General features: G+C 41.8%; 7 protein-coding genes across 9 annotated transcripts in view; 6 read left to right on the top strand and 1 right to left on the bottom strand.

Moving 5' to 3' along the window:
• The window catches only part of LOC103190838 (corticosteroid 11-beta-dehydrogenase isozyme 2-like), a 32,918-nt gene extending 5,212 nt beyond the window's left edge, over nucleotides 1–27,706 (top strand). The window contains exons 2-6 of one of the 2 annotated variants that reach the window (XM_042340330.1): nucleotides 11,039–11,251; nucleotides 16,076–16,261; nucleotides 17,090–17,227; nucleotides 18,230–18,281; nucleotides 26,634–26,676. In XM_042340330.1, coding sequence (XP_042196264.1) covers nucleotides 11,039–11,251; nucleotides 16,076–16,261; nucleotides 17,090–17,227; nucleotides 18,230–18,281; nucleotides 26,634–26,637 — 593 coding nt within the window. In that variant the 3' untranslated portion in view covers nucleotides 26,638–26,676. Of the gene's footprint in view, nucleotides 1–11,038; nucleotides 11,252–16,075; nucleotides 16,262–17,089; nucleotides 17,228–18,229; nucleotides 18,282–26,633 lie in introns of both variants that reach the window. The other variant, XM_042340329.1, reaches the window with a different exon arrangement.
• Nucleotides 27,707–32,503: 4,797 nt separating this feature from the next.
• Nucleotides 32,504–65,150, bottom strand: atp6v0d1 (ATPase H+ transporting V0 subunit d1). The gene is made up of 8 exons (XM_042340292.1): nucleotides 64,909–65,150; nucleotides 42,499–42,670; nucleotides 41,144–41,322; nucleotides 39,107–39,186; nucleotides 38,148–38,225; nucleotides 37,380–37,556; nucleotides 36,832–36,909; nucleotides 32,504–34,004 (listed from the first exon to the last, which is right to left on the bottom strand). The coding sequence occupies exons 1-8, from the start codon at nucleotides 65,036–65,038 to the stop codon at nucleotides 33,843–33,845; spliced, it is 1,056 nt and encodes a 351-aa protein (XP_042196226.1). The 5' UTR covers nucleotides 65,039–65,150; the 3' UTR covers nucleotides 32,504–33,842.
• LOC103176192 lies at nucleotides 52,084–72,559 on the top strand. Its single transcript, XM_042340293.1, has 4 exons — nucleotides 52,084–52,210; nucleotides 70,305–70,480; nucleotides 71,475–71,554; nucleotides 72,248–72,559. Exons 1-4 carry the CDS (start codon nucleotides 52,089–52,091, stop codon nucleotides 72,437–72,439), a joined length of 570 nt encoding a protein of 189 aa, XP_042196227.1. The 5' UTR covers nucleotides 52,084–52,088; the 3' UTR covers nucleotides 72,440–72,559.
• Nucleotides 72,560–78,096: 5,537 nt separating this feature from the next.
• On the top strand, nucleotides 78,097–81,377 carry LOC103176191 (chymotrypsin B-like). Its single transcript, XM_007889598.2, has 7 exons — nucleotides 78,097–78,148; nucleotides 78,375–78,478; nucleotides 78,939–79,018; nucleotides 79,113–79,194; nucleotides 79,786–79,966; nucleotides 80,419–80,552; nucleotides 81,216–81,377. The coding sequence occupies exons 1-7, from the start codon at nucleotides 78,097–78,099 to the stop codon at nucleotides 81,375–81,377; spliced, it is 795 nt and encodes a 264-aa protein (XP_007887789.1).
• Nucleotides 81,378–82,504: 1,127 nt separating this feature from the next.
• LOC103176139 (chymotrypsinogen A-like) lies at nucleotides 82,505–86,629 on the top strand. The gene is made up of 7 exons (XM_007889535.1): nucleotides 82,505–82,715; nucleotides 82,810–82,919; nucleotides 84,111–84,190; nucleotides 84,356–84,434; nucleotides 85,180–85,354; nucleotides 86,016–86,149; nucleotides 86,468–86,629. Exons 1-7 carry the CDS (start codon nucleotides 82,664–82,666, stop codon nucleotides 86,627–86,629), a joined length of 792 nt encoding a protein of 263 aa, XP_007887726.1. The 5' UTR covers nucleotides 82,505–82,663.
• A 1,757-nt stretch (nucleotides 86,630–88,386) lies between these two features.
• On the top strand, nucleotides 88,387–92,394 carry LOC103176140 (chymotrypsinogen A-like). 2 transcript variants are annotated; one of them, XM_007889537.2, is made up of 8 exons: nucleotides 88,387–88,542; nucleotides 88,644–88,753; nucleotides 89,254–89,333; nucleotides 89,692–89,699; nucleotides 90,109–90,179; nucleotides 90,449–90,614; nucleotides 91,427–91,560; nucleotides 92,233–92,394. In XM_007889537.2, exons 1-8 carry the CDS (start codon nucleotides 88,491–88,493, stop codon nucleotides 92,392–92,394), a joined length of 783 nt encoding a protein of 260 aa, XP_007887728.1. In that variant the 5' UTR covers nucleotides 88,387–88,490. The 2 variants fall into 2 exon arrangements, with proteins under 2 accessions (XP_007887728.1, XP_007887727.1); XM_007889536.2 differs by lacking the exon at nucleotides 89,692–89,699 and having other exon boundaries at nucleotides 90,101–90,179.
• A 4,365-nt stretch (nucleotides 92,395–96,759) lies between these two features.
• Nucleotides 96,760–101,402, top strand: LOC103176141 (chymotrypsinogen 2-like). The gene is made up of 7 exons (XM_007889539.2): nucleotides 96,760–96,857; nucleotides 97,105–97,208; nucleotides 98,465–98,544; nucleotides 98,631–98,709; nucleotides 99,173–99,353; nucleotides 100,663–100,796; nucleotides 101,221–101,402. Exons 1-7 carry the CDS (start codon nucleotides 96,800–96,802, stop codon nucleotides 101,380–101,382), a joined length of 798 nt encoding a protein of 265 aa, XP_007887730.2. The 5' UTR covers nucleotides 96,760–96,799; the 3' UTR covers nucleotides 101,383–101,402.
• The last annotated feature ends 728 nt before the right edge of the window (nucleotides 101,403–102,130 follow it).

Genomic DNA, 102,130 nt, shown 5'->3' with positions numbered 1-102,130 from the left:
AAGTGGCCTCTCAGTGTCTCCACAGGAGTGAGTATATTATTGACTGTCAGCTCCCTCGGTGGCTTTGGATGCCAAACTGGAATAATGTCACCAAGTACTGGATGTGATCCAGGAGCCTACAGGCAGGGGAACACCAGAGAGGAGCCAGAGTGAAATCAGAGCTCCTGCTCTCGCCTACTTTGAGACGTCTTTACGAACGACACACAACAACAACTTACATTTATGTAGTGCTCTTCACGCGAGGCAGAATCTCGGAACGCTTGACATTGGCAGAGCCTGACGCTGAGTCGGGGGGAGGTGGGAGGTAAGCACGGTCGAAGAGGAAGGTCTTCAGTTGAGGGAGAGAGTTCCTAAACTTCAGGGCGTAGTGGCTGAAAGGGCAGCCATGATGGTGGAGCAGGGGCACAAGGGACAAGGAGGAGGCCAGAGCTAGCCAAGCGGAGGTAGTAGGTAGTGGAGTGAGAGGAAGAGGAAATCAGAAACGTTAGGGTGGTGCCAGGTGATGAAGCGATTTGTGGACGAGTGAAAGAATCTTGAAATCGATAAGGTCCTATATCAAAGTACAAGCTCCAGCAAGACTTGGCACATACTCAAGATCAGAACATATGGATCAAAATGAGAGTCCAATCTAAGCTGCTGTATTCATTAACAGGATTCCTCACAACAGGCCAGATGTGGTAACCCGAAACACACATCATATCAAGCCTGCCATGGAAACTTCATTCCCAGGCAGTCTACCTGCAGATCTGAATACCTCAATAAGGAATCCCATTAATTCCTCCAAATGAAACCCCCACTTTACAGTTGCACGTCTGCAGTAGGGACTTGGGCATTTCATAGATAAGCATTGAGGCAGTCAGAAGTGACCTGATTTATTTCCTTCCCCCCCATCAGTGCCTCCACCAGGCAGCACTCTTCGTAACAGCCACATTCACTATCTACACCAGATGTAACTGATTACTGTGGAGAGTTTGATAGCTTACATATTTGGCAAAGAAATACATTAAGGTGCATATGAGAGAGAGAGAGAGAGAGAGAGAGAGAAACATGGAATGATGTGTTTATTTTACTTTGAGACCAACCAAATGGAAGACAAGTCCCTTCTGGTCTTCTGTTCCCATAAGATTCCTAGATTTAAATGTTAATGCAAAAATGCTCCCAAACCAAAAGACAAGCATCAAAATTTCACAAATAATCGTTGTGGTTTCTGACTTAGGCACTGAATGGCGTAGATATCCAAGCAAAACTTCCAGACATTGAATTGATGCAAAGCAAAGTATAAAACATATATTGGTAATCAGAAATAGAGGAGTGAGTTAATTTCCTTAGTCCTAATCCAGAAATTTCAATACAATATGAGAAGACATATAAAGAGCTTGCATTTTTATGGTCGCTTACCATGTCAAGTCCCGCCTAAAGACCTTCCTTTTCAATCGTGCTTCCGGTCCCCTCCCCTCGCCCCCTGGCTCGGGGTCAGACTCCGCCACTGTCAAGTGCAACAAGAATTTACCCCGCTTGAAGCAAGTTGTTGTTGTTGTTACTATCACCATTCATCAAACTTAGGTCTTCTGAGGATGCTTGACTCAGTTGGTAAAAGCACAATTCCTTTCACCTCTAACACTCCTGAATCCAGACAAAACAAATGCAGTGACAGTCTCTGCCCGAGAGAGAGTTTGCAGTCTCAATCTAGTTCCAAATGGGCATGAGACTCCGTCTGGCGTGGAGGGCGCTATATAAATCCAAGTTGCTGTTGTTGTTGTTGAATCCATGACACAGAACTGCTTATACTTTACTCTGTTTGACGCTAACTTGGCATGAGCTCTCAAAGATATGAAGAGGATGGCCAGAATGAATAATCCAAATGTAATTTCACTGCATCGTGGGTGTCCTGTCAAGGCTGAGTTAAAGTCTTTTATCGGGGAGAATAGTCACAGATTGGCAAGAGCCAAGGCTTGGGTTCCCCTAAGTGTGCGTTAGGCTACTTCTCAAGAGCTAGTGAAAGGCGAAAAGATGCCCATTTCAATTTGCTACAATCTAAAATCTCAACCAGCTGGGGTTTAGAGCTTTAGATGCTTAAGTTGCGATCTGAGGCATTTCTTTGCATCTTTTAAAGTTCTGGTTTATTGAGACATTAAATATATTTTGCATAAAATATATATATTTTCTAAGTAGCTTTCTTTTTTTCTAATAATGTTGTAGTTAAGGCTCCATTTTGTTAAGGCTCAAAGTAGAGTTTAACTTATCAAAGGGTTAAGCCAAGGCAAGTTCCGGTGAGTGGCGAGAGTGTTTAAGAATGGTCAGAGTTTGAGATCTTTACTATTAATTTGGTAATAGCATACGTAACATGTGTTCCATATGTTGCGGCAGTCAGCATCCTTGTTGTATCCATGTTGCCACGCACTAAAATGACCCACAGTGAAATGGAAGACGCTAAGTTCCAAGTCCGTCCATTCCCATCCAAAATCCTCCCCATTCCATATCTTCAGCACTGAGCTGAGTTTATTACAGCAGGACTCATCCATGCAGTATCTCTACAATTCTATCTCGTGAAACAGAATAAAGATGGTTCTCATCCACGCAGTTGCCAATGTACATGCTCCTTACTTACTGCCAGGCCACCAACAGTAGCCAACAGCACAACGTCAGATACCCATTCATCAATGTTTAACAAAGGTCCTGACTGCTGTAATATTTATATATTGAATAGAATAAAGTACACAGCACAAGAGGTGCCGAAATGCATTAAATGTCACATTTCCTTGGTGAATAATTCCTAAAGAAATCGTTCTATAAAATTGTTGGAATTTTACTGACTGTCCCCTGCCACATACCACAGACACACACACACCGAGCAAGAAAGAAGGGGAATGGAGCGGTGACCATAGATTGAAGAGGTGAGCCTTAAGGTGGGATCTGAAGATAAAATGGGCAAGATGGAGGGATTGAGCCAGGGACTTCCAGAGGTTAGGGGCATGATGGCTAAAAGCACGGTCACTGACTGTGGCGCGTACGATTGGGGGGTGCACAACCAGCCTGAGCGAAGGGGACAGGCAGTCAAGCGGGATACAAGCAGGTCAGAAAAGCAGAAAGTAGTTACCATATCTAGTGCAATCTGAGCAATTACTGAACACATGTGGGGAGTTAGGTATCAATCCTTCTGGTTAATTCATGAGAGATTCTTGACTCCAAGTCCTCTTGGCACACCACATTGATTTGCAATAAGACCCAATTGGAAATTCATTCCACATGCTGTTTTTTAAAAAAAAATTCTGAAACCTTAATTGAACCAGTGAAAAGTTATGTATACACACAATTTGGATAACCCATGTGAAATGCTAGACCTGCGCTATATTAACCAAGAAAGCATTTAAACATAAGCGGGTTAATAATTCAACATGGACCAATATCACGGGACAGTAATTTAATGAGGGCAGTATTCCTTGGGGGACGTTGAGGTTGATGGCTATCAGAACCAATGGAATCAAACACAAGCTTCCATCCTGCCCACAGGCTGACGTTGTAAAATGTTATTTCTGCTCCAATTGGGCCATTAGGAGTCTATCCTGCAGGAGCTGCATTGCTTGTTCAGTTGTGTTGGACCGTGTCATTTCTAATTCTGTCAGAGGTTTTGAGAAAGGAAGGCATAAACAAGTTCAGGGTTGCAAAGGGCAAATCGAGGACAGGCACCAGAGAGCATTACTTTCCCCAGAGAGTAATCAACAACGGATTACCAGGAAGGGTGGTTGAGACCAGGACACTGGATTTATTTAAGAAGCAGCTTGCTGCTGTAATAGAAGGACTATTCCTAGAGTAGGAATTCTGGAAGCCTGGGTTGAAATAGACAGAAGGGCCTTCTTCATCCGAACCTCACTTGCGATCTCGTGCAATCACTTGGGTAGCAGCCTCCAAATCCATCTCTAAAGTACCAAGAGTCGCATTGGTAAATATATACTCAACACCAAACATCTACTGCAGATAGCTCTTGCCTTCATTTTAATGAGGCTGATGAAACGATAATCTTTTATCTCTTCCCCCATTCGGCGTTGTTGATGTGTTGCGATCAACATAAAGGATGACAGAATCAGATTTGATTGACAGGTCCAGCAAATGTTCTTGAAGACAAATGTTCCTCTATTGGTTATAATCCCAGTAAATCAGTGTTCAAATTTGAGGGTTAATTGCAACGGACATGTTAAATTGCAAGATTCCTCGAAACAGCCACAAAGCCCTGAAGTCCTAAACTGACTTGTAATGGAGAAAGTGAGGAGGGAAGGGATACAGACCAAAAGCCCAATATGGTACTCAACGCTGTGCAGCAGCGCTGAGGGGCTTGTAAAAGCGAAATTGCAGTGTTAACAATGTTAAAAGGAACCCACAAAAAATATACCACGATGAGATTCCTGGGGTTTGTATAATAATTCCAGATTTGGGAAACTCCAGGCTTGGTGGAGTCAGCTGATGCTAGGATATCGATGAGCAGGAGTTAAGTATGTTAATAGAAACTTTTGTCTAGATTCTTTCATCCTCAGTAATGCTGAACTTGGGCTGGACTCAATGTGCAGATCACTTCATTTCCTCCAGTACTCATACCGATGAAGCCAAAACCACACGCAGCCAAACTGACACTTTTCCCAGGACATTTACAACATAATTATACATTTAAGTCTCTGTAAAAAAAAATCAAAGGCTGTTGCTTTCATTTTAATGGGGTAGAACGTAACGATTATCAAAGGACATTGTTTTTGTTATATATATATATATATATATACAGACACACACCATATACTTAGCATCGAAGGCAAGGATGGCTCCCTTTGCTTTCATTTCTCTTAAAAGCCAGATCTGAATTGGAATGAGAAACCCTTGAACTGTCACTGCATTCTCTGTGAAAGCTGGAGTTCTCTGCAACAGTAACAACATGCATCCCTACCTCTCCCACCTGCTAATGTTTCACTCTGCTTTGCTCAGTTATTCTAGACCTGTTCCTCTTATCAGTGACCGAGCCTTTAGCCACTATGCTCCTAATCTCAGGAACCCCGGTCTCTTCCTCTCCACCTTCCCTATCCCTTTTATCTAGCTTTAAATCCCACCTGAAAACTTACCTCTTCGACCGTGCCTTCGGTCAACTCCCCCTCTCCCTTGCTTGGCATTCACCCCCTCCACTTTACGCAGTCCAAAGCATTATCCTCCATGAAGGGCTCTATATAATTGCAAGATACTGTTGTATTCAGCTTAATATTTCAGGAGTCACACCTGAATTTACAACGATCCGGACATCTTGAATCCTGGATCCGCGTCTCCCTGATCTGCTGGAGCTGCGATACAATGCAGTCCGAATTAAATATTTGCAAATAGCGTCGCAACTCATATATTTTTCACCCAAACAATTCCGGTACCACCTTCTAGCCATTGCTGAACGTGCGTCAGTTTTAGCGAGGGAACCCGAGATTCTTGGTACTTTGCTGTGATGGGTAAACCCGAGATTGAGTTTACAGAATTGAAGTCAATCTGAGAAGTTTAACTTGGGTCTCAAAGCCAAGCAAAAAACAAATTCCTCTAGTCAGCAGACCTGAGTGAGTGTTGCTGCTGTGCAAACCGGCGTGCTGTGCCTTTACACAAGCCCAATTCTATCCTCGTCCAAGATCCACACATGCACACTTTCCAGCAATGAATTAAACCCAGAAATGGGAAAACTGGCTGATGTTTTCCCTTCCTGGTCCAGGAGTACTGAATCCAATTGTAGCACCTTACCGGTGAGCCTTGCTCAGATCAGCTAACTCTGCACGGACAAGAGCTAAGACCTAATATTTTCCAGCTCTGAATGGCACAATTTCACGAAGGGCCTGAGCAGCCTACTATGCTGAGATTTCTATGCATAAGATGCTGTTGAAGAAGCGAAATATCAGCAACTTTCATTTATACAGCGACCTTCGTGCAGGTGTAGTCTCGGAGCGCTTAACAGTTGGCGGAGTTTGCAGCCGAGCTGGGAGAAAGGGAAGATGACCATAGACACAATCGAAGAGCAAGCTCACTTTAGGCGTGATCTAAAGACAGGCATAGTGGGCGTGGTGGGGCGATTTAGTCAAAGAGTTCCAGAGTTTCGGGGCACAGTGGCTGAATGCACAGTGGCTGCCGATGGTGGAGCGGAGGGGACGAAGGTCATGCAGAAGGCTGGACCAAAGGCTGAGCGAAAGGGGCAGGTAGAGGTGTAGGATGTGAGCAGATTTGAGAGGTAGGAAGATGAAGTGATTTGTAGACGAATGTGTGAGGATCTCGATATTGGCAAAATAGTCAGCGGCATAGGTATGTGTTACAGTATGTCCCAAATAGTTAAATACAGGAGGAAAGCGGAGAACATAATGAATGGGAGGCAGAGGGATAAACACCCTGTTTTCATGCAAGTTGGCAAATTGCCTCGACTTCCAAATTCCCCAGGCTGGGAATTAGCTCGCCTCAAAAGAGTAGGTTGAATTTTTCAACCCGCTAATGAACTCTCCGAGCTTGTTACTGTGTGATGTAGTAGTTAATGATAGACCACGGGAGAAAAGGGCACAAGGTCATCTCAGGACGCTGAGGATTTACTGCAGCTAAAACAATAAAGAAACTCTTTGTAAGTGAGCAACTCGTTCCAATCATATTCGAGTTTCTGGCAAGATAACCCCTTTTACAAAGCGTAAATATTAGTGTGCGCCGAACGTATCATTTCTCCCATTCGACTTGTCTCTATTACACTGAGAGCTTGTGTAAACACAGCATCAATAATTGCTGCAGCGAGGTAAATGTTCATGGTTCACGAAGAGTGTAGAATTCTACGGTGGTGTCCGTAACACATGCAAACACTGTAATGTGTATCAGAAGAAGGAACCTCCAACATGGTGCAGTAGTTTGATCAAATTTTCATAGTGGCTTTAGGTTGACTGGTAGGAAACCCATGTTAATGATTGTACATAGTGACACAGAGAGAATGTCTCAACTTTATGAAAGTCAGCACACCTGGGTGTGAATTTATCTTCCAGTCATGTTAGCCTTACAATAATAATAATCCTCACATTTGATATAGAGCCTGATCACGACGTCGAGACATCTCAAAGCTCTTCACAGAATATATTGTAAAGTGGATTGACTGGATTTTGTTGGTGAAATGTGGCAGCCAATTGCGCACCCCAGTGTCCCGCAAACAGCCATTAGTATTACAGTGACATTAATGTACCTACCTTGATACCTACCATCGGTAAAGTTTGATGTTACGTTTCTTAGATATACTGCAATTATACTGTAGTTGCAGATTGACATGTAATCAATGTGCCACACAGAGTGCAAGACCGAGGTTGAATAATGGAGATGTGGGGATGGATGAATATTCTGGTTAGCTTTGGGGGAAATCAGAAGTCTCTGTTCAAAAGGTTCTCTGGAGATATGTAGGTAGGTCGATTGGCTAAGCTTTGTGTGCTGCGTGGAGAGTGCTTGAGAAAATGGCTTTCTTATGCTGCAATCTTGTATGGAACCGAATGGGGTTAAATCTGCAATGTTTCATAAACATTACTTATGGTAACCATCACAAGAAATGAGCTACAGAAGATTACAGTTTCACCCCAATCTTTCATACCACAATTGCATTTGATGTTTGACATTTATTAAGATTAATGGATCTCTGCAGGGATATTAGAGAAGCCGATTTCAGGATAATGTATACAGGATGTTGTTCTTTTAATAACAAAAATATGGTTCCCTTACGTTTAATCTCAGCTTCTCTCTCCGGTACGTTCAGCTTCTTTTCTAGCAAACAACTGCAACAATTTGGATTTATATAGCGCCTTCCACGCCGGACGGCATCTCAGAGCGCTTCACAGCAACGGATCCCGGGGCCGAGCCAGGGGGAGGGGGAGGAAGGTGACCAAAGGTGCAATCAAAAAGAAAGGTCTTCAGCAGAAACCTGAAAGTAGGAAGAGAAGGGGGGAGGCGAAGTCATTGAGGAAGGGAGTTCCAGAGCCTCAGGGTATAGTGGCTGAAGGCACGGCTGCCGAGGGTGGAGCGGAGGACTCGGGGGACGAGGAGGAGGCCAGACCCGGAGGAACGAAGGCAATGGGCACTGTTTTGAGGAGAGAGGAGGTCAAAGAGGTAGGGGGGGTACAGAGAAGTGGAGAGATTTGAAGATAAGGGTGAGGATCTTGAAATTGATCCTCTCTGGGACAGGCAGCCAGTCAGTCTGGCAAGGGCTGGGAGCGGAGTTTGGTGCGGGTGAGAATGCAGGCGGCAGAGTTTTGAATGATTTGGATTTTATGGATGGTAGTGGAGGGGAGGCCAGTGAGGAGGGCGTTGGAGTAGTCCAGGCGAGAGGTGACAAAGGCATGGACCAGGGTTTCAGCGGCTTTTGGAGTGAGGTATTGGCGGAGACGGGCGATGCGTCGGAGGTGGAAGAAAGCGGTGCTGGTGAGGGACTGGATGTGGGAGAGGAAGGATAATTGGGGGTCGAATCTGACGCCTAGGTTGTGTACGGAGAGTTTTATGGGGAGGTCGGGTAGGTGGAGGAGGTGGGAACCATGAGATTTTAGACGTTGACGAGAGCCAAAGAGTATGGCTTCCGTCTTGTCAACGTTCAGCTGAAGGAAATTTGCACTCATTCAGCCCCTGAGGTCTGACAGGCAGCTGACAGAACATCAGGGCACTGGGGGTCGCAAAGAGAGGTGGAAAAATAGAGTTGGGTGTCGCCCGCATGTCTACGGATGGCATCCCCAAGAGGGAGCATATAGATCAGAAAGAGGAGGCTGGGGTTTGAGGGATCTAGAGAAGGTTTTTTGAGGAGGGGAGTGATGACAGCAGTTTTGAGGGGGGCAGGGACTGATCTGGAGGAGAGGGACATGTTGATGACGCCAGCCAATAGTGGGCAGAGGAGGGGGAGCTGGGTGACCAGCAAGTTGGTGGGGAAGGGGTCGAGGCAGCAGGTGGTGGGTTTCATGGAGGTGATGGTGGGTGAGAGGGAGGAAGGAAAGATGGGGAGGAAGGAATGTAGGATGGTAGGAGCAGATGATGGGGAGGGTGAGGGGGACAGAGAGGGCATGGTGATGGGTGACAAGAGGCAGGTGGATGAGGCTGCCTGGCGGATGTTGTGAATTTTAGATAAAAAGAAGTCCATGACCTCTTCGCACTTGGCATTTGATATGACAAATATATGAAGAAATTTTTTTTTACCCTTTGCCTTAATTTTCCTCAGTGTAAAAATAGCTTGGCAAAAGATCAAAGCAATGAATGGAGACAGACTTAACTGGCGGATTGTGCGATTTATTCCACATTTAATTATTTTTTGTTAATCTTTGCGATCAAATATCAAATAGTCCTGTTCACAATAATCTGGAGAACTGACATCTCAGCATATTGGCTTGAGTTCAAAATGTGGTTCAAGGTTACTTTCATGAACGTTCTGTCAAATTAAGTGTAGAAAGAATATCTAAATCTGCAACACGTACAACATTTTTTTGTACTCGCTACACCAAGAAGCACCATTCTGTTGCTTTCAAAGAATCTTAAACTACGATACCTCTTAAGTAAACAACCTTAATCTTATGGAGATACCCAAAACATTTTAGTGAGGCATAAAAATTAATGAATGTTTGAAGTGAATTTTTATATAGTTAGCTGTGTTATTCTTTCAAAGATAGCATGAACAAACAGCTTTGATATTAATTTGTTGCAATCAACGGATCATAGTCAATGCAGTCCAAACCAGAGACTACCACCGAACATGTGCAAGTATTTATATGTTGTGAATAGCAGTGGTTTAAGGAGTGCACGGTAGTGATTTGCATCCGGGGAACGTTAATGAAACCAAGCTGCCTTTTTAAGACCAGAAACAACCACAACTTGCACTTATATAGCGGCCTCCATGCTGGGTAGCATCTCAGAGCGCAGTGAGTGGTATACAAGTATAGAATACTTTGCCACAAGTGTCGATCGAAGCTGAAACCACTGAAAGGGGAATTGGAAATGTTCTCGAAATGAAAGGATATGAAAACTGAGAAAGAGGTGGGAATTCAGATTAGAGTAGATCACGTCCTTACAATGGAGGAGCTGGTATCTGACTGGCTCAATAGCTCTCGTGCTATGATTTTATGACAAACACTGCACCATCAGTCATGCTGACTGTCTCACAAGTTGCTCTTGTTAGAACAGCAGAGCTTCAGGACCAAAAAATAAAGGGTTTACAAATGTCCCTGATGCCAGTGTCTTACCAGACCGTGGAGTAGACTTACCTTATTAACTTAAAATTTCAAATTGTTCGGAATTTGCTAAAATTCAGTTTCAACTTCGAAGCCCACTTTCATAGTTCTTAAAAGAACGCACAGAAAAATGACTTTGGAATGGAAGACTATATTGAAGAATATGACAAATTCTGAACACTTTGGAATGCTACGTTATTGGAGTAAGTGTAGACCCAGGTGGAATCTTACCCCACATATGCCTAAAATGAGGAGCGCTAACTCACTTCTCCAATCCTAATTGTTCACCTTAGGGCCACTGCGACATTGCTCCTTCCACCAAATGAAACCTCTTCACTCTGTTAAAATTCAGTGCAATCAGTTCATTGCATAGATGCCTTCTCTTCTGTTCTGTGCCAACATTCGCAATTACGTGAGCAAAAGGCCATGAACCTATAACCTTGTTCTTCTGATTTACAGTTTACAGTTTAGGCAAGGGTTGTGCTTGAGATCTATCATATTAACAAATAGATTTTCACACTAATAGTAATAATAGTAATCCTTGCATTTGATATAGCGCCATAATCACGTTGTGATGTCTCAAAGCGCTTCAAAGAATATACTGCATAGTGAATTGACTGTATATTTTGTGGGAGAAACTTAATTGAAATGAAATTTGATTGAAATGAATAAATTTGTGTATTGCCAATGGTCCATTATCTCTTTGTTACCCAGTTGATTGCATTTCGTATTTAATTTGCCCAGCGATAGCCACCACCGTTTGGAACTAGTGAGTTACTTGTTATTCATGCACTCGCTGTTTTTCTACTCATTGACATTTGCAGGCTGCGATTCAGGATTTGGAAAGACCATCGCTCAACATTTTGATTCCATGGGCTTCAAAGTTTTTGCCACGGTGCTCAATAAAGATGGGCCGGGTGCAATTGAGCTTGTGCAGATGTGCTCGGAGGAACTCACCCTAATTCAGATGGATTTAACCAAGCCTCAGGATATTGAGAACGCTGTTCAATTCACGAAAGAGAAACTTGGTGAAAAGGGTAAGAAAACTGGATTTCATTGTTGGACAAGTATTGCACTTTTGATACAATGTTAGAATGATTACATTCATCCACTAAAAACAGCAACCGAAGCCCTAACAGAATGAAACACTATAGTCTTTAATATAATATCCTCTAACTAAATTCTCTGGGGTTTTACAAAGCACAACTTGACAATAATTGGAAACAGGCCGGGACTGAAAGCAATCTGTTATCCAACACACATTTGTGGTTGTGCTGATGTAATGTGACAGATTATGGTAGGTTTTTAAGCACTGGCGTGTTCATTTTTATCCAAATGGCGAGACGGACATTAATTTATTGGAGATTTTAAAGATGTTGAAAAGTTGAAACCCCAACAATGTTTGTAATAGGATTGTGCTCAGACCAAAAGATGGGATTCAACCTGTACTTGTGGGAGAGCCTTCTCCACAACTGCCTTAGAAAAAACAGAAAGCTTATGTTTTCAAAATATGTCCAGAGAGATTTCATAATGACATGCACAACTCCAACATCTGGATAAGAGCTATTACGATTAAATCATGTTTTCTGAGATTGGGAACAGAAAAAGTACCATAGAGCCATCGAAATTTGTGGCCAGAAGACGACAATTCGGCCCATCGTGTATGTGCTGGCTCTGTAAAGAGCAATCCTTTCAGTCCCGCTTACCTGCCCTTTCCCCATGCACTTTACTACTTCTTTAACTAGATATTTATCCAGTTCCCGTTTTATCTGGATTCTACCTCAACCACCGCTCCCAGCAGGACATTCTGTACCTTAACTACTCTGCTTGTGAAACAAAATTCTCCTAACCTCCCCATTTGCTTGTTTGCTACCAATCTTAAATTGATGCCTTCTGACTCAACGAAGAGTGGAAATAATTTCTCCCAATTCACTCTATCCACTCATCATTTTATTAATTCACCCCTAAAGCTGAAGCAAACAAGCTGAAGCAAGCAGCGTGCATAAAGATTTACCTTTGACACAGTTTGTTGAATTTCTCATCCTCTGTTTTTGCATACGCAGGGCTGAACCCTGAGAACATAGTTTGTTTTTGTACATGATATTCACGGGTACATTTGGTGGTGATCTATACAGATGCCGTGTCCTTATCAGATTGTGGTTTACACTTCAGTTTGACTGAACTGTTGATACCTTTCTGATTATAGCGTTTCCTAGAAAAACTATAAGAACGACAACATAAGGTCACGAGACACACGCAACTTTTGGGTTTGCAGCTGGTGGAACAAAGATTTTTTTTCTTCAGCGTAAAAGCAAGTGGAGTGTGTTTTTACCATTTAATTTAATTCCACTTTCCTCTGTAATAAACAACAACAACAACAAGCTTGCATTTATAGAGTGCCTTTCACGTCGGGAGGACGTCCCAAGGCGCAGGACAGTTGGGTCAGGACCCGAGCGTTGGGGGGAAATGGTCAGGGTGAGGGAAGGGAAGGGAGGGAGCGAGGAGGGGGTAGAGAGTTAAGAGGGGAGCTGAAGGCACGGTTGAAGAGAAAGGTCTTGAGACCGGCCTTGAAGGAGGAAAGGGAGGAGGCGGCGAAGGCACTGAGGAATGGAGTTCCAGAGCCTAGGGGCTGAGAGGCTGAAAGCCCGGACACCGATGGTAGGGCGGTTGGGGCGGGGAATGTGGAGCAGACCGGAGCCAGAGGAACGGAGGGTACGGGCAGGTACGTGGGGCGATAGTAGGTCGGAGAGGTAGGAGGGAGCAAGGCCGTGAATGGCCTTGTAGGTGAGGATGAGGATCTTGAATTCGATCCTCTGGGGGATGGGGAGCCAGTGGAGGCGAGCGAGAGTGGGAGTGATGTGGTCCCGAAGCCTGGTGCGGTACACGAGCTGCAGAGTACTGAATGACCTGCAGCTTGTGGAGGGAGGTGCCGGGAAGGCCGACGAGGAGAGAGTTCCCATAGTCCAACCTTGAGGTGATAAAGGCGCGGACCAGAGTTTCAGCAGCGTGATGGGTGAGGTAGTGCCGTAGTCTGGCGATGTTCCGGAGATGATGGAAGGCAGTGCCAGTTGTGGTGCGGATGTGGGGAAGAAAGGACAGCTCAGGGTCGAACAGAACACCGAGGTTCCTGACCGGCTTTGAGAGGTGGAGAGTGCAGCCTTGGATGCTGATGCTGTCAGCGCCTGAGGTGCGGAGGCGCTGACGTGAGCCAATCAGGAGGGTCTCAGTTTTGCGCACGTTGAGCTGAAGAAAGTTGCCTCTCGTCCAGGACTCGATGTCGGACAGGCAGCTGTCAGGACATCGGTGGTCGTGGAGTTGAGAGTAGAAGAGGAAAGAGTTGGGTGTCATCCGCATACATGTGGAAGTTAACCCCATGTCTGCGGATGATGTCACCACAGGGGGAGCATATAGAGGGTGAAGAGGAGGGGACCGAGGACAGAGCCCTGAGGGACACCGCACGAGACAGTGCGGGGGCTGGAGGAAAAGCCGTTTGCAGAGACAAAATGAAGACGGTGGGAGAGGTAGGACCTAAACCACTCAAGGACAGGGCCTTGAAGGTTTAGGTGGGAGGACAAGCGGTGGAGGAGGAGAGAGTGGTTGACCGTATCGAATGCGGCCGATAGGTCGAGGAGGACGAGGAGGCAGAGGGAGCCCTGGTCGCAGATGGTCAAGATGTCATCAGTGACCTTGACCAGGGCGGTTTCCGTGCTATGGGCAGCACGGAAACCCGACTGGAGGGGTTCGAAAAATGAGTGGGTGGAGAGGAAAGAGCGCAGTTGGGAGGCGACGACTCTTTCGAGAACCTTGGACAGGAAGGGGAGGTTGGAGATGGGCCGGTAGCTTGATAGCTGCGACGCATCAAAGGAGGGTTTTTTCAATGTGGGAGGGATGGTGGCAGTTTTGAGGGGAATGGGAACAGAGCCAGAGGAGAGGGACAGGCTAATAGTGTCTGTGAGAAGTGGGGCAAGGAGGTGGAGCTGGGAGATAAGGAGTGGAGTGGAGATGGGGTCCAGGGAGCAGGTGGTGGGTTTCAAGGACAAGATGAGTTTGGTGACAGAGGGTGGGGAAACGGGTTCGACAGTGTGTAGGGGAGGATGGGTAGGAGTCGGAGTGTGGGAGGGAAGGGGTGGGTGGAAGTTGGAGGGGCAGTGACCGCGGAGCGGATTCCCTTGATTTTGGATTCAAGGAAATCCAGCATCTCCTCGCACTAAAGGTTGGAGGAGATGACCTGCGCAGGGTGCCGGGCGGGATGGAGGAGTCGGGATGTGGTGGAGAACAGAAGCCTGGGGTTGTTCTTCGCCTCCAGGATTATCCTGGAGTAGAAGGACGACTTGGCCAAGACTAGAGTGGAGCGGTAGGTTTTGAGGAGGTCCAGCCAGATTTGCCGGTGGACCGTTAGGCCAGATTTTAGGCAGGTGCGTTCAGCGGCCCGCACCTGGCTCTTCAGTGAGCGGAGGTGGGTGGTGAACCAGGGGAAGGAGCGAGAGTAAGAGACAGTACGGGAGGTGATGGGGGCAAGAGTGTCGAGTGTGGAGGAGAGGGTGTTGTGGAGGAGGGTGAGAGCAGAAGAGGGGTCAGTGAGGGATGAAGGCCAGAGGGAGAGGAGTTCAGAGGACTCCAAGGCAGCGCTTAGGGATTGTGGGGGTAACTTCTTCCAGGGGCGGTAGAAGATGCTAGTTTTGCTAGTTTTAATGGTATGCTTCTCCCCCACCTCCCAGACTTGTGTTGAATAGTTTGTTAGGAAAATCTGCCTGAAAGTCACCAGTCTGTCTCCTAATTTGGGAAACAGTAAAGAAATAACAGTGATTCTTGTATGTGTTATGGGGCTTAATAATAATAATAATAATCCTTGCATTTGATATAGCGCTTTTCACGTCGGGAGGACGTCCCAAAGCGCTTCACAGAACACACTGTAAAGTTAATTGACTGTATATTTGTGGGCGAACACGGCAGCCAATTGCGCACAGCAATGTCCCACAAACAGTCGTAGATTGAAAATGACCAATTTATTATTGTTTTGGTTTTGGAGGGATTATTATTAGGCTCTGTGTGGAGTAAGGAAACTTGCCCAAGGTTTCGCCCTCTGCCTGGAATTGAACTCAGGTCTCTCACTTGCAAAGCGAGTGCTCTAACCACTGAGCTACAGGACTCCACTGTACAGGCTTGTCACATCACAGTGTCTAAAAATGCTACACAAAGCGAGTTACTTTGAACTCTTGAGTTATTTTGATCTGTACCACAAAATCTTGCTGGAAAGCAATAAATCACCAATGAATCATTTGGTAAATAAGAATATTGGCCAGCACACTAGAAGAGCGATGCAAAGGGAACATTTCGTCAACGTCCACCTAAATCATGAGGACGGTTCTGGGTTTAATGCCTCACCCCAGAGACAGAGAGCTTCGCATTGCTGCACGCCCTAAATGGATTGGAGAGTCATCTTAGGTTATGATCTCAAGTCCTGGCGCAGGAGTTTGATGAGCTTGTTACCCACTGAGCCAAACAGCCACAGAGAGACTTCATAGTGCAGCAGAAATGGAATTTTTTTTTAATTTAAAGAATCGGAATGTAATTCTGTATCTTAATCCCCTCGCTGTTGATTCACATGAGGGTCATATTCCAAATGGAACACAAGCAGAACTGTTTGCCACTTAAATCCAGCTATTGTAGCAGCTCGAAGGGGAATGGGGATAAGACAAGGCTGTGAAATTGAATGGACACCTCGCTCTGAGAGCCGGTGCAGACTCAATCCGCCTGCGCCATAACGTCCATGATCTCTAGGTGTAGAGTTACAAATTTACATGTATCCAATACATATTTACATAGACCCATACATATTATGCTTTATATTTTCATTTTAGGCTTATGGGGTTTGGTCAACAATGCCGGAATCTGCATTAATATTGGTGATGCTGAGCTCTCACTCATGTCCAACTACAGAGGCTGCATGGAGGTCAATTTCTTTGGTGCCATTACCATTACCAAGGCCTTTCTTCCTTTAATACGCAGAGAAAAAGGCAGAATCGTAAACGTCTCCAGTCCAGCAGGTAAGATGGATCATTTTCTCCCCCACCCGACAGATCTCCTGAGAGGAGAGATCTTATTTTACATCACCTGTCACATGTGTTCACTTGTGAATTTTCCATGTATTTATGAGGGTAGATTCTGTTATATTTTTTCCCAGAACAATATGTTCAGATACATCAAGGCAGCAGAACATGAGGGCACAGGTTCAGGGTTGTAAAGGGCAGTAACCAGGAAGTATTTCTTCACCAGGGAGGCCAGGGCACTGGATTCATTTAAGAAACAGATTGCAGCTATAAATATTTTGGGTTTCACCCACAAATTATACATTATACTTTACAGTATATTCTTGCATTTGATATAGAGCCTCATCATGTCTCGAAGACGTGATAAGGTGCTATATCAAATGCAAGGATTATTTCATAAAGGGAGGGTGACATAGTGGGTATTCTGAAAGGATGTTATTGTGAAACCTCTATTGTGATCATATCATTCAGCACAGAGAAAGGAAAATTGGAAGGTGGAGAGTCTCGGTTGGGTGATATCTGATGCTTAAGATGAATTGTCAGTAGCCTGGAAGCAGATAATGTAATAGTTCTCTTGGCTGAAGATCTCAGACCAACTAAGGAGAGAAAACAAGGGGAAGATGCAGAAGAATACAAGGCATAGGATCCCCAATGATCTGCACGTAATGGCACCAGATGGTACAGTATTGGACCATACAGAAAGGGTAGGGGCAAATCCCAGTCTGTGCTGAGTTAACTGATCTTAGTAAGTGCTACAACTGGACTGACAAGTAACATCTGAAGTCATAAAATATATTTTATGCTATAATATGTGATTATTTCCAGGAGAAACTCCGTTCCCCTCTTTTGCTGCATATGGAGCATCTAAAGCCGCCCTGACCCTGTTCACAAACATTTTACGTCAAGAGCTGAACTTCTGGGGAGTGAAGGTTTGCACCATACTCCCAGGATTCTACAAAACAGGTAGGTGCTTGGCCGAAAGACAGAAAAGTATCAGTTGCTCTTTGGTAAGTCTACATTTGTTGGGATCAGCACAGTGAATTTATGCCTACAAATAGTCATTATATTTGACAGCAATTACCTGTAAATAATTTCCAACGTTTGCCAATATAGGAGTTACATCAAAAGCCAAGGATTGTTATTAGTGTTCAAACGTGTGTATACTCAGCAAGATGTTCCAAGAATATGACTGAATATGAGCTAAGTAGGTGACTTGTTCCCACCTGCATTGTAAGAGTAAGAGTTAAGGTAGCCCAGAAACTAATGCTTGCTTTGATGCACATTGAAGCTGTGTTATCCAGGTACTGCCCAACTTTGCAATTAAGTTGTCACTAAAGAGAATAACTTACTGAAATAAGTTTACACAAATCAACGGGTGGACTACCTGAAGTGGTCAATATACAGAGTTCTGCAGCCTATTGGTTAGAACGCTCGCCTCACTAGCGAAAGGTCAATTCCCGGGCAGAGCGAAACCTTAGGTGACCTTCGTTACTGCACACGTCTCTGTTTACCTAGCATTAATTAGGAACAAAATTGTTAGTCAATTGGTGGATTGCTTTCTGCGGTAATAATCCCTTCAAAAAAAAATGTAAAAAAATTTTCACGACCGTTTGTGGGACACTGCTGTGCGCAATTGTCTGCCGTGTTTCCCCCACAAAATATACAATCAATTCACTTTACACTATACTCTGTGAAGCACTTTGAGACGTCTCAACGACTTGATAAAAGCGCTATATCAAATGCAAGGATCATTATTTATGTTTGGGCTCAATAATGGAAGAAATGGTGAATTCGGCGTAGGCCAGGATTACTGAAGAGCCAGCACTTGCCTTGTACAAGAGGGGCCTATTAGAACAGAAGGTGGTTGACCCTATTTCCACTGGAATAATTTTCAACTCAACAGCCACAGCATATTTCCTACTACAAAATAACACTACAGAACTTAACAATTCCTGTAATTTACAGGGCTTATTGGAGCGATAATTCACACTGAAGTGCTGAAGATCGACACACAAGTGTAAGTCTTTTCCGAACAGTTGGCAGCCATGTGTGGCATTAATTTACGGTGTGTGCTAACCCAGCAATCGTTGAGTCCCACAAAACAGGCAATAACCCAGTTCTGACAGTCCATGTCTCCTTTCACATATTACAAGAGCAATTTACAGATGAGATACAGCATTCACTTCAACCCGAGCAAAAACAGTTGTGCGATGTTTTAATCAAAGATTTGGATCCCGTATGATCCTTGAACACGTTTTAATAACAATTACTCTGGGATGTTATAAAACAAATGGTAAATCCTGATGGCTTTATGAGTTTGATATCGGAGTTACATCAAAAACCAAGGATTGTTTAGTTCTGAAAAATAATTAAAATTTAAATTTTCTGATATTTGATGTAAAGAAACTCAGAATTGATTTTTTAAAGAAAAATTCTACAATTTTAGCGCTGTATGTACATCAACAATTTTCATAATGGAGCCATTTACCCATTTACCCACCCTACCTCTGCGATCTCCCCACCCAGTTGTTCCCTTTCCCCAGCAAACACCAGCTCTTCTCTTTCAAGAGCTAACTCTTTGACTGCACTTTAAGTCATCTTTTCCTCACTCTTCCCCTCAAACAAACTCCCTCAGCTCCCTCTCCCAGTTCAGGTGGCCAGCCGCCAGTGTCGAGTGCTTTGAGATGTCCTTCCAACATGAGAAAGGCACCGTGTAAATGTAGAGAAAACACAACAATATTGCCAGACATGCCGCAAATCAGGCATCCAGCCTCAGCAGTCGAAAGGTTGGACCACCCTGAGCTATGAGATAAGTATACCAGGCAAAGCTCCAGTATAAAGTTCAACTCATGAACATGTCTGGATTCACAGCACCTCGACTTGTGATTAACGGGATGGGGCAGGACAGTTTCACTGAAAGATTGCAACACGCCAGTCAGTTTCTGTCTTTTATCCAGCAGCGAGGCATTACTGATGTGTCATTTTACAAGTTACACATTGCGTTGCACACCGGCCAAAACCAACACGTCACGAGTGGAAAAGAGGTGAAAGGTCAGCAGCAATCCACATTATCCCAAATTCCTTTTTTATTATGTGCTAAAAGGATTTACCTGATTGCGTTACAGAATAAATACACCTCACTGGTGACTGCGAGTAGTCACCGTTGGTAGAATTCATGAAAGGCTTGCCAATGTCTTCACCAGTCATTTTCTGGAGGTGTGTGTGTGGGGGTGAGGGGAGGCAGAGGGATGATTTCTTAAAAGGGCCATGTAAATGAGCATTTTTTTGGTCAGCTGAGTGCCTGACACATTGGAAAACCCATAGCCATGTTTAAGAGTATGCAAACCAGACAGCGATCTCCATGTATGCTACCTACATGTGGAAAGTCCCATCTAGAATAGCATAGTCCCCAGTGAGACAAACCCTGCTTTCCTAATTCTAGGGAGTATTAGGCGCAGGCTGGCAAGAGCCAAGGCTTGGGGACTCCAGAGTGTGCAAGTGTGCTTTGCGGTTATGCTAGAGTTTAACCAGCTAAAAGTGCATAACATGTCGTTGAGAGCACTGTCTGGCAAGCTTCCCACTACTTATCCAGCAAGGACCACGCTTTCACTTGCAGGGTTTACAGGAGCTGAGTGAGAAGAAACCCTGTCCCCAGTAAATAAACACAAAGTTGTCCCGCACCCAGGAAAGCGTGATGAACCTGCTCTGATATTGAGAGCAGCATTCCAAGTCTAGGACACTCTTGTTTTTCAGAGTTGAGAGTTGTTGAAAGAGATATATATCAAGGCACTAAATCAAATGCAAGGATTAGTATGAATATTATTATTACTTAATGTAATTCCATCGCATTTTAGGATTAGTTTTCCAAGTCTGTTTTCTGTTAAACCCAATATAACGTTACAATTTTTTTTACAACTTTATTTTGTGTGCTGTGCAGATTATATTGGGAATATTTGGAAGCAATAAGCTAGGTCTCTGAATGATCGGAAATCCCAGCACGATATAATTTGTGTTACGGGAAAATTGGTAGAGATAAAAAAACTGCCTCCAGTTCTAAATTGTATTGACCAGGAGCCAAGCAGAATTTTATGTTGGTTCGAAGTCAGAAAAGTATAATCTCTCTCTTGACCCAGAGTTAAAATCGCTCAACTGATCTCCTAATGTTCCTCCTGATTCAAAGGAGCAGAGTAAGGAGCTTTGTGGCTAATTGTAAGAGCTAGAGATCGGACAGAATGCCAAGCTGTAATGATTCACAGGAAATGACAAACATTACCTTACCTGTGGAAAACATTTTGGGGCCAAACAATGAGTCAACGAAACTGCTTGAAAATCATCTGTGCGTTTTGAAGTTAGTCCCAAGTGAGAAAAATAAACATTCCCCAAAGTTATAAATGAGGCAGCATCTCAAATGCATTGCTCTCTTCATCCATTGACTGCTAAAAGTGGCCTCTCCATTAACAATTACACCGAGCTAGTTCATTGCTTTGTTTTCACCAAAGAGGATTAGAAAAAAAGATGTCAATCAGCAAAAAGATGTTCATTATTTTTGAAAAATGTATAGGAAATCCCCATCTTATGGATTCTTCTCCATAGTGGTGGATGGAGGCAGGGAGGCAGAGGGTGACTGGAAGGGTCCTGAACTCTCTCTCAATACTCTTGCCAACCTTTTAATGAAAACTTTAACCAGATGCCACTTAAACATATTTTTTTAATTAAAAAAACTATGGTCATTTTTAAACATTTTTATTTTTTTTACACTGACGGGCTTGGTTCCATAAGGTGACCATAAAGCTTTTTACAGGGTCATAAGTTACTTTTATTGCAACAGAGCATTTCTTCAGATTGCTGAAGTGCAAAAACAACACACTTCCAGTCATCCAGATTTAGTCCCTGAGCAACAAGCAGCTCGTCTCCACATTTAAAAAAATAACGTCTACTCTCAAAGCACAATTAGAGCAGAAGCATCATCTGCTGTCTCCAGGCTCAAACAAACATTCGAGACGTTGGGTTTGGACAACAGAGGTTTAATGGAGCACAGGCCTTCGACTGGATCAAACCATTGCTAGAGAGAAGCTGGAAGCAGCAGAGAGTCAATATGTGGAGGCTAGGGAGAGTTCAGAGGACACCAGGGCAACTGAGGGGTGATTGGGATGTTGTGTTTTATTGGTTTTGTCCAGGACAAGAGATAAACCCTGTCACCGTACATTATGTGGCGAATTCTGCGCACAATGGAGTTCCTAATTGACTTAATTCCATTTGCCTGTTCGATTGCTGACACAGTCAATACATAGGAATAAAAGATTATTAATAGATGTACAACCATAAGGATACGCATTGATCACCTTGGGACCCAAGAGAGTCCAATACTGGTGCATAAATGTTCCCACCAACTGACTCGGCTATTAAGAGTTTTGTCTAATTCTGTAAGGAGCTCATTCAATTCGGACCAGGATTTGTACATTGGTTTTCTAATACTGATCAAATATTCGTGTTTCCTTCTCATTATTGTTTCCAAATATTACTGTTGGTTTTGGCAAGGTTAGGGTGAACTCGGGATTTTCAGGAGCAATACGTACTGCAAAGGTGTTCCAATTTATTACACTAAATCATCACCCAGTTAACTAGGAGCACAAGACTTTACCAAAAGTGGAGATGGATACCTATTATTCTGTACTATCAGTTCAGACAATTGGCTATTAATCAATACCATGAGTCAGGGCGTGAGTTACTGAATGTCTTCCCAGGGATTGATGTGAGACCACTGCTCTCTGTGACATATTTCCAGGGAGTCCGCATACTCCCTGCTTCTTCAGAGTATGAAGCGTTCTCCTGACATATAAGATATTGGAGTGAGACCAGAGTTCTGCCGTCTGCGTATTTCACAATTTTGGTCTATTTGATTATCCTGCGTCAATTTGCATATCATACACAGGTGTGGATGATTCTGTGATCCAATCTTGATTCCAACATACAATCAAACCACATGCCAATTGGTGTTGTGTAAGATATTTTTACTAACTATGATAATATAACAAGATGTGTGTTCACGATAATCGCACAATGTAAACTTTGCAATGAATCAATCTTAGCCTTTGAGAATTCTTTTACAGCATACTCTAGTAGTTTCAAATCTTGCATCATCTTCAACTATTCACCCTACCCCTTGTGATATGGGTACAATAACTTGTTGAGCCAGTTTCATGTCAAAGTCTATATAGCCTCTTTTTACCTTATTCAGAGTGTGTTTGTTCCACAAGGCCAGTCCAGTGTTGTATATGTTCAAGGCTGTACCCACTCCTGGACATGGGGTTAGGGCAATATCAGAATTGCGTTCACCTGATCAGGGACAGGATGTCTCCCTTGAGCTATGACACGATAACCGAGAAACGAACAGAGTGGGTCAAAACCTGGGCCTCGGACAGGCTAAGTTTCACTTCTGCTTGTACTAATACTGCAAACAAAGATCATAAAAAGTTGTAAGTGTGTTTCTGGAGTCTGCAGACACAAGCAAATCATCGACATGAAATACTAACTTGGGGTTCCAACTGAGACGGGTCAAGGATAAACCAAAAAGGAATGACATAAAGCAGGGCTATTGTGAAAACCCTGTGGTACATAAGTCCATTGTATGGTACATTGCTGGAACACTAGGGCAAAGGTAAACACTAATTTATATTGTTTGTGTGAGCAGACAGGAAAAGTCCAAAATCTATGTATAATGTCAAGGGAGGGGATGTTATATAAAACATTAGTCATATTCTGTACCAGCCTGGCTGTTAACTGGGTGGGTGAGTTATTTCAGGCGGCGGAAATCAAATGTTAAGATCCCAGACAGGATGATTACATGTGGACTGGCAAGGGCACATCTCACCCTGCTGTAGGAGGGAATTAACTACAGACTGGATGTTACATTCCAGCTCTTTGGGAAAATGATGCTGTGGAATTGGTTTCGGATCTGGCCCTTCTATTAAAATAGAGGGCATAGATGACTTGCCACAGTGAGATTTTGCCAACAATTCTTCATACTCGTATATTAGAGCAATCACTTCTTCCCTATTTAAATGATCTGAAGGTAGATTCAACTTGTTGGGAGAAATCAGGACAAGTTACTTTATGTGAGTTTGTGGTGAGTGAATGGATTTTCCGAAGCATCAATTACACATACGGGATGGAGAAGACATTCTCCACTAACATTTGCAACTTATGCTACAATATGTGGTTGCATAAGTCAACAACCAGGCAGGGTGGGACCATTACATTGATGCCAATAATGACAGATTTAGGGAAGTGATATAGTAGGTGGAACCTTATCCTGACATTGTAGGGGCCTAAGTAGATAGGGATAATGATGTATCTCTTTGAAGGGTGAACCTTTCCTGTAAAATCAGATAGATTATTTAATTGTGGTTGGACCACTGTTCCCAGAGGCAACAGAGACCTGGCAGCTGTAGACACAGCTGGTTTAATCCTCTGAAGCAGAACAATGTTAATTCCTACATCACCTCCTCTTTAAATTTCTTTCCAGACTGAGACTTACAGTCAAGTAGGTCCACAATTCAGGGTATCATATTCATTTTATCTTTGTTAAGTATTCATTGGTTGTTTAAATCATACGCACACTGGAGATCCCTCTTCTAACAGAGTATTGATCCCCCTTCTTTCAGAGTATTTAATTTAATAATAATCCTTGGATTTGATATGGCGCCTTATAACATCTTCGAGATGTCTCAAAGCGCTTCACAGAATATACTGTAAAGTGAATTGATTGGATACTTTGTGGGCAAAACTTGGCAGCCAATTGCGCACAACAGTGTCCCACAGAGTCAAAGATTGAGTGAACAATTTATTATTTTTTTAAGGAATTATTACCCCTCGGAAAAGTGAGCTGCCAATTGACTAACAACTGGGTTCCTACTTGCACACACTCGTGTCTTTTTTGTTTGTCAATGTTTCAGTAGTAAATTGAGTAAATAGACAGGCATTGACTTATGATCATGATCATTTAATTTAGTAGATATCCCTTGTGGGCTCACTGCCTCTTTACGTAACTCATTTAAAGCTTGGGAACCGCATGTTGAGATGCACCTGAACTCGCTTCTTACATCTGTTCTAATTTGTTTCGGCCTGCATTCAAAGAGGTCAGCACAAGGTACAACTTATAAGGTACCTACAATCTTTCTTAGATCAGAAAACTTCAATCCCCCCTGCAGACAGACGATGTACTCCAGGAGTCTAATACCCTACAGGTGTTCTTGTGGCACATTTCATTGCTTATAATCATCAACCTGACTAACTTATGGACTGTATTTGTTTCAGTCTCTACTGTTCTGAGTCCCACCTCAGGTGCCAACTGTTGTGTTTCATTAATTTAGACCAGGACAAAGGATGAAACCTGTCACTGTTTCACTAAATCCATTTTAAATCATGATGTTCTGTGAGACTCAGGAACAGGCGAGTCAGAAACAACACAAATTGATTTAAAACTTTTATTGCTTCTATGTGCATATATATATATATAGATATCTTAACCATGCATACACATTAAGTATTTACTTCTTTACAACATTTCAGAAATATACAACATGTATGACCCGTCTCTTCTCTTCTTGACATCTCCCTGGACTGCAGTGAGATGGCAAGTACACAGCTTAGCTGCTTAGCACTGAAGCAAAGATGGCAGAAATGCAGCTTGATTGTATGACACGTCTGGCACTCAGTCACCTCTTCCTCGCTTACTTTATACCCTTGTTGTTGGCTTCCACAATGTCCTTAGCCATACAATCCATTGCCTTATTTGGTTAATCATTTAACACACATAACAAAGCAAAGTACAAGCATTCTATTCTTGATATCTCGTTAGTGTTTTGCCGAGTTATCACAAGAGGGAAAGTGAAATGAAGTCAAATAAGACAGAGAGACTCATGTAAGGTCAGGTAACATGAGGATACAGAGGATTGTTGAGCTCTTCAAGACATCGTCCCAACATGAAAGGAGCTTATATGATTGTAAATTGTGTTGTATTCCAAGGAAAAGGCAGGTAGCTGAGGGAAGAGACTGAAGGCTAAATATGAGGAGTGAAGAGAGAATAGGTAAAACTCTCATGGTGAAAAAGACCAAGGAAAGCTAGGAAAAGAGCAGGCAAATGCAAAGGCCAAAAGATAGGAACAAATGTGGAACACACATCTTTACAACTGAGTCAGAAAGGAACATGAAGGCAATTTATGCAACACCCTGTAACTTAGCCAATGACTTGGAGAGAGCATCAATGTGGCTGATAAGAGATCTGCACATTTCAAGCGTGACGCAACTCCACACACTTATTCACAATCGTGTTAATAATCCATTTCAGAAAACTTGGGGTGGTGGGGTAGGGTAAACAAATCACACTGGTTTAGTTTTCACAGACAGTGTTACTAGTGATAGGCTATGTGGTTTTAACCAGTTAAAATCCACTGCTCTTCTGTTACCAACCTGCACCAAATACATTCCAGATTACACAAAGGGAAATTTCCATGCATATGTGGAACTCTGTTTCTTTTGGATACTTTTAAGCATCGTGTTGGGTTTTCATGTGTTCCAGAATTTTACAGCAAAGGAGGGCAGTTGTGTCACCAAATCTGTACTGGCTCATCCAGTGGACCCCTCTAATCCCATTCCCCCTTCATTATCTTCCTTCAATAATTTATCCCATTCCCTTTCAAATGAGGTGATAGACCAAATTCAACAGCTAAAGTTGTGGTAAACATTCCCCATTCTAACACCCCTCTGTGCAAATCTTTCTTCTAGTTATTCTGACCTCGCCTTATTTGCTTTTGGTTACGATTCTGTGATTCTCAAGTTCTGCCCTTTTGTTTCTGACTCAATTAATAGTTGAACTGAAATTTGTCTTTCTCCAGTTATTGAGTTGAAACCTTTCATAATTTGGGGGAGAAAAATTATCTAATTTATTGTAATAATAACAATCCCTGCATTTGATTTAGCGCCTTATCATATCATTGAGATGTCTCAAAGCGCTTCACAGAATATATTGTAAAGTGGATTGACTGTATTTTGTGGGTGAAACCCGTGGATTGAGTGACAAAATTATTATTATTATTATTTTTTTTAAAAGGAAAGCAATCCGCCAATCAACTAACAACCAGATTCTTACTTATTGCTAGGTAAACGGAGATGTGTGATGTAAGGAAACTTGCCTAAGGTTTAGCCCTGCCCGGGAATCAAACCTGGGTCCTCTCACTCGTGAGGCGAATGCTCTAACCAATATGCAAGAGTACTCTACATGATTGTACAATGCCATACATCAGTTTTCCTATAATGGAAATTCTTGGTAGTTTATAGTCTTCAATTATTCTCATGTCTTGTTTTTCAGCTAAAGTACAGGATCATACACACTGGGAGCAACAAAACTGTAATCTGCTCAAAAATCTCTCTTCGGAGTTGCTCCAGGACTATGGAGAAGAGTATATTCTGGAGATAAAGAACCAATTTCTGAAACGTATACACTTTGCCAAGGAGGATTTTAGTCCTGTGATTGACAGTATCACAGATGCTGTTCTCTCAACTAATCCGAGACCAAGATACTATGCTGGAAAAGATGTCATTATTCAATATATTATTCTCAATTTTTTACCAATAACAATAAGTGATTTACTTTTCAACAGATTCTTTATACAGCATAAAATTTTACCCAAGGCTTTGCACAAGTAGAGAAACCCAATCTACGAACATGGAAAGCATCCCCCCCACCTCCACCCCCAGTCTATAAGTATCCTAATAAACTGTTTTGGTAACTCTCAAAGCAAAAGTGACAAAATAGTAGTTTGTTGTAATTGAGGGCAGTGAGGTATGGTTTTAACATCAGACGATTTGTACAGAGATTACACAAGAGTGCATAAAAAGCAAATTTGAAGGAAATACCCTCACTAGTGGTAGATAACACTGCAGACCTGAAGCTTGATTTCCTGCTTGCATTCTTAATCTAGCTCTAATCTGTTATCTTATTGTGAATTATGTTGCATCGTTCTTAAAATTCCTATAGCATTCCACTGTTTTATGAGTTAACCATGCTACGTCCTCAAGGGTTTTGTTTTGCAGAATATGAGCTCCCAAACAGAAGGTCGGGTTGGTCTGTTCTTGTTTAATTTTGGGCAGGCAAAAATATGAGTTAGCAATGGAACAATTATATTTTTGGACCATCATTTTTTGTTGACTCCTGTCACAAATTCTACTCTCAATTCCTCCCTCGAAGGTGCTGACATGTGTAGGAGATGGTTCCACACGCACTGGACACCCACCCGAATGGCCATTCTTTATGCGTGACCCTTGATACACATCTATTCTCACTGGATGACCTCCCTCTACAAAAGCACTTATATTTTACCTCAGTTATTCTGTTAAGCTGAATGGCGATACATGTGCCATAAACTCAAATGGTGATGCTTATTCCTCTTCAGTGGTGTCCAGTTAATCAACGGATATATATATATACACACATATATATATATATATATATATACACACACATATTGGCGATATCCTCGCTTACCACAGTGGCGCTGTGCAAATTTTTTAATCATTTACTGATTCTCTGCTTTGAATGTCACTGGCACAAAAAAACACTTATGCTGGCTACAGATAACAAGGTAACTTGGATACACTGCATTTAAGGGATATTCAAATACAACACAGAGTTATAATAATAATAATCCTTGCATTTGATATAGCGCTTTTCACGTCGGGAGGACGTCCCAAAGCGCTTCACAGAATATACTGTAAAGTGAATTGACTGTATATTTGTGGGCGAACACGGCAGCCAATTGCGCACAGCAATGTCCCACAAACAGTCGTGGATTGAAAATTACCAATTTATTATTGTTTTTGGTTTTGGAGGGATTATTATTAGGCTCTGTGTGGAGTAAGGAAACTTGCCCAAGGTTTCGCCCTCTGCCTGGAATTGAACTCAGGTCTCTCGCTTGCAAAGCGAGTGCTCTAACCACTGAGCTACAGGACTCCATGTTGCATTTTGTATAGCCCCTTTCACGTCAGGAGGATGTCCCGAAGTCCTGAATATTAACATTGGCTAAGAGCTTCAGTTAGTTGAAGCTATTTTTGTAGTTGTTAGATGAAGGTTAGGTGGACTACAACAGCAGAGCGTTCTACTTTGGCCATGGAAAAAGATAGATCAATGGTTTGCCTGTTTACAAAGATCCCTGCCCTCTAATTGTCAACATCCCCCAAACAAGCGTGTGAACTCCACTTCACTCTTTTAGCTGGAGGAAGTTACAAGCAGGTCAAGTCATTTAACAATAACAATAAGCAAAAAGTTTAAGGGAAGGGGGGGGGGGGGAAACAAATTAACATTTTGTCAGATATTTCTGCTAAAGAGCACAAAATCTCTCTTATCTCTAAGATGAGGCCAAATTGAGTTTATGGAAAATGGTTATAGCTAATTCAGACATATTGCAGTGTTGTGATTGCTCAGTTTCTTGGATACGATCTTATCCACAGCTTTGATATTTTGCAAAAAAAAACTTTTTTAGGATTTCCGTAGGGTCAGTTGCTGTTATTTTTGCATAGAGTCCCAACTGATTATATCTTTATATGAAATAATTTGTTTTCCTTCCAGTCATCTCCTTCAATTTCAACCCACAGCCCCACCCTCCCCCAAAAAAGCAATCATGCTTCTATCTAAATATAGCTTTCATCTTCATTTCCCATTAATGTTCAGCTGCATCTGTATTTCCATTGCCATTTTCTTTAAACTGGAAAACACATTAATTTGAGAACATTGTGATTGTGTCTAAATGTGAGAAAACACTTTTAGGGCATTTCACAGAAAACAACAATGAAAACACAGGGGGAGTCTGCTTTTATGAGTTGCTGGAAAGCATGTGGGTTCAATTGGTGCATTACACGCTGCCTTTACTGTCCAAGGAATAAGGAATAACTAAATGTCTTACATCAGCAGCACTGTTAGACTTTTAGCACTGATGAATTTATCTGAAATGAGAAAATCTGCACCAGAAGTATTGAAGGTTTAAAATATTGCATGAATCCAATTACCAAATGGTATTGATGCAGTAAGAGATCCCTAAATACTATGCAAAAGGTTGTCTTGACTGACTATCTATATATATATATATATATACACACACACAGAACTTGCATTTGATAGTGCTTTTTCACGTTTTCTAGACATCTCAAAGCGCTTCACAGAATGTACTGTAAAGTGGATTGACTGTATACTTTGTGGGCAAAACACAGTGGCTAATTGCATACAGCAGTGTCCCACAAACAATCATGGATTGAAGTGACCAATTTTTTAAAAAATTTCTTGCTGGATTATTATCAGGCATGTGAAGTAAGGAACTTGCCCAAGGTTTTGCCCTGCTAGGAATCGAACCCAGGTCTCTCACTTGCGAGGCGAGTGCTCCAACCACTGAGCTATGGGAAAGTGGATGAGATTAAAAAATTATCTTCAATAATTCAATATAATTTGAAGTAAAATGGAGGTAAACCTTCAATATGAGCTGTTATACTTCCATACAAATACTGGTTATTTCTGAAAGGCTGAGACATTGAGCTCTACGCTGTATTATCCTTTGGTGATCCTCTGCGCTGTCTAGCCCTTTCTATAGGGAATTTTGTGAGTTATTATCAAGAACTATTGTAAGTATTTCTATTCAGAACCAGGCATATCAGCACTTGTGTCCTGGAATGGTAACAGAGAGCTTTCCAGTTGACAAAATCTAACACTTCCACAACTGGGTTGGTTTTGAAGATTCTGAACCCCTTTGTCACTGATGTAAGTGAATTACTGTAGTTTCTTACAAAGACACAACCTGGATTATTAAAACTAGGACCGTCTCTTGCCAGTCAAGAAAGATTAATATCAGATAAATATCTTGATGCAAAAATACTTTGTATTTACCATATTCCTGTAAAAATAACTACTGTTATGTGTCTGCAGGTGTTGACTTGACTTAGTTGGTTAATACTCTTGCCTTTGGGTCAGATCATTGTAGGTTCAAGCTCCATATTGGAACTCGAGCTTTCGATTAGGCTGTTGATCCGGTGCACTACAGGGGGAGCAGTGCATTGCCCTTCAGACGCATCGTTAAGCCAAGGCTGTCTTCCTGTTCAGGTATACTTTAAAAAATCTCACGGCATTATTCGAAGAGAAGGGAGTCGCTTCTGGTGTCACGACCATTTCAATCCTGCAGATTAAACCGATCATTCACCTCCAGACTGTTTGTGGCGGGTAAATGGAAAACAGTCACTGCATGTGACTGAGATTCATTTTACATTATAGGCTCGATAAAAATGTTCTCTTTTCTACCTTCCACAATGACAAAACACTCCTTTTCTACTGAACGTCAGACTCTGACTCTGTCAGACTCCGTAATATCCTTTGTCTGAGATTTCACTGAAATGCTTTGAATGCCGATGAACTAGCAACTTGGTAAAAGTGAAAACTATACCGAGACATTTCAGAAATTGTAAACAGAATAAGATTGGAAGTAAATGTGAATAAATGACGTGCAAGTAAAGGCAAGAATACTCATTGACAAATATTATGGTTTTAAGGTCTTGACCTCATTAACTTTATGGTCCTATCATGTATACTGGTTATACATTTGATCCTGTTTATATATGTATTAAATGGTTATTCATTTGTCAGTTTTGAAATACGGTAATGTTATAATTCTATTCAAAGGTTTTTAACATCTTGTTTTAGCCAGCTCTCTATTGGCGAATATCTTGTGTTCACTCTAATTTTCTATTCCAGTGTAACTGTAAATATGACCAGTTAATGGCACATAAACTTCATAGATATGATGCATCAAAATGTGTTCCTTTAAGAAGCATAGTTTTGTAAGGAGTTATTGAAACAGTACTATTTGAGCAAACTGAATCATTGTTTATTTTAAAATCTAAGCAAGAAACGATCCTGATCATGTAAGTGTGTTTTAGCTTAAGTTGTCAAAACTGCAAATATTTTTGTTGTGAAACTAGTATTGCTTTGTATTCTAGTAGGCTGATTTTCAAAATGAAAATATATTGAGATCATATCCAATGCTGTAAATACAAATGTACGGTTTGATTAAAAATGGATTTGGGATTGGAGCTTCCAGAAATGCCACAGGAATGTAAAAATACTGAATACATTCATTAAAGCCTTAGATATGTTGAGGATGATTATTTGAAAGAGGAAAGGAAATGTTTATAAATATCCAAGATCCCACTATTTTTCTAAAAAGTGTTTTGCTAAAAAGTTATTTGTATCATAACATGCTATCTTAATTCAATCTTTTTTGTAACTGTTTCCTGACTTAAATAAACGTCTGCACATCATTCTATTCACTGTTATCTGCTGTTTCCCATATCTTGTTGCATAAATCTGTACACCACCACACCAGTTTAACTTTAACCGTAGTTAATTGAATAAAAATGTTATTTTTATGTAGTGTATCTACATAAATCTCTTCTCCAAGCTTTCTGCTAAAATTAATTTGACCCAAATTAAGACTTCTTTCCCAATCTCAAATTCTAAAGGGATTTCATAATAGTTTTTCCTTCCACTGAGATACACTCCCAGGGCATGCTTTGTTCTCAGCTACCTAACCCAAGTCATTCCTGTGCATGCCTTAATAATCTGTAATATCCCAATGCTACGTGACCCTGGGGACATTATAACCGATGGCAAACACAACAGGAAAAACTTCTCTTTTTCAATGTGTGTGACGGAATCTTTAACAGATTGAAAGGCAGGTGGAACTTTAGTTAACTTATCCAAAGGACAGCACCTCTGACAAAGCACCCACAATCTTCGAAAGATGGATTTGAGCTTGGAACTTTCAGGGCTGGAAGGGGAATTTGGGGAAATTCACCAATGCTTAAGGGCCATCCTTCTGATGAGATATTAAACCGAGTCGTACATCTGCCAATGTCCCGTTCAAGAGTTTATATCTAACGCAAGTTAAGTTAACTCATACTTTGCCGAAGTCATTAAAATGTATGGTCCAAACTAATACGGCTTGTGAGGTTTACTGTATATAGATACCAAAGAGATTAATTGTACCTTGTCCACTAAAAAGATCAAATACTTTGGGACAAAATTCTGTAGATCTTCATGATATTCTTGACCAAGGTCAGGGTCCAAATATTTAAGTGGTGGAAGACTTCCAAAGTTTCTCTTTGTAAACTCTTCTGTAAAAATAAATAAAAACCCAGACCACCTTTTAATAGCTAGTAAATGTTTATTGAGCTGTTTAAGAAGTTTTAGCTTAGGATAGTAAACGTAATGGAACACATTGGATGGTGCAATAAATGTAAAATAGAAAATAAGAAAAAAAATACTAAAATTAAATCTCTTCAACTGGTCAGTGGACAATTTTATAGACCAATATTTCACAATGCATTATTGAACATCTGGTCATAAATTTCTCACGGCAATATTTTAAATATTTAAAATTTAATTCCAATACATCTGCGAGGAAGCAGCTATGACTTTATTAGATAAAGGACTTTTTTTATCACAGATACAATATACAGCAGTTCAACGAGTCACAGATTTATTTAAGTTTCAGATAAATAGGTTATCGGAATCAAGACCTAATCATTACACTCATCTCAAGGGAGTCTTCTACACACTGCACTGACTTACCAAATTGCACATACAAATACTATATTCCAAGGCCTGCCCGCACTCAATTATCTATCATGTTTTTTCAATATCCCCATTTTAGGCATTAAAATGACAAATGAGAACTGTCTTGGTGAACACGGGCTCAGCCAGCACTTTTTTTTCTTCTGATTGTAAACAATTTGTGAGAAATGCTTGGAATACCACTAAAGGACCACATGCAGAAATTAGTGCTCGAGGAGCTATGACAGAGAGCATTACATCATATACATTGCGTCAACAGAAGACCTAGTACCACCTACTTAATGCAGTTCGGAGCATTTTCTGAAAACAAAACATTGCACTTACGAGAGAAAGATCTATCACCTAATACGGAAAAGTACTTATAAAAATTGTGATTCGAGTGTTTGAAGAAAGGTAATGTTGACCTAGATACTTTTATCTGCTGGTCTTTTAACGTTAAGTCTCCAATCAGAAGATGGCACTGAAATTAAACATATAAAGCACCCTGTAGGGTCCTGTAACAGTCAAAATCAGTGATCTGACTGGGTTTCCAAAGGGTCAGGTGCCTGGATAATTTGTACACAAATAAGTTTAACAGGCTTCGAAGAACCTTTCCAACTGTTGATACAAGCAGCAATGTTCATATTGTGACAACACAAACTTAAAAAGTGACGCACATCAATAGAGCTGGGACATTTAGAAACTGCAGCTGCAGTTTCTTAGTACAACATTACTTTTAAGAGATAGCAGATCACAAATAAGACAAGGCTAACAATGCCTTTTTAAAAACAAAAAAAATCTGATAAATATCAGGAATACATCCCAAGAAATTCAATGTACACTTTACGAATGAACGCACTCTTATTGAGCAAATCAGCACAGGGAGGTGAATGCAATTGGTACTTCAGATATTGAGGACAAAACGGGAATTTAGAAGATAGGAATGTAATTATCAATCTTGGCCCTGTGCCTCTGTGCAATACACTCTGCAATCCACACAATGTTCCTGCATTCCTGCTCCTTCAGTTTCACGTAAGCATAGAAGACTCCAAAGTGAAACTGGTTCAGGAATGCCAACTTGTTCAGCTTAACCTGGAAAACAATCCAAATTTCACTTTAAAATCATCCTTAATCTGAACAGGACATTTTTGCAAACAAACTAAAAACTACATTTGATGGTCTGAACACCTTCACCTCATTCTTTTTCTTCCCAGGCTACACAGTAGTAGACAAAGCTTAAAAATCCTCACAGATAGTTTACAGAACAGAATTAGAGAGGTGCTTCAGATCCCTATTCTTCTTAAACAGATGAACAACCATTTAGTTAAAATTATGTTCAAGTAAATTCTACAAACTTCCTGCTTCCAGACTGTGTTCACTGAGTAACACTATACAGCAATAAGAGCCAAAGTACACCAATACATACCCAATTCAACAGTTACAGTTAATTAAAAAAAGGATGTCTAGTTATGAATTATTCAACAACAAAAATTATATTTGTATAGCCTTTCACCCGGGATCCGTTACTGTAAAGCGCTCTGAGACGCCGTCCAGGGTGGAGGGTACTACATAAATCCAGGTTGTTGTTGTTGAGTAGGGACAGAGTGGCAGAAGGCCCACCTGCTGTGGGCAAGGCGTGGGACGTGAAGCAGGCTGGAGCCCGCTGAGCAGAGGGAGTGAGCAGGATGGTAGGGGGTTAGGAGGTCGCGGAGGTAGGGGGGGAGCAAGACCATGGAGGGCTTTGAAGGTGAGGACCAGGATCTTAAACTGTATCCTGAGTGTCGGACGAGGATAGGGGTAATAGGGTCATGGAGCCTGGTGCGGGAGAGGACCCGGGCTACAAGTTCTGGATGATCTGCAGCCTATGGAGGGAGGAGTTGGGGAGGCCAACAAGCAGGGAGTTTGCATAGTTAAGCCTCGATGTTATGAATGTGCGTATGAGGGTTTCAGTGGCCTGCGGTGTGAGACAGTAGCGGAGCCGGGCAATGTTGCGGAAGTGGGGGAAGGCAGAGTGGGTCAAGGCGCAGATGTGGGGTAGAAAGGACAGTTGAGGATCAAACAAGGCGCCAAGGTTCCAGACTGGCTTAGTAAGGTGGAGTGTGATTGCATGGATGATTCAACTGAAGAAAGTTAGCTCTCATCCAGGACTTGATGTTTGACAGATGTCTGACCTGTATTCACTTAGTTATAATTACTTTGCAGTTTGTCCTCAAGGAAATGTAGGAATTATAATAAAAAATTGCAAATGTGGCTAAATCACAAAAATGGTAGTAAGAATGAAACATGACAGTTCTATTTTGAGAGGCTGTAACTCACTTTCTGTACAAGCCAAAAAGTGCCAGAAGAGCAAGGCAAGTTATATAAAATGCCTGATCTTCCGTTCTCTTCGCCAATTTTCTTTTCTCCTCTTTCCTTTGACTGTGTATCGTGCCATGAGTGCTGGTTGTTCTCCAGTAATGTACTAGGCTATTCAATTGTGGGGGACAAGCCAGATTACGTCCTCAACAAGAACCTGTGGCTGATTTCCTCTCCTCAGGTCGATTATACGTTTCTCTGGCTGAGATCATTTAACAGAGATGTTATGGTTATATGGCAAAATGCTACACTGAGAAGTGACTTTACCCACTGGGTCATAAGGAAGAAGAGACTGGAGGATGATTCTGATCAAATGGTATTTGTTATAACTTGAATGGAAACGTGCATTCCAAGGTACTGTTAAGGAGGCTGGTCTTGCAGTTTCAGGACAAATCCCACAATTTGCAGACTGCAGTGCTGACCTGGCTCAACATTGAAAAGCATCTTGGATGCTTTTATAGAAAATTAGATACTTAACGTGATGAAGGCTAGGATTGAAACAGCTTGATACAGTGCTACAAAATGATGGAATGGTTGACTTTAGAATCTCTGGAAGAATGAAATCAAATGAGCTTAAAGGCCTTCACCAAAACCGTGATCTTAAATGAACACTAACTGGACTATGCGTGAGCCTGCAACTGAACACGCACGTGGAGCACAATTGTAAAAATGTCAATTTACGGCTTTGAAGTGAATGCCATGAAAGCATACGCACCTATCTATTGCCAGATGCTACACATGCCTTTCAGCAGATTCTACGAATGAAAAATGTGCAATCATTCAACAGTCTCTCTCTCTCTCTTTCCGCCCCTCTCCAGAGCACAACCATATGTTGGAAGCCTTAAAGGTGTGTCAAATTTTAATATCTATGGTCTATGAAGAATAGAGAGGGGGTAAAAGTCTACATTTAAAACCAGGATATACAAACTGACCTGACATGATTTAAATTTTGTTTCAAGGAGAATCTAATAGTTTGTGTTTTGTCAGTTCAGTTGTACAAGTAATCCCTACTTTGCAGATCAGCTGAAGCAGGAGTTGAACACTATTTTGTAAGAAATTTGTTAGAGTAAAGATCAGTGCAAGGATTAATATTTTAACCTATTTAATATTTTACCTCTTCAATATAAAGTGAAGGTTTACCCTGACTCTAGACTGCATCCGAAGTTCTAATATAAAAGATTCTAGTGGATAAAGGACAGGGAATAGCAAGTCACCAAACAAGACTAATGTGGTCGATCCTATTTTAGCATCATTGTTGAATCTTCATAAATTGACAGACCTCTGCTTTGAATGGTTGTTGTTGGTGGCGGGGGAGGGAGTAGGTTAACATCCAGTATGGCACTGGGGCAAGATCCCATTTTGTGAACGTAAAGTTCCTGAGAGGAAGGCTCCCTTACTTTTCTGCCCCCAGCAGTTGATCCGCCTTCTGAATTGCTGATGGGAGTTGGCCACCTTACTGCAGACATTCCCAGTCACTACTCTGTAATATAAAGAACATACCCCTGCCACACCACATTGCTATGCTGAGCTTTTCAGTCTGGTAATGCTAACTGTAATGAAGTACCTCATGTTCAAAAAATCTGTCCTCAAGTGTTTTGTCTCCAGGATTGCTTCCAGCTCCCTCAAACAGCAGTTTGTATTCCTGGAAAAAAAAAGTAGAAGTTTGAACTTCAAGTAAACTTGGGAGTGTAAAATGGAACCTGCTCTGGAATGAGTGAAATAAATGATAAGCAACAAAAATTAGAATATTAGCAATATTACATTACGTTCACATGAGCACAAATGTGAAGAGTTCATAGTCACAATAGTGTAATTGATCTAACTTCTGGAGCTTAAATGTCAACGACTTTTAGCTGTGTTGCAACACTGAAGGGAAAAAAGCAACTTTGTTAGAGGTTGGTACAGTACCACCGATGATTTCGTATTTAATGGAATTGATATGTTCACTGTACAATGAAAATGCTCTGCATTACAACTTCCAACTGACTGAACAGAAAAAGCAATTTGCATTTATTCAAACAAATCTTAGCACAACGACATGAACTATTCCGAGTACTTAATAAAATAAAGCTCATTCCACATATCAGATGGGACACTCTGAGCTCCACTTACTGGGTAATAGTCCGCCACAGTCTTCACCTGTTCGTAATCGTCTGCTCTGGCTAATTGAGCTAACCCCTCTGGGTAGAGTTTCCCACAGTGAGGAAAGAGCTTAGCTCGGTCTTCTTTAGACAGCTCTGTCCCAAAAGAATTTATGGTGATGATGAAAGCTCGCCTGTCTGCTTCGAACTTTGGCAGGGAAGAGAAAAAAATGTGTTCATTTCTGAATTTAAGCCACACTTTTTTTTAAAACATGCAATTCCCCACAGTAGATATACTCCAGTCAATCTCCAATTATTAAAACAATTCAGTTGTACTGATGATGGACCCGGTAATCAGAAATCGATTACCACACACAAAATGCAAACTATTCTCCCAGATTTGGGATGTTAAAGAATGAATTAACGCTTTAAACATTTTCAAGACAAGAACTGAATCCTTTATGTAAGATGCAACAACTTCATGAAATATTTATACTTTATGGATGGGATACACCAAAGAAATCAGGGAAGTGATATCCCCAGAATCATGCATTCATTTTAAGCTGAATCCAAGAGTGGCAAGCAATAAGGTGGAAGACACCAAAAGTACTTGGGTCTTTTACACTGCAGGTTGGCCAGAATATATAGAATTTTCTTCGTCCCCATCAAAACAAAATCATTTCAAATACCAGAAGAATGCTTTTAACCTTTACATTCAAAATATTACATTTCAGCAAAAATGAATGAGTGCTAAACTTTATTACAGGACGTCAACATGTATCTGAGTTTGAATTCTCACCTCCAGAATAGGACACATTGCGTCAGCTGATGTACCCCCCAATACCTTGCAGAACTTGTAAAATGATTCTAGATATGCCTGGAGAGTAAAGAAATGCAGCCAAGTCAATTTAAGCAGAATCAAGTTTACAAAACTATGGAAAACACAACCTGAAACGGCAAACCCCTCTTAAGATGCAAACTACACAATAGCTTTCTGATTAGATATTAAATTCAGAAATCAAAATTATACAATTAGTTTGCAACAACCCTAGAACACAATTAAATGCCAATAAGGTTCAGCACCGACCATTGTGTCAGACAGCCTCTGCTGTTAGCACTCTCGTCTCTGAGTCAGAAGGTTGTGGGTTCAAGCCCTACTTTGGGACTTGGAACTCAATTTGTATAATCTGACACTCCAATGCAGTATTGGAGGAGCACTACATTGTTGGAGATGCCGTCCTCCGGATGAGACATTAAGCTGAGGCCCTGTCTGCCTGTTCTGGTGGACATTAAAGATTCCAAGATGCAATTTGAAAAGAGTAGGGAGTTTCTCCCTGTGACTCAACCAACACTCTCCCAAATCCGAGTAAAATTAGTCATTCACTTCCTGGCCATTTGTGGGAACTCTGATACGCAAATTCGCTGCACATTTATAGTCTGGCACGTGATATATCATGCGACCAGCAGAATGGTGGAAGGCAAACTTAATGGACCTTGGTTTTCTTTCGCCGAGCAAATCCTTAAATTCTTATTTGATACAAGTTAGCAGCCTCCAGGGCCATTCACTCCTGGGAACTTAAGATTACACCTGGCTTTGTTGTAAAACTGACTTCATATCTGGCTTTGCTAAACTTAATTTTCTTTTGAGTGCTTAATGTTGACACAGGGTACTCACTGGAAAAGTATTCAATTTCCCTGGAATCCACATATCTTTATGAGCGTATGGTCAAAACAAAAATGTAACCGCGTTGCAATTACCTTGTATAGTGTGTTACGAATAATTTCAATGTTCATTTCATCAAGATCTTGTTCGGATATACAATCCTGGAAAAACGCAGCTGGAATGAAAACACAAATTTATACAAGTGAAACTAAGAAAAATCTTCTAGAAAGATTGATTTCTCTTTCTATATTAAATCCTGAGGTGGATAGGCTACAGTTTATCAATAGTTGGCTATAATATTTCAAAACAAATTAAACTATTTATCTCAGTCTATTATGTCAACTGTAGATCCTATCAGAACTGAGCTAAGCAGATTTATTCTCTTCCTAACTTTGATGCGTCTAGGCTATCATACCATAATCTACCATAATCATTTTGTGATGGAGTGCAGACTGTTTTAAGAAGGGACACAAGATCCTTCAACTATCTGTTCTTTTATTAATTGCATAGTTTTAATGCATTCTATTTTTATACAAGCAGCAGGATTTTATCCTGTTTTATCTGAACATTTTAACTGTTTTATCTGAACATTTCTTCTCTAAGAAGCTTGTAAAAATGTGGAAAGCTCTGCCCCAGAAAATTATACAGACAGAATCAATTTGGATGTCTAAAGGGAAGATCGATATTTGGGAAGTAAGTTTTATTAAGGTATATGAAGGAAGGACAGGGAAATGGCGTTCAAGATCTGCCATCACTTAACAATAATTATACTTGCATTTGATATAGCGCCTTATCACGTCTTCTGAGATGTCTCAAAGCGCTTCACAGAATATACTGCAAAATGAATTGACTGTATATTTGTGGGCACAACGCGGTAGTCAATTGTGCACAGCAGTATCCCACAAATAGACGTGGATTGAGTGAAAAAGTATTAATTTTTTTAAAGTAATTATTACCCCGGAAAAGTGATCAGCCAATTGACTAACAAACGGGTTCCTATTTACTGCTAGGTAAACAGGCACGTGGAGTAAGGAAACATGCCCAACGTTTTGCCCTGCTGGGAATTGAACCCACGTCTCTCGCTTGCAAGGTGAGTGCTCTAAACACTGAGCTACAGGACTCCAATAAACTGGTTGAACATGCTTGATAATAATAATAATAATAATCCTTGCATTTGATATCGCGCTTTTCACGTCGGGAGGACGTCCCAAAGCGCTTCACAGAACACACTGTAAAGTGAATTGACTGTATATTTGTGGGCGAACGCGGCAGCCAATTGCGCACAGCAATGTCCCACAAACAGTCGTGGATTGAAAATGACCAATTTATTATTGTTTTTGGTTTTGGAGGGATTATTATTAGACATGTGGAATAAGGAAACTTGCCCAAGGTTTCGCCCTCTGCCTGGAATTGAACTCAGGTCTCTCGCTTGCAAAGCGAGTGCTCTAACCACTGAGCTACAGGACTCCACAAAGTCCTTGATGAGCCTGGTGCTGATCCCATTTTTCTAAAGTGACTTTTTTTTATTGAAGACAAGAGAAGTTTACCCGTGTGAATGCTTTCATTTTGCGTTGATTAGTTTACTTACAGTATTTAAGTATTTATTTTTGGAGAAGGGATGTCAATACAGTTTGAAGATCAAAACCACGGATGCTTAGGATGTCATTGTTATGGGTTAATCGGATTTCCTTGCTACTCTTCAAGAGGCATTTATAAATAAAATCGTTTTTTAAAATACTGAATTCTCATTTACAACGTTGCAAAACAGTCTTGAAAATCTTCAATTTTATCCATCAATTTATAAAGCTAACATGCTGCAACGAAGGATCATCTGGTTTCACACACATTTCCTGACTGCAAATTCATCTCATCCTCTTTTTCCAACCGCATCATTACAATTCTTATTTCTTTAGACAATTTGTACTTCATATCATAACCTATATAATATCCAATAACAGTCACAATTGGTTACGTTGCATCTTCGAACATTGACCGTGGGTGTGCAAAAGGCATTTTCTCCTTCCTACATCCTTGTCACCCAAATTGCACAGAAAGTGTCAAAATTCAAATATTATACGTTTAATTTCTTTCGTTATGACATCGAAGGAGTTTAAAGTACATTTGCGTCTTACCTAAAGGTGTGTCAACCAAGATGGCATTGTAAAGTTCTGCTGGTGTCTGAGCAATATTCACTGCTTCCATTTGCTCAAAGCTGCCTAGAGGGTGGCACTTTGGAACCAGTTCAGAAATGGATCGCTGGTGTAGCGTTCCAGTAATCAGAAGAATTACATTATCGATCATGTAGCTGTAACTGGATAAAATAAGGTTGGAAAACATTAAGATGATACAGGTAAATAGTGAAAAGCTGGTGCACAGCTTTTGACTCGTTTGGTTTAGACCCAGTATATCAAAACCCACTTTGTGCAAGTTTGTATAACACTTTTGCTACATTTCATTTTATTGTTCCTTCAACACAAAACCAGTAAAACAAAAAGAAGAAACTTCCATTCCTATGGAAGCTCATAAGTTTCCAGCTAGGAGAAACAGCCTTTGTTAAACACATGAAGACATTTAGGAGGACAATATAATGCTGGAAATATTTTTAGACAGTTTCATATAATGACTGGGTAGGAATACGGGTAATTTCTACATCAACTTAGGTTTAAGTTAAAATCACTATGTTTGGTTTTCAGCTAAATCATCCTCAATGGTCCAAGAAGGTCAATAACTGAAAGAAACCTAATTATCCACTTTAAAAATCTAAGTTTGATACTGCTTTTTGATTAATTTCATTATCCAGATGATGACACGAATTCAAAGCTATATCCTTCCTGTGTGAGACCAGTGGCTAACGGCATTGGACAAAGATCTGAAAGAACACTTTTAGATTATTAATTTTAAAATGCTCTCTTTTTTGTGTTCCACCTGAAGTTATTCTACCTAAGGCACTTCACTGCTACTTCACCACCAATGTGCCTATTATGGAATACATACGTTTGCTAAATCTGTACATTGTAATGGTAGATCTATCAACATGGCAGGTTTGGAATGTGAAGTACCAATGATTTAAGTATGAACCATTTGGGGAGCTCTTTGCTCAGTCACTAACAAGCTGGGGAACACTTTCATAGCACGGAAAATGATAACACTAGAAAATTTGATTACGGGACTTTACAAGAAATAACACAAAATTCAATAAGGTTTGAAGAAGCAATATATTTTCCAAATAAGAAATAACGAAGAACATAAAGGTCCAATTCTCCTTCTCTTGCCTTCCACACTCCTCTTTTCGCTTCAAATACACTAACTAGAGCCATCTAAAGACATTCCTCTTCAATAGTGCCTTCGCCCACCATCCCACCCCACTTCCCTCCACCCCTTCTGACCCTAACTCGGGTCCCAAACCCCTGATTGTCCAGCGCTCTGGGACATCTTTCCGATGTGAAGGGCGCTATACGAGTATAATTTGCTGCTGTTGTTGACTCACGTGATGAAATCAAGAAAGCTGGCCAGTGGTTCATATGCATGATTCCTCATATGCCTAAACTCTACCACCATCTTCTCCTTCAGTTTGTCATCAATCACCGAAACAGTGAGTGGAGAGGCTTCATTTGCCAGAAAGTTCCCATAGTCTGTGCTCTGGAGATGGAGTTTTAGATCTGTAAAATACAAATCAGAATGTAAGCACGCTGGATTGCCATTATGCATCACATGAAACTCAAATTACTCCAACCCATCAAAATCAACTTATGGCCTGAAACAGTCTCTCTTAAACAATTCCTTAGGCTTAGGAATGCACTTTTACCTAAATGCAAATTTAACATTTATATTCTGTTAGCAAACAGAACATGGTGGCCATTTTATGCCCTCCCATTAATTTTGGAGGGATTTATTTTGCTAGTTTTTGGGGGTGGGGTGGGGAGAGAGAGTCCCAAATGAATTCCTTAAACCGTTTATTAATTTAATTTTCTATGTGCAAATTGCCTGCTGCGTTCGTCTACAGTAAAATCCTGTGAAGTGCTTGGAGAGGTCCTCCTAAGAGGAAAGGTGCTATATCAAATGCAAAGATTATTATCTAAATGGACTTCAGAATATCCATATCCTGCTGCTGAATATGGTGGACTGAAAACACAACTCATGAATCTTTTCATAACCATACATTCCAAGCATAGTATGTAGAGAAAAATACAATCATGATCATCATTAACTGAGGCAATATGGCTTATGATTCATTACTACACTTAAAACTGTGGTCCAATGTTCAACTCTGTTGAGATTTTGTAAAATTAGGTCAATTTACAAAGGCAGATTTTACAATCAAGTTACTTGGAATTTGTACAAACCAATTATTGTATCTGGAAAACACAGCTGGAAAGAGAATTGGAACTCAGATGTTACATAAAATATTCTGCCCAAAAGGCCAGTCATTCCAATTAAAGTACAAAATAAAAAAAAGCACACAATCCATTACTTCTTAGTATTTGGGTTTCTGCCTAAGTTCAGACCTTAAAAGCAAAAAACACTCTAAAGTGGATCCCTAGATCCTATCAGCATCGCTATGTTAACCTGTAGTCTACAGGCATTGACCTTGCTAGTACACTGTGCACTTGTATGTAGAAAGAAATCTATCACTCTATTCTGCAGTCTGTAACCAATAAAAACTAGCTTTGCTGTAATTCAAAATGTACAATTGAATGCTTTTGCTGGGAAAGGCAGCAATGGAGGTATGCAATTTCAACCGAATGGGTCGATTAAGATCTCCAAACCATAAGCCACCAAATAAACAATGCTTTAGCCTTGCAATGAGCCCAAGAAGAATCAATAAGGCAGCCAAATGATCATTTGTGCAGAGTCTGAATCGTGTTCACGTATTCTGATCCCACATTTCCTGTTGATCGCATTTTTAAAGACATTTAGACTCTGCCTCTTTAATTCCGGCATGCACTTCTCTTTAACATCCACCTGAACAACTGGATAGGACTTCAGCTTAGCATTTCATCCCAAGGACGATACCTCCAGCAATGCAGTGCAACAACAACAAAATTACATTTGTATAGCGCCTTTCACGTTGGGAGGACGTCACAAGGCGCTGGACAGACAAAGTTACGGACGCGAGCTGAGGGTCAGGGTGGGGGAGGGTAGAGGACAGGGGGGGAAGCAGGGAGATCGAAAGCACGGCCAAAGAGGAGGGTCCTGAGGTGGGTCTTGAAGGTGGCGAGATGGAGGGACTGTGGGATGGAGTTCCAGAGGGTGGGGACAGAGGGGCGGAAGGCCCACCGATAGTGGGGCGAGCAAGGCGGGGGACCTGAAGCAGGCCGGAGCCCGCTGAGCAGAGGGAGCGAACAGGGTGGTGGGGGTTAGGAGGTCGGGGAGGTAGGGAGGAGCAAGACCGTGGAGGGCTTTGAAGCTGAGGACCATGATCTTGAACTGTATCCTCTGTGTGATGGGAAGCCAGTGGAGTTGGGAGAGGATGGGAGTGATAGGGTCACGGAGCCTGGAGTGGGAGAGGACAAGGCTGCAGAGTTCTGGATGATTTGCAGTCTGTGGAGGGATGAGTTAGGGAGGCCGACAAGCAGTGAGTTTGTACAGTCGAGCCTCGATGTAATGAAGGCGTGTATGAGGGTTTCAGCGGCCTGCAATGCATTGAATCATATGTTAAAATAAGGTAGGTGACCGTGGACAGCCTCATTTTATCAAGAGGGATAGGCTCAGTGACTCTACTATGAACCCTTGCAAGAATTTTGGAACTGGAATACACATTTGTAATCAAATCCAAACCTAGGCTGCATGTTGCTGTAATTATTAGATTCTTGTATCTGGATTGATTATACTGAAATAAAAATTCCACAATAAAGGTTAAAATTATGACCAGAAATAAACTTCAAAATTGACTATTAGAGCAATATTTTGGCGACGTCCATTCTTGAATGGACCTCAAGTCAGAACCACCATTTCCCTAATTCACTACAGCTGAAGAAGAGTCTGTACTTAAAAGCATCAAAATGATCAGGGGCTTTAAGGGAAAAATAAACAATAATAATAATAATAATCCTTGCATTTGATATAGCGCTTTTCACGTCGGGAGGACGTCCCAAAGCGCTTCACAGAACACACTGTAAAGTGAATTGACTGTATATTTGTGGGCGAACGCGGCAGCCAATTGCGCACAGCAATGTCCCACAAACAGTCATATGGATTGAAAATGACCAATTTTATTATTGTTTTTGGTTTTGGAGGGATTATTATTAGGCTCTGTGTGGAGTAAGGAAACTTGCCCAAGATTTCGCCCTCTGCCTGGAATTGAACTCAGGTCTCTCACTTGCAAAGCGAGTGCTCTAACCACTGAGCTACAGGACTCCACAATTCCACATAATGCACCTTCAGTTTTTATGGTCACTTAAAATTCCACAAATTAGGTGATCTTGCAAATTCCTTGCTAGAATCTGGTATCCAACAATTAATCTGGCAAAATATATGAAATCACCAGTGAATTTGGGGTTACGCTCAGACCTAAACATCTCCAGTAAAACAAAAATGCTGTGCCTCAAGGCGACAGATTTAAAACAGTTGCTATAAGTAGACCAACGATCAGGATTTAAAACAAATCATGAATAGGGTTCAGCTTTACAATGTTTAATTTAAATAGTGAGCGTAGTAGAAGATTCAAGAGGCATGGGTGCACACAGTCGTTAGGACACTTCTCTCATCTTATTCTCATTGTTAATTTACTTTTTTTTATGAACATCAGTTGACAACCCAGCAGAGTAGTACCTTCATTTGCTTTCCTCATCTAGACTATTTACAAGACAATCTCCCAGATCTGTGCCCGACTATATTTTCTTTCCCTATCCAAGAGATGCAAAAATTGTACCTTCCCAGAGAGTTGGCAAACAACGGTTAACACGACATAAACGAAAATCACGACAAAAACCATCCTGGAAAACATGGCAAACTTACCACGCCACATGTGACATTTAACCACTGAGCAAATTTGACTTAAAATTCGTCAGTATCTTTTTTAAAAAATAGCGTTTAGAATCCTCCCTCAGTTTCCATCCACCCCCCCATTTATGACATCAATTAGTCAGGCTTATTATCATTATCCTGTACAGGAGTCCTGTAGCTCAGTGGTTAGAGCGCTCGCCTCGCAAGCGAGAGCCCTTTCTCGCAAGTGAGGTTCCTTACTCCACACATCTGATAATAATCCCTCATGAAAAAAATAATTATGTCACTTCAATCCACGTCTGTTTGTGGGACACTGCTGTGCACAATTGGCTGCCACGTTTCGCCCACAAATATACAGTCAATTCACCTACAGTATATTCTGTAAGGCACTTTGAGACGTCTAGAAGACTTGAAAAGCGGTATATCAAATGCAAGAATTATTATTATTGTTAATTTGCTGATTTTAATGGACATTAGAAATACACTAATATAGTACATTCATCATTTTTTCTCATCCAAACCAGTGGTTCCCATACTTTCCAAGCTCAAGGCTCTCATGACAGTAGGCATCCTGACTAAAGACCCACACTCGGGCTTCATGGGCTTACTGCCGGGCAGCGAGGCATGGCTGTTGGGAGGGCACAAGCCCTCTTGGCTCCGGCACAGATTGGCACAAAGTGCTTGGAGGCTGATTCCTCAGCTGTGAACTGTACTTGAGTTACCGTGAGCCTGCCTTTGGGTGGAGAGGTGGTCATAAGGATTCTCAGGTACATCAGAGCTCAGTGAGCTCCATGGAATGCAGTTTGGGAACCAATGTAGAATCTAAGAAATGTTGAGACTTGCTGGTTGGATGTTTTGGATGCTTATGCTTGCTGTACTTTTGCCTGATCTGATCATTGTGATGTGTATGTACTGGTTGTGCAACATAACTGTTGATGTGCTTTGGCTGGATTGAAAAGAAACATTTCAAGTATTCAGTTATTTATTTTTTCCAGCCCTCTTTCAGAGAACCAGAGTGACATCTTATTGTTTTGAAGCAACCAAAACTTCACAGCATTTGAAAGAAATCGAAAATAAAATGAAATGCATGGGGCATTTCAAGAATGTATTGCGGTAAATGTGTTCGCATAGGGGTACAATACACTTTGAGCAGGACCAATGAGAAGAGGGATACTCCTACATAGATTTCAACATCAGTGTCTAATCTGCACTTGAATCTAAAACATCTTCTTAGAGTTTAGTTTTTAAAACAAATTTGTTAATTCCTATTCACATATTAAAACTGTGCAAGTTCTCGTGTCTGTATTCTCAAATTTCAAGCATTAGAACTGCACAATAATTGGTACTTTCTGCCTTTATTATGGCAAGTTCTTTATATGTTTACATTGTGCTTCCCCCCCCACCCCCACCACTTGTGCAACTAGTCTTCCTTTGCCTTTGCACTTCTTGCTGTCCTTGGGACGTCCGCCCGACGTGAAAGGCGCTATACAAATGTAATTTTGTTGATGTTGTCCTTGGTGTGTCTCTTGGTTCCGTGCTCCCCCACCCACCACCCCCAATACCATGTCCCTCCCCCCGCGGCGCTATACAAATGTAATCTCGTTGTTAAAAAAAAACAAATTAGACAGTGTTGTGGTCTGATATCTGAGAATTGTTAATTAGCTGCAAACCTTATTGCATAGAAATGTTACAGCAGATAAGGAATTGAAACCACAGAATTAATTGTTATTCCAAATCATAAAGAAACATAACACAATTTTCAAAACAGTTCTGTGTTCAAGCTGGTGTTGCAGTCCGTTTTCAGAAATTTATCTACAAACCTTGCTGTATAACTTCTGAACTGTTCAATATCCACTAAAGTTCTGAACCAAATATCTTCATCCATGCAGTCTTGCTCTGTATGTTCACACAAACTGACCTATTTTTCTCTCTGCAATTCAGAGGTACAAAAGCCAAATGTAGCACCCTATAAAACCTTGGCCAACAACAGTTACCTATCTGTACACAATCTATCGAAATGAAATACACCACTATCTCGGACTGTATGGCATACTTACCAATTACACATGGCATTTATCCACTGAGTGAATCTGACAAAATGTTTCATTTGATTTGTAAAAAAAATGATGCACTAAAGCCGTTTGAATTGTTTTAGCAAAAACTACATATTGAACTATGTCCAAAACAAATACTTCATGCAGATGTTGTTTCTCCTAAGCAAGGGGCGAAAGAGAGGGTTTAACACTGACAGCCTCAGGTCCAAGAAATTAATATAAATATCCTTAACAGACAAGGGTTTGTTTTTGCCAACAGTATTTCTGCACAAATACACAATTACAGTCCAGATGATTTGAAATATTATAACTGGCGAACTGATTTACCCTATTTACAATGTACACTATTATACCAAGGGTTTTTAACACCCTGTAAAATTTGGTCTGGATTTAGTTTTCATATAAATTGCAAAATAATGAAGTTTCGAATAGTTTAAGCATGCCATATGGAATTCCATGGGCAGGTGCAGGACAAGTAGTTTATCACATATGTAGAGGTACAAACAGAACAAAATAAATTGTTGTTCAATGAACAAAGCAGATTACTGCAATATTCATAAAAACAAGTTTAAAAAGTTAGAAATGTTGTGAAAACAATTTTGGACTTCATCATTTTAGCACTGTAATCAACTTGCATTTATATTGCACTAATTCAGAACATTTTACACAACTGAATGGGATCGCCAGAGCTGGGGTGGGGGGGGGGGACTAGGAGGGGTTCGACTGACTAAAAAGAGAGGTCTAAAGGCAGGCTTTGAAAATGGAGAGAAAAGGAGCAAGGTGGATGGAGTCTTGCATGGAGTTCTAGATAGATGTACTGATGAATCACCCAACAAGTTCAGATGACAACAAGGTTGGGGGTGCTGAGCTCTATACTAAATTTCACATAGAATGAAATACCGGAGTGTAAGAGTGGTTTAGATGCTATAATCTGAGTTTGAACAAGCATTATAACCCACTTCAGATTCAACTTGTTTATGATGTTCTCTTTCTTACCTACCCGCCCCGTTTTCAACATCAATTATTTTTTACGAACATCAATAGAGTAGGTCATTCATTTGTTTTTCTCATCTAGACCATTTGCAAGGTAATCGCCCAGATCTGTGCGACAGTTAGCAAATTTCCACATACCCAATTTAATAGACAAATCTCTATTCAAGTTAGAATGCTGTGTGGTCCAACATCTGTGAATTATAAGTTATCTGCAAACTTTATTGCAGGTTAAATAGGTTAAAACATATAAGGAAAGTTAACTCACAGAAAAAATCATAATTTATAAAGATAATTTTCACAAACAGTTCTGTTGTCAAGATGGGTTTGTGGTCGGTTTTTATAAAAATTATCCATAAACTTTGTTATACAAAGTCTGAACTGTTCAAGGTCCACTGGAGATGAAAGGAAATATCTTCACCCATGCAGTCGCCACTGTATGTTAACAATTGAATGTCCTCAAGAAATCCAAATTTTTCGAGATCTGGGGACCACATGAAATGTGTGTAGTGGGTACAAGAAAGAACCTTTAAGGAAAAGGAGTTTGGCATTTTATCCAAGAACATCTGGACATAATTTCCATTACAAATGCATAACGTTTTCAAATGTTTTAATATGGTTTCCATCATGTATTATGAAATGAGAACAATAAACATTAGACAGTGCTTGCAACACATGAGCCAACACTGCCATTGCTTCCCTAATGTATTTCACTGCAGAACCAGATCATGCAATATCTTGAATAACTATAGAACACTGATAATCCAAATCCTGACCAAGACTGAGTAAAAACAGTAGGTATGAACAAACTATTACTGCTCTCCATTTCACAACAGTATAAATTAACGTTATATTAATTCATGCAAAACCCAATAACTCAAAATGCAAATGCTGAATTTTGTTTTTGTTGAATTGCATCCCAAATTAAGCAGCATTGGTAGAAAAAACACTAATCTGAGGCCAAATGTCATTTACTTTTGGGAGATGAAAACTGTTAACAGAATGAGAGGATCACCTGATGAATATCTACTGCAGACTTCCCCAATGAGCCAAGCCAGCCCAAATGGGGCTGAACTAAGCGTTCTGAGACGCTACCCGGCATGGAGGGCGCTAAATAGACGCATCTTGTTGTTACTTCAGATTTGTTGGACATACTCCTTCGAAGTCTATTAGGACATTATTTGTTGCGATTACCCTATCATGATGTCATCTACCTCTCCATTGAAATCCATCACTCTAGAGGCCAATTCTAGACAGTTGATGGCACAGCATAGATATAACAGAATGCATTTCAATCAATATAGTTAGGACTACCTAGTAGTATGAAACAAGTGTTTTAGCTTTCAAAACTTCTGATGGGATTAAAAGAGCTCGTGAAAACAGATGGTGTATCTAAATATACCACTGAACTTGGATCTAATAGCTTTGGACATTAATGTTCAACCAGTAGATAAGAAAATGATTGAGCATAATGATTCATAAAGTAGACAACACAAAAATAGGATTGGAAAATAATTAATATTTGAAATAAATTCTCCTCCATCTGAGGGTGTGAGAAGAATACGTGTCACTCAACGAAATATTTGTTTAAGACTGATAAAACAGTTTCAAATGTTTGTGAGTACATTACTTACAGTAAGTAGTCATGATTAATAGCTTTTAATGTTCCAACTGCGCCAAAATTCACTCAAGTGGGCCTGGCATCACAAACCATGAAGAAAACTGCAGTGCCTCATAAATGCCAGAAAAAGATCGGATTACTCCTGTGCATCTTCCATTCATAATTTATGGTGGAGTTTACAAATTCTGCACCATTCTCCTGGGGGCTAATGACAACGTGTATGCCAAAGAAATACTTTAACGGGTATTGTATAATGGATGTGCCCAATACCAAAGGAGAAATATCCTTTTAGCAGATAAGGCACAAGTCAGTTAATACCACTCATTAAAAACTAGTTACGATTTCCATTGAGAGCAAGAAGCAGTCATAAAACTAGGAATTGTATACTTTGGGGTTTATTTTTAAAAAAGGTAACAGAAAGTGAAGAACTGAAAGCTAGGAGGATCAATAAATGCAACCTCTGAAGCTTCCCATATTTGCAGACATTTCTGATGCAGTGGTACCCCACAATCAGTGCGATAATAATGGAAAAGGAGGTTAAGAAGGAAGAGAACAGTGGGCAAATGCAGCAGAAAATTTGGGACTGAAACGAGAAAAATGTCAGAGTGAGTAAAGGAAGGGCTGAGAGTGAAGGTTTAGCAGATCAGTAATAAACTGATCAATGAACTGCATTAGAGTTTTCAATTGGGGGCTGAGGACAAAACATCATTTTATACGGCCAAGTGCACAATCCGGCTGTCTGCTGTATCCTCTGTTGACTTTGATAAGAGGAGCCCATCTGAATACATTTGGAAATCACTCGTCTCGGCCTGGACAAGATGTTGCAACACTACTTCATTAAATTTGCTTTGCAGGCCAGCGTTTTCATTGAGCTGTACCCACTGTAGCACATCTGCCCACTAGAGATCAGAAAGCTCGCTTGCATCAACTACACATTTTACAGTCGTATGGAAAGTCCGTGTAACAACTTCAGTCAGTACGTTTTAGGGATAAGCACAATAGAGTGCTCACTGAGAACGAGGAAATTGTGCTCCCAATATCTTAAAACAAAATGCTCTACTGCTTTTAACCAAACAGAGCACACATCATGACAGTTGAGGAACTCCTCACTAAAATTCAGGACGTCTCTGGCCTAGGTAATGGCAACTGATGCATTCACAAAATATATCTAGGTTATACAGTAAAACTGACATTAAGTACCATCAATGAGGATCGTAAAATTTAATATGAATTAGGTGAAGTCCGTGTGACAGGCAAATTTGTATAGATCGTATAAAATTCAATATAATCAATAATCTGCACTGAGCGTGCGTAATTCAACGCAGTCGGTAAGTGTACATGCGACACCTCATTACTGAGGCCAGCAAGTGTGCATGAGGCTCCATTGAATCACAGGAAATGTACTTTTGATCAGTTTCCAGATGCGCACCTAATGGGAAGCATTGGAATTGCATTGAGTCACAAGAAATGAAGTTCTCCTGTGCACACGGCGACAAGTCAAGACGTGTCCTGCGATCCAATGCAGCCGGCCGGGAAGTGCGCACACATCGACAGGTCAGGATATCATTTCCTCCGATTCAATGTAGCTGGTAAGTGTGAGAGTCATGGAAGATAGGGGAACATGTTCTGAATTAGAGGATGATTAATATGACCTGTGCAAAGAAATCTAAGTGATTTTGATAGGAAATGGAATGGGTTCAGATGGATGGATGCCTCGGGCGATCATACGATTTAGAAAGATAAGACTTATGCGAGTTTTACTGTATTTTGAAAATCTCATGGATTGCGGTGTACATTAAAGATTTAAATGAGAGCTAGTGTTTCGTCTCAATGGCTAAAAGCATAATAGAGGAAGTGTATACTAATTTTCCCCATAAATAGTTATTAAAAAAGGACCCTGTCTACTTAAAACTATGTACTTTAATTAAACCAGAAATGACGCTAATGCTAATCATACTATGGATTTGAAATTCAATATTTTTATTTGTAACATAGGTCAAAGGGACAACATGTAAATATGAACGCTTCAATTGCATTTCCATTGGACTAAAGTCATAGCTATTAGATGCTTGGAATGATTTTTTTGCCATTAAGCTTGTGTCTAACAAGAGGTTACGATATGTGCATTAGCAGTGCTTATTTGCTCAGTTTTATATCCTTAAAGCTCCTTTGCTACTCTGTAGAATCATGCAATGAAAGCCAGCAGTTCAAGTCCCATGTCGAGATTTAGACTCAGAATCTAGGTTGACACTCCAATGCAATGCTAAGCAAGCACTAAATTGTTGGTGGTGCCATCCTCTGGCTAAGACACTAAACCACAGTCTCATCTACCTGTTCTGGCGGATATTCAAGATCCCTTGGCATTATTCAAAAAGAGAAAGGCACTTTGCCCGGTGTCTTACGCAAAAATCCCCAGATAAATGTGATCATTCACTTTTTTGCTGTTTGTGGAACATTGCTGTGCACAAGTTGGCTGTCGGTTCGCCTACAAAACGCAGTCTCTACACTTTACAGTAAAATCCTTTGAAACTCTTGAGATGTGAGAAGCCAGAAACAAGGAGATGTTGGCCAAGCAAAGGAGGATGCCTTCAATCTGGGCCAAGTTGAGCTTTTCTGTTCAGACAGAAAATCAACTTGTGCCTGAACAGTAAAATCCCAACACTAAAAGTCAGAATTGTATTAATGTTGCCACTGATGTTTGGGTTCAGAGCATTTGAACCAACAACAAGATTTCATTTATAGAGCGCCTTTCACGTCGGGAGGATGTCCCAAGGTGCTGGACAGTTGGGTCGGGACCCGAGCAGGGGGCAAATGGTCAGGGTGAGGGGAGGGAAGGGAGGAAGCGAGGAGGGGGTAAATGGTGAGGGGAGGGAAGGGAGGAAGCGAGGAAGGGGTAGAGAGTCGAGAGGGGAGCTGAAGGCACGGTCAAAGAGAAAGGTCTTGAGACCGGCCTTGAAGGACAAAAGGGAGGAAGCGGCGAAGGCACTGGGGGATGGAGTTCCAGAGCCTCGGGGCTGAAGGCCCGGCCACCGATGGTTGGGCGGTTAGGGCAGGGGATGTGGAGTAGACCGGAGCCAGAGGAATGGAGGGTACAGGCAGGTAAGTAGGGGGATAGTAGGTCGGAGAGGTAGGAGGGAGCAAAGCCGTGAATGGCCTTGTAGGTGAGGATGATGTAGGTGAGGACCAGCCCTAACAGTACAACTATGGTATAAGCTGCACAGCTCCTACCAATAGAATACTGGTGAACTCAAGGTAATAAATTACCTGTGATGATGGAAGGGAAAATTCCATAGAAGTTTCATCTCCATTGTTACTTGTTCTTCCTTGAAATTATTAAAATGGTACATTTTGTTTAATTGTCCCAGTTTTAATGCAACTTTCAATGATGAAAGATGATCCTTCAACATAGACATTAAAAGGAAAAATGTTCTTCCAAATAAATCTAACATTTTACACTCAGAAGTTTGAAATCATTATATCTTTATATTATATTAAATCAATTAGAAACAGGAAAAATCCAAAACCAGATTGAACAAAGAGAACTTAGGACTCATTAACTTACAGAATTCCTAAATTCCCCAGGAAATGAGGTGCAGATGGGGCAAATCAAAAAGAAATCAGGCATCTGTACTTGATCAGACATTGGGTGTATATATAGGGAATAAGATGGGCAATGTTAAGTTGGTTTTCTTAACTTATAAACCAGGAAATGGCCTGCCGGAACACAGGAAGAAAAGCTAATTGGCTGCATTTTTATTTGGAAATCAGACTCTGTGGCTGTTTTGGGGGGGGGGGGGAGAGCGAGACAAACATCCACCTTCGTAAATGATTTCCAAGACTGGTCTGGATGAATAAAACTCTTTTCCCCTCACTTCCCTCCAGAACAACTGCCCTACCATTACCCCAATCACTGCATCAAGCTGCTTTTTAAATTAATCCTGGCCTGAATGAATCACTGATTAACTTCTACTTAAAGAAAACTTTCTGGGTATCTGTCCTGAAATTCCCCTTTTCAACTCTAAATCCACGTCCTCTCGTTCTTCTGTCAACAACAATAACAAGAACTTACATTCATATAGCACCCCTCACTCAGGGTAGTGTCCCAGAGTGCTTGACAATGGTAGAGCACGACGCCGAGGGGGAAGGCGGAGGTGACCATAGGCACAATCAAAGTCTTCAGGCAAGACCTGAAGATGGGGAAGGACGGGTCAAGGCAGAGGGATTGATACATCCTAAATTATTCCAAGGAGCACAAAAAAACGAAATTGTCCACATTTATAGTATTATTGTTACAAGTGGATAAACTGATCAAATGGTTATTGGTATTCATAATAACTTACTGCCATGAGTCTAAATGGGACACAAATAGCACTGCAGCTATATAGGTATGATAACCTGTCAATCTGTGCTTGGAACGGAAGTAAAAATATCATCTACTAGTTGACACAAGGTCTAACTCAGATTCTTAAAATACTGTTCAAATCAATCACCTATATGTCAATACTCATCACAAATACAATACAAAATTATCTTTGTATAGCACCTTTCACATCGGGAGGCTGCCCCGAGGTGCTGGACTGTCAGGGATTTGGACCCGAATGGGGGGGGGTTGGGATAGGGGAAGGTGAAGGATAGGGAGGGTGACCGAAGGCATGGTTGATGAGGAGGGTCTTGAGACATACCTTGAAGTAGGCAAGAGAGGAAGCCAGGCAAAGGGAATGTGGGATGGAGTTCCAAAGGGTGGGAGCAAAGAGGCTGAAGGCCCAACTGCTGATGGTGGGCAAGGCCGGGTGGGGGATATGAAGCAGGCTGGAGCCTACTGAGCAGAGGGAGTGGACAGGTTGATAAGGGGTTAGCAGGTCACAGAGGTAGGAAGGGGCAAGGCCATTCAGGGCCTTGAGGATGAGGATGAGTATTTTGAACTCTATCTTCTGAGGGATGGGGAGCCAGTGGAGCCAGACAAGGGTGGGGGTGATGGGGTCATGGACCCTGGTGCGGGAGAGAACACGAGCTTGTGGAGGGAAGAATTGGGAAGGCCGACAAGCAGGGAGTTGGTGTAGTCGAGCCTGGATGTGATGAACACGTGAATGAGGGAGCCTGAGGGGCAAGGCAGTGGGTCACGACCCACATACAAAAATCAAACATTTTGAATGAGGAGAGAGTAAGGACAGAAATCAATCATTTACAACAGTAGAAATCATCCTTGCTAGCAACATAGGCTAAATATTGTACAATAACTGGTCATTTCATATAACCTCAATACAATGTTGAAATGTGGCATTTCAGCAATGTATTGGTAATTGCTGTCAAGATTGTTTATTTGAGGTCAAACACAGCAACCAACATTATAGTCCTAGCACAGTGCCACCAAAATCCATAAACTGAAAGATCAATATATCTGGAGGTTTGTTGGACAGAACACTGAGAGAAATTCCCTTCTCTTTTAAGTACTGTTGTACAATTTCAACATCAGAAGTGACCATCAATTCAATGTCTCAAATAACAATGAATCACTCCACCAACACTGGAGTATCAGTGCATTTTACTTCATTGCTTATGACAAATATAGGTAGATAATCTTTAAATAAATCCCAATAAGTTATCTAAAAGCATATTTTAGCCATCAATTTTCAGATTGGATCGAGTCTGGAGCTAGACCTGCAAATCCGCAAACTTAACAGCTGAAAGAATGATCTCTCACCAGCTGTTATGAATGGGAAGATCAGCAAAATGATAAAAGCATATTAAGAAAAATACAATATACTGTATTAAATAAAGAATTTTAATTCTTGGTTTAAATTGTTGTGGTGAAGGAACATGGAATGCACCAGAGCTCTATGTGGCACTCTTGCAGAATACTTTAGTGGAATCCAAGATCTGCCCTACCATATAATTTAATCTTCAAGGATGTAGCCTACATGAACAATGCGATAAACTCAAACCAGGTTGTTTTAAACAAAAGACCAAAGGCTGAACTGTTAACCAGTCAGACGGAACAGTGCTACATTTTGACATCATATTATTTCCATCAACGCTGCACAAGCAAAACACTGCCAACAAGTTCTAGTGATCTTTACCAGCTACTGGTTTGAAAGGAAAGACTCGTTAAAAGTCATACAACTAGAACCACAGTCAGTAGATATGTACTGCATTCTTACTGTAGTGTAATAATTGAAGGAAACATTTGTTTCCCATTTTAAAATCAGTCAAATATTTAGCTGCTTCCTCTCTTGCAATCTGTAATGAAGATGGCGTAGTGGCACAGTACAATTCAGCATTGACCAATATGTTGTGTCAACAATGGTGGAGCACATGTTAACAGCCAGGATTTCCTAACAGTTCCCATTCTCTCATTTTGGCACCAGCTTAGCCCAGTTGGTAGCACTCTCATTCACTTCTGAGTCAGAAGATTGTGGGTTCACAAGCAAGTTGACAATCCAGTGCAGCACTGGGAGTGATTTTGTATTGTTGGAGATGCCTTCCTTCAGATGAGACGTTAAACTGTCTGCAAGTTCTGTCTGTTTGTTCCGGTGGATGTTAAAAGATTGCATGGCACGACTTGAAAATTGGCCGGTGTCCAGGCCAATAATTCACACAGCAGTTTAAAATTGGGAATTAATTCACATCTATATGTGGAATATTGCTGTGTGTAAATTGCCTGCCGCATTCGGCTACAAAATACAGTCATAACACTTTTCAGTATAACCTGCGAATAGCTTGCAGATATTCTTCCCAAATGTCAGATTAATTCCAATATACCAAATTATTTCCCAGGAAGGCCAGCATGACATAAAAAAAGCTTGAAAACTGCACATTTGAGCTGTTCTCACATTAGAGTACGTAGCCAGTGCAAGATCAGCAATGTGGGACTTTGGGAGAGGTCATGTGGCTGCCTTATATAGCTGGCAAGATTTAGAGAACCGAGAAATGTTAAGACAATATCAGGTTTGAAAGTTAGAAATGTTAATTATTTCAAAGATTGAGATATTTGTAGAACAAAATCAGTTACATTCTGATTTCTCCATGACAGATTAGTAGACTTAAAAAAAGATTCAAACCGTTTAATTTCGCAATCAGCTTGTTTTAAAATAATGAAGTGCTAGTTCCACTTACCAAAGCCCACAACTGAAGCACTTCTTAATAAGTTAGCTGATGAATCTTAAATCATTCCAGTGTGAAGCCTGACCAAATGCTCCACGATAGCCAGGAGAAAACAAGTTAAATGAAATCAAAACGTCTATCAATATGTTTTTTTTTAAAACCAGCAACCTTGAGAGTTGCGGCCTCAGCCCATGGAAACCCTCACACACGCATTCGTCACCTCAAGGCTTGACTACGGAAACTCCTTCATCCAGAACTCTGCAGCTTGTGTCCTCTCCTGCACCAGGCTCTGTGACCCTATTACCTCCACCCTCTCCCGGCTCCACTGGCCCAACCCTCAGAGGACAGAATTCAAAATCCTCGTCCTCACCTTCAATGCGCTCCACGGCCTTGTCCCCTCCTACATCTCTGACCTGCTGATGCCCATGAACCTGTCCGTTCCCTCCGCTCAGCAGGCTCCGGCCTCCGCCAGGTTCCTCGCCCGAGAATCGGCAGCCGGGCTTTCAGCCTCACTGCCCCCATTCTTTGGAACTCCATCCGACAATCCCTTCGCCTCGCTCCCTCTCTTGCCTCCTTCAAGGCACGACTCAAGACCCTCCTTTCTGACCGTACCTTCAGCAATTCTCCTATCCCCCCCTGCCCTCCCTCATCTCAACCCTGCCCCCCACACTCGGGTCCTGATCCCCGACTGTTCAGGCCTTGGGAGGTCTCCCGACGTGAAAGGTGCTTTGCAAATGTAATTTTGATGTATTGTTGAAGAATCTGTGAAAGACTATGCAGAGCAAATCCCTGGATTCAGTCTTATCCTAATTTCTCTTCCGCCCCCCCCCCCCCACCCTAACTGGAGAATTTAAGGGAATAATTTAGCATGGGAATTGAATGGCCGAAGAACACATTGGTAACACAGGCAGATATTTGGAGCCAACATTGAATTTGGCAAATTCTACACTTTGTCTCACTTATGAATACATGTAGGACTTTGAACGCTCTGTTAAGCGCTCTGAGACACTACCCTACGTGGAGGGTGCTATACAAGTCAAGGCCCTGGAAGCATCAGCATCCACAGCTGCACACTCAACCTCACTAAGCCAGTGTCTTGTTTGACCCTGAACTGTCCTTTCTCCCCACATCTGCGCCATGACCAGCACTGCCTACCACCACCTCTGCAACATTGCCAGACTCTGCCACTGCCTCACCCCTCAAGCTGCCAAAACCCTTACCCACGCATTCATCACATCAAGGCTCAATCATGGAAATTCCCTCCTCATCGGCCTTCCCAACTGTTCCCTTCACAATCTGCAGATCATCCAAAACTCTGTAATTCGTATACTTCGCGCACCAGGCTGATTCCCTACCAACCTGCCCACTTCTTCTGTTTAGGGGGTTCCGGTCTGTTCCATGTCTCTCGCCCTACCATCAGTGGCCGAGCTTTCAGCCTCTCTGCCCCCACACTCCCTTCGCCTCGCTTCCTCCCTTGCTTCCTTCAAGGCCGGTCTCAAGATCCTCCTCTTCTATCATGCCTTCGGTCGACCTCCCACCTCTCTGCCTTCCCTCACTCCTACCCCACCTCTTCCCCATGCCCAGGTCCTGACCCCTGACTGTCCAGCGCCTTGGGATGTCCTCCCGACACGAAAGGTGCTCTATAAATGTAATTTTAGTGTTGACTTGAATCCTAAAGACCAAGGAGGAGGACTGTAGCATTTAGAGAAGAAACTGTCCATTCAAATTACGCAAATACTGGAAACAAAATTACTGGAAATAAATAAACAGTAGTTCAATCAGAAACTAAAACAAATGATAGGTTTAATGTTTCAGATGTGACTCCGTATTTGCACTGGTTATAATGTACCTGCTTTATTTAATTTATATTGGAAAGGCCATATCCTACTTATGACTTTCTTCAAATTAAGTAGAACTGCCCAAAGCTTCTCTAAACCGAAGTTTTACATCAAACTGTTCATGGTTTTGTACATTCTTTTACTCTTTGAAACCAAACTATATTCCTTCTCAGGTCACAATGGACACAAATGCATTTGATCACACTACAATGGAGTTATTAACAATATCCCTCTGGGGCAGAGTTGTCCAATACATTAGCCAATAGCAATATGTGGAGAATTGGGAATCCAGTTGTGGCGAAATTGCATTTTTGAATAGTAAATAAAAAAATGAGTAATAGACACGGTCATTGGGCATGTGGTCTCCAATATGCATAACTACACGGCATGTGCGCTTTGACCTTTTTGTGCATTTCTTGGTAAAATGGTTAGATGAAAAGCAGCGTGTGCGAGTGGTGGTTCATTCAAAGTGTGTGCTTTACTTCCTTGGTTACTGCTTATTGGTTATCTGCCAACAGAATAATCACAGCCCTGCACTTCCAAGTGGTGGAAACATTGCTCAATGGGTTGGAACACATGTCTGGCCTGTGGACAGGAAGACAGTAACAATGCTTTTGTGCATTTCATGCTGACTTTGCTGCTCACCAAGAAGTAAGGGGGAAGGAGGTGAACTGGTCTCCTTGCCGTTGAGTTGGCTTCAAGGCAACGTACTCAGCAATGGAATATTAGAATCAAGTCAACCCTCTATGACTGACTCAGGCTGAGCCAGGCTGGTCTGCAGCACTTCAAGGCAATGTTAACAGACAAGGCAGTCTAAATTGTGGCAAAACTTCAAAGGACAGACCAGTCCCTGTGAGAAGGGATTCTTCATTTATATACTGCCTTTTGTTTAAGAATTTCTCTGCGTGCTTGCTAAACATAGTGTTTGACATGGAGCAGAGTAATGAGATTTAAAAAGATTGACTAAAGTCAAAGAAATAAGTTTCAACAACATCAACAACAAAAATTTACAATTGTAAAGCGCTTTAGGTCGGGAGGACATCCCAAGGTGCTAAACAGTCAGGGATCAGGACCTGACTGAGCATGGTGGGGCAGGGTTGGGATGAGGGGGGCAGAGAGGCAGTAAGGTGGCTGAAGGCACGTTCAAGAAGCAGGGTATTGAGTCGAGCCTTGAAGCAGGCAAGGGAAGGAGCGAGGCAAAGGGATTGTGGGATGGAGTTCCAAAGGGTGGGGGCGGAGAGGCTGAAAGCCCGGCCACCGATGGTAGAGCAGGTCGAGCGGGAGACATGGAGCGGACAGGTTGATAAGGGGTTTAGCAGGTTAGAGAGGTAGGAGGGGGCAAGTCCTGTAGCTTTGCAAGCAAGAGACCTGAGTTCAATTCCAGGCACAGGGCGAAACCTTGGGCAAGTTTCCCTACTCCACACAGAGCCTAATAATAATCCTCCAAAACCAAAAGCAATAATAAATTGGTCATTTTCAATCCACGACTGTTTGTGGGACATTGCTGTACGCAATTGGCTGCCGCGTTCGCCCACAAATATACAGTCAATTCACTTTACAGTGTTTTCTGTGAAGCGCTTTGGGACGTCCTCCCGACGTGAAAAGCGCTATATCAAATGCAAGGATTATTATTATTATGGAGGGCCTTGAAAGTGAGATTAGGTAAAAACACATCATGCGAAATGACAATGCACTTTTAAAAAATATGTATACAAATTTCTTTCAGAGCTGCTATTTGAAAAAGCCAAATATGCAGGAATAACCAAGAGGAGAATTCCAGTCACACGTCTCTCCTGTTTATAGTAATAACATCACAGAAAGAGAAGGCTCTGAAATGGATCTGGGTAAAACTCACTTTGGTAACCTTATTGACAAAAGATGCAATTTCACCCAATCCAAACTAAAATTGACACAAATTATAACCACTGATTTTGTTTTAATTTAAGAAGTATCTACTATTCCACACCTACGGAGATAAATAAGAAGGGTATGGATATCCTCTCCTTTCTGATCTCCAGAATGCTACTCAAGACTGCTAGCAAATAATAATAATAATAATAATAATCCTTGCATTTGATATAGCGCTTTTCACGTCGGGAGGACGTCCCAAAGCGCTTCACAGAACACACTGTAAAGTGAATTGACTGTATATTTGTGGGCGAACGCGGCAGCCAATTGCGCACAGCAATGTCCCACAAACAGTACAATTCGAAGAGAAAGTACAAAAATCAGGCAGTAGCTACAGGGCTGAATGATTCACATAACAGTCAGGGGCACCACGACTTTGACTTTGACATCATCCAATGGCAGCAAAACGTCAACAACACTCCCTCAGTCGATCAGATAACTCGGTGTGTTCCCGGAACGTCACGCAATTCTAAGCCTACGCAACCTCTCGGATCAAATTCCTGAAGTCCGTCTGTCTCGGGAACCTGGAGCGACAGTGTGAAAGTTAATGATCTGAAGTTTGTACTTCTGCAGATTAAAAATGGTATAAGAAGGTAAAATGCTTATCTCTGCTCAGTCTCGTGGCAGATCAGGAAAAAAAAGAAATTTACATGTGAGCAGACGTACTCTCCATCCTACCGTTTCAGTTAAGCTTGCTGACATTCAGAGCTGCTAACCCACCTGCATAATACTCACAATTTATCATGGAAACAAATTGTTATCCAGCCTAATCATACAGGATTGTTCACCGTATGTTGAAAATTTGAGATTGTTATATGCAACAAAACTGACATCCTATAATCTTGCCCATTCTAACAGAATTTCATAGAATTTAATGGGATAAAGCCTTCTTAATGGTGCTACAGGAAGAAACAATCGGATAGGAAACAAATAGTTTAAAATGCTATAAATTAAAACTGGGGCTACTGAAAGTTAGCAGCAACTATGAGGAGCCCTAAAACTGTAACTAATGCCATTTTCTATTTATCAGTCAACTGAAATTTTTAGTAATAGGAAATGAATGTGAGCTTATCAGTCGATTCTAACCATTTCAACACAAATCATTCAACTGTATTTTCCCCCTTTCACTTCAAACCTTCAGAACAGCCACCGTTACTGCATTCCTGTACCAGTACGAGGCAGTCTTATCTTAAGGATTTGATTATAAATCAAATCTTGCAATAGACCTAACTTCAATTCACCAAGTACAGTTTGGAGTCAGCCATTATCAATAAAACACATCACTGAATTGCAACCAATTATGAAACTGACAAAGTTCCAAACTTTCACAATAAGTTAAAAAAAAAATTATCCCCAATTGAGGAAGTTGGACTGCTGTGAAACTCTCCATTAGCACTGACCCAATGAAATAGGTGGGGGGGATGATCAGTGTGTGTTAAAGGATTGCAGAAGAGAAACCTCAATCAGACTTGAATGCACTTGATAAAGTCTGAATTCAGAGCATGGTTGAAAAGGAGGGTTTTGAGGCGGAACTTGAAGGAGGTTTTGTTTAAAAAAAATTTAATTAATTTAAATAAAATCCACGAGTGGATAGGGAAAAACAAGTTTGGGCTAAAATATATATTTTAAGCATTACAAAGTTACAAAATCATTGCATTTGATATAGCACTTTGTCACCTTGCCAAAACATCGCAAAGCACATCATAGGATTTATTCTTGTTAGGGTAGTGATTTGTATTTGTAATCCATAATGATGCTTTTTTGAAAAAAACATGTCTTAATTCCAACCCTTGAAACACATTCAATGTAGTGTTGTCACTATGCTTATTAGCATATTGGTACCAATAAAGTGTAGACAAAATAAATTCACATTGAAAACAATCCACTATCTATGATGTCTTCACCACCTTAAACTGTCCTACCACAACAACCACCATCCACTAATGTTAAACAGCTTCAACTGCTCTTTCCAGAAACAAATTTGGAATACCAAAGTCTACAGCTGTATCTGTGTGTGTGTGTGTCATGCGGGGTAACGTCCCCGGGTGGGTCTTCCGCAATTCACATTGTCCATAGATAAAGCACCCGGTGTTTCACTAAAAAAGTGGAAAGGCAAAGCCCTTACACTATGTACCGCTACATGACAAATCCAGATGTTCAACATTGGCTAGCATTGAATAGCACGCAGGGAGGTCAGATTACTCAGATGTCTGTCACACTGCAGTTAGGTGTCAAAGCACAAAAGGTAAACATACGAGAAACCCATCACCTGCAATAGCCCTACATGGAGCTGCTGAGCCAGCTGCAAAAGGGGACAGTGTGGTTCAGACCCACGTGTCTCCATTTCCTCTTATTTGCTCCCACAATAATAAGAATCCTTGCATTCTGTATCGTACCTTATCCCATCATCAAAACATCGCAAAGCAAGCACTTCACTGTAGTGACTGTGTATGTATTTTATGGGGGAAACAGAACAGCAGCCAGTTGTGCACAGCAGTGTCCCACAATCAGCTGTGGAGTGACAGATGTTATTGCCGGGGATTGTCATTGTCATGGGATCTTTAAAGTCCACCTGAACAGGCAGATGGAAACTCAGTTCCCCGTCTCATCCAAAGGACGGCAACTCTGGCAAAGCAACACCCCCAGCATTGCATTGGAGGATGCAAAACACGGATTTATTATAATAATAATAATAACGATGATAACGCTGAGGAGTGAGAGGAGGGCCGCGGCTGGTGTGTGGGTGTTTGTGGAAAAGGGCCGGGTTTGGGACCAGGGATTGGGACCAGGGACCCATCTCCACCCTGACCCCGCCCCAGCTCCACCCTGACCCCGCCCCCAGCTCCACCCTGACCCCGCCCCCAGCTCCACCCTGACCCCGCCCCCAGCTCCACCCTGACCCCGCCCCAGCTCCACCCTGACTCTGCCCCCAGCTCCACCCTGACTCCGCCCCATCTCCACCCTGACCCCACCCCCATCCTGACTCCGCCCCAGCCCCACCCCAACTCCGCCCCACACAGAGCCTAATAATAATCCTCCAAAACCAAAAACAATAATAAATCAATCTACGACTGTTTGTGGGACATTGCTGTGCGCAATTGGCTGCCGCGTTCGCCCACAAATATACAGTCAATTCACTTTACAGTGTGTTCTGTGAAGCGCTTTAGGACGTCCTCCCGACGTGAAAAGCGCTATATCAAATGCAAGGATTATTATTATTATTATTGGGACCAGGGACCGGGGATTAGGACCAGGGATTGGGACCTGGGATTGGGACCGGGGATTGGGACCGGGGATTGGGACCTGGGACCAGGGATTGGGACCTGGGACCAGGGATTGGGACCTGGGACCGGGGATTGGGACCAGGGATTGGGACCAGGGATTGGGACCTGGGACCAGGCCCCGCTCTCTCCTTTCTCCCTCACCCCCACAGGCCTCACCTTCCAGGGTCTCGCACTGCACCAGGTTCAGATAGTCCCCCTGGGACAGGATACCGGCTTTGAAACCTCTCACCAGCCCCTCCAGGTAGCCGTTGTCCACGTTAAAGTAGAGCTCGTTGAAGGACCCCATGTCGGAGCGAAGGGGAGAGCGAGGCCGCGCACCACAGGAAACACAGCCTCCTGACCCGCGCCGCTCACGTGACCGCCCGCCTTCCCATGTGACCGAGGAGACACTGCGCACGCGCTCCTCTCCCCTCCCCCCCCCCCCACCTCCCAGCCGCCGAGGCTACGGCCACTGCGCCTGCGCTCCTCTCCCCAAGCCACCGAGCCTGCAGCCGCCGCGCATGCGCTGCTCTCTTCCCCCGCCCCCTCACCAGCTACAGAGCCTGCAGTCACTGCGCATGCGCTGGGAGCTACTCTGCACACTGTTGTTGTTGTTGTTGGTGGTGGGGGCGGGGGAGAGCCCAGGGGGGTGACTGTCATTTACTGGGGTTTGCGTATCTCTGCAATAATAATAATAATAAAAATAAGTGCAATTGATATAGCGACGGATCACATTGTCGCGACGTCTCAAACCGCTGCTCAGTATACGCTGTAAAGTGATGTCACTGTTTTTTGTGGCCGAGTGCAGCAGCCAATTTGCGCACAGCGATGTCCCCCCCCCCCCCCCTCAAGGAGCCACGGGTCGAGCGACCAAATTCATTTGGAGGATTGTTGGCCGGGGCACCAGGAGCAGCTCACTTCATAGACTCATAGAATTATACAGCACAGAAGGAGGCCATTCGGCCCATCGTGCCTGTGCCTGTGCCTGAGCTAACCAAGTCAATCCCACTCCCCACCCCGCACCCCCCCCCCCCGCCCCGCTCTCTCCCCATAGCTCTGCAAACTTGTCCTCCCCAAATAATTACTCTCTTAAAAGCTGTTATTGAATCGGCTTCCACCACCCTTTCAGCCAATGCATTCCAGATCCCAATAACTCACTGGGTGAAAAAATTTCTCTGCAGCTCCCCTCTGTTTCTTTTAATAACTATTTTAAATCGGTGTCCTCGGGTTACCGACCCACCCGCCAGTGGAAATAGTTTCTCCTTGTTCACCCTATCGAATCCCCTCATAATTTTGAAAACTTCTATTAAGTCTCTTCTTAACCTTCTCTACTCCAAGGAGAATAATCCTAGTTTCTCTCGCCTCTCCTGATAACTGAAGTCCCTCATTCCTGGAATCATCCTGGTAAATCTCCTTTGCACCCTCTCCAATGCGTTGACATCTTTCCTAAAGTGTGGTGCCCAGAACTGAACACAGTCTCTAGCTGAGGCCTAACCAGTGTTATATAAAGATTCATCATAACTTCCTGACTTTTGCATTCTATGCCCCTATTTAAAAAGCCAAGTATCCCGGATGCTTTTTTTTAACAGCTTTATCTACCTCTCCTGCCACCTTCAAAGATTTACTTATATGAACCCGCAGGTCTCTGTTCCTTCACCCCCTTTAAGATTGTACCATCAGCTTATATTGCCTCTTCACATTCTTCCTCCCAAAATGCATTACTTCACATTTCTCCACATTAGACTTTATCTGCCACCTGTCTGCCCATTTTACCAGTCTGTTGCAGTCTGCTACTATCCTCCTCACTGTTTACTACTTTTCCCCAAGTCCAGGTCATTTATACAGATCAAAAGCAGCAGTGGTCCCAATACTGACCCCTGGGGGAAACCACTGCACACTTCCCACCAGTCAGAAAAACAACTGTTCATGACCACTTTCTGCTTTCTGTCTTCCAACCAATTCTGTGTCCATGCTGCCACTGTCCCTTTAATACCATTGGGCTTCTATTTTGAACAGTGCAATAGGATCTGTGATGTCCATCTGAACAGGCACTAACAGGACTTCTTATCCAAAGGATAGTACCTCCGACAATTCAGCGCACCTCAAGCACTTGGGAGTGTCAGTAGAGACTATATGAGTTTCAAAACCGAAGTGGGACTTTTTTTTGATCAGTTGGGTGTCTGACACATGTGGAAACCCACCATCATGCTTGAGTATCCAAACCAAAGTGAGATTTCCATACATCTCACCTACACATGAAAATTTTTCCTTTTTGAATGGAATGCGCATTCTCTCCTTGAGGATGGGGAAGCATCCTTCTTTCTTAATTCCAGACAGTATTAGGCACAGGCTGGCAGAACCTAAGGCTCTTGGGGATCCCAGAGTATGGGTCGCAGTACCGCGAGAGTTTACCAACTGAAATGACACAAGTCCTGCAAGTTTGCTGCTATTTGTACAGCTTCGACAACCCTACCCATTAGGGTTTTGGTTTGCAGGGTTAACAGGAGCTGGATGGGAAGAATCCCTGCTCCCTAGTGACTGGTCTGCCCTTCCAACAATAACTAAGCCGGTGATATATTTGTCACGCTGGTGTGGCTATTTACTCTTATAAACACTCAATTTGTAGATGTTCCTCATTCTTTCTACTGTATAACTTGCACTTTCTCAGGCTATAAGTATGGAAGCTTCTTTCTATTATAATTGGTGGCACGAGGAATAACCACGTGGAAAAATTATTTCTTTGCTGGGTGATATGACCAATTTATCTCCGGGACGCTACTCTGCATGAGAGGCACCATATAAATGCAAGTTGTTGTAACTATTAGCACCCCCGTTTTGCTATAACATCAACAACTTGCATCAATACAACAACCTTCACATACAGTAGGGTCTCACTTATGGAACACTTTACCATGGCGGGAATGGATGCCTAGTAAGGGGAAAGGAGAGGAGGTGACCAAAGGCTCAGTCGAAGAGGGACTTGAAAACAGATAGAAAGGCGGGGATAACTGGAGACCGCAGTCACTACCCTTATAAATAGCTAATTGTGTGAAGCGTTTTGAGCCATCTAATGTATTAAGCAGCTACATCAAGCACAAGCATTATTTTTGGTTTTTGTTTAATGTCAGGACATGTCGATCTGATGGGAAAAACATTGAGACCTGGCCTCTGGTTTTGTGTAATGAACGACGTTATTCAGTGCAAAAGGACATTGTTTGACAGCACTAAAGTACCTTTCAGGGCCTATCCTTATTAAAACGTCACTTGCATATCCGTTCTTAGCAAAAGCATGAAATTAAACTATAATCAGATGTTGGGAAAAGCAAATACCCTTTTCAGTTCTTAATGGATTTCTGATTGACTTTCATTAAAATGTTTTAGTCCACCTGAGTTGTTAGAATAACATAAATGCATCGTTTTGATTTTATTGACCTTTTTATCATGTATTTTTATTTGGATTACGTGGAGTCCAGTTATTCTGCTATTAGGCCACTCATGTGAAATAGTCCAAGTAATTGCTGTATTTTTACATTGAAAACTGTTTTTCTTGTTATGAGTATTTAATACCTTCCCCCACTTCCTCCTCCTAGAAGCTCAACACATCTCATAATAATAATCCTTGCATTTGGTATAGCCCCTTATCACATCTTCTAGACCTCTCAAAGTGCTTCACAGAATATACTGTGAAATATACTGGGCAACACGTCAATTGTGCACAGCAGTGTCCCACAAAACAGTCGTGGATTGAGTGAGCAAATTTTTTTATTTTTTGAGGAATTATTATCCCTGGAAAAGCAATCCGCCAATTGACTAACAACCGGGTTCCTTTTTACTGCTTAACAGAGGCGTATGGAATAAGCAAACGTGCCCGAAGTTTCGCCCTGCTGGGAATCAAACCCAGGTCCTCTTGCTAAAGAGGCAAGTGCTCTAACCACTAAGATACATCAACAACAACTTGCATTTATATGGCACCCTTCAAATGGGTGGTGTCTCAAAGCGCTTAAAGGCAAAAGAGAATATTCCACCCTAGCCTTAGCACCTCAGGCATTGACAGCATCAGCATCCACGGTTACGCTTTGAGACATTGACAGCCCAGAATTCCCTCTCATCTTTGCCAATTTTTAGCTTTCTCTTCAACCGTGCCTTCACCTCCCCTCTCAACTCTCTACCCTCTCCTCGCTCACTCCCTCCCTTCCCTCCCCTCACCCTAACCAGTTCCCCCCTGCTCGGGTCCCGACCCAACTGTCCAGCGCCTTGGAACGTCCTCCCGACTTGAAAGGCGCTCTATAAATGAAATCTCGTTGTTGTTGTTGTAGCTGGGAGAATTATTGGCTGGGAGACTGGGAGAAATTTCCTTCTCTTTTCGAGCAGTGCCATGGGATCTTTAATGTCCAGCTGAACTCTATGTAGTTGCATTTGTTGTACAAGTTATCAGATGTAAAACAAATTACTTTTTTAGGTGTAATCAAAGGTAAAAGCATGTAACCAAGAAGTTCCAATGGGAGGACACATAGCGATTGAGAGAGAGGAATGATCGTGGTGAGAGAGGAAGCTGTGGGTGTGCCTGCAATAAAGTTGAAAACGTTTGCAAGCTCGGAGTGGAAAGTGCTTTATTTTAATTGAGAGGTGTTACGGGTAGCGCACAGTGAAAATAGAAAATAAATGTGACCACGTGTAAGAAGTGTAAGAGTTCGCGGTAATTTCACCTTACATCCAAAAACCCGTGGTGTAGTGGTTAGCTCACTGGCCCGCAAGCAAGAGGACCTGGGCAAAACCTTAAGCAAGTTTCCTTACTCCACACGCCTCTGTTTACCTAGCAGTAAATAGGAACATGATTGTTAATATATTGGCGGATGACTTTCTGGAGGGTAATAATCCCTCAAAAAAAAACGTTGGTCACTCAATCTATGACTGTCTGTGGGCCGCACGTTGGCTGCCGCGTTTCGCCCACAAAATATACGGTCATTTCACTTTACAAAATATTCTGGGAAGCGCTTTCAGACGTCCCGACGACATGATAAGGCGCTCTATCAAATGCAAGGATCGTTATTATTCTAATTATTATTATTATTAACAAAATAAACTATCGACATTGCCTTCGTGCAAAGGTAACCTGGAGTGAGTTTTTTAAAAAAAAAAATTTTCCTGTTGTCTTGTACATTTCAATTACACTCGGTATCAGAGGCAACCACTTGTTTTGCTTTGGCGTCACAGCAGCTGAGATATATAATAGGCTGTCAGAGTTAGATCCAAAAGAAGAGAACGAAAAGCTGGGACTCACATCACTGTGTTGCTCTCACTTTACATAGCGATTGGTGGGTGAAAGCCTATGGTTTACATACTTGTATTTTTAAAGCAATATTGATGCTGTTTGATTGAAGCAGTTTCTATTTCTTAGTAATGAATCCGATTCTATTTATTCAGTCTAATAAGTTTGGCACTTGACATGTGTATGCGACTACCATGATGGTTGAAGGCGAACTGGATGGATCTTGGTCTACTTTCTCCTAGCAAGTTCTTATGTTCTTATGTTTAATTTGCCTCTTAAGTTTTAATGTGCCTTTTATTTCCAGCTCTCTAGGCAGCATGTTGCACATGGTGATCAGGTACTGGTTGGCTCTGCACGCAGCGCAGGTCGTTCTCACCACCAGTTGTGCTGAAGTGGATGAGCTGAACTTTACTGTCATGCGGGATGCCGTGGCGAGAGATGTGGATTTGGCTTTGGTCAGGGAGATCAAGGCTCCAACAGGTACCTGTCACCTTCCCCGTTCCACACTCACATACATGTAACAAAGTGTGAGCGATAGGTGATGCTTAAAATTCAGACTGCAAATACGAAGAGTCAGTGGTTCGGTTGCATTATGTTTTTCATTTGAGCAAAGTTTGGTGTATGTGTGTGTGTGAGTGGGGGTGGGGAGGGGTATAACTACAATGAGATGTTGCTGAATTTAAATTAGAAAATCTCTTGAAAACATGACCGATTGAAAACGTAAATGTGAAAAAAAATATGAATACATATTGTGCAGAGTGTGAAAGTGCAGTGTTAGCATTAGTTTTTCCTTGCAGTTAAGTGCTAGTTAAAGTGTTCTATAAATTACCTCAGAGATGCTCAAGGATACATGCTAGACTTACGTTTAGATATGTTATACGGGCAACTGTTTTGTATTGCACCAGATTAAAATATCTCAAAGCTGGTAACTAAACCCCAGGTTTTAATTTATTATTCATTGGAGTTAGTTGTTCAGCACCTTGGGACGTCCTCCCAATGTGAAAGGCGCTATACAAATGTCATCTGTTGTTGTTGTTGCTTGTTGCTAGCTGCTTGGCAGAGACATTAACACCTGAGGCCAGAAATTCTACCTGGTCTCAGCCTGGAACATCCCACAAAATCATGGAAAATTCCAAAATTCATTCATCCAAAATTCCAAATTCATTCAAAAAAAAATTCTCAAAATGTAAGTCAATGTGGTGGTTCAGTCTAAGACTAGGTGGAATTTCAGGCCTTCAATACATAGCTTAATTATTTTAATCACCTGATGCTGCCTTTTACTTTTGTTATTAAAAGTTTGCAGGGAGTTGTTCAGATGCAGAAAAGGATCATTCACTGGCTCAGAGGCTGTATTTTATTCGTTGGCAGATGAGCAACATTCAGTAGAAATAACACTTTATGTTTTGCTGATGTGCATCCTGCACAATTCAAAGCAGATTCCAGTATTTTAATGTTGTGAATGTATTTGATCCAGGTCTGATGTCAAGCTCTGTGTTCCAAACACCAACGGACTTAATCAAGGAGCCTTGGCTGGAGAACATACTTGACCCTGAGGTAATTGTGTCTATATTGCAGTACACCACAGCTTCCTCACATGTAATAATCCTATAATCCTTGCATTTGATAACCCCCTGCTCGCCGGACTTCCCAACTCTTTCCTCCACAAACTGCAGATTATTCAGAACTCTGCAACTTGTGTCCTCTCCCGTACCACGCTCTGTGAACCGATTACCCCCATCCTCACCCGGCTCCACTGGCCCTCCGTCTGTTAGAAGTTCGAGTTTAAAATCCTTATCCTCACTTTTAAAGCCCTCCGCGTCCTTCCTCCTCCCTACCTCTGCGATCTATTCATACTGTACCAACCTGTCCACTCCCTCCACTCGGCGGGCACTGGCACTGGCTCATGCCCCCACCCTGCCTGCTCTACCATTGGAGGTCGGGCCTTCAGCTTTTCTGCCCCCACTCTTCAGAACTCCACCTCGGAATCCCTCTGCTCTGCCCCCGGTTTGCCTCTTTCAAGGCTCATCTGAAGACCTTACTCTTTGATCGTGCTTTCAACTACCCTCCTCACCCTCCACCCCTCTTGATTCCAACCCCCAGCTTGGGTACATTTATACAGTGCCTTTCACGTCAGAAGAATGTCCCAGAGCACTGGACAGTTTAGGGTTTGCACCCCTGTTACTCTCAATCAATTTTATAGCAATTCCACACTTAAGATCTAATGGTTCGATTTAAACCATCTTGCAGGTCATATCTAATGCATTGGAGGTTGAAAACAGATCTGCACGCTCCCCCAGAAGATGTATCCGACATCTGGAGTCCTGCTTTGATTACTCGATGCCCTGCTGTGACCCATGCGCCACTTGTTACTGCAGGTTTTTTAAAGCAATTTGTTATTGCCGGAAAATTGGCAACATCTGCCACCGCGGTAAGAACTAGTCCAGTGTGATCCTGGAGATCGGAATATTGCGCACACTGGGAAATGGAAAGAAATGGAACGGTCACGGACAAAATGTTAACCTTTTTTTTTCTCTTTTGGATGCTTTCCGACCCGACATTTATTCCTGCTGATCGCTCAATATTTCTAACAAAATTGCCTGCTCTCAATTTAGGCTGTGTTAATGTTTCTGTGTGAGACGTATATTTTTGCAGCTGAAATAAACTGATTACGCACAAGACGGAAGCAAGTTATCCTCTCGTTATTCTCAAAGAGTACAAGGCACGATCAATAGGGGTTAAAGATTACAGCGCCCGTTGGTGTCCAGCTTGGTCTAAACCAGGTTTAAGCACACGTAAACTGGAAAGAATCGTCTATAAAGTGCCTGTGGTGGCTCAGTGTAAGAGTCTCGGAGGTAGAGGAGTCGGGTATAATCAAAGAGGTAGGGAGGTGCTAGGGCACAACAGGGGCTGTATCAAATGTAAGCATTATTAGTTTCATTGAAAGATCGCGTTGTTTCAGGACTTTGAGCGGAAATTCTAGGCTGACATTCCAGTTTAACAATGTGGGTGTGCTGCACTGTCGGAGGTGCTGTACTTTAGATGAGATGTTAAATCAAGGTCCTGTCTGCGAGTTCAGCTGAACAAAAAGAAGAAAAAAAAAGGTCACTCAACCCACGACTGTTTGTGGGACACTGCCTGTGCTCAATTGGCTACCACATTTCCCCCACGCAATATACGGTCAATTCACTTTACCTCATATTCTATCAAGTCCTTTGAGACGTCTCGAGGACGCGATAAGGTGCTATATCGAATGCAAGGATTATTATTATTTATTAGAACGATAAACGTCTTGTGTACTATTTGAAAATAGAAGGGAGTTTCTCCCTTTCCCTCAGTGTCCTAATCAATAATTCTTCCACCCCCACCCCCCCCCCCCCCCCTATAAAACAAATTGGTCATTCACTTCATAGCTATCCATGGGACACTGGTGGACACAAATTGGCTGCAAGGTTCACCTGCTAATGTAGTTTACAGAAAATTACGTGAAACACTGATAAAACACTACATTCTATCATTCTAGGATGCTAAATGGAACAGAGATAATAAACCCAGAATAGGACAAGAAGGCACAGGAAACTGCTAAAAAAAAATCCAAATAAGCAACATAACTCACTATCACAACATTAATATAATCAATAACTCTGTTAAATATCATTGGGAAATTTCTGGCGAACGTAAAGAGCTGTTAGCGATTGTTAAAGCATTCTCTGAAGCAGCTTTGCAGTATAATTAAATAACCACAATGTGGCAGTCTAAGCCCAAACAAATGAAAAACTAACCTGCGTATCTCAAACTGCAGCAATCATTGCAACAACTTGCACTTATATAGTTGTGCATCATATCTCGGAGCTCTCGTGGTTGAATATTAAAGACAGATTGAGAGGGGATGAGACCGAGGGGGTAGAGAGCCTGAGTTCCAGAGGTTAGGGGCATAGAACCTGAAGAATTGGCCATCAATGGAGAGGGTATGAGAAAGTGGATCCTGGTGAGGATAGGGTGACGGGGTGCCTGAGTTTGGTGTAGGTTAAGATGTGGGCGGAGGAGGTTTGGATAAGTTGCAGTTTATGGAGCACCAGGTCACAGAGATATAACTTCTAATGAATATCATTTTGGATTATTTCATCTCGTCCCTCCCAAAGGACCAACTCCACTACCTTTGCAGCATTAGGAGTCCTGTAGCTCAGTGGTTAGAGCACATGCCTTGCAAGCGAGAGACCTGGGTTCTCTTCCCGGCAGGGCGAAATGTTGGGCAAGTTTCCTTTCCCCACATGCCTCTGCCTACTTAGCAGTACGTAGCAACCTGGTTGTTAGTCAATTGGCGGATCGCTTTTCCAGAGATTTGGCCACTCAATCCACCACTCTTTGTGGACTGCTGTGTGCAATTGGCTGCCGCGATTCGCCCACAAATATATGTCAATTCACTTTACAGTATATTCTGTGAAGCGCTTTGAGACGTCTAGAAGCCGTGAAAGGCAAGGATTATTATTAGTAGTATTATTATTATTATCAAGCTGTTTCTTAAAATAAGTGCAGTGTTCTAGCCTCAACCATCCTTGCTGGTAACCGATTCCAATGGTTGACTAACATCTGTATAAAGAAATTGTTCCACTTTATCACATTATTGGCATTTGCCACCTGTTCTTTCTTGAGCTGTTCTGGATTTACTTCCCACGTCTTATCCAGCATTTTATATTTTATATATTTTATATTTTGCGCAATTGGCTGCCATGTTTCGCCCACAAAATATACAGTCAATTCACTTCACAGTATATTCTGTGAAGCGATTTGAGATGTCTCGAAGATGTGATAAGGTGCTGCATCAAATGCAAGGATTATTATTATTATTATATTTATTATATTTCTCTGGCACTATTTGAAAAGAAAACAGAGTTTTGTCTGGTATCCTGGCCGACAAAACATAATTGTTTATTTGCTCCATGGCTTTGTAGGAACACTCTGCACAATTTGTAGACGAACGTGGCAGCCACTTTGCGCGTAGCAAACAGCCATGAAGTGATTGACCAATGTTATCTGGGGGATTGTTGGTCAGGACACCACAGAGAAACTCCGTTCTCTTTTCGGCTATCGCCACAGGATCCTTAACGTCCCCCCGAACAGGCAGACGGGACCTCGGTTTAACATCTATTCTAATATTGGAACATGAATTATTGTTAGAAGGCTTAATTTCAATTAAGTCAGATCCCTTCTCTGTGTCTGGATCTTAACTTCTATTCAAACCCAAATAACACACACGAATATGACACAATCATTTACAAGGTCGAGCCTGTATTTAGCAATCCATCAAATAGCCGTGTGGTGAATGTTGTTTGCTGCAGCTGTTTGGGATTATACCAGATGAATGGAAAAGCTACGTTACCTTTTGGTATCTGAAAGGATCAAAATTCATTCCTTTTCAAAAGTAACTTTAGACAAAGAAACAATAATAATAATTTCATTTGATATGTCGCCTTACATCGTCGAACTGTCTCAAAGCGCTTCACGCCATTTTTCCTCTAAAGTGCAGTGACTTTATTTGTAGACGGACACGACAATCATTTTGTAACACAGAGATGTTGCATAAATAGCTGGGAAGTGAGTGGCCATTTTATCTTAGCCAGAACATTGGGAGGAGCTCCCTTCCCTTTTCGAATACAGATCAGCCATGATCTGTTGGTATTTTTTCTGTTGGTCCATGATCTTTTGGTACCCTTTTTGGTACAGATCAACCATGATCTAATTAAATGGTGGAACAGGCTCGAAGGGCTGGATCTCCTCTTCCTATGTTCGTATGTTCCTATGAGTAGTGCCTCGGGACTTTTAACATCCATCTGAACAGGTATTAAGCATACATTGTTACTTACCTATAGTCGGAAGAAAACTCATTTTCATTTTGAAATGTGTAGAATTAACTTATACTTGAAGTCTTATCTCACTCAAGTAGTGGCTCAAATTTCTCCCCTCTTTTTTCCTTCTTTTGGATATAATTCTAATTCAAATCTCCTCTCTGTCTCCCCAATGATATGATATGATCCAATATGATACAATTACAAAGAATGTACAGCACAGAAACAGCACAGTCCATGCCAGTGTTATACTAATTTTGAAATGTTTTTATACTTCTATATACTTCTGTAAACCTTCTATACTTACCTCAGAGTGTGTAATAATAATCCTTGCATTTGACTTAATTGAAGCTTCCTTCTAACAATAATTCACCCATGCCTTTACTCCCTCCCAAACCCTCCTATTCCCTTCTCCCTCATGTGAAGGTCCTCTTGAATGGCAGCTACACTATCTGATTGAAACACCATTTCAGACAGCGAATTCCACAATCTCACTATCCTCTGCGTGAAACAGTTCCATATGATATGATATGAGGGAGGTTTGAAGACGTTCGTAATCAAATGCCGACCTCATATCAATCACGGTAGAGGTGATTTCACCTATAAAACCTCGATTGTAAATGAAACCTTTGTGCAAAGTCTTTACAACCAGGAGAGACAATAAAGGCGCCATTTGAAACCTTCAAATGTATTGTATCAAGTTGCACAGAAAAGTTGCTCATAGAAGAAAATGACAGCACCAAAACAGGATGTGTGGCCCATCAGTCCAGAGCTGGTATTTTTCCACACATGAGTCACCCAGTCTAATCCATTCCTAATGCTCCTCTTTTTCAAGCATCTAAGTTAGAGCACTCGCCTCACAAGCGAGAGACCTGCCAGAGCGAAACGTTGGAAAAGTTTCCTTACTCCACCCGCCTCTGTTTACCTAGCAGTAATGTAGGAACCTGGTTGTTAGTCGATTGGCGGATCGCTTTTCCGGGGTTAAGTAAAGTAAATTTTACAGGATATTTTATGGGTTAAACATGGCAGCCGTAAAATTCACTTTACAGTGTATTCTGTGCTGCGCTTTAAGATGTCTCGAAGACGTGATAAGGCGCGATATCAAATGCAAGGATTATTATTACACTCTCTAGGTAAGTATAGAAGGTGAATCAAGGTGTTTTACTCTAAAAAACATTCGCTGACCCGCATTTCTTTTGATGCACATGTTACACTGAAGGGAGACTCTGCCTTTACTGTCAGATGCTATCCCAATATAATTTTTCCTGGGAGATTGTTGGTCAGGACACCAGGTGAACAAGTTCCCCCAAATAAAATCGGTCACTCACTCCATGACTGTGGAATATTAATATGTGCTATATTGCTGCCGTGTTCACCCACAAAATACACAGTCACGCCACTTTACAGTATATCTGTGAAGCACTTGACGCATCTCAACAGCGCGATAATGTGCTATACCAGGTGCAAGGATAATTAATATTCTATGAACTCAGCCACCTCAGGGTTGGAGGCAATGACTTTCAATGGCAACATCTGACGTTTTTCTTTATGTGCATCTTAACCTTGTCAAGTGTACAAGAAAAGCACACACACAAAGTTATTAATCTATCAAGATCTCTACGGTGAAAGAAGCTTTGATCAACATCTTGGGAAGAAGCCATGTGGTGAAAGAACTCGGTTACCACGAGTTATCTGATGATTATCAGCTTTCAATCTTCATTCAAAAATAAAACTCATCGAATGTTTAACTGTCCTTTGTCGCTTAACATGGATCAAGGTTCTGACTTTTCGGAGAAGTTTCAAAGACTGATCACTAACCCTTTAATTAGACATTTGAATTCTTTGATTTATAAGAATCCTTGCACTTGCGCTCCTTATCACGGCGTCGAAATATTTCAAAGAGCTTCACAGGATTTACTGTAAAGTGTAGAGACTGTGTATTTGTATGGTTATTGCAAAATCAGCGTGCAGTAGCTTATGTGATAAGCATCAAAATAAAATCATATTGCAATTAATAGGGTTTCAATGCATCAATTTACTTGATTTAATCTACCTTGTGCCTGATTTCCTTTCTTTTTTTTGGAATCATATGGGATCAGGAGCAGCTGCGTATTATCTTTTAACCGGTCTTATCAGTGGTGGTTTGCTTATCCTTGAATCTATTGATTAGATCAAAGATACAGTGGTCAAAGTGCAGATTACAAACAATATAAAAGTGGCCACCTTTGCTTACAGCTCAGATCACTCTCAGCCATGACTTCCATTAGACTCTTCTTCTGTCTTGCATTCATAGCTACTACTTATGGTAAGTCGGACTACTTCATTCAATGATTCAGCCATGATCTAATAGAATGGCAGAACAGACTCAAGGGGGTGAATGGCCAAGTGCTGGCAAATTGCTGTTGGAGCTGTATTTCACCATGGAATAGAGGGAGATGTGGCTGAATCTTAATCGTTGATAATATTTTACTGAATTCTTTGAGTACTCGGTGAACTGTGATCAATTTTTACAACACCAGCTTTTATTGCAGGCTGCGGTGTGCCAGCCATCAAGCCTGTGGTCACCGGCTACTCGAGGATTGTGAATGGCGAGGAGGCAGTACCAGGGTCCTGGCCCTGGCAGGTGTCCCTTCAGGTAACTCACTCTGGCTTCCTCTCATAGACATCCTGCCATCAGTGCCGCAATTCACAGTATCACTGTGTTCAGAGGCAGAAACTGTAGTGCAAAACAGTAAACTCCTGATAACTCATTGCTCTAAGGGAAAGGAGCTGTGTGACTAGTTATCCAGAGTGGCGAGTTAGACATGTGTATAAATAAATACATCAATAAATGCGGTCGGAATATTAACAATATGATGACTTCAGTGGTATGATAGATTAAACCAGAGTCGAGTTATCAGTATTCTTCTGTTCTTCACAAACTCTCTCTCTTTCTCTCTCACTCACTGTTTCTCTCTTTCTCATAGAGGGATAATAGAGTAGGTTTGTGATTAACACATGTCTCAACCATCCCTTGAATGTTAATATAAGTAAACATGCGTAGCCAACAATGAGCCTTCCTATGCTGAGAATCTGTTCTTTTGTCCTTACTGAAGGATGCAACTGGTTTCCATTTCTGCGGTGGTTCTCTGATTAAGGAAAACTGGGTCCTCACTGCTGCCCACTGTGATGTGAGGTAAGTCTGAACATCATACAGAATCCCAATAACAGGTATCTCTAGCTTTATACAGCCCTTCTAAAGGCTAGTTGCTGTGTTTCTCTGTCTGCAGCGTTAACAAGCATTATGTAGTCCTTGGTGAGCACAACAGGAGGTCCTCGGATGAGCCAATACAGATGAAGACCATCGCCAAGGTGCGTGTATGTCCAGAGTTACTCTTGGCCACATCACTTGTTTTTCAATTAAGATTGACTTCAAACCCATTGAGCAAATGCAGGTAATTGGAGTTGAGGTAGACATTAGCCATGATCTAATAGAATGGCAGGACAGGCTCGAGGGGCTGAATGGCACACTCCTGTTCCTATGTTTCAATCATGTTCAACGTACAATGTCTTATGGCGACTGGGAAGAGCAGCCAAACACACTGATGGAATTGTGATAATATCTGTAATCTAAGAGGAGGTTGCCAACGAGTATTTATGTGTGCTACATTGTTCAGGAAGGCATCATAAGGCTTTTGTGCAAAGACTCCAATTCAACTAAAGTAGTGTAGGATTACTTATTGTACAAGCAAGGAAGCTTCCATGTTAAAGGCTCTGGTCCAGATTGAGTTACCTTATCTCAGCTGGGACCATGACGGTCTTTCTATGCTATTGTATAATTATCAGAGTCAGGCTCCGCCACTGCTAAGCACTCTGAGATGTTACCCTGCATGGAGGGCACCATATAAGTGCAAGTTGTTGTTGTATTATATTGGAATGTTTCCCTTTCCTGGCCACTTGTAGGTCTTTACTCATCCTGGATGGAGTCGCCGGACACTGCAGAATGACATCGCTGTAGTAAAGCTCTCAGATCCTGCTGACCTCACTCTCCACGTGTCTCCCGTCTGCCTGCCCGCTGCAACAGATGACTTTCCGGCATCCATGAAGTGTGTTACATCCGGATGGGGCATGACTAACGCCAATGGTATGGCATGTTAAAGGTCCGGGCGAGAGACCATCTCGCCAGCCGCACGTGTCCCAGACAACAAAAGGAAAGCTAAATAATGGAAAGTCCTAGAGATCCGCAATTGAGCGCAGTTCGTACAAAAAAATTATGGTCGACATTACATTTGTGCGCGCAACCGTTCCAAACTTCCGAGAAAATGTTCCGATGAAGCACAGGCAGCCCCCCCCCACCCCAAACATTGCCGGAGGAATGCCTAGCAATGGAAGAGATTGCACGTGGGGTTTTACAATTCTACATGGTCAGAGATTTTTGAATGATTTCACAAGCAAAAAGCTAAGTGAAACTTTGGGGTTCTGCAAATGTGTTCAGCATCCTCCCGACTTGAAAGGCGCTATACAACTGTAATTTGTTTTTGCGGTAGAGACTAACAGCAATAACTGCTCTCTCTCTCTCTCTGTTGTGCTTTTCAGCGTTCATTTCTCCCAGTAAACTGCAGCAGACAAGTCTTCCCCTCCTCAGCAACATGGACTGCCAGGAGTACTGGGGTGACAAAATTAGTGGCGTCATGATCTGTGCTGGTGGGGCAGGTGCTTCCTCCTGTATGGTAGGTTACCTGTTTATTTCAGATGTGTGTGGCCACATCTCAAGCAACGGCTAACAGCATTTGCTGCAAGATCACAAGATTGTTTGGCATGAAGAAGGCCTTTTGGCCCACCTAATCTCATCCCCTCATCCCACCCACCCAGAATACTCACTCTACAATCCACCCATCACAGCATCAAGCTGTTTCTCAAAATGAGCCCTTGCGTCTTGGTCACCAAATTACAGTGACTACACTTTACCAGTGAATCCTACGATAATCTTTGAGACATCTTCCCCTTATGAAAGGTGGAATATCAAATGTATCGTGGAGTCCTGCAGTGTATTGGTTAGAGGGCTCGCCTCCCAAGCGAGACGACCTGGGTTTGATTCCCCAGGCAGGACGAAACCTTACGCAAGTTTCTGCATGCCTCGGTTTACCTAGTCAATTGGTGGATCACTTTCTGGGGGTAGTCATCGATTTTTTTTAAAAAAATATAATAATTTGGTCACTCAATTCATGACTGTTTGCAGGACACTGCTGTGCGCAATTGGCTGCCGCGGTTCGCCCACAAATTACACCGTGTGAAGCACTTTGAGACGTCTCAACGATGTGATAAGACGCTATATCAAATGCAAGGATTATTATTGTCATCATTATTATAGCTCTGATGCTCTGTTGTTCCAGGGGGATTCAGGAGGTCCTCTGGTCTGTGAGATGGACAACTCGTGGCATCTGGTCGGTATTGTTTCCTGGGGTAGCAGCGGGTGCTCCACCGACTTCCCTGGCGTTTACGCTCGGGTGACTAAATTCCGAGCTTGGGTTGATGAGATCCTTGCTGCTAATTAAGTGTAACATGAATGTAAAAATAAAATGCATTTGCAAAAAAACTTTCAGTCTGTTTTCAGTCCGTGTCTCTCTCTCTCTCTCTCTCTTGGGTCAAATTAACTTAAAATTATCCATTCCAAATCTGAATATCACATTGAATAACTGAGAATCGTTTTCAGGACGGTTTGACCGTTCAAAAGTGCCTCCGCCATCTTATGTAACATCAAAAGTGATTACATCAGTTGATATCCCTGAGGGTGAGGGTATCAGTTGGTGAACCCGGCTGCGGTTCAAAAGAAAATGCCAATAATTGTTGGGTAAGTGAATGGTTGAAGAGATGAAGCAAATATACTGAATATTCTTTGCTTTTGATACAGCACCTTTCATGTCAGGGGAATGTCTCAAAGTGACTCAAGGGACTTAACGCGAAGTGTAGCGACTGCGTCTTTGTAGGCAAACGTAGCACCCAATTTGCACACATCCATGTCCCACATACAGCCATGAGGTGAATGACCGATTCTATTTGGGGGGAATCACTGACGAGGGCATCGGAAGAAACTCCCTCCTCTTTTCAAACATTGCCTTGGATACTTTGACATCCACACCTGAACAGGCGGATGGGCCCCCAATTGAATGTCTCAGCTGAAGGACGGTACCTCCAACAATGCAACGCTCCACTAACACTGCATTGGAGTGTCAGCCTAGGATTATACAAGCAGGAATTTCTGATTCGAACAGGGAAGTAAGAGTGCTACGAACTGAGCCAGGCTGGCAACACGAAAGAGTAATATCAAGGCGTCAAAAGACATGCTCCTGGAAAATGTTATTGCTCACATGGAATGTGCATAGGTCACTGGGCTCCTCTACAGATAACAATGAAGTTGCAGCACAAATGGGTTCAACAAAGTGTGTTTCTGGAGGGGAAAGATTTGAGGGAGACTGTGAACAGTTGGATTCAGAATTGTGAAAGGAATGATACATTGGAGGTTAGTGATTTCTTCCAGTACTTAAACGTTCTTATGTTCATGACGATTATGAGCTCCGTCCCTCAACTTTGGGGACCAGGCTTGTTATGATCAGGTGTTACAGAAAATTATTGAATTTCTATTTGTGCAAAAACATTTCAATGACATTTGACCTGTATTCTGTAATTTATTTGGAAACGAATCAGCAACACATTCACATCTTAATGTTCCTTTTATCTCTCTAATCTGCCTTATTTTTGATCTTGTTCCAACATCTAAAGGTCAGGGTGACAGCAACATATAAAACCATGGGGTTCCTTCCACCACCACATCATTGCAGCCATGGCGTTCCTCTGGCTCCTCTCCTGCTTCGCTCTCCTCGCCGCCTCTCATGGTAATCCATTTTCTTCTGCTGTTCTGAAGTTAAATGGAGAATTTCGTTTCCGTTTGGGCACAATGAAACTGACGTGATTCCTTCCTCAATCCAGGCCTTCAATGTGGTTTGCCCTCCATCTCCCCTGTGATCACGGGCTATTCACGAATTGTAAACGGTGAAGAAGCCGTGCCTGGCTCCTGGCCCTGGCAAGTCTCCTTCCAGGTACATAGAGATACGTGGAGTGATGCAAGGTTCATTCATATGCACTTGTATTTAAAATTGTTCCAATTTATTACAACTCACAGAGACACTGGGAGAGGGGAATAGAAAGGTATGGGAGGGAGGAAGGAATGGGCAAAGTCTTGTGTGGAGTAAAAACAGTGGCACAAACTGATTGGGCTGAGTTTCTATTCAATTCTTTTTAATTGGACATCAGAGACCAACAGCACACATAGCACTGATCTTATCATAGACACGCAACATTTTTCAGCACAGAAGAAGGCCATTTGTTCATCGTGCCTTTGCTGGCTCTATGTTTAGTTCTACTTCTATTTTATATTGTATTATATATTTATATTGTTTATATTTTTCCTTCCCAGATATTCTCTTAATAATCAATTGCACATTCTGCTTCAACCATCGTTTTTAGTGGGGCAGTGCTGGGGTAAATTCCACCAGGATTTACATTCACTCTATTAACATACTATTTCAGAGCGTCTGGAAGCTGGTAAATTGTTGATTTCAGCCTTAACTTTGAAGCCGTTTTCCTATAGCCCTTAAGACTTTATTTAACACCTTGTCAAATTCCAGGTTCGCAGAATTGCTACGTTAATAACAACAACAACTTGCATTTATATAGCATCCTCCACGCCGGGCAGCGTCTCAGAGCACTTGAAATTAATAGAGTAAACACGGTGGAATTTTACCCCATCTATGTCCTATTTAGGATCAAACACAATTTTCCTAATCCTAATTTTATTTGCTAAATTCATAGCTCATCCTTCTCTACTCAAGTAGAGTCCTATTAGGTCGTTAAAGGCTGACAGGATATTGTTCTAGACATTGTAGAGGTCTATTAGCTCTTTATTTGTTTGTATCCTTTAGATGCTGGCTGTCTTGTTGGGCAGTGTTGTTCACATTAGCATCCCCACACTAAGAAAAGTTCTGAGTGACGCTCATCACTTCAGAAATTACTTCCATCTCTAAGTTCTGGTTTTGATCTTTTGTTTCAAAAAGAAGGAAGGAAGGAAAGAAGGAAGACCAGGAAACATTTCTAGATGAGTTTTTCTCCTCCCTCAGAATATTTGAAGACTTATAAAGCAAAGAAGCTTAAATAAAGCCCATTTCAAATCAAAAAAAATCTTTTGATGTATCTCATAGTCTTGTGTTAGTTGATATTTGCTTGTATGACAGGACTACAGTGGCTGGCATTTCTGTGGTGGTTCCCTGATCAATGAAAACTGGGTTGTCACTGCTGCTCATTGTGGTGTGAGGTAAGTCGTGGTACAAAAATAAGACAGAAAATAATTGATCTCCGAAGCTTCATTAGTGAAGGCTTAAGAGTTTGCTTCCTGTGCCAGCTTCCTGGGACACAGGGATCCTGAAGATTTTGCTTTGCTTACTGTGTTATCTGGTTTGTCTTTTTTTGTCTGAAATAGTACAGGGGACCGAGTGATCTTAGGGGCACACGACAAAAGTTGGACGGAACCAACCCAACAAGTCATGTCTATTGAAAGGGTATGTACAGACCCTGGGGTTTTCTAAAGGTTAGCACTCAGTACGGTCTCAATTGATTTGAATAATAAATAACATCAATAATAATCTTTACATATAATACAGCACCAATCACATTGGGACTACACCTCAAAGCGCTTCAACGGATATGCTGTAAAGTGCAGCGACTATGTATTATGTAGAACGCCCACAATGTAATAATAATAATCCTTGCATTTGATACAGCGCCTTATCACGTCTTTGAGACCTCTCAAAGCGCTTCACAGGATATACTCTGAAGTGAATTGACTGTATATTTTGTGGATGAAACGCGGCAGCCGATTGCGCACAGCAGTACTGATATAATTTGTATTGATGTGAGAGGGGGAAAGGGCGGTGTGGTGTGTTACTTGACTTGAGCTGACATTTCTCATAATCTTAGCCAAAAGACCACTGACTTAAAATGAAAGACCATTGCAGAATTTGGGGAAAATTCTTACCTTCAGCCTTAATTTTGAAGCAGGTTTTCCACAGTTCCTTTTAATACTGAAGTTAAGCTGATTGTAAAAAAAAAAGCTTCGGTTTTAAGACAACTCTCCTGAGCCAAAACCCAGAGGAATTTCGAGCCTCTGATAGGGACATTGGCATCAAAAAGAATTTGTAGAGATTGAAACCTGCTCAATCAAATTGGGTTAGCCCTGTTGACGATATAATTTTATAACATTAATTAAGAAAATAACTCCCCCCATACTCTGTGTCTGTGTTACAGGTGTTCACTCATCCTGATTGGAATTCCTACACCATCAACAATGATGTGTCCGTAGTGAAACTCAGATCCTCCCCAGCAATCACAAGTCGTGTATCCCCCGTGTGTCTCACAACAGGAGACTTTGCTGGAGGCACCATGTGTGTCACCACTGGATGGGGCAGGACTCGAGCAAGTCGTAAGCCAATGTCATTTTTTTTTGCTATCAATGTGATAACTATTAATGTTTCTGCTCACATTGGATGTCACTCTGACTGGACTTTACTATGTATCCTCCTCTGGTGGGAGGGGAGGTCGGGGGGGAGGTAAATAAGGTTTCCTTGGAGCTCAGTTGGCTCGCAAGGGTTTGACCAGCTAGCCTGGCTCATCGGCAGGACTTGGAGGAGCGGACCGCTCGCTCGCTAGAAGCAGAGATTCTTCCCGCTTAGCTCCCATTCGCAATGGCGAGGGCAAACGATGAGGTTTTAGCTGGTAAAACGGCAATGACGATACAAATCACGATAAAAATTGACATTTACATGGCGCCTTTCAGGTCGAAAGGATGACCAAGTCGCTTCAAAGCACAACGAGTGTTATAAAGTGACCGTCCTTGCCTTTGATATAGCGCCTTATCACGTCATTGAGACGTCTCAAAGCGCTTCGCTGAATACACTGCCTTTGTGTATTTTATGGACAATTTTCTTTTAACAATCAAACATTTCTTTGGTCACAGCAGTCGGGGAAACAAGCATTTTTTTTTTTTTAATCGGTGTCGGTGCCGAAATGTTAGTGTAATTCTCACTGACCTTTGCAAACATTGTCCAGTTGAAACAAATGCACGTTTTCTGCTCTTCCTGCAGCTGCCGAGCGTCCAACAAAACTGCAGCAGGCGACCCTGCCTCTGCTAACCAACAGCAATTGCAAGGGCTACTGGGGCAATCAGATCTCCGACGTCATGATCTGTGCCGGGGCAGACGGTGCCTCGTCCTGCATGGTACGACAGTGTTTGCATCAGAGATATTTCAGCCCTTGCTCCGCCGTGACAACCGCTGCTCTCTGTTCCACCGTCTACCGAGGGAACCTGTTCCGTGTATTTACTAGTCGCTCATTGACGAGGCTTTTCCGCTGATTTGTTTTGAATTTAACCGCGTTCAATCGCAGGCCATGTCCTCTCGTTCTACTGTTCTGTGTAAGACAAAACAGCTTATTGTGGTCTGCGTTATCTAGTCCCTTTAGAATCTCGAAGACCGCAATCACATCGCCCCTAACATAAACAGAAACGTAAGCAATAACTGCTGCTCTCTGCTCACAGGGTGACTCTGGAGGTCCTCTCATCTGCCAGAAGGATGGTGTGTGGAACCAGGTTGGCATCGTTTCCTGGGGCAGCAGCAGCTGCTCTACCAGTATCCCCGGGGTCTATGCCCGAGTGACTGAACTCAGGGGCTGGATCGAGCAGATCATTGCAGCCAACTGATCGCCAGCTGAAATTTTACAATAAATTCATTTGAACTCACGTTTCTTTAATGCCTCCTTTCATGTGAATCCATTTACAGTCCAAAGCCTCGGGAGCCAAAGTCGAGTTGCTCTGATACACCACATTCTCTAACAATAATAATTATAATAATCCTCATAATAGATTGGTCACTTCAATCCACGATTGATTGTGGGACACTGCTGTGCACAATTGCTGCTGGGTTTCACCCACAAAGTACACAGTCAATCCACTTTACAATATTATTTGATATAACGCCTTATCACTATCTCACAGCGCTTCACAGAATATATTGTAAAGAGGATTGACAGAATATTTTGTGGACGAAACACGGCAGCCAATTTCACACAGCAGTGTCCCACAAACACTCACAGTTTGAGTGACCAAATTTTTTTTTGAGGATTTATTACCTCCAGAAAGCGATCTGTCAACCGACTAATAGTGAGGTTCCTATTTACTGCTTAGTAAACAGTGTGGAGTTAGGAAACTTGCCTAAGGTTTCGCCCCACTCTGGAATTGACCCGGGTCCTTTTGCTTGTGAGGTGAGCCTGCTAACCACTACTCTATACCACTCCACACCATGGCTTATGAGTCACTTGGACAAGCAGTAAAGAACACATTAAGTGCCTTTGGTCATGTAGCTTGTCAGACAGTAAACTTTCTGCATGAAATGTTTAGTAACCAAAGACAAGACGTGAATGCCCATTCAATGTGAAATACACTTTTGTTAAATTTAGGAATAATTCACTGAGATTCACCTTGAGGTGAAGAGGCTGAGCCCATCGAGACTGACTTGTCTGAAACCTGTAAAACATAAAGTTGTCTGAGTAAATGAGCCTTACTGAACCAAGCGTATAAATGAGTCATCAACAACAAAATTAGCCTGAATTTGTATAGCACCCTTCATGCATTAGGAGGCACTGGAGTAATCATAAAGCTCCTAAAACAGCGTCCTTGATAAAGCTGAAGGTCAGACTAACACAAAATGTTGATCAGAAAAGGCCTCTGATCCTGTGGAGACAGAGGCACTTACAGTCTTTACTGACCAACTACATTTCAGGGCTATGGAACCAAAACTGTAGAGGAATTAGATCTGAACACAAGTGTCACCAATTTCCCACTCTGCAGAAAACAAGGTACTGAATGCATTTAAAAGAAAGTATATAATGGACCCATAATAAAGCATGTGACAGTTCAGAACACTTACGTAAAGGCTGACATTTACTGACTAACAAAAGAGAGTCAGTGTTGTGGAGAGAGTCTGTGAGCAGGGCATTAGAATAATTAGAGAGATAGAGTTGAGTGTCATTCACATACATGTTGAAGTAGATCCCAAGTCTGCCGATGATGTCACCAAGTAGATATTGAAGAGGAGGGGACCAGGGACAGAGCCCTAAGAACGCCACATGATTCGGAAACTTGCCTAAAGTTTCGCCCTGCCGGGATTCGAACCCAGGTCTTCTCGCTTGCAAGGCATTTGCTCTAACCAATACGCTACAGGATTCCATATTGATTTCTTCCTGTGCATAAACATTCTTATGCTTATTAGGATTATAAATTCCATCCCTCAACTTTGGGACGATAGTTGTTATGATCAGGTGTTACAGAAAATTATTGAATCTCTATTTGGTCCAAATTTTTCAACAACCTTTAATCTCTATATGCTGTTAGTTAATTTGGAAACAAATCAGCAACACATTCACATCTTAATGTTCCTTTTATCTCTCTAATCTGCCTTATTTTTGATCTTGTTCCAACATTAAAGTTGAGCAACATCTAAAGGTCAGGATGACAGCAACATATAAGACCATGGGGTTCCTTCCACCACCACATCATTGCAGCCATGGCGTTCCTCTGGCTCCTCTCCTGCTTCGCTCTCCTCGCCGCCTCTCATGGTAATCCATTTTCTTCAAAGTTCTGCTGTTCTGAAGTTAAATGGAGAATTTTGTTTCCGTTTGGGCACAATGAAACTGACGTGATTCCTTTTTCAATCCAGGCCTTCAATGTGGTTTGCCCGCCATCACTCCTGTGATCACGGGCTATTCACGAATTGTAAACGGTGAAGAGGCCGTGCCTGGCTCCTGGCCCTGGCAAGTCTCCCTCCAGGTAACTTTAAGAATCTAATTGAGTTCTTCGTCACTGGAGTAGGATGAGCTATGAAGATAGCAAATAACATTAAGATTAAGAGTGGCATTTGCAGCGAGAGTTATGAAGCCATTAAACATTTTTTTTCAAAATTAACACTGGATTTAAGAATCTTCCAAAACATTGCATGATCTTAAGTTTTGAAAAATATCTTAAGACCAAGACCATGGAATATACTGCAAAGTGAATTGACTGTATATTTTGTGGGCGAAACGTGGCAATTAATTCCGTACACCAGTGTCCCACAACAGCTGTGGATTGAGTAACCAAGTTATTATTTTTTTTTAATAATAGCTTTTAAAAGGCAATCAGACCAACATTGGAAAGGAAGTATAACATTTTTCCCCAAATTGTCAAGGCTACAACATTCAAAGACTGAACACAAGGAAACGCAAATGAAGCTTGTTTTGAATTTTCACCTTTACTGAACCTTGTGATGTTGTGCTTTGCTTGTGTGACAGGACTACAGTGGCTGGCATTTCTGCGGTGGTTCCCTGATCAATGAAAACTGGGTCGTAACTGCTGCCCATTGTGGTGTAAGGTAAGTCTTAGTACAAAAATAAGACTGAAATATCTTAAAGCTTCATTCATGAGGGCCACAAAGCCTAGAACCCAGAGCATGGCATTGTACATCAAAGATCAGGACAATAACAATAATCCCTCCAAAACCAAAAACAATAATAAATTGGTCATTTTCAATCTACGACTGTATGTGGGACACTGCTGTGCGCAATTGGCTCCCACTTTCGCCCACAAATATACAGTCAATTCACTTTACAGTGTGTTCTGTGAAGCGCTTTGGGACGTCCTCCCGACGTGAAAAGCGCTATATCAAATGCAAGGATTATTATTATTAAAAACTAAAGGTGGGGGAGGGAGGCCAAGAAAGCGTTTCACAGAATATACTGTAAAGTGGATTGACTGTATAATTTGTGGGTGAAACGCGGCAGCCAATTCCGCACGGCAGTGTCGTGGATTCGAGTGACCAAATTTTTTTCATTTCCGCTTACAATAATAATAATAATTTTAATAACAATAATGATCCTTGTATTTGATGTAGTAACTTATCAATCTGTCAAAAACATCTCAAAGTACTTCACAGAATTTACTGCAAAGTGTAGTAACTGTGTTTTTGTAAGTAAACACAGTAGTCAATTTGCAATGGTCCACAATAAAGCCATTAAGATGAAGTCTGTGAGCCACTTATAATATGCCTGTTTACTGTGTCAGATTTCCAGGATTTATAATTTTTCTTCTGATTCCTACTCACTTTATTAAACTTACTGGGTCTCTTTTTGTCTGAACCAGTAAATCAGACAAAGTGATTCTTGGAGCACACGACAAAAGTCAGTCAGAGGCAAGCCAACAAGTCATGTCTATTGAAAAGGTACGTACAGACACTGAGGTGCTCTGAATGCTAACACTCAGTAAGGCTGCAATTAAATTGGACCTGTTTAAGTCTGCATTAGTTAATTAGTTAGTTACTTTCCAGTGAAGCAAGAGGAGGATATTTAATTTTGAAATTAATTGAAAAGGCGCTGTGTAAAATGCATACATTTATAATTGTCCCAAAATAATTGTCTTCATAGATAGGACTGAGAAAATAACTCGCTCTCAGATTCTCTCTCTCTCGATCTCGATCGCTCTCTGTTGCAGGTGTTTACTCATCCTCGGAGGATTACCGAATTTGACGTTACTTTAGTGAAACTCGCATCCTCCCCAGTGCTCACAAGCCGTGTCTCCCCCGTGTGTCTCACAACAGAAGACTTTGCCGGAGGCACCATGTGTGTCACCACTGGATGGGGCAGGACTCGAGCAAGTCGTAAGTCAATGTCATCATTTCTTTTTTTTATATAAAGTCAATCGCTATTTGGTAAAATAATCAACAGTAGCAAATAATAATCCACTGGATACCATTCCGACTGGACTTTAAAATGTAAGAGAGAAACGGATATCTTTTTGGGGGTGAATGGTTCAAACATTTGTTTTTAAATGTATTGCTTTTTATTATTCATAATAATAAGGTTTCGCTTTACCTTCTTCACCTTTTGATATTCCTGCCAATAACAGCATTGAGTGAGTGTTATAGTCTGATTGAAACAATTCATTTCGGCAAAGGGTACATAATGTTTAGACATTGTTCAGATTGAATGATGGAAACTCTTAACACATGAAAAATACCTGCACTGACTGTGATCATCAGTCGCCTGCTTTGTACACGCAAAAGAATTATAATTACCAACCTTTCTCTAGAGGTTTGCATTGAGTGCCTATATTCTATAACAGGAGCTTATGCTGAAAACACACAGAGTGATCAATTGTTTATCCGTTCACAAAAAATCTAACCAGCACTTAACCTAAATGGTTCAAGCCCTCAGTGACAGTGTATATTAGTCTCCGACTGCTACTCCTAGTGCATCTGAAATCTGTACGCTTCACAGAACACTAGACTAACTCTCGCTAGTACAGAAAATGATCAGTTGTGGCATCGGGTAAAATACAACTGCCTTTAACTTAAAATTCTCAACCCTCTAAATAAGCAGGCGCTAGTGCGGAAATGTGACGGTAACTCTCATTGATCGTTGCAAACACTATTATATTTCGATAAATACATGTTTTCTGCTCTGTCTCCAGCTGCTGAGCGTCCCACCAAACTGCAGCAAGCGGCCCTGCCTCTCCTAACCAACACCGATTGCAAGAAGTACTGGGGGAGCAATGTCTTAGTCAGCATGATCTGTGCTGGTGCGGCTGGTGCCTCATCCTGCATGGTATGAGCCTGTTGGTTTCAGAGATATTTCAGCCCTTACTTTGCTGAGAGAAACAAAAGAACATGAGAATTGCTAGACAAAGAAGACCAAGGTCCAAACCAGTTCACCTTCCACCAGTCAGTCGCATGACATGTCGTGTCCCAAACTATCCCACAATATCCCACGATATTATTTCCTAACAGAAATCCATCTGATTTATTCTTGAAAGAATCAACACTTTCTGTTTCCACCGTCTGCCCAGGGAACCTGTTCCGTACATTTATTAGTCACTCACTGTCGTAGTGTTTCCATAGATCTGTTTTGAATTTACCCCCCACTCTCAATCGCAGGCCATGTCCTCTGATTTTACTGTTCTAGACAAGATAAATCTAGTCCCTTTAGAAACATGAGTAAGCTATTTAGCCCCTCGAGCCTGTTCCGACATTTTATAAGATCATGGCTGATCTGTACCTCAGCTCCAGTTACCTGGCCTTGCTCCATATTCCTTTAGAATAATAATAATCTTTGCATTTGATACAGCACCTTATCACGCCTTCTAAATGTCTCAAAGCGCTTCACAGAGTATACCGTAAAGTGAATTCACTGTATATTTCATGGATCTTAAAGACCGCCATCATATCGCCCCTAACATAAACATGAACATTAATGACAACTGCTGCTCTCTGTTCACAGGGTGACTCTGGAGGTCCTCTTGTCTGCCAGAAGAACGGTGTGTGGAACCAGGTTGGAGTAGTTTCCTGGGGCAGCAGCAGCTGCTCTACCAGTACTCCCGGGGTCTACGCCCGAGTGACTAAACACATTAGTTGGATCGAGCAGATCATTGCAGCCAACTGAAATCATCGAAAGCTGAAATTTGACAATAAATTTTTTGAACTCACGTTTCTTTAACGCCTCCTTTAATGTGAAGCCATTTACAGTCCAAGACTCGGAAGCATGAAGTCAAGTTGCCTCGTTGTTGTAATGCTCTGATACACCACATTCTTCAACAATAATAATAATCATAATCCTTGCATTTAACGTAGCACCTTATCATGCCGTTGAGACGTCGCAAATCACATCACAGAATATATTGCAAAGTGGATTGACTGTATTTTGCGGGCAAAACACTGCAGCCAATTGCACACAGCAGTAATAATAATCCTTGCATTTGATATAGCGCTTTTCACGTCTTCTAGACGTCTCAAAGCGCTTCACAGAATAGACTGTAAAGTGAATTGACCGTATATTTGTGGGAGAAATGTGGCAGCCAATTGCGCACAGCAGTGTACTGCAAGCAGTCATGGATTGAAATGACCAATTTATTATTATTTTTTTGAGACATTATTTTCAGGCGTGTGGAGTAAGAAAACTTGCCCAAGGTTTCACCCTGCCGGGAATCGAACCCAGTTCTCTCGCTTACAAAGCTAGTGCTGTAACCACTGAGCTACAGGACTCCACAGCAGTGTCCTACAAACAGTCGTGAATTGAGTGACCAATTTTTTTTTATTGAGGGATTATTATCCCAGACTTACCTAAGGTTTTCAATCCAGCTCCTCTTGCTTGTGAGGCAAACATGCTAACCACTATGCTACATCACTCCACATCCACGGCTTATGAGTCATTTGGAAAAGGAGGGAAAAAAACATTTAGAAAGCAAAGGCAAGATATGAATGCCTATGCAATGTGAATATACTGCTGCTAAATTTGGGAATAATTCCCTGAGATTCAGCACAAGGAGGTTGACTTGTCTGGAGTCTTACAGAACGAAAAGTTGAAGGAGTAAATGAGTTTTACTGAATCCAGTGAATGAATGAAAGATAAAATTGATCCTTCACTTCATGGCTGTTTTTAGAACTTACTGAACATCAAATTGGCTGCCACTTTTGCCTACAAATACACAATGATTACAGTACATTTCGACGATGTGATAACAGCAACAATAACAACTTGCATTTATATAGCACCCTTCACCCGAGTAGCATCTTGGAGAACCTTAACCTATATCAATCATAAACCTTCTGAAGCCATGGAGGAACAGGATCCTTTGTACCTAGAGTCAAGGCCCAGACTGACACATAATGGGGTTTTCAGTTAGTCAATGTTACTAACGATAATAATAATAATCCTTAAATTTGGTACAGCGCCTTACGCTTCGGGAGGTTATCCAAAAACGCCTCACTGGATATAAGCATCGATATAAGTGTCATGACTGTGTGTTTTGTGTGCGATCACAGCAGTCAACTTGCATACATCAGTGAAGTGAATAACCAATTTAATTGGGGGATTGTTGGCCAGGGCATTGGGAGAAACTCCCTTCCCTTTATGAATAGTGCCATGAGACCTTTATCGTCCACTTGAACAGACAGAGAACCTACAACCTGAAACCTTCCCACTCAGAGGCGAGAGTCTTCCAGATTCGTAAGGATGCTAAGGAAAGAAAAGTCCAAACAAATATTTAAGCGTTTATTATATTTTAAGAAAAGTACTGAAAGAGTGTATCAGTCAAAACAAAATCTAAGTTAAAAACAGAGTGAGGGAATGGAAAAGAATGGAATGAAGGAACCTAGGATCCACTATAAAGTGTTTTAGAAGTTATTTTAGTTGCACAATATGGAAACATGGTTTATTAACATTGTTTTGTGTTGTGCCTTGACAGATTAATAGAGTTTCTGGCTGGGTAGCTTTATAACTTATAACCCTGTATTAGGGTTCATTTCAGTGTCGGCTGAAATTCCCCAGAACTTCCGATGTCTCCAGATTCCCTTAGTTCCAAAGCAGAAATCACTTCAAACGGTGTTAATCTCTGTTAAGAAAAAGCACTACGTTGGTAAAACTACCAAAATAAACCATATCACCAAGCTATGTGGAGTCCTGTAGCTCAGTGGTTAGAGCACTCGCTTTGGAGGTGAGAGACCTGAGTTCAATTCCCAGCAGAGGGCGAAACCTTGGGCAAGTTTCCTTACTCCACACAGAGCCTAATAATAATCCCTCCAAAACCAAAAACAATAATAAATTGGTCATTTTCAATCTACGACTGTTTGTGGGACATTGCTGTGCGCAATTGGCTGCCACATTCGCCCACAAATATACAGTCAATTCACTTTACAGTGTGTTCTGTGAAGTGCTTTGGGACATCCTCCCGACGTGAAAAGCGCTATATCAAATGCAAGGATTATTTTTATTATTATGTTAAATCGGTGGTGGCACTACCCCATATCCCAAATGCCACACGCCCACGTCTAAAACAGTAAGAAATTACTGGTCACCTTGATAGATTTTATACCAACAATAATAATCCGTGCATTATCACGTCATTGATTTTATTCCAAAATTCCCTTGGGAGTTTTCTACCAATGATTTCTCCGATCCCATATGACTTATCAAGCGCTCTAGGACGCTACCCCACATGAAAGGCGCTATATAAATACAAGTTATTGTTGTTATTAGAGTGAAGTGTTTCTACCTGGTGCCCTGGGAACCCTGCACCTGACTTGCTGCCATAATCTGTGACTTGTCAGCTCATTACGTAAAGCTTTACTGAAGGTCGGAACAATCTACAGCGAGTTTTCCTGCAGCGTAGTTTGGGGGTTTAAGCAAATCAAAATAAGTTGTGCGGTCATTTTTCAAGTTTTATCTGTTTTTCATTTTCGTCAGATCATATCAATGTTTATTTTTTATCTAAGTTTTCCAATTTTTGGGGCTACAGAAATGGGCAACTTCTCGAAGGTCATAAGATCACCAATTAATACGCACAAAGTACGCACAAAGTTAAGTCCGTGCTGCCGACAGCAACAACTTATAAATAACACCCCTTCACGTAGGGTAACGTCATTGAGTAGTACGACTTGCAGGATGGGGCATTTTTTTTTGTGTGTGGCAAGCTTTCCTGCTGCTTGTCTAGCTAGGACTATCCTACCTGTTAGGGCTTTGGCTTGCAGGGTTAACAGGAGCTGAGTGGAATGACTCCCTCCCACTGACTGATCTGCCCTTCCAGGTCCTGCCGATGAGCCAGGCTGGGCTGTGCTTTCTTCAGCAGAGACCTGGAATAAAGTGGGTCCACAGTATTCCAGGGCAAAAACATAATAAAAAGTGATTAAAATGACATTGAAACCCTGGGAATTAATTTTATGCGACTTGGAGAAAATTGGAAAACCTGACAAACAGCAACTTTTATCAATTAAAATCAAAAACCAGCACGTCTTAAAATAATAACAACAAGCCTTAGATTTGGTACAGCGCCTTTCACATCGGTGGGGATGTCTCAAAGCGCTTCAGAGGATTCACTGTAAAGTGTAGTGACTATGTGTTTTGTGAGTGAACTCAGCAGCGAATTTAAGAACATTTATCTTGCCCTCTGTATTTATAAGCGCTCCACATTTTAAGCGCTCTACAGATGACGTTTGAGATCTAACTTTTAACACTTTCTATTTCTAACAAACTCTGGATACATTTATGTTATTTGTCTCTCCTGCTCATATAGATCCTTTTACATCTCTTGTTATTTCGCTTTCATATATATAGTGGTAGTAAGTCTTGCTGTAAAGTGTTAGGGATTTGTGAACATACTGTAACAGTCAATTTATGCTGTTCCTTCATGTTTTGTCTCCATACAGGACATTCGCAGGGCGAAACCTTAAGCAAGTTTCCTTATTCAATACACCTAATAATAGTCCCTCCAAAACAATAATAAATTGGTCATTTTCAATCCATGACGGTTTGTGGGACACTGCTGTGCGCAATTGGCTACCGCGTTTTGCCCACAAATATACGGTCAATTCACTTTGCAGCATATTCTCTGAAGCGCTTTGAGACGTCTAGAAGACGTAAAAAGCGCTATATCAAATGCAAGGATTATTATTATTATAAGTTCCCAATTTGAAGCACAATGTTTTCCTATCAACTTGACATTAATATAATTGCAAAGAAAAACACGGTTAGTCAGTTTGTTACTTCTGGTCCTTCATATTGGAAAATTCATAAAATTCTTATGTCACATTGATAAAATACAGATTTTTAATAATACTTTGTAGGTACAGTATGTGCTTTTTTTCCCCATCATAAATTATGTTATCACTTCCTTTAAACAGTACTGAATTACGCAGGTCTTTATTATGAATCGATAATGGCCAAACTATTTATTTACCTTGGAAATAAACCCTGTCCTGGACATGTGCTGTTAAAATCTCTTATCTCTCAGCAAATTTGCAAATTGGACTATATAAAAGTGTAAGCACCAACTTTCCACCACAAATCAACAGCCATGGCTATACTTTGGGTGCTCTCGTGCCTTGCTCTCATTAATGCTGCTTATGGACTGGGTAAACTGGATTTACTGAGAAACTCTCATTTCTAATTTATAGTAAGCTTTTACGTAGAGTTACACAGAGAGATATAGCAAAGAAATGGGCCAATCGGTCCAATCAGTCCACGCCAGTGTTTATATTCCACTTGAGCTCCAACCCTTCCTATTCCCCTCTCCGTTACCATTCTTTCTATTCCCTTCTCCGTCACTGATTGCTATTTTGAACTGATTCGTATTTTGTGCATTGATTTCTTTAAACACAGAGTGCGGTAAGCCTACTATCTCCCCTGATATTACTGGCTTTTCGAGAATCGTAAATGGCGAAGAAGCTGTCTCGGGATCTTGGCCTTGGCAAGTCTCACTACAGGTAAGTGGATAGGACACTCACTGCCACATATTGCATCATTGATGCTTCACTCGGTACAGCTAATGTGCTACTAGTTGTATTTAATTTTGTTTGGAAGTTAATTCATATATTAGGTATGGGTTTCTCTTCATTCAGAAACTAAGGTGAGGGACCAAGTCCAATAGGATAGGCGGAAACCAACAGACTTGGAAAAGGAATAGAAACCAAAGGAAAAGAATCGTTCAAGAAGCAACAGTTCGATATCATGAAACTTTGTATTTAAGGAAGAAGGAAAGATTGAGAGAGGCAACATGTTCCATAATCCTGAAGTTTATAGAATCAATGAGTTGATGCAATGATTTCAACACAATAACGGTGTCCAGGGTGAAGATTGTGCGGAATTGGCATATCTAGAAAGTACGGTGAATCTCACATAGATTGTATCATTTGGGACCATACATTTAATGTGACTTGTGCAAAGTATGAGTTATGTAAAACTTTACACAGAATATAAACTCTTGCATGGGACCTGGGCAGATGTACGACTTAGGCAATTATACGATTTATACAGATCAAACTTTTGTTAGGTTTCTGTATAAAGAGACTTTAGAGAAGTTCAGAAGACTGCAGTTGCATTAATAACAGAAAAAGAACTGCAGTGATGAAGAGAGATTGGAAGACTATAGATGTCATACAACATTTTCTGACCTATGGCTGAATGGCCTTCCGTGCTTTTAATTTCTATGAACAATAATTAACTTTGTATCTCACTTTCGTCCCCGAAACGTGATCTTGTGATCTTCTGAGCTTAGCAAATGTTGCACTGCCCTGACTTCTGCAGACAGTTTCACCTGCACTGAAAATGTTTCATGCGAAGATCACTCCTTTGAAATAACACCATCTTTGTTGTCAAGTCAGCCAGCTTTGGTCTCATGGAATTTTTATTTTACGTCTCAATATTTATTTCCCAATAAAAAATGGTCACTCACTGTTTGTGGGACACTGCTATACTCAACTGGCTGCCGCATTTCAACCACAAAATATACACTTAATCCATTTGACAGTATAGACAGTACATATTGGAAAGCGCTTGAGATGTCTCAATGACACAATAAGGCGATATATCAAATAGAAGGATTATTATTAGGAGGTGAATTCTCTAGTGCACAATACCCGGCAAGGTTTCATAAAGCTGGTAAGCCTGAAATTCCTATCAATGGGGGGCGGGGGGGAGACAATAATTTCCGTGTTGAACAACAATCTCTTTTGTGTCACAGGACTACACAGGCTTCCATTTCTGTGGTGGATCACTGATTAGTGAATACTGGGTTGTGACCGCTGCTCACTGTGGTGTGGGGTAAGCTTGAATACCTCTATACGAATGCTCAGAGGCTGTGCACAGACACAAGTACTTACTCAGAGGAATGTCTTCTTTTTCATCAGGAGTCAACATCGTGTGATTCTTGGAGAATTCAACAAATGCAGCTCCGACGTCCAAATTCAGACCCTTCAAGTTGCTAAGGTATGTAGGAACATTTTTTTTAATGTGTTTTTTTTCTACAGAGGGTAGGGGAGGACTGAGGAAGGGGGAAATGTGGCATGTGATATCACCAGCGCTAATATCACCTGTGATAAAATCTTATGCCTATATTATTCCTTTAGGTTTAACTGGACTCTGAGGTATACTGTAACATAGCTCACCCACAAATTATTTAGTCATTTCCCTATACAGTATATTCTCTTAAATTCTTTGAGACATCTCAAAGGCGTCTCAAATTCCAGGATTATTATTATTATTATTTTAAGTGCCTTGGGATGTGCTCCTGACGAGAAAGGCGCAATATAAACGTAAGTTTGTATTGGATTGTTGTGTTGTATAATCTACTACTTTCACAAGTTATTTGTCCTTCTGTCTGGAGGAAAAAAAGCTATTGTTCTTCACCCAACAGAATTTCGGTAACTTGTCTTTGTCTTGTCCATTTCAGGCCATTACCCACCCTCAATGGAACTCCAACACCATCAACAATGATATCACCCTGGTGAAGCTCAAGGCACCAGCTTCTATGAATTCACGTGTGTCTCCCATCTGTCTGGACACCTCACAGGGCATGTTCCCCGCAAGCACGATGTGCGTCACGACAGGATGGGGACTGACTAACCCTTTCGGTAATGCCATTTCCATATCTTTATCAAAATAGCACCATAAGGTTCAACTCAGAACTATTAGATCTAACTAAGTTTGCAATTCAGCAACAGGTATTTTGTGGAGGAGTTTTCAAGAGATTGTTTATTCAAGAGGGCAAAATATGCTAAGTCAGACGCCATTGGCTCCGCTATTGCAGAACAGATTGATTTCACGATCCTTGGTATCATAGCATTTCATGCCCTGGCACCTCCTGACTTCACTGCCCTGTTCCACCCTACTCTACCCTCTATCCGCCCCTTCTCTCAGCTGGCTCTGGCCTCCTTCATGCCCCTCCTCTCCTCCTAGTAACGTCTCAAAACACTGTTAAGAGCAATGAGATGCTTCCCCGTGTGAAGTGCACTATAATAAAATAAAGTAAACCCAGAACAATGCTTTAGGATGAACCAAGACAGTGGAACAAGAGGTCATAGGTTTAAAGTTGTAAAGAGCGAAATCAGGACGAGATACCAGGAAGTTTTCCACGACCAAGAGCGAAAGTAATGATAGGTTGTTAGGAAGGGTGATGAGGCCAGGACACTGGATTCACTTAAAAAGCAACTTACTGCTATGGTGGGCGAACAATAGGGCGGGTGTCCTGGAAGGATGAGAATAAATGTGCTGAAAGGCCATCTTCATCCAAACTAATTTTCTGGTACGTTTCCAGGGCTTAATCTCTTGGCTGTTTGTGGGACATTGCTGTGCTCAAATTGCCAGCTGTGTTAGCGTACAAAATACACATCCACTGCACTTTACAACAAATCCTGTGAAACACTTTGAGGTGTTGTCCTGTACGTGAAAGGCGCTTTATCAAATGCAAGTATTATCATTCGTTATTACGTCTTCTACTTCCTGTGAGCCATTATGCCACGTTATTTTCTTTATATATTTTACATCATTTTGAAGAATCCCAGAAAAGGGGCAGGCGGTGGGGCGGAAAGATGTGCACTAAATAATAATACGAGGTGGCTAATTTGGTCACTCAATCCACGAATGATTGTGAGACACTGCTTTGCGCAATTGGCTGCTGCATTTCGCCTGCAAAATACACAGTTAATTCATTTTATGGTATATCCTGTGAAGCCCCTTTGAGACGTCTCAACGATGCGATAAGGAGTCATATCAAATGCAAGGATATTATTGTTGTTAATAAGAGGTGGGCTAGCCATAGCGCATCACACACTTGATTTAGGTTTTCTTTGTATCAAAACAGAAGTGAGTTTGACCCTTTCTAAGTACAAAGTCACTGCAGATGTACATATTTTTTAAAAATTGCAATTTTAACCTCTTCAGCTGGCAGCACCCCATGCAAGCTGCAGCAAGCCACCCTTCCCCTCCTGAGCAACAAGGGGTGCGAGGCTTACTGGGGCAACAAGATCTCGGATGTCATGATCTGCGCTGGGGCAGCAGGTGCTTCTTCCTGCATGGTATGTACGCTACACCTCCACTTGTTAGGAAACTTATTATTTAATTAATGATGAAATGCCAGGCAAAGATGCAAGGTTTATAAATAATGTGTCCTACTTGCATCTCATTGTACCTGACTGAACTATCTATTCTTTACTCCTGATCTGGCATTGTGTAAATCCCGGACTAATCAAATAGCGCATACACAATTTGTGTTTAAAGCTCACAGGCCCGATACTAGTAGTGTTCAGAGCATCAGGTGTCCATGTGATGGATTCCAACACTGATATATTCTTCCAATTCGCCTGGAGAATTCCTGTTTAAAAAAAAATGAGGTCAAGGCCACAATATGTCTCAGTTATTTTGATTCTTTTCTTATGCAAGGCTTTGCTAAATTCACGATCACTGGGTCCATTAACTCTGGCCTGTCTTGTTTTCAAACAGGGTGACTCCGGTGGACCTCTCATCTGTCAGAGTGGAGGAACTTGGTATCTGGTGGGAATCGTTTCCTGGGGCAGCGGCTTCTGTTCCATCAATTCGCCTGGAGTCTACGGTCGTGTGAGCAAATTCCGCACCTGGGTTGATCAGACAATTGCTGCCAATTAAAAGCATTGAATATAACATGGAACTCAAATAAAGAAAAATGACAGCACTCTACACTTAGTCTGGTGTCTCCTTTACTGATTACTGATGTTCACGTTTATGCATTGAGTCCTGTAGCTCAGTGGCTAGAGCACTCGCCTCGCGAGCGAGAGACCTGGGGTTCGATTCCCGGCAGGGCAAAATGTTGGACAAGTTTCCTTCTTCCACACGCCTCTGTTTACCTAGCAGTAAGTAGGTACTTGGTTGTTATTCGATTGGTGGATCGCTTTTCCGGGGGTAATAACTCCTTCAAAAATAGTATTAGCAAATTGGTCACTTAATCCAGGACTGTTTGTGGGACGCTACTGTGCTCAATTGGCTGCCGTGTTTCGCCCACAAAATACAGTCAACTCACTTTACAATATATTCTGCGAAGCGCTTTGAGACGTCTCGAAGACGTGATAAGACTCTATATCAAATGCAAGGATTATTATTATTATTGAATCTGTCAGCTACATTAAGAAAATTGTTTTCTAAACATTTTCGATAAGAAGGGAGAAAAGAACGCTCCCAACTGAGCCAAGCTAAACAGTGTGTGAGCTGGTGTTTGAGAAGCATTGGGAAAACCCTGGATAGGATCATTCAAACCTGTGGTGTCGTTTTATGTTTGCCAATACAGTAAACCCCCCCTTTCTCAGTTGTACACAGTGCCTGGGGTGAAAGGATCCAACAGGAGAATGGGGGGGAAAAAAAAACAACGTAAAAAAACGTT

The sequence above is a fragment of the Callorhinchus milii genome, unplaced genomic scaffold, assembly GCF_018977255.1.
Source record: "Callorhinchus milii isolate IMCB2004 unplaced genomic scaffold, IMCB_Cmil_1.0 Scaffold14, whole genome shotgun sequence".
Classification (NCBI taxonomy): domain Eukaryota; kingdom Metazoa; phylum Chordata; class Chondrichthyes; order Chimaeriformes; family Callorhinchidae; genus Callorhinchus; species Callorhinchus milii.
Note: the sequence above shows the minus strand (reverse complement) of the source record. Positions and strands in the feature narration are given on the sequence as shown.

Coding starts and splice junctions, on each gene's coding strand:
- LOC103176140 (XM_007889536.2), top strand. CDS start 88,491: ATGGCGTTCCTCTGGCTCCTCTCCTGCTTCGCTCTCCTCGCCGCCTCT. Junction 88,543..88,643: donor TCTCCTCGCCGCCTCTCATG/GTAATCCATTTT, acceptor TTTTCAATCCAG/GCCTTCAATGTGGTTTGCCC. Junction 88,754..89,253: donor CCTGGCAAGTCTCCCTCCAG/GTAACTTTAAGA, acceptor CTTGTGTGACAG/GACTACAGTGGCTGGCATTT.
- atp6v0d1 (XM_042340292.1), bottom strand. CDS start 65,038: ATGGGGTCCTTCAACGAGCTCTACTTTAACGTGGACAACGGCTACCTG. Junction 39,187..41,143: donor CTTGGTTGACACACCTTTAG/GTAAGACGCAAA, acceptor TTTTCATTCCAG/CTGCGTTTTTCCAGGATTGT. Junction 38,226..39,106: donor TTCGTAACACACTATACAAG/GTAATTGCAACG, acceptor TTTACTCTCCAG/GCATATCTAGAATCATTTTA.
- LOC103176141 (XM_007889539.2), top strand. CDS start 96,800: ATGGCTATACTTTGGGTGCTCTCGTGCCTTGCTCTCATTAATGCTGCT. Junction 98,710..99,172: donor AGACCCTTCAAGTTGCTAAG/GTATGTAGGAAC, acceptor TGTCCATTTCAG/GCCATTACCCACCCTCAATG. Junction 99,354..100,662: donor GGGACTGACTAACCCTTTCG/GTAATGCCATTT, acceptor TAACCTCTTCAG/CTGGCAGCACCCCATGCAAG.
- LOC103176192 (XM_042340293.1), top strand. CDS start 52,089: ATGAAGTTCTCCTGTGCACACGGCGACAAGTCAAGACGTGTCCTGCGA. Junction 70,481..71,474: donor GGAGATCAAGGCTCCAACAG/GTACCTGTCACC, acceptor TATTTGATCCAG/GTCTGATGTCAAGCTCTGTG. Junction 71,555..72,247: donor AGAACATACTTGACCCTGAG/GTAATTGTGTCT, acceptor ACCATCTTGCAG/GTCATATCTAATGCATTGGA.
- LOC103176139 (XM_007889535.1), top strand. CDS start 82,664: ATGGCGTTCCTCTGGCTCCTCTCCTGCTTCGCTCTCCTCGCCGCCTCT. Junction 82,920..84,110: donor CCTGGCAAGTCTCCTTCCAG/GTACATAGAGAT, acceptor CTTGTATGACAG/GACTACAGTGGCTGGCATTT. Junction 84,191..84,355: donor GCTGCTCATTGTGGTGTGAG/GTAAGTCGTGGT, acceptor TGTCTGAAATAG/TACAGGGGACCGAGTGATCT.
- LOC103176191 (XM_007889598.2), top strand. CDS start 78,097: ATGACTTCCATTAGACTCTTCTTCTGTCTTGCATTCATAGCTACTACT. Junction 78,149..78,374: donor ATTCATAGCTACTACTTATG/GTAAGTCGGACT, acceptor CTTTTATTGCAG/GCTGCGGTGTGCCAGCCATC. Junction 80,553..81,215: donor CAGGTGCTTCCTCCTGTATG/GTAGGTTACCTG, acceptor CTGTTGTTCCAG/GGGGATTCAGGAGGTCCTCT.